The sequence below is a fragment of the Marmota marmota genome, unplaced genomic scaffold (assembly GCF_001458135.2).
Source record: "Marmota marmota marmota unplaced genomic scaffold, marMar, whole genome shotgun sequence".
NCBI lineage: Eukaryota > Metazoa > Chordata > Mammalia > Rodentia > Sciuridae > Marmota > Marmota marmota.
The window spans coordinates 2,083,944-2,228,122 of record NW_026000168.1 but is presented as its reverse complement, the minus strand read 5'-3'; the positions used below and the strand labels follow the sequence as shown (position 1 = coordinate 2,228,122).

General features: G+C 41.7%; 1 protein-coding gene across 1 annotated transcript; it reads left to right on the top strand.

Moving 5' to 3' along the window:
- Nucleotides 1–45,058: 45,058 nt before the first annotated feature.
- Nucleotides 45,059–141,218, top strand: Mdfic2 (MyoD family inhibitor domain containing 2). The gene is made up of 4 exons (XM_015495119.2): nucleotides 45,059–45,166; nucleotides 45,730–45,817; nucleotides 131,574–131,795; nucleotides 140,174–141,218. Exons 2-4 carry the CDS (start codon nucleotides 45,730–45,732, stop codon nucleotides 140,431–140,433), a joined length of 570 nt encoding a protein of 189 aa, XP_015350605.1. The 5' UTR covers nucleotides 45,059–45,166; the 3' UTR covers nucleotides 140,434–141,218.
- Nucleotides 141,219–144,179: the final 2,961 nt, after the last annotated feature.

The following is a 144,179-nucleotide window of genomic DNA, read 5'->3' as shown; positions in this document are numbered from 1 at the left end:
TTATTTTATGTGGTGCTGAGGATCAAACCCAGTGCCTCATCCAGGCCAGGCAAGTGCTCCACCTCTGAGCCACAACCCCGGCCAGAGGGGATGAACACTCTTAGGGGCAGAAAGAAGTATCAGTTAATTGCTGCTCATTCATGAGAAAAGAAAACACCAGACCAAGGAAGGTATTCATAATATAAGAATAAAAGGAAACCATGTGTGCCTGAGCAAGAAGCTGATATCTCTCAACACATCTTGCCAACCTCATTGAACAGTAGTAGTTGGGACTTATGGTCAGGATTCAGGGTGATCAAGGAAATTTGAAACATTTTCAATTATTTGTTTAGGAAGGTTAGTGTGTAGCACCCTTTGTAAGTCTTTTTTTTTTAAGAGAGAGAGAGAGAGATAATTTTTTAATATTTATTTTCTAGTTTTTTCGGCGGACACAACATCTTTGTTTGTATGTGGTGCTGAGGATCGAACCCCGGGCTGCACGCATGCCAGGCGAGCACGCTACCACTTGAGCCATATCCCCAGCCCTGTAAGTCTTTTTTAAAAATGCTTAAATTTGCTCAAGTTGGTTAAATGTATGTAATTTGATGATTTTATTTTATAGGCATAGAAAAAAATGGAAAGTTTATATTAAAATGTTAATGATTGCTATTGTTAGATTCAGGTTGTGATTTTTATGTGCTTTTGTGTGATCATTTCCAAATTTTCTTGAATGTGTACTATCTTGCAATGCATAAAAGATTGTTTTATGAGAAACAATTTTGTAACTAAAGGGAACTACTTTACTTCTTCAAAAACTTTGATTTAAAATAATATCTGCTTCAGAGCCAGGAATGTGGCTCAGTGATCAAGTGCATGCCTAAGCCTTGGGTTCAATCTCCAGCACCTAATAAAAATATAATAATAGTAATATCTGCTTCTCTGAGGGTCCTTGATTGGACCATGACTGTGGCTCTTCCATTGAGTGTCATCAGATTCATAAACACAGAAGGAACAAACCAGTTATTCCAATTGATAAACATGGCTTTAAAGCTCTTTTTAATAATGAGGACAAATTTAACTATGGTCATTCCTATTCTGCTAAGCATTTTTCCCTTCATTTTTTCTTAGAACATGTGAAAAAAAATATAAATCAAATGTAATAAGAAATCCTGGGTAAAATTATCCAAAAGATCACTGAATGAACAACGCCATTGTTTTGAATATGATCCAGTAACACTGTGATCAGTAGTATTATGTATTTGGTTTAGCTATAAAACTTTCCAATTTTAATTTTTATGTTTATCTCCTAAAATGGAGATAATGTTAGATAAAATCCATTAGACAAGTAAGGCCTCAATAGTATTTCCCACTAGCTTTAGTAATGCCTCCCAAAGCTCAAAAACTATAATTAAACTAATAAGGGATAAGTACATAATATAACAAGGAATAATAACATAAGTTCTTCTCATACATTGGGCATTGAGTGTCAATGATATTGATTCTACTATTCATATTCCTGCTCTGTGGTTCTCCCCTTTACTCTGTCCCTCTATCCATTCTTCCGTCCATGAAGCTCCCATGCCTCTGTTCCTCCATCTTCTCTATTCCTTCCTGTCATGGACCTATCAGGGAAGCTTCAGAAAGCTCCATCTTCCTAGAACAATGCACATTTTCACAAAAACTTACACGAGATGTCTCACACATCATCTCTGCAACTCAGCATTCAAGAATCCCTGCTCTACATCCTCTAGTTTTTATTTTTTAAATTATCTCATGTTGCAATACTTTAAGCAACAATAAATTCTAATTAATTAATTTGAAAAACTTTAAGGTAACCTGCTTTTGATTTGCTGGGATTCCACAACAATGTTCTTGGGTATGACATCACCAACCCACTCCTCTTTTTCTTTTTTCTCTTTTTTTAAGGATAGTTTGGGATCAACCTCAAGATATTTCCCCCAAAGATGGTGGAATGAGATGGACACCATTACCCTAGGTACATGTATGACCACACATATGGTGCGACACTACATCATGTACAACCAGAGAAATAAGAAGCTGAGCTACAACTGTGTACAATGAACCGAAATACATTCTGCTGTCATATATACCAAATTAAAATTAATTAATTAAAAATAAAGCTATTAAGGGAAATGACAAAAAAAAATTTCCCCCTTTTTCCCATTTCCTTGCTTTTATTGTTCTACCTTCAGAAAGAAACCCACAACTCTATCTTCCAAATTTAAAATTGATTTCTTTGCTAATATTTTTATTTTAATTACCAAGAACTCTCTTTGGATTTCTGTTTCTATTTTTTTCCACATTTTTAATTGTTGCATTATGGTAGTAGATAATTCTGTTTATTATTTTTAAAATAGTGTTATAGTTGTGCTTTATGAAAGTAATGTCACAAATGTCTCTCAGTGTTCTAATTAATTTTCTTTTTAATTTTTCTTGTTTGTAACTTATCTAACTTACCCTCATGACTTTGTCTACTCCCAATTGCCTCTCAAGGGTCCAATTTCCAAACACCATCAACATGTGAATTTGGGGGCAAAGTTTCAATACATGAACTTTTAAAAAATTTATTTATTCGAATTAGTTATACATATAACTAATACAAGAGCTTTTGAGAGCACATCTGACTAAGGCAGTGTCATTCCTAAAGGTTTTCCAATGTCAGAATGAGGAGGTCTGTCCTTTGTAGCTGTTCAGTTGAGCCACAAGAGAAATCTATTGCCTCTACCTGAGAGAGGGTGTCTGACTGCTGGTGTTCTTCACATTGTCAATGGTAATGACTTATTTTCAACTCCAGAATTTGAGTACAGCCCTTGTTCCTAGCCCATTTTTAGTATGCTCTTGCTAAGCACTTCAGTGTATCAGTGTAATTCAGCTACTGACTAAGTTAAACCAAAGCACGGGTAGATCTTTGCACTAGTTCAGCTCACCCAAGAAGCAGAAACCCGCATGTGATTTAAAGCACAAGGGTTTTATTAAGGAAAATGCCTATGTGAGAGGAAATGGAAGGGACCTAGGCAATGCTGGGCAGGCAGTCAAACCATCAGGTAGGGCTGACTCTCAGTAAAGGACAAAGGGATGTATGCAGTCCAAAGAAGTTAGACCAAGCTGCTGGGGGTGCCCCTCAGGTCAACTGTGGAAGCCCTGGGCCGGCTGCCACGCTCAGGCACTGGGTTTCCCAGTGCAGCAGCTGGGGTTGTTGGCCAGTTATACTTCTTGCAGAGGCACAGCTCATGGTCACCATCTTCCTCAAGGTTCTGCATATTTCTGCTTTTACTAAAGGAAGAGTTGATTCGGCTGTTTGTCACCTCTGCTGATGATTCTAATCTAGGATCACATTTTTGGTGGTGTGTCTTTATTTCCAATTCTTTCTGACTTTCTTCTTCCAGTTCTCAATTTTATCTTCTTTTTGTTGCATCTTTAATATTTTTCTTCAAAATGTCTAATTTGTCTCCAAATCATGAGCATAGAACCAATACCTTTTAAATGGTATTTCTGTTAATATTTTAATCAACCTTTTATTTTTAAGTAATTGTGGATTTACTTGCAGTCATAAGATCTAATGCAGAGTTTTCTTAACCCAGTTTCCTCCGAGGGTAACATTTTGTACATCATCACAACAAAGCTGTTTATTTACACTGATACAGTAAAGACACAAAACATTGCTGGGTTAGCTTTTCATCACTGTGACCAAATACCGACAGGAACAATTTAGAGGAGGAAAAGTTCATGGTTTCAGAGGTTCATCTCATGGTTGGCTGGCGTCACTGCTCTGGGCCTGCGGTAAAGCAGGGCATTAGGGCAGGAGGGCATGGAGGAGAAGCACTGCTCCCTTCATGGCCTCCAGGAAGCAGAGAGAGAGAGAGAGAGAGAAAGCAAGAAACCAGGGACAAGATACAATTCCCAAGGACATGCCCTAGTGATCAGTTTCCTCTAGCCACATCCCACTTGCCGATGGTTACCACCCAGTATAGTAGTGTTAGGTGGGCAGGCTTCCCTTACCCCTCCCCTTTCTGCTTTACAAGTGGTCCTTTAAAATTATTAATGCATCAATGGATTAATCCACTGATGAGGTTACAGCTCTCATAATTGAATCATATCACCTCTGAACATTCCCACATTGCCTAACACATGAGCTTTGGGGAAACACCTCACAGTCAAACTGAAGCCAGAATTAGACAGGCAGTCAGTATAGAGAGGTAAATTAAGTCAGGTCAGATCAAGGAGGCCAATTTTGAGTGGGTCCAGGAAGTTGGAGACTGTCCCCTGAGGGATTGAAATATGAATTCCTTCACCCTTATCAAGAACCTGCCCCTGCTCCAACCTGTTGCTAACATCACCTGTCCCAGGACTTGCCCCTCCCTACAGGAAGCTATAAGGTTGTTAATTAATGTGTCCTGGGCTGCTCCATCCTGCCCTTCCCCCTTCAGTCCCCTGGTTCCCACCCTCTTGGCCATCCCATGGAGCATCCCTGGGCCTAGTCACATCTGCAGGAAGAAGAAAAATGAGGGCAGGAGAACAAAGGAAGCCTAGGACCTATAAAAAGGCAGAATACCTGGCTTCTGGGGATACCAGGATACCAGCTGTGGCCCCCTTCTCCCTCCAGGGAGAAGTCTATGTTACCCCTTTTTAATAAACCCTGCTTTATCTGCTTGCCTCGGGGTGCTTCTCTAATGTTCAAACTTAAACATGTGGGGAAGCAGGACTCGTCACTAGTAACCTAACCGGGGGTATCAAACCACAACATTTAACATCATCATAAGAACCTTTGACTCCACCTTTCATAGTCATGCCTGCCTACGTGTTGTTCCCATTCGCTTCCTCATTTCTGTCAACCATAACCTCTTCTCCAAATCTATAAATTTTGTCATTTCCAAAATGTTATTATAAATGGAGTGATGCGATATATAACCTTTTCAAATTGACTTTTATCACTTAGCATACAACCGTAAATCCATTGAGGTCGTTACTTTTTATTGTTGGGTTGTATTTCATGGAATAGATGCAAGGCAGTTTGTTTAACCATTCAATCCCTCCAGGACATCTGGGTTGTGTTCAGTTTTTGCTTATTATAAACAAAGCTTATGTAAACATTTATACACAGGCTTTTTGTGAACATAAGTTTTTATTTCTCTGGGGTAAATGCCCAAGAATATAATTCCTGCATTAGTTTTCAAGGAAACTAGCAAACATTTTTTTTTCAAAGTGGCACTACCAATTTATGTTCTCTTCAGCAACATATGTCTGATCTGGTTATGCAGAACTTCTATATTATCTACTGAACTTCTATATTATTTGTCACTATTTTTTATTTCAGTCCTTCTTAAGGAACATAGTAAAGTGATATTTCATTGTAGTTTTAACTGTTATTTCACTAGTTAATGACTAATAAGGTTATTTTCATGTGCGTATTTGCTACTTACAAATCCTTTTCATGACTTTTGTCCATTTTTTACTGGATTATTTGTTGATTTAATACTGAGTTTTGTCAGTTCTTTATATGTTCTAGATGCTAGTCCCCTTTCATTTATGTAATTTCAAACATTTTCTCCAAATATACAACTTCAATTTTCATTTTTTAGCTGGGTCTTTCCTTAAAAAAAATCGTTGTGTTTTTTTTTGTCGTTGTTGTTGTTGTTGTTGTTTTGTTTTTTGGACTGGGGATTGAACTCAGGAGTGCTCTACCCCAGCCCCATTTTGTATTTTACGTAGAGACAGAGTCTCACTGAGTTGTTTAGGGCTTCCCTAAGTTGCTGAGACTGGCTTTGAACTCATGATCTTCTTGCCTCAACATCCTGAACCGCTGGGATTACAGACATGTGACACCACAGCTGGTTTAGGCTTTGTTTTGATGAGGTCCTGATTTATCAATTTTTCTTTTGATTAATTATGCTTTTTGGTGTTAAATCTAAGAATTTTTAAATTCAATCATAAACGTATGTTCTTCATTGAAGTCCACTGATCCATTTTGAGACACTTTTATTGTTTTTGTTTTGTTTTGTTTTGGTACTGGGGATTGAACCCAGGGGTTCTCTCAACTACCTGGTTACATCCCCAGCCCTATTTATTCATTTATTTATTTTGGAACAAGGTCTAAGTTGCTTAAGGCCTTGCTAAGTTGCTGACTTACACACTTTGAATATAAAGTGTGAAATTCTGTAATAGTTCTTTTTTGTTGTTGTTATTGCTTGCTTTTTAACTTAAGAATGTGGTATCATTTGCTAAAAAGACTATTTTTCTTCCATTCACTTGGTTTTTTTTCATCATTTTCAAATATCAGGTATGTTTGTGTAAGTTTATTCCTGGGCTGTACATTCTATTCAATTGATCCATGGATCTGTTCTTCCATCAGTATCTCACATTTCTGATTTCTACATATAATAATCCTTGAAATGACGCAGACTTACTCTTTTTCAAAATTATTTCAGATATTCTTTTTGAAAAAATTTAAAATAATTTCAAAATATTCTTGTCAATATCTATAAAATTGTTCATGAGTTTCTTAAACATTTCTTCTGAATTCATTTAGAATCATATCAGACCATCCTAAGAATTTTGCTCAACTGTTGAGCATAATTTGAAAAATTTAAGAGGAGCTGGAAAATCTATTGTGCTTACCCATATCTTGCTTAGCATATTCTTTCTTCCTGATGTTCCAAGTTTGCTTCTTCATTGTTTTCTTTCTGTTGGAGAACTTTTGTAAGTCACTGTAGGGTTAGTCTGCTTGTGACAAACTCTTAGTTTTTCTTCTTATGAGAATATCTTGATTTTTCCCTTCCTTCCTTCCTTTAATATATCTTGTTGGATTTAGGATTCTAGGTTGACAGTTCTTTTCTTTCAGCATTTGAAAATGCCCTCCCTGCTGGCCTCCATAGTTTCTGTCGAGGAACTGCTTTCTTTTGAATTATCTTTTCTCATAGGTAAAATGTCTCTCTCTCTCACTGCTTTCAAGATGTTTTCTGTCTCTTTTCAGCAGGTTTTGTGTACTTATTCTTGTTGTATATTTATTTGGGTTTAACTGTTTTGGAGTTTGCTCAACTTCTTGAATCTGTGGGTTTGTGGCTTTGTCAATGGGGAACATGGGTCATTATTTCTTTGATGGCTTTTTCAGCTCTAGGATCTTTTTCCTTTCTTCTAACAATTCCAAAGATCTAAACATTCAGTCTTCTTTTATAAACCCAAGGGCCCTTCAAGCTCTCTTTATTTTTTAAAGTCTACTTTTTATCTGTTTTTCAGACAGGATAATTTCTATTATCCTCTAATCCACTTGGGGTGCCTCAATACAGCCTAGTCAGAGAGAATATCTGGTGTCTCAGTGATCCTTGCTGGCATTTTGCTGGCGGAGTGGGGTCATGGTATTTTTGTGGTGTTTGACTTGGGCAGACTGGTCATGGTCTAAAGGCTTTTGTCTTGCTAGGCCACCTCTTTCTTGGTCCATTAGTTGAAGAGAACAGGGTCTTCTTCATCTGTGCCCATTAGCATTTCTGGGTAACCAGCTCTATCAGCTCCTAGACTAGGATGTATGAGGTAGAAAGAAAGCCATATCCCTCAAAGTCATGTTTTTCAGTTCCCATGACCTTGAGTCAGTCCTTCCTCTCCTGTATGGCCACCTTTTTTCTGTGGCTTTTAAAATATAGAATGTTCAGGTGGATGAACTGTTCTTACAGGAGGGATAAGGAACATTCACATCAACTCAAGCCTTTTTGGAAATGGACAATTTCTGGCAATATATATTTGTGAAATGTTTTTACTGCCTGACTCAAATACCATGAGCTTCATCTTTTCTGCTACAGAATCTTGGGAAAACTCATTTCCCCCGATTACTCATTAAAGAGGGTAGGTTCAGGTTCTATACAAGTATTTTTTCATAAAATTTTTGTCTTTCTCATCTCTCAAGTATCAACCTGGTTATTCTTAGAATTCCCTTTTTCTCTTTGTCTCTCCGAATTAGGGAATGGTTGATATGAACTACATCTAACCAATTTCACCATGCTTTTCACTTTTACATAGGGAATATTTCTTTTTATGTGAAATGTAAATCTGTCCACATGATATAACTTCATAAGGTGGCCTAGTTAAATGGGAAATGACAAATTCTTCACAATACCTGAAATAGGATGTATTTCACACAGTATGAGTACTATGGATCTGCTACTCGAGCCTTTTCTCTGACTCATCAACCCCATTAAGCTCAGTCCAGATTTAGGAGTAGACTGTTCCTTATGCAAAAAAATGCTCTGAATCACCACTCACATTGCAACCCAAAGTCACCTCCTTAGAAACGCTGTTCCTGACCTCCTAGTCAAAATCATCCTCTCAAGGGCAAAGTATGCTCGATTCCTTTCTCCTACAGTGTTTTCTTCAGACCAGGTCTCAGGACCTGAAATTCCTATTAATTTACTTGCATACTTTACATTTGATTTCTATATTTTTCTCCCAGTTTGATGAGAAAGGAAATGATTTTGAATAAATGAATGGCTAACTGGTAAGCATGACATTATATTATAAAACAGTCTTTTATTCATGATTAACTTTGAGATTTTAAGTTTTGGTGTGGAAATGATTTTAAAAATTACACATGGTATTATCTTTCCTAGACAGATCATTGTATTATAGTGGGTTTATGATATTTCCAATATGATATTCTATTTAAATACACACTGAGAAACAAATTTATATCACAGACACCTATAGTATAGCTTTAAAAAAAAAAAAAAGAAAAGAAAAGCAGGGAAAGTCCTGAATAATTTTAGTAGTAAATCCTGAGGTAGAGCTTTATATAAATATCATGTTCAAAAAAGAAGAGCCAAAAAGATCATTGTTCTTTAGAATTTCAATGCACCTACCAATTTCAATGAAGAAATGTTCTTTTTCTTTTTTGGCTAAAAAAAAAAGATGTAGCTCTTGTACAGGATATTTAGGTGGTCAAAAAGAGCAATAAACAGAACTACTAGTTTAGGTAATAATGAAGAACAAGTTTAGCACTCTGGACATTTTAATTGCCTGGAGATTCCCTTTCTGGCTTACAAGAGCTCATTTTTTCTAAGTGCCTCTGTTGTCTTCTTTGGGATTTAGGCCACAGTGTTTCACCAGCACTCCTGCTCAAGTCCAGGCATCCATAAGGAAGATGTTGAGCTGGAAACATGCTACTTCTTCAGACTTTGTCACGGAAGCATACTGTGCAGTCATGTCAACGGAAATAATGTATTTCTTGCTGGCATTTGTTCTTAGTACCTTCTCCTCTTAGCGCTCCTTGAGGTTGAGGTACATGAGCAGAAGGATGTGTGTGTGAGGCAGTTACCATTATTACCGAGCAGCCCAGTGGCCCGAGTCAGCTCATGCATAATTTGTTTGTGCATAATACACATTATACAGCATCAGCTGCCCCTGCCTGGGGGAGAGGTGCTTGTGGCTTCTGCTCACCCTCTCTCTTCTTCATTAAATGACCTTTACTCCCATCCCACCTCCACCTTCATCTCCACATGGCCAAAGCCAACTATTTCAACCCCAAGGGCCACCCATGTCGAAAGTGATTTCTCTTCTTCTCAAAAACCCTCAGAGTTTATTGATCGCCCACATTGGATAGATAAAAAAAACATATTTATGAATCATTCTGTTCTGAAGGTTGGGTTACTGGCCTCCTCACACTCTTTCTGCCAACTGCTGCCCACTTTCTGAAAAACGTTCCCTATTTCCTCCCCTCCCTGCTACACATGACTCATGAGGAAGCAAATGTACTCTGGCACCAGGGTCACCCACCAAACCCACAGCATCTCATGAGATAGATTGCTGTGGTGTGGGCCTGGGATGTGTCCCCTGGGTCACATGAAAAGAAAGGGGGAAGTGGAGGTTTCAGCCTTTTCTCGCCATGGAGCTCAGACAGGAAGACCTCATACTGGAAGTGAATCATATTCCTTGCCTGCTCACAACACTCAGGGCTCCCATTTTCCCCAGGACAGACCACATCTTGGAACAGTGAGAGGTTCCTCAGTGACCAGTGCTTTTGTAACTTCTCCTTTCTCCCCTTCCTCTTGCACTTTCTGCTCCAGGCCTGTGGGCCTCTGTGCTGTTGCACAATGCACCTGGGATGCTCCACTTTGAAACCTACTGCAGACTGCACTGTCTCACAAAAGTCATGTTGAAACCTGATCCCTGATCCCTCCCCCATGGTGCCTGCAGCTCAAGCCTTTGGGAGGTGAAAGGTTTAGGTAGGTTTACCTGGCTTAGGCTTAGGCTGGAGCTTGATGGGATAATGGGATCCTATAAGGGATGTGAAGCTGACTCTCTCTCTACCACCTGAAGATGCAAATTGGGAAGAGGGCTCACCAAGACCCCAGCAATCCTGGCACCTGGGTCTTGGACTTCCAGCATCCCCAACTGTGAAATATAAACACCTCTCCTTGTACAGTAGCTTGCTACAGCCACCTAAGTGGAGCAAGATCTGGCTGTATCCTCGTGCTCCCTCTGCTTATGATCTGTTTTTTCAGGCACCTGTGTGATGAGTCTCTGGCTTCTCCTGGTCAATGGCACAATTACCCTGTCAATGAGGCTTCTCTGATCCTTGGCACTGTAACAGCCTCCCTCCCCATTCCTAGCATACTTGTCTCCTTCCTGGGCTCCAGCTGTTTTTTACCTTTAGCACCTGCCCCTTTCTAATGCTTTTCTTCCATCTCTTCTGTGATGGCCATGATGTCTGCTGTGTTTGCACAGCAGGGTGTGCACAGCAGGGTGTGAGCACTGAATGCACATTTAATAAATGAGTATTTGTCCAGCCATTTTCTAGGATGTGCACAAAGGGGCAGCACAGGAAGATCTGAGCCCACAGGCAGCACAAGACATCCATAGTCAACCTGTGTGTTTTGTGAATTCTGTATCTGTGGTAATCCAATTGTGGATGAAAAATACTCAAAAATTGCACCTGTGCTAAACAAGTAAAGCCTTTTCTTCCTGTTATCACCCACTGACCACACAGTAGGCAGCTATTTACATAGCATGGATACTGCACTAAGCATCCTAAGCAATGACGATGATGGAAAGCAGCTGGGCATTTGCTGGCTGCATGACAGATGCTACACCATTTTATGTAGGCACTTGGGTGTGTGGGGGATTTGGCAATGAAGAACAGTCCTGGGTCCAATCACCCTGGAAGCCAAGGAATGCCTGTGCATGCACAAAGAAAGTCAGAAAGGAGATACAGGCAAAGCAGCGTGGCCTGGACCCTGGCTCCACAGCCCTCCAGAGGCCCTTCTCTACCCAGCCTTACTCCACATGACATCACTGTGTTCATAACATAAGCTTCCTACTCCATGCAAGCCAGCTCCAGAAACCTCAGTTTGAATGAAGCCTCTGCATAACAACACATAAGAAGGCCAAAGCCAAGTCGTCAAGGTCTGTCTTTCCACCATCTCCCTTGATTTGACACAATGCTTTGCATGCAGTGTACACATTTATGTTAAATGAATGAATGCAGCTTTGCTTACCTGGAGTCTCACTCCCCAGGTTTTGCCCCATAGTGAGGAATTCCTTCCCTGCCACTGCTCACAGTCACACTCACACCTTGACACACTGGCTTCCCTATGCTGTCTAACCCTGGTTTGCTGTTAAACTAAGCCCTGTGTATTGCAGATCATTGTTGGTGCATCTTATGTTAGCATTTTTCAATCCTCCTCTGGACCCCGTTTGCATGTTGAGTGGTGATCACTTTCTCTGTTGAGGTCCAGCCAACCTGCCACCAGCACCATCAGCTCATGTCTTTTTGCAATAGTGATGCCTTCTGTACCATGCAGAATTGGCTTGGCACTCCTGAGTCAGCAACATGAAGTTAAAAACAACATTCCAAGATGGGGCTCCACACCTGAGGAACGGAAGTTCTACCACTGGATTACAAATATTCAAAACACTGACAGTACATTTACAAGGTTGTTGACAAAGACTGTAATAAGTTCTGAGAATGTTAGAATTAAAAACTTTTTTTTTTCAATTATAATGAAAATTTATAAAAATAGCTGTCACTTAGTCCATCAAAGGTGGGGATTAGAGGAGGCTGAGCCAATTCTGGGAATGCTTTGGTATCTTTCCTAAACGTCCCTCTCTTCCCTAGAAGATGCTATTTGAGAAGAGTTTTTCTCCTTAAATAAGTGTTTTCCTCTTCCTTCAATGTACTTATTATGGAGGAAATCTTAAAAGTAGTTGTGCTGGAAAAGGTGAGTGTCCACTTGCAAGTAAACAAAACTAGACACAGACCTGAATCAGTCAACTCTGCACCTAGACCTTACCCAGAAAAACTCAAAAATATATCATGTACCTGATATAAAATGCAAAATGGCAAAGCTCCTGTAAAAGAAGATAAGTTTGGTTATGAGGCTTTATACACAACATCAACAATGAAAAAACAGAAACTATCTCAGCAGACACTCACTATGAAAGATGGACAAATGCAAAATAAGATATGGAACACCTTCAACTTCCCTGTCAATAGGGGATGCAAATGGAAACAGCACAAGAAACGAGACTAAAATTAAAATTAAATATGGTAATGTCAGTTGTAGGTAAGGGCAAGGGGCTGCAGGAGCTCTGCTTTGCTGCTTCTGGGACTGCAAAGGGGAACAGCCACCCTCGCAGACAGCGTGGCAGTTCAGCACAAGCCTAGTCTTACCATGTGACCTGCAACTGTGCTCCCGAGGCTTATCAAACTGATCTGAAAACTGATGTCCACATACAAACTAGTCCACATCTACATCAATAGGCGAATGGATGGACTCTGGTCTTTCCATACAAAAGAACACTCTTCAGTGAAAAAAAAGGAATGAGCTATTGGGCTTCCCAAAGTTGTGGATCAATGCTGAGTGCTGCTGCTAAGTGAAGGAGGCCAGGATGAGAAGGCCACACTCGGAGTGGCTCCAAGTACACACCTTCTGGGGCAAACACAACAGGGGAGATGGCCAACTTGTTGGTGGCCACCAGGGGTTGTGCGGGGTCAGGAGGGAGTTCAGTAGATCAAGCACAGCTGACTTTTTTAGTGCAGTCAGAAATTCTGTCTGACACTGTAATTAATGGTAGAAAGGAGACATTTGTCAAAGTCATGGAAACTTGCAGCACAAACAGTGAATTTTAAAGAGTGTGCTGTAGTGTGGATCTGGAATGTCCCCCAAGCACACATGTTAAAGGCTTGGTCCCCAGGCTAGTATTCTTGAGAAGAGGGGAAGCTTTGGAAGTGAGGCCTAGTGGGAGGTTTTAAGGTCATTGAGGGCATGTCCTCGAAGGGGACTATGGGATCCTGACCCCTCCTTTCTCTCTCCCCATTGTAAGAGGAGCAGCCCTTTCTTCCACCAAGTGCTATCTCAGCCCAGGCCCAGAACAACAGGGCCAACCAACCATGGACTGCAACCTCAACAACTGTAAGTCAAAAGAAACTTTTTCTCTTTATAAGTTGATCGTCTCAGGTATTTGCCATAGTGACAGAAAATTTATACAGTGTCTAAATTAAAAATAATAAAGGAGATTGGAGAATGAAAGGATAAAATCTAAAATGTGACAAAATCATCTTATTACACTGAAGAGGTTAAGATTGAAAGGACAGACCTAAGTAATGTTGGAAATAACTGGAATCTGTCAGGCTGAAGGCAAGAGGTATTGCACATAAGGACTGGACTGAACTGGATGGAGACACTTCCCAGGGAACATGGGCGATCACCTCTGAAGGCACCCTACAGGCACCCTGGAAAAGAACAGCTGATCAAACAAGTGAGAATTGCTGGGAACAGATTCTAAAGTCGGAGTGGAGAAAGACAGTGTGGTTCACAAAGTAACAGATCAGAGATGGAGACCTCAGTATGAACTTGTGTTCAAAGTAGCACAGATGTGGACTGTCACGTGTGGAAATGCTTCTTGACATACGCATATAGCTTACACATGTACATTCTTTGCTTTATCAGCAGAGAAGCTCCAGAGCCAGTGACATCCTGGGAATAGGGTGCAGATCTAGTAATAAATGAGACTGTGCTTTCTGATGCCACCCTTGAATGAAAGGAGCCAGAAGTCCTTGGAGAGATGCCTATTTTAGGTCTGGGACGGCAAACACAGCAGAAGAGCCTAGGATGTCCTGCAGTGCCAGAGTGAGGAGGCACCCAAGAACACCCCAGAATGATGGAAGTCTGTCAAAGGACATCAGAGCCACTAAAAAGTCTCCAGTGGCCAAAGATGGAAAAAATCTGAGCCATAAAATGCATGAGGGTTATAACCTAAAGAACAAAACAAATACTTATGGGTCCATGTAAATAGGTAAGTGAACATACAGATAGATAGATGAGAACAAACACATTCTGTGTGCAGAAAAATTCAAATGTCTTATTTAGATCTTTACTCCTAGAGCTGGAGTAGGATTCCCATTCCTCCAGTGTGGGCTGAGAGTGACCTCCTTCCACAGGGTGCAGTGAGCAAAGAGGACAATGCCAGTACCCTGCAGCAGAACCTGGCAATACTGTCTCCCCAGGTGATAGAGACTAGTGTCCCAGTGACTGGCCACTAGGAGTACAGAAGCACCTGTCTCTGCCTCTTCTTCCCCAAACCCATAACCCCTGTTTGCTCCCAAGAAAGACATTAGCCACATCCCAACTGATAGAGCTCTTACAAAGTGCCAAACCAGAGCACAAGAAAACTACCAATGTCATTGACAGCGAGCAGCATCTGAGGAAGGCTCACTGTGCAGAGTAGCGTGAGTCACGACCACCAAAGGTCAGGTGGTGTCCTGGATCCTGGAACAGAGAAAGGTCCTCATAGACATTAAACATCCTCTAGTTGCAGTACTGTGACAATGATGAGTCTATTTACCCACTGTGACAAAACAGCACTCATGGTTAATAAGAATGAGCCAGGCTTCGTGAATTGTAACAAACATGCCATGCTGATGTAAGATGGCAGCAGTGGGAAAAGTGTAGGAGAGAGATCTAGGAACTCTAGCTCCCATTTTTTTTTCTGTAAATCTAACACAATCTAAAATAAAAAGCTTATTTTTAAAAAGTAATGAGGAATTGGCTTCAAGTACAAAACTGCCTTACTTCGAAGAGAAGCCTCTCTGGTTCTCTTGCTTGGCACTGGGTACTCTTCAGAGCGTGGCACATGCACAGCTAGCTTGCAAGACCTGCTAGGCACGCTCGCCAAATGCTGAGCTGAACCGTAGATGGGAAGCAGCCACCCCTACTCCTACCTGTCACAATTACAAACGCCGGCCAAAGAAAAGGGAACAGAAGAGAGACGTGAAGATGAAAAAGAGGCATATCTGCTAATGAAAAGAAGCATAAGCACATTTACACTAAAAGCCAGAGTCACTGACAGTGACTGTGAGCATCTCTGAGTGGCCCTCAGCTACTGAGCAGACACCTCTGCCTAATGGAGATGCCTCTTCCGGAAATGGAAGATGTACAGCTCATAAACTCTGTTACAGGCTTCAGCACCTCTGAAAGAGAAAGACACTTGGGATTCCTTAGGAAGATTCAGCTTTCAATTGGCCATTAATCAATGAATTTGGTGAATGAAAAGTGACCCTGGTTCCTCGGGAGTTAATCGGACACTAAGAACACACTTCAGAGAAGAAGAGTGTAGAGCCAGCTTCGCTGGTGTTCTCCATCAATATAGCTCAATTCAAAGTTGTCATCAATTATTTACCAGTTCTAAGCCAGCTAAGCAGCTATACTAAGGTACAGATACTTTCAGATTTTCCACTTATTAACAAGCACTGTCAAATATGACAGCAGGTGTTTACTGCAGCTACTGAAGATACACGTTTGAAGTGAGTCACCTAGCGTTTCTTATTATAGACACCATGGGATCTATCCTCAGTTTTTGCAAAGAAAAAAAAGTGCATTCTGTCATTACTAATTTTTGACTCAAAAAAATTGACCCCAACAGTCAACAGTAATGGTATTGTATACCGACCGACAATGGTTTGCACAGAATAAAGCAGCTCTTACTAAGGCTGCTCTTCAGACTACACTTTGTTACTCTTGCTGCAGAAGTGCTCATTTTCTTTATAGTAATCCAAGAAGTTCGTCAGAGGACTGAATACAGGGACAGTTTCACACCAGGGCTCCTTACCCACACATGCAAATACCCGTTGGCCTGCACATCAGTGGTTCCCACATCTGCGGATTCAATTGCCAATCAAAAATATCAGGGAGAAATCTGCATCTGTACTGAACATGCACAGATTTCTTTCTTGCCATTATACTCTAAGCAGTATACTAAAACTACCGTCTGTGTACCACTCACAGTTGCATTAAATATTACAATTAGTATTACAAACATGGCTTAAAGTATGCAAGGGCATGTACATGAGTTCTACACAGAAATGAAGCATTTTGCAGAAGAGACTACAACAGTATCTGTGGGGTCCTAGAACCTATTGCCCACAGATACTAAGGACATCCGTATTTACTTTGGATTTGATACTTTCTTTGATTTCCAGGGGTATGAACAGGCTATTGATAGACTCCACATATCACTTATATGTTTTAGAAATTCTTGGATGTATCCAGTACCAATAAGGCAATATTTTAAGTTTTTGTTTATGGGAGTGACTATCATGTGCTAGACTGTATCTCATAAGAAAATTTTGTAGTGCTTCATGCTGCTGCTAAGGGCAAAACTCTTTCTGCACTTCTACTCTGACATCCTTCCTTTGTTGGCCTGTGTCCTCATGAATACAAAACAGCTACTATACCTCCAGTCATCACATTCACCTTCTTAACAAGGAAGAGAACACAGTCAAATAGAAAAAAGCTTTTGCCTCATGAAGTTTCATATATAAGAAGGAAAAACTCCCTGTCAGTCTTAATCTCCTATCTTATGATTCAGAACATTGTCTCCTGCCCATTGTTAAACCAGTCAGTGGTTGAGGGGAATAAGATCATTTTATCATGATTTGTTTTGGCCAGCCAGAATCCATCACAATTGAACAGTCTTACTGTCCCATGGGGAAAAAAATCAGGGTTCTGTATGGTAGAAATTAGTTTATCATGGGATGCCTTTTAAGTAGGAAAAAAACAAAACAAACAAAGACAAAAATGAGACGTACCCCACAGTCCTAGATACCAGGGCAAGGACTGTCCCTGTGCAAGCCTCCCAGCTCTACCATGTCCTGCAGGCTCACCATGCAGCCACAGCAGAACCCAGTTGAACCAAAGTGACATGAAGCCCCTCCCTGCCACTCATCCACATCAAGAATATACATCCCCAAGTACTGGAAAGACGGATATGGTGGTGATGGTGTGCCTGACAGCACCAACAGCAACAATGGCAGAGCTCACATGCGAAGGGCGCTTTGCCTGACACACATAAGCATATCTGAGCATCACCGCCACCCTGGGAGACAGATGGCATCAGCACCATTATATTGCACAGAGGAGAGACTGTCAACTCTGTCAGGGTCCCCCAACACTCCTGCGTGGGTGGCTCCCTGGGAGCACCCTCAGCTCTCAGCTTGCAGCTGTCCTCATGCTAGGATTTATTACAGTGAAAGGACACAGAGCCAAAGCATTAAGGAGTGTGAGGGAGGCCAGACAGGAGCTTCCAGCAGCCACTCTCAGTATAGCTGCAGGGGACACAATGGGTCACAACATGCATGAAAATTGCCTTCCAGAGACACTCATGAGAGATTCCCTGTCCAGAAGTTTCACAGGGGGCTGGGCACACAAGCAACACCTGCCTGACAAACATCAAAATCCCAGATTCCACAAAGGAGAGCAGGGTTCAACATGAGTCTCATTGCTCATCCAAACAGTCTACACACAAGGGGCCACTTCTATCTGCCAAGGTGTTGGAACCTCCCCAAGTCCAAGTTCCCACACCCTAGACCAAGGCCTGCTCTGAGGACAGCCCCATCACCTGTCTAGAGCACCCTAATGCTGGCACTTGAACCTGGATATTCCATCACCCCCTATTGCTCATGACTACAAAGCGGCAACATTAGCAGGAAGGGGAGTAGATACAGGGACATCTGTAACTAGTGGTGGTCATGAGAAAATGTCTTGCCCCAAATCACAAGCAAACTTTGCAAAAGATTTCAGAATGATGACCCAAAACAAGCCTATCCAAATGCTAAAGTTGAGCTTCCCCAGTTAAACCTTGCTGTTTTATAAAATTGATCTGCAATAAATACATTTAAAATGCACTGCAAATTTATCTCAATAAGTAATAAAACACATGACTACAATCCTTCCATATTCAGAAGGGTTTAAAACTCTATCACAGTTTTTGGTATCTGCAAATTAATAAATTACAAAGGAACTTGAGAAATAAAATTTGACTTTAAATTAGAATAGCATTAAAGATGAATTTAAAGCTATAGCATGTAACGTGATCTGTAGAAAAACAAGATATAAAATATATTATTAAATGAAAGGCACTATAAGCATTACTACTTTTATTTTTATATAAATTTTATTTGAGTACATGACTAATGAATTCCATTTGGAGAATAATATCTTTAAGATCAACTAGCGAAATGCACCAGCATAATGCAAGTTAGCATACAAGTCCATATCCCAGAAGTAGAATAACCTTCAAATATCAGTTATGGCATACAATTACACCAAGCAATGCCCACTCTCATTAATGAAGCTTGCAAAATGTATCATCATCACTGCAAGAAATTATAACAAAATTTGGGCATGCACAATGCAGAATATTTTATTTATTCATATTCTTTCCTTGCTGCCTTTTCCTTGGGGAAAGCTAATGGCTGGATTGAAGCCATCATGCAGAAGTTACAAGAGGGAAAACAAGCTCATGACAGGATCACAGCTGGCCAACCCGCTCCTGGAGCAGGCAGGTTGGACTAGAAGAGGAGCTGGTACTCTTATTAAGGTTCTAAATCCTGGAACGCCAGAGCAATTATTTCTAAATTAAATATCTAAGAGCAGGAGATGTAAAACTCTCTGTGAAGTTTAGATATTATTATTAAATCATTCTAATTTTCCACAACATGAGGGAGAGTACTTGATTCATTGGTGGTGGTATGGGAATAGTTAGCCATAGATGAACTCCTGGTACAAACTATTCTTCAAAGACCTAGCTCCCTCCCTCCCTCCCCCCTTTCTCTCTCTCTCTCTCTCTCTCTCTCTCATACACACACACACACACACACACACACACTTCTCTCTATTATATTTAATTCTTGCTGTAAAACATTCCAAAAAGAAGATGATAACTATCTTTAAAAGAAGCATTCACTAGGAACCAACATTGCTGAGCATATAATGTTGCTAACAAACTCAACTACTGAATTCTAGCAGGCCTCATCTAAGGAGTCAGGCCCTGTGGTTTACTTATATTTTGCAAGACTGACAAAGAACAAAAGTTGTTCATAAGTAGGAGATGTCCTTACCAATCAAAACAATCAGAAAATGTTAGTTTCCTGACGCTTGACGTTTTCTGACTCCCACGAGTTTCTCCCACAAACCTCCCAGATTGACAGATACCTGAGTGGGAAAGGGGAACTCAGTATAAGAATGAAAACTCAGGAAAGGAAGTAAACTCCTGTGTAACTTTAGAGATAACCACCACCACACTGATGGCTCCTGTCTCTCAACTGCCAGTATGAAGAAAACTTGCCAAGCACTCAGTTTCCCCAGAGACTAACAAAATTGTACAATGCCTGCAAAGTGGTCCTTGCCTTCAAAGTCTTGGAAACGACTTGCATTTTTGCTTTCATATAGCTGAACACACAGTTCTTAGATATTCAAAGAAATTGCTCATAATTTTCAAGCTAAAGTCACAATATATATTACTGAATCAAGCTGCAAGACTGGGAGATGGCCATGCTCAAAAGTTTTTCTGGGTGCTGACTAAAATTTTACAGAGTCTTTGAAATATAAATTTGACCTCAAAAGGAATGGAAGTGTACTCATTTAAGATATGAGGTTCCCTTTTAGGAAGAGTATCCATGCTTGCTGGAAATGCCAGTTACCAACTTCAACCAGAAGCTCTGACCAGACTTGCAGGGGTCCTGACTGTGACACCCTCTGGCCACAGGCTTTCTTCTGTTTTCTGTGGCAGAGTGCCCCCGACCCTGCCCCAGTTTGATACAACAAGCACAGCTCAGTGGCAAAGATCAACTTGAAACTAAATGCATGTTTCAAATCTATCATCTGAAGAATTTGAAGACTAAGATTCCTATTTTTAAGAAGTCAGTATAAGTCTCTCAACCCTTTGCCAATGCCATAATAAAACTGTTTTCTTGTTGGCAAAGTGAATTTAACTTCTGTTTTCCATGAACAGAGCATGGAATAGACCCAGGATATTTTCTAAAAATAACCCAGACAGCAGGGGGCACTAGTCCTAGATAATCTAAGGACATTAGTGCCACTCACAATTATATCACAGGACATTCCCACAGTGATAAGTAAAACTGCTGTCCTTTTTTTTTTTAATGTCTTCTATACTCATTGTACATATAAAGGAACTATGGGGTTTTACCCAAAGGGACTAATTTATGAGAGAACCACCAAGATTAGATTTCAGGTACATCTAGAACCAAGTCAAATTTCCCTTATTACATCACACACTGCCTTTGATGAAAAACAACAGGTGAAAAGAAAATTGCAAGTAGCATACAGTCAAATGCCAGATAAATAATAGACATCATGTGTGCCAACATTTCAGGAGAAGGGAGGATTGCAGTGGTATCAGAGGCACTGTGGTTTCTTTATCACAAATAAGTGGGGGGAGACAGCCAACTGACTAGCAGTTTTTCCAAAAAATGGTAAATTTAAAAATTTTAATCTGGGCGCAGTGGCCACACCTATAATTCCAGATGGAGACTAAGCCAGGAGGATGGTAAATTCAAGGCCCTGAGAAACTCTGCAAGAACATGTCTCAAAACAAAACGACAACAAAGTAAAAAGGCTCCTAATGTAGCCCAGTGATAGAGTGCCCCTAGGTTCAACCCCAATAATCAAGGAAGAAAGAGATGTCTAAGACATCTGGCGTTCACTCTACTACATATTTTGTGCTTATTTTTATTTCCTTTTGCAAATTTATTTGTTGCCACTTCAAAGAATGTAGGAGTTGTGATAAGCTAAAGAGGTATTTTAGAGTAGTATTTAAGGTTTAAACATAACCTGGATCCCAAATTTGTAACTTAGTAGCAGAGCAGCTCTGGGCAAGTGTTTCAACTCCCAGTTTCTTCATTCATAAAAAGGGAACAGACAGTTAGTTTAGGAGGTATTGTGGGTATGGGACAAAATAAATCTCATCACACACAGGGCTTAGCAGAAGACCAGACATACAATTAAGAACTCAATACATGGAAGCACTTAGGCATGATAATTGTTATAAAATTGAAGAAAGGGCAGAGTTTGCCTACATTGTAAAAGGGTCTTGGTCCTGCGGGCCATGAGTTTTGTTGTTGTTGTTGTTGTTGTTGTTGTTTGTAATGAAGACTAAAGCTAGGAACACTCAACCACTGACATATATCCTCAGCTTTTTTTTCTTTAATTTTGAGGTAGCATCTTACTAAATTGCTGAGATAACAGTAGTGTCCCTAGCTGATATTTTTATTCCTACCAATGAAATACCATCTTTAGCCCACACCTCCTGACACACAAGGTACACATATTTATTTATATATTACATGCATCTCTCTAGGTATCCTATTCTCAAAGGTAATAGAGAATATAAATCCAGATTTAAACTATCTCCTTGATAATTCTGATTTTTGGTGATTATTGTCAATTACGACTAGATCGTTATTTTTTTAAGTCTTAGAGTGGTACTGAGGAGAGAGCAGTGCCTGAATAGCAGGAAGCTTGCTTGCATGGCTCTGTGATCTTCAGGTAGGACTCCTGAGCATGGATCTCCCTAAGCCACTTCTAAATTTAGTTTAGAAAAAAACTAAGTTGCATAACCTGTAAATCTTATTTAAAAAGCACAGGTGGCCTTCATTGTGTCCAAATGATCTGAGAGCAACTAAATGGGAGAGGATTCCTTGCTGGCTGCTTCCAGGGAAGGATATACACTCTGTGATTTGAGACCTCCAGATAGGAGAACCAAGTGAGATGGTTACCGTCCAGCACTACAGGTGACACAAGCAAAGCTGACTTTTCCTACCTACCTGTAGTTTCTAGGAGATCCTACACAGGTGGCATGGAATTGCCCTGTCTACCCACATCATCTGGACTATTACCACACGAAAAGGAAAAGTGTCCAAGGAGTTTCTCAGTGTGGAGAAGTCAAAACAGAATGTTTGAGGGCTTCTTCTCGCAGCAACACACAGGGTAATTTGTATAAAATGAAAGGGGAAAAAATAGACTAATTAAAAACAAACCTATTGCATAGACTCTAGGTTCTACATAAAGTTTTGCAAAGAATAAAATAAACACCAAACCCTAACGGTTTTGCTTTTTGCCTCCAGTGATCCTGCAGAAAGGTGCTGACTCCTTGCACAGCATCAGGGTAGCTGTGGTGGCTCCAGGCATAGCTTGGAGACATGACAAGATCCTGCAAAGGAGACACTTGAAGTTGCCACTTACAAAACTTTGTAAAAATCATACTCAGCCGTGCATTCGTTAATGACACAGATGTGCTCTGAGGAATGCATTTTGGGTGCTTTCTCTGCTATGCAAACATCAAAGAGGGTACTGACAGTACTAAGGCAACATCACCAGGCAACCTGAGCTTGCAGGACCATTGGCTTAGGATAGAAATGTTCACACAGCCTGTGACTGAATCTATTTTAATGATTGAGGTATTTACTTTATTATTTCTGCTTATTTATTATTTAGTATTTAATTTAATTTTTAAAGGGAAGAATAACCCCCAAGGAAGTCCCACTCCTATCTCATGGGCAGGACTGTGTCACATGCCTCTGCTTTCCATGCACATGAGGATGGAAAGGGGGTGAGTGGCATCTCAGCTTCCCAAGTGGGAAGCTGGCTGTGCCCATGAGGAAGGAGTTGGGGGAATAGCTACTACCTAGCAGCATGTGAAATGAGATCTTAAAGGGTGGTATCCACAGAATCAAGAGACACGTCCTAACAAGAAGAAAAGAACAGGGAGTTTGTTGTAGACAGGGAATACAGGCTGAGTGAGATGTCAGAGAAGAAGAACAACTTCAAGTCTTTGAGACTGGGTGGTCAGGGAAAGGTAATAGTATTGGCAGAACAGAGAGCCAGGAGGCCCTACTCTGTCCAAGAATATTATGCAAAATAATATCAAGTAACAGTTATTAAGAATTCACCCCACACCAGATGCTGCAGAGTGCCTCCTCACTTAATTCATACACTAAGCCATCTTAGGATCCATCTCAGGTAACTTCTTCCACGAGAAGGCAATGAGCTCCAGGTGGGAACGCTGGATCTGAGGCTACACAGGGAGCCCATGAGGAAGCTGAAGCTGAAGCTGGACAGGAACTGCCACTTGCAGCCAAGGTAGGACTTCAGGGGGCACCACAGCCACTCAGAAAGGGCACAGCCTGGGAGTGACCTGCGGCTGGGAGCACCCAAGGACAGGGACTCATTTCAATCCAGTGAGTGAATCTGCAAGAATCCACCCACGTGTATGAGAGTCTTAGCAAATGAGACAAGAAAACATAAACCTGAGGTGAGCTCCTGGCAATAGCACTCATTTTCCTAAAACTCTATTTTTAATCTTTCCACTGCAGTGTCTTTTGAGTTAAAGAAAGCCATCCTGAAGCATTTGCTGACTTGACTTACATTAATGTGTCCTGCGCTGTTTGTACAATGACAGAGAAAGCAACACTCTAAAAATATGTACATTTACCTAAACAATGGAGGCCTCCACGTCTAGATCATTCATAAGGTCTATTACTACTGAATTCATAAAGCCCCACTTCTTTTGTCTGTGCGTACACTTGCGACACAGTAATTTAATTGTGAAGCTACTGTACCAAATCTCATGAGATTCCCCCAAATCCCACACTAATGCCATTTTGTTCCATTAACTTTTATAATCTCCTGGCACTTGATAAATTCTGAATTGTGCCATTATTTGAATATGTCAGTCTTTGGTGAATAGAAGCAAATGGAACTTTATTCCTCTAATACTTCAATAACGATATAGATAAAGAGAAGTGCAAATGAGCTGACAACTGTGAGAAACAAAAACAACCGCACTTTATCCTATCATTTATATAAGCAAACTGTTTAGAAAAATTTCAGTGGGTGAATTATATATTTTAACATGGCTAAATGCACTTCTCTGGCAAGATCTTGCATGCAGAAGACGTTGTTTCATTTTCATGCACAGAGCCTTGGATTTTCTACCTTATCTATCATAAAGTACAGTGAGGTGCAGAGAGTTCTGTGGAATGCTTAAGTCTAAAATAGACTGAATAAATTAGATTTGTGTGGGTGGCAAAATCTAGGGTCTGCTATCAAGTGGCCCTGAGTCTCGTAATGATAAGAAGAAAACAGAAAACACACCCTTCCCCTGGAGTCCTGCAGTGTGATAAGCTATTTGGAGCGCCAGCAGTCCACAGCATCAGGCCCTTCTCCGCTGCCAATCACATGGGAAGGAAGTTTGGGGTGGGTCAGCCAAGAGGGTTGACAGCAGCAAAAATCATGCATTGGAGAGAAAAATATGGAAAGGCATGGAAATAGAGCTGCTTGAGATCCAGGGCCATTCACGCCACATGTAAGTAATGCTTTGTGAAAGGTGTGCTTTGTCTAAGAGGTGGGGTAATTTTTGGTTTCCTATTTACATGGGATCGTCACACATATTGCTATCAACAGAAATAGAGTCAAATTAATACAAACACATAAAATTTTAACTCATCCTAATTGAGAAGTGACTATGCTCTTTCACTTCTGTTTAAAGCTGTATGTACAATGAACTGCCTCTACTCCATCCTCCCTCACTCCAATTGATCACGCACAGCAACCAATGTCCCAGCACAGTTTTTCTATATAAGCTTAAATGATTTGTTTAGATTCTCATTGGAATGTTTCATTGAGATATGAGGAAATTACAGCACTAAATTAACACTCAACGTAATTTATGACTATTTTTATATTTAATTAAAAATAGCAAAATCTTCCTTCTTATGATTGACCTAGTTACTTTTAAACCAACATCACTGACTCACATATTATAGTACATAATTATCAAGTGCTGTATATAATAATTTTAGGTTGTTATAAAAACACTGTAAATGAAGGAATGATTGAATTAATAAATAAACAAATGCTGTAATACAGAAAAACAACAATGCAGGGTTCTTCCCCCTTCTTTAATTATTTTCTGGCATTCTTTTGTACCCACTAAAGACCTCAGGAAACCTGAAAGCTACATTACAGATATTATATGAATACAAATATAGGTAAATTAAAGATAGATTTTCTGAATGTGCCACTTAACCATCATTAGTTAATTTCACTTTTTCATGTACATTAGATTACTGATGTGTTCTCAACGTTTTATAACAGACCTAGGAAAACAGATTCGGGATCTTGATGGGTGGAAGAAGATGAGAGAGATTGTTGGAATAGTAGATGTGCTTTATTTGGAAATGGCAGCAGCCCCCAGGGAGCCCCCATCTTTCAGCTCCAGCCCCACGAGCCCTTCCATAGGCCTTTTTTATGCAGGCCAGACAGAGAAGACACACTGCCAACAGGCTACGTCAATGGATGTCTATGACCTCAAGTACAAAGGGTGAATCAGGGTGTTCATGATCTTGGCTATACACTAAGAATAGTCCACTGGAAGCCTGGAAGAGGGAATCTAAGTATAGCCATCTTGAGCCTGCCCAACAACTAGATATCTCTATCACTTCTGAAGTCTGCTTTAAAATCTATATATTCTTTCCAAATGAAGCTTGTAATTAGTTCATGTTAAAGAGAATTTATACATTTATTTAGAGATTATTTCTTTTCTTTGAGAGTTAATTGGCCCTTTTTTCATTGGGATTAAGTTTTATATCCTTTTTTATTTTTTACATAGACTTAGAGCATATTTCATCCTTAATTTTTAACCTATGGACTCCCAGAAATTTTCCTTTGCATATAAAATTATTTCAGGTTCTCCCAATACATGACAGCTGTTTTGAGTGATACAGATGTTTTTCTGATAATAAAAAAAATACAAAGATGAAAGCCTTCACTCCAATCATTCTGATTATCTAATGAGAAACATTTAATTTTGCTGGAGTTATAAGAAACCTCAACCAAGCAAACCAGAGAGAAACTGACCTTATTCAGTGCCCCCACCCCAATATTTTTAAAAAGTAAAATCTTTTAAGATCTTATCACATAATTTTGCTTCAGTCCCAGAAAATATATCTGGGATTTTATTAAATATGCTAAAATTTATACTATTATTTTCCTCAAATAGGGTATGTTTTCTAGTTTTTCCAGCACACTGAAATCACCTGAAAGGCACCATTAAAATGAAAATTTTTATGTGGACGTTACAATTTCAATCATGTAAACTCCTGACTTCTTGCTGCAATACACTACTTTCACATGATTTTGACCAACTTCCTACTTGAACTTGGTGTATGGGATTAAATTCTTCCTAATTGATTAATGAAACCAGACATAAACTGAGTTACAAACCTCTCTTATAGAACTGGCTGATTGAAAATGATTTAGAAAAATCAAGTGAAATAACAAAAAAAATGTTCTAACCATTAACTGACATACTAATAGTGTTATTAAAGTTTTCTGAATTAAAAAATAAGACAAAAGTTAATAGAGCTTTTAAATCTAGTAACAAAGAAGATTAAACTAAAAGAATTCTATGTTTTTTCCTAACTTTAATTCTAAATACATCCAGAGGTTTACTTTTGCTCTTATTATATGATGAATGCAGAGCTGCAGCTCAGTGGCAGGCACATGTGCAGCTCAGCACCAGAAAAAAATAAATAAATAGCAAAAATGCCCATGAATGAGCATATGAAGTGATTATCTACAGCTCTGTACTTGATTGATGGGCACAGAATTTGAGATTGATTCTTTCTTTCCATGTTTAGAAAAGCTGTGCCACCATTACATTATTTCCGATGAGATATTTCTCTTTTAACCTATCTGTAACACGTCATAACGATACCTTCAGAAAGAATGACACATCTTTTTGCCCCAACTTTTAGATAATTTGATATGCTTTGATACAGTTTTATTTCTGTTTCCTGCATCTGAGGCTCATTGAGCTTCTTTAATATGTGGGCTCACAATGTTCACCACACTTGGAGAAGTTATGACTGTTATTAACATGTTTTATGTCTCTCTCTCTCTCTCTCTCTCTCTCCTTTTTCTTTACTACTGAGCTACATTCCCAGTCCTTTTGTTATTTTGAGGAAGGGTCTTGCTAAGTTGCTGAGTTGGCCTAAAACTTTTGATCCTCCTGCCTCAGCTCCCAAGTCTCTGGGATGACAGGCATGTACCACCATACCTGGCTTTTCATATCTCTTCACTGCATCTCTTTCTGGGTCTCACAATTAGATTGTTTAATGTTGTTCTAAAGCTCGGGATGCTTCCTCCTCCTTCTCTCTTCTTCATGTGTTTATATTTTTAATTTGTGTAATATTTTGGAGAAATTCTATTGCTAGATCTTCCAGATCACTAATCTTTTCTTATGCAGTATTTAATCTGCTTTTAATCCAATTCAGAATAATTTTTCACCTCAGAAATTATATTTTTCATTGCCACAAGTTCGAACTGGTTCCTATTCAGCTCTTTCATGTCTCTCCTTCTACTGTCACCTTCTTCTACCTTTTGAAAGATGTAGAGTTCTAACAGCTGGCCTTAGCTCTTGTCTACTCATTTTAACACATTGGCCATTTCTGGGTATATTTCTAGTAGTTGTTTTTCTTCCTACTTACAGAACGTTTTTCTTGCTTACTTCTTTGCATGCCTAGTAATTTTGATTGGATGTCAAGAAACTGTGATTGTATGTTGTTGAGTTCTGGAGAATTCTTTATTTTTTAAATATTTCCACCTTTGTTGTAGGATAGAAATAAAACACTTGGGGAAAAAATGATCATTTTTTTGGCTTGCTTCTACATTTTTAAATTGATTCAAAGTCAAATTTTTTAATACTACTAGATTAATATTCTTTTAAACACTGACTTTACAGTCAATGTGTTAGGGCTTTCCAGCCTTCCTTGCCCTGCGTGAGCTCTGGGTTTGATTCTTCCTTTTCCCTCCTGTTAAGTCTTTCCTGGATTCGGCAGTTCCCTCACATTTATGCTGAGCCATATTCACTCTAAGACTTGATCATTTGCTCCGTGCACATCTCTTTCCTCTCCAGTACTCTGACAGGGGAATTCTGACTGTCTTCGCTTTCCTGAGTTCTGAACTCTGTCTTGTCAACTCTGGGAGATTGACAGACTCTGTTTGGGGCCCCCAACCCTGCGTGATACCTCTTCAGGCAGCAAACTGGGATAATGACTGTCCCCAACTCCTTTCCTTCTGATCATGTCCCATGATTGTAGACTATATTTGTGGGGTTTATTATTATTTTTTCAGATGGCAGAGGAAATCTGGTTCTTACCTCATTTATGTAGAAATATAAATCCCTTATTACCCATTTGATAGATGTGAGTGGTGATATTAACCATCATCACCAGCATCAAATATGCCTTGCCCTCCCCTCAACTCCTGCAGGGGATTGATTCCAGACAGTTCAAGTGTCCTTAAAAAAATCCCAAATCAGCAGATGCTCAAGCTTCTTATATAAAATAGCCTATACATGCCCTCTTATATATTTTAAGCCATCTCTGTTATTTGTAATACCCAATATGATTAAAATGCTATATAAATAGTAGTTACACTGTGTTGTTTAAGGAATAATGACAAGAAAAAAGTCTGTGCATATCAGTACAGAAGAAATTTTTAAAACCCTTTCTCTCCATGGTTAATTGAGTCCATGGATATGGAGAGTCAACTGCACACTGATGTCCAAAAAGGGCAAAACTTTTTATTCATGCTGTCCTGACATAATAATAGAGCCTAAATGTTCCTGGGAGAAAGATGGTTGTGTTTGTCAGCTCTCTTCACTGTGACAAAGACCCAACAAGAACAACTTCAAGGAGGAAAACTTTATTTTGGCTCATGGTTTCAGAGGCTCAGTCTGTGGTTGGCTGACCGCAAAGGTCTAGACACCAGGTGAGGCAGAGCATCATGGTGAAAGGGTATGGAGGAACAAAGCTGCTCAGGACATAATAACCAAGAAGCAGAGAGGACTCCACTCACCAGGGATACAATATGACCCTAAAAGCACACTGCCAGAGACCAGCTTCTTCCAGCCACACCCTACCTGCCCACAGTTAACACCCAATTAATCCATATCAATGGGCTAATCCACTAATTAGGTTATGGCTCTCATAATCTAACCATTTCACCTCTGAACATTCCTGCATTGTCTCACCTCTCATCCAGACCACAGCAGAGAGTCCCAGGTTTACAATATTTGGTGTGATTTTTTGACTTTACAATGGTATAAGGGCAATATACATTCAGTAGAAACCATTCTTCAGTTCTCACTTTCGCTGTCTTCCCCAGCTACCAACATGCCTGGCAGCTTGGGTGAGCTGCAGCTCCCCATGTCACCTACTCAAAGGGGAAGCCACCGGTGCTCTACGGAGCACTGTGGCCAGCACTGTTTGGATTCTGTGCGCTGGGGTCTTGCATCTTACCATGTCTAAAACAATGCCTCTCTCTCCTGCCTCTGGTGAGGAGCAAAGCCATTACTGAGTTGAAGCTCAGGGAACTGCCAGCACAAAGGCAGCAACAATAATGACCACAGCACCTGAGTCAGGCCTTGTGTAGCTGGTGAGCTCCACCCCCTCAAGGATAGAAAGGGCTCATCAGTGCTGCCAGGGATTGTCAGCACTGGTTAAATCCACTGTTATCACAAAGAAAAGGGTGGGGCCCCATGATGGTCTGGAAAAATTGCTCATTACACAGTGGAAGCCCAGATACAGAGTATATGCTCTCACTGATCTGGGCTGGGGCCAGAAGTGTTTTCAACATGCTAACAGATGATCCTATGCATATGCAAATGCGGAAAGCGAGTCAGAGGTGGTTCCAAGACTTCTAAAGCTATAGTTGTCCTAATGTGAAGGTCATGGTGGGACAGCATGTGCCCATAGGGAAGGTGCTGAGGCTTTGAGGATCGGCTGCCTAGGATAACGAGGGATGAGAACAATTTGTCAGAACAAATAGTTAATATCAATGGATGGCGTATCCTGAAAGTGTCTGCCAGATTGTACACACATTCATCAGTAATCCAAGATAGTGCAAGAATTTAAGGCAGGAAAAGTAATGCTGCTTCAGGGCAGAAATGTATCAGAGTCAAAATGAAAGCCTTCCTGAATCTACCATTGGAGAACTCTAGCACAGTTGAGAATATGAGCAAGCACATGCCTCCCGTTTATTATGGCTGTGCTGAGAGAGCCTGATTGACAGCACTGTTGTTCAAAGACTGGTTTTTGAACTTATTATTCCAGAGGCAGCAGAGTTTGCAGGTACAACAGCACTGTGTTCAAGACTCTCCACATTTTAGATGATGCTCTAGGGCATCCATAGCACATCTGGAAACAATCACATCTGTGCTACCAGCAGAACAAAGGGCAGCAGCTGGGTGCGAAGCAAGCTATTTATGTCACACATTGGCACAGGCTGTTGAAGGGATTAAATCTGGCCGACCGCTCTCAAGAGTTTAGGAAAGGTTTAAACATTCTAAATCCTATCCAGAGTATCATGGCAGCACGGGTTGAAGTCACATAGCAAAACATGAAGAGCATTTGGAAGAGAGCTTTGAAGACATATGTGAACACATTCAAAGGTTTTAACAAAGCTCCTGCTCTTGATGAAACAGTAGTGCTTGGGATATAGCTGGCATGGGATGCTGATGAGGAGGTTCCTGAGCCTGCCAGCATCAAGGCAGAAGGCTTTACAAGGAGGAGCTGGTTGAATTGGAGGAATAAAGAAGAAACTAAGTTGAGGCACTGAGGAAGTTCAGAGCAAAGACACTGGTGGAGATATGTGCTTCTATCAGCAATGCCTTAAGAGTGTCGGAAGAAATGGACGTCAATGAGGAGGTTTGCAAGAGCTGTTGTACAGATATAGGATGCTCTGATTTGCTATGAGAAATAGACAATAAAAACAAGGAAGAAACTATAGTCAAAACTTGATGTCTTCCTCAAAAACCCAGTGCTTGCTAACCCATCCATGAATGTCAATGCCTGGTACTCTCTGCCAGCTATTCTTGAGCCTCAACAGGAGAGAGAATTTGATCACTGTCATTGCTGCATGCTCAGCATCTAGGAACCAATTTTACTTCAATGCTTCAAACACCCTTCAGGTCCAGCCTACCTTCAGCTGTGCATGTTCAGGGGGACACGTATGCTATCATTCTATTTTTCACTTTCAGTATGGTTTTAAATCAATTATATAAGATATTCAACATCGTATTGTAAAATAGGAAGTTAGATGGTTTTGCCCACCTTACGAGTCTTCTGGAACATCGAAGGCCGCTGGGCTAAGCACTGCTGTTCAGTAGGAGAGGTGCTTGGAATGTACTTTCAACCAATGCTGCCTTAAGCTTATGGTGGGCTTACCAGGGTGCAATTGTCAGAGTACAACTAGGAGGTCACTGAAGAAGACAGCAAGAATGAAGGAACCATAACAAAATATGAAAGGAAACAATGTCCCAAATTTGGAGGTAAATTAAGAAGATGGCACAGAAGGGCAGAACTCCAGTGAAAGTTCTTAGTCCTCCACACATCTGCTCAGAACTCAGAAAGAGCTGCTGCCTGATTCCACACCACACTGCCATGGACCTCCACACCATCAAGCCGGAGTCAAAACAGAGAGGACTTTGTGATACCCACAGCCACCACACTGTGCTGGGAATACACCTACTGCCTGTTCCAAGCAGCAGCATTTGGTGATCATTTCAGCTACAGTGACACTAAGGGATGGTCATTGTTATTAGTTCTCATTCAACAGAAGAGGAAACGGGTGCAGAGAGTGGATAAGCCTCCTGCCCCAAGTCAATAACCAAGTGGTAGTGCTGGGACATTGAGCCCCTTGGTCAGGGGCTAGAGAAGGATCTGCACAGATCCACAATGTGACCCTCTGGACAGGAATAAGAAAGACAGAAAGAGTGACAAAAGGAAGGGAGGGAAAGAGGGAAGACCTTAAAAATGAGATTGGAAATCCCAGAACTCCTAAATGCTGTGCAGGTGTATAGTCCCAAATTAATCAATCTGTGGATGAAATCAAATTGGCCTACCTAAGAACTGGAGAAAGGGACAAGGAAAGAAAGAGTGAAAGAGGATGTACAAAAAGGGGGGGGGAAAGGTTTTAACAAAAACTTGGGTTGTAAATATGTGAAAGAAAAACAAAACCAAAAACAGTTCAACACCAGGAGCAGTATTTATGCAAAGCTAAAAGGAAAGACAAAGAAATTTGTCAGATATTGCAGACCCATCGAGGACAGGCCAAGGCAGCAGGCGGCCAGAAGTTCAGATACAGCCTGCTTTACTCAAACAGAGATCTGATTACAATTCCATGTACCTACCAACTTTCCTCCAGTGCTGGCCCTCTGTTTTTAAACATCTATTTACAAAATCAATATATGTTAGGCATATTTTATTCTTTTGCAAGAGGGCACTGTGAGGAGAGGACAGACAGGGAGATGGTGGGATTTGAAAGGAGAAAACTGAAAAAGAATAATAGATAGGTGTCAAAATTTCTCTCCATATAAGGGGAGTACATTAGTATTCTGATAAAATATTTTAATATAGTTCACTCTTGCTGCATCAGTTAGAGACTCTTTTGAGCTGATTATTTTCTCTTTTGAAATGTAAATGAACACTTGAAAGTTGAGCTTTATTCAGTCTTTCAGCCATAACTTATATCAGCGAATCAGGTCCACACCTAGTTGCGATATACACAGCCCCCATGGGCGAGGCAACGGGATGGAAAAGGAAACATATGGAACCTGAAGGAACCCTTTCACCGTGTCACAACCGAGAGGCAGCTCATTTAGGGCAGCTCTGTTCTTCACTGTGCAGGATGTTTCTTGTGTAACAGGGTTTTTATGCTCCAGGCTCCTGTCCTCATATACCAGAGCAGCAGCTGTCCCCACCCACTGGGGACGTATTCCGATACTCCCAGGGATGCCTGGAATTTTGGATACTATCAAACCCTACATGGACTATCTTTTCTCCTATACATACCTATGATAAGTTTAATTTATAAATTAGACATACTAAGTGATTAACAACAATAACTAATAAGCTAGAATTGTAACAATATGCAGTAAAAAGTTATGTGAATGTGGTTATTCTTTCTGTCTCTCAAAATATTCTATTGTACTGTAGTCATTCACCCTCTGGTGATGGCATGAGTTGATACAATGTCTGCAGGTTAAGATGAAGTCTGGAGCCGGCAAAGGCATTGGGATGAAGCATCAGACTCTGTAAGGGTTATTGAAACACAAACAATGTGACACTGTGACAGCTGATGTGATCACACAGATGTCCACTGAGTGGCTACTGGGTCAGAAATAGGAACAGTGTGGCTTACTGGAAAAGGGGTGATTCATGTCCTGGTTGGGATGAAAGAAGATGGTGCCAGATTTTATCACACCCCTCAGAATGCTGAACAATCTAAAACTTAAGAATTATTGCTGGAATTTTCTATTTAATATGATCAGACTGTGGGTAACTGAACCCATGGGTAAATAAATGTGGAAAATGAAATTGCAGATGGAGGGTCCACAGTACCATTTCCAGCCACCATGGCAACCTACGGCACTCTCTAATGACCACTGCCTGCTTTGACAAGAGACTCCAAATGTGTCAACAAGGAGCCCTGTCTAGGTGACAATTTTGCCTGACTTAGTCCTGCAGCAACTGGCATGCCTCTGCCCGAGCTGTTTGTCAAGGTGCACACGCAGGGGTTTCATGGATTAAAGACTTGTTCCCCCAAAGCAGCAGTGTTCAAAGTTGGGGCTTTGGGGAAGTATTGCATTATGAGAACTCTGACCTCTTCAATGGATTAACCCATTGATAGATTTATACTTGAGTGGATTACTGGGACATGGTGGAAGCTATAGGAGGTGGAACCTAGTTGAGGGGAGTGTGGATGTGTCCTTGGGAACCATATCTGGTCCTGGTGTCTCCTTCTTCTTCCTCTCCTTACTCTTTCTTCTCCTCTTCTTCTTACCCTTCTCTCCCGCTTCCATTTCTTCTTCCTCCTCTTTCCCTCTTCTTCTTCCTCTTCCTCCTCCTTCTCTCTTTCTCTTCCTCCCTCCCTCCCTCCCTCCTTCTTGGCTGCCAGAAGCTGAGCAGCTTCCCTCCACCATGCCCTTCCACTATGATATTCTCCCTCACCTCAGGCCCAATGCAACCAAGAAAGTCAATCAAAGCCAAACCTCTGAAACAGCCCAAATAAATATGTCCTTCCCTGAGATGATTTTCTCAAGTATTTCTGTCACAGTGAAGGAAAGCTAACTAAGGTTTAGAAGTATGCTATGGGGATTTGACCTTACACAATTAGGAAAGCTGGGTAAATAGAAGCTAAACAGCTCTTGTCTTTCTGACAGATTCTAGCCAGCAGAGAAGGTGGTCAGGGAGGGAAGACTTTGTGTAAAGAGAACAGTGCAAGAGCAAGCCACATCGCAGGGCCAGGGGCTGGGACCCGGCAGTTTGCCCTGGACCTTCACTTCTTTCTGCCTCCACTCTTGAAGAGGCAGGTGTCCTGCAGGAGAAGTGGGTACCCTTCATCTCAGGTCTAAACATTCAACATCCAGGGAGATGGAGAGGCTAAAGGAAGAGATGCTGGATGCAGACTGGCAGACTAGAGTTGCCACACCAGTGAGGAGCCAGCAGATAAGGAACAACACGGAGGAGGTTCAAAAGGGGAACCTCAGCCTCCAAGAGTGAAGAGGCAATGTAGCTAATACTGCACTGATGTCTTCTGAATCTCCCACAAAAATGTCATTCATGATGCTCCCTAACTGGAAACATGCAAGGAAAGGACTTTCAGGAAATGTGGTACAGCCTAGCCAAGCTGCCACCTTATAAGGCCACCTCATACACCTGGAGTTCTGTAGTGTATAGCCTGCACAATGGAATGTGTCAGCCTGAAGATACAGTCAAGCAAACACTAAAACATTCTAACTCGCAGATCAGGGCTAGAGGGAAGAGACAATAGTGATGCAAAAGGCTGGCAGAAGGACACCATGCTTATTCCGAGAATCTGGCAACTGGGAGAAATGAACTGGCAATGCAGCAATTTTCCCTCTTAATGGTATTATCTTAGAATCCTAAGGCCCACCCCAGAATCCCAATCAAACCATCTAGAAGGAAATGGACACTTTCATGTCACCTTTCACAAAGGCAAAAGATCTTAGATTAATCCTATACCTTCTTAACTTCGAACCAGATTTATGAGAAAAAGAATAGCTTTTGGTTTTCTTCTTGTGTCCTATGCATCTTAGAGGAAATTCATTATTGAAGAAAAGGAACCTTGGGCCTTTTATTTATCAGTGAAGGAAAGAAATGCCCCTTTTAGTCTAATGTGTGGAAAGGACAGTTCCCCTTTCATCATCTCTACTTTGTCCCATTCTAACATTTAACCTTTTGTGTGTGTATGTGTGTTTCTCTTTGCCCACTAACATTTTCTCATCTCCAGAAGTCTGATTTTTTTTCCCTTAGAATTTGTATAACATCCACAATTGTGTATTCTTAGTATGCTGTGGCATTACCTATATATGCCCTATGTGGTTTTAACTTTGTTACATTCATCATTTAGGGACATACTGATATTCTTTTCCAATTAGTTTCTATGGCTCTTCAAAGAATTATTTTATCTCAGATAACATCAAATAAAACTGCTTACAATTTTTTATTTGCTTTATAGTTCTTTAAAGGACACAAAGACATCATTTGTGAATAGCTGATCAAATGTTAGAATTTCCTTTTGGATCCAAACGTCCTGTTAAGCAGATTGCATTTGAAGTTCAACTTATTTAAATATCTTTCTTTATGCCCGACCCATGAGGGGTGGTCTAGCGAAAAGACTGGTACAGATAAGGGTTTTCTTTCTTTCCCTCTTGTCACTGCTGCAGGGAGAAGCCCCAACACTGCCTGAGAGAACGACAGTCGTCTATTCTAGTGGCAAAGGAGTTCTTGGGATGTCAGGGGCAAAGATAATCGTGAAGAGGACAAAGAACTTGGCAGAGAACTAATGGCATTAGAACACCTCCATGTAGATGGGAGATCTCCCTCCCCCAAAAGAGGCAGACACTTCCAGATGTTAACATTTAGGGGAAATTCTTCTGACATGCTATATTGATTAAGTAAGACTTCATTTTCAGCATCATCATGCCTCTGTCAATAATATCTATTCATTTACATAATTATCTTAAATAATTATTGAGAATGTAGCAAGCAGTACTGTACTGTAAATATCTTATAAATCAATAGCTCCTCATTAATAAATAATGTCAAAATAATTTATAATACAAACTCAGGCACATCTTAAAGGGGAAATGGCATTTTGTATTGCTAGAATCACTGTTATCCAAATATTATGAAACATCCAGATTTTTATGAATAAAATAATGCTGCAATTTCTGTAATTTGTAAAATAAAATAGATTGAGTTTATAAATGTACTAAAAGGTCACTGTCTTTTAAAAAGCAACACTATACCTACAGGCAGCAGCATTCATTCTCATCTCTGCAATAGTTTTGAGAGATTGAGGAGGAGAATCTATATTACTGTCCTCAATTTTATTCACTTTTCCCCCTTTGGAGGGTTTTCCAGTAAATTTCAGTTTAAGCAAAGACCTCATAGTAGTCAATAATACTAAGTAAATTCATCTGGATCTCAACTAGTGTTTTAAAGGTAAAGCTGTATTCTCTAGGATAAAATTAATGGCTAATGAAGGCTGTTTTTAAAAATATGTTTTCTAATAATAGTTTTATTTATTTTATTGACTTTCTCAGTTTTAGCCCCTTAAAATTTTAATTGGAAAAAAATCAGAAACCATAAAAATTAAAATCACAGATTTAAACATAAATATTCATAAGGCATTATTTGTAATAGCTAAAATGGAAATCCACTCAACTATTTATCAGCAGGTGAACATGTAAATAAATTGTGGTATATCCATACAATGAAATACAATAAAAGTAAATGAAGTATTGACACACACAAATATAGATGAATTTGAAGATAACTGTGCTTACCCATGTTTACTGCAGTGTGAATCACAGTAGCCACAATATGGAACCAGCCCAGGTCCCTGTCAACAGATAATAAAGAAAATGTGTTATATACACACAATGGAGTTTTGCTGTGCCATAAAGAATAAAATCATGGCATTTGCTGGTAAATGGATGAAACTGGAAAGCATCATGCTAAGTGAAATAAGGCAGACTCAGAAAGAAAAGGGTCATATGTTTTCTCTCATATGTGAAAGCTAAAGAGAATAAATAAATAAAAAAGAGATTTCACAAAAATAAAAAGGAGATCAATAGAGTAGAGGAAGGGAATAGGGGAGAGAGGGGGAAGGGAAGAGAGGTCCTGAGGAATGAGATTGAGTAAATTATGTGCATGTAGAAATATATCACAATGAAACCCACTGTTGTGCATAATTATAATGCACCAATTTAAAAAAAAAAGAAACATCATTATGCTTAATGAAAGATTTAGGCAAAAAAGAACTCATGCTGTATGACTCCATTCATATTTAATCTAGAAAACACAAGCTGATTTAAAGAGAATGACAAAGGAAGAGCAGGCTTGCCTGGGAGTGGGGTGGAGGAGCATTGAGAATACCAAGGGGTGAGGGGAAGTGCGGGGACAAGGATGCTGCCCATGATTGCAGTGATAGTCTAGTGAGCGCACTGATATCACAAAACTGACCGGTGCACGTTTAAATGTGCATGCCAATCATACCTCAGTGAAGCAGCGGAAAAGAGTGGCTCACATGAACTTGTCTTCACTGCATGTTTACTGTATGTCAGGCTCTTCTTCAAGGTCTTTCCTTTGGTTAACCTGCTCGGCATCACAATCCCCCTCCCCCAACAACTTCCAAATAGCACCCATGGTTTTCTCTGCAGCTGAGGAGACTGACACATAGAGCTCACCCACTTAGCCCACAGTGTCCACTCTCCCGCAACCCTCACAGGCCACTCCTGCTCACAGCCCTAGCTGACCAACTCTGCTGGCTGCAGACTGGATCCCAACTCCAATCTGGCAAATGGATTGGACGGGGCACCTTGAATCAACCACTTGGGATGTAATTTGTCATGGCCTCATCAGAGAATAGGGGACTAGAAATGGAAGTGCAGAGCAAGGCTATGTGTTCAGATCAAAAAATAAATATTTATTTCTCTGTAAGTGACACTAACTTAGCATCTGAGCCCACATTTCTGCACCTGGTATGAAACAAGTTTTCAAATTCAAGTTAAGTCAATCTCTTAGCTCTCATGGTCAATGTAACTTCCCCTTGCTTTGCCACTTTTAGTACATAGTAGCTCTGTTATTGCTGGTCTTTGCTTAGGTGGAGCGCATCCTGCTGGTCTTTGGGGATGATCTCTTTCCCCACTGTTTCTTCTTTCCATGTCTAACACCCTATATTGTCTTTACTTGTGTCCTCTATTTGCACCCACTAGTGACATGTCTTATTGTGACCCAAAGCCCTGTTCCTATTTGCTGGTGATCTTGAACACTCATCTCAAACTTGGAGAAGTTTGGAATTCTCCCCAGGTGTCCTGATAATGAATTGACCTCCTGCACTCCACCTAATACCTGTCATCAAAACAATACGTTGATACAAGATAGGGTGCAGAGACTTCCTGTAAGTCTTAACAGGCTTGGGATGTAGCTCAGGGGTAAGGTGCATTTTTAGCATGCATGAGCCCTGAGTTCAATTCTCATCACCAGAAAGGGAGAGAGAGAGGGAGGGAGGGAGGTTGGGGGAGAGGGAGAGAGAGAGAAGAGAGAGAGAATGACTTAGTCTTAAAATTCACTGGAGTCCTTCTAGAAAACTGACAAAGATTATTTAGGGATCCTATTGCTTCGATCTCCAGGATTATATAAAACAATAATGTCCCAAGTCCCTTTTAAATGAGCATCCAGTGTCTAAACAAACCTAGTCACACATCCTCTTCAAACTTTGCTCCTATTCCTTTGTTAGAATTTAATTTTCTGGGATGGTTAGCTTAAATGCTACTTTCAAGCAATTTTGTATTCTTATCTAATATATAATTTATGGTTTAAGTGGGATCATGACTCTTTGGTACTTATCCTAAGAAGGACTTGCTTTTAAAATGACTGAGTCTTCTGTGAACCTAAAGTGAAATTTGAATCTCAAAGCTAAGGAGCCCTTTGTTCAAGATTGCATTTAATTTAAAAACTGCTCCTGCTCTTGGTCATGATGGAATAAATGGCACTGGACTTGCACTTATTCATACAGAGTTACAAGAGCAGACAAAGTACACAAAGACTGATTTCAAGCACTGGATAAGAGGCAAAAAATAAATATATGTGTGTTTATACACACACTCTCACACACACAAGTATGTGTGTGTGTGTGTGTATATATATGTGTGTGTGTATATATATATATATATATATATATATATATATATATATATATTCTATGATTTTGCTATTCTCAGCAAAAGAGCAGGAGCTACACAAAAGAACAACATGGAAGCTCTAGAACTGGAAGCACCTCTGGTTGTGACAGTGGGGCTGCACAGAATACGCAAGGCATACTTATTGCATCTCTGGACTTGTAGCCCCTCCCTGGCTTTGGTGCAGGAGGGGGCACAAGTGCAGGGCAGACTTGCTGGGCTGAGAACACAGATCAGAGTTGCTGAGTGCCTTCTGCAGAGTGTGGTTATAGAAAAGAGGCTGTCAAGTAGGAGAAGCAGGTTTCCCCACAGCTGCATGGGGTGAAGGGCTGCCTTGTGCATGTTAAGGGTCAGGGTTAAGGAAATCTGGTGCCATGTGATGTGCGAGAGTGAGCACTGAATGCAGGCCCCGCAGGGCTAGATGGCCTCTGGGCCAACCAAGTGCAGACATCTTGCTGAGCATCCTGGACTTTCAGCTCACACTAAGAAAGGACATGTCCTGGGCATGATCATTAGGGCCTAGAGCATGAACTATTTCCTATTACTAGGGAAGGGATTGAAAGGACCCAGCCTAAGGAAAAGAAAACCGAGCCTGCCATGATCAACCATGTGGAGCAGCAGGAAGAGGAATAGGAGAGAGAAAAGGAAAGGGGAAAAGAAAGAGAAAAGAAGAAGAAAAAGAAAGCGCTGTCAACCAGGATAAATATCTTCCACAGAGGAGAGTGAACTAATGACATTTTTAGATAACCAAAAGTGGAGAATCTCTCACCTGTAGACAGGCAAGAAATGCTGAAGACAGTCCTTCAGGCTGAAGGGGAAGGTGACAGATGAAGATAAAGGTTCCATAGGAATGACAGGAGAATGAATGGGACTGCACTCTCCTGTGTTCATATATGAATACACCACAGTGAAACTCCACATCATGTAACAAGGATGGGATTATAGTTAGAATAAGTCATATTCCATGTATGAATAATATAGCAAAATACACTCTACTGTCATGTATGTCTAAAAATAAAAATAATAAAAAATTAAATAAAAAGGTAAGTAGGTAGATAGATAGATAGATTGATTGATTGATTGATAGAGGTCTCCAAAAGGGACAGAGAGGAGTAGAAATGGAAACTGAGTCAACATAAGAAATTTCCTTCTCTAAGTTTCTTTATAAGATGACCAGCTATAAATACCATTGATTTGCATAAAATGTGTGTGCATGCATAAAATTATGCATATATACATATGAATGAAATGATAAGTCATTACCCGTGACAGTAAGGGGAACAACAGTCACACTAACATTTACTGTGCATATTGCAAATGTCACAGGAATTAGGAACCTTCAAAATAAACTCACCAACAAACACCATTCACATTTATTTCTTAATATTTCTCTCTGTCAACCAAGATCTAAAGGTGATTAAAAAAACAACAACTCTGTAATGTATAAAAATAATTTGGTCAAGGTAAGCAGCTTTTTTAAAGACCTGTCATAATACAAGAATAAAACTTACTCTTTTTTATTCCACTTACTATCTCATACCTAAACTTCTGGTGAACTTTAATAACATCTGATAAATCCTTGTGTTAGTATGCTATAGTGTGTTGTGGAGTTTTCTTCTTGTTTTATTCACCTTTGTCCTTGACATTTTGAACCAATATTCATTAAATATTGGTCCAATTTGGACCAATATTCACTCCATGTGAATTCTTATACCAAGGGCACAAAATCCCAAAGAGAAATTTTAGATGTGAAATATTTGATCGCATATATTGGTCATTGGAATGACGATGGAGAAAATTCAAATCAATCATACTAAATCATAGAGATTCCATTCTGCATCAGAAAACATGCTTTCAAAGGAGTGACATCACTTCCTATGACACCTAATCTGTGCTTGTATCCAATGCACAAAGGCTTCAGAGAGCTCTACTCTGCAAATGCATTCTCAAATCCATTAATCTGAATTGGTGACATTATCTACACAATGATTAACAGTATAGCCTTACAGTATGCATGTAATTTCATTGTTTTACAAATAATGGGAAGCCATAATATGGTGTTTTTTATAGTTCATATAAGAGACTGACTAACATGATAGCATGCACTTATTATTTGTTAAAAGTCTTGGCTTCATGCTCTGGATCCCATTTTAACAATAACAAGAATGTGTCAGGAGATAACCCTGAAAATTTTTCCTTTGACCAATGGTACCTCCTGCTGGACAGTTTGCCCTTACAGGTTCTATTTCTGGATCAGATTTGGCCATAAAGTAGAGATATTGAGGTGTGAATGAAAATAGAAAAAAGTGATCATGAAAAGTTCATTCAGAGTATCTCTATTCTAAAAAGAAAAACAGACTTTAACAAGAAAAGTTGATCTCTGAGATCACCCTCCTGGAAAGGAACCATGCACAATGAACATTATTTGGACAAACCTTTTTTGTTTTTTTCTTTTTTAATGTGCTAGCCCGCCTTGGATCTGTCCCCCGAGGCTGGCCTGCATGTTTGTACTCCAGGATTGTCTGCTTATTGCCTCCTGGTTTTCCCTGCCTGAGCTTCACCAGACACCATGCTCTCTTCACTCCCACTCATCAAATGAAAGCTTGCCTCTCAAGGGATTCAAATCCCAATGCAAACCAGACTCCTCTACTGGGAGGAGACTCCTGTGGCCCAGAGACATCACTAGGCCGAGGAGTGAATGGTCTAAAGAGTTGCGAGGACACACTTAACACCACGTCCAACACCACTCATGCCATGCAGGTAATAGGTAGAATGTCAGGTGCCAGTCCCATTGTGTCTAAAGATGAGGCGCATGAGAAAATCAATACTACCCTTGTTTAAATCTACAGCTCCCATGAAAAACAGCTGCAAGTGCTCAGAGATAGCAATGCAATGCAAAGTGTATCATCTACCCTTAAAAAATAGTGCTTTTCTAAATAAAAGAAAATCCCATATGGAAAACTCAAAAAAGGTCTGGGGATGTGGCTCAGTGGTAGAATACTTGTCTAGCATGCAGGAGGCCCTGGATTTGATCCCAAGTACAGGGGGAAAATATCTGCTGGGAAACTAGAAAATCTACCACAAGTGGCCTCTCAGAAAATTCGAATAAGGCCATATACTCCTAAGAACAAAAGCTAATTTAAAGAGTGAAACCAAAGTTAAAAGGCAGTGAGAGGCAATGCAGAGAAAACTAAGGCCAAACAACAGAAAAAATTTCAGGTATTAGGACTTAACACATGTTTAAAATACATCAGCCAAAATTAGTTGTAATTTTTAAAAAATTTGTTGTAATTAGTTACACATGACAGCAAAATTTTGATTCATTGTGCACAAATGGAACACAACTTCTCATTTCTCTGGTTGTACACAATGTAGAGTCATACCATATGTGCAGTCATATCTGTACCTAGGGTTAGACATTATTTTAAATTATAGAATTCATAAAATTTTCTGTCCTCATAAAAATTCTCTCTTCATAATGAAGTCTTACACAAGGATTTCAAAATTTGAAAATTATTCATCCACTAGGTCTCAAAATATGATACCCACTTCATAAGTGTAACATGTAGAACACAGGTACAGGCAAGGATAATCAAAGATAAACTTTCCAGTAGTTCAAAGCCTCCAAAGTGAGAAATGTGGACATCAAATTGAGTAATAGGCTTCTTTTGATGCAGAAATATTGGAAAACAGCTGACCTAAGTATAAAACATGGAAATCACCACAGGGACTGAGACCTGCTTCGTGAAGGACCTGGAGGCATGGCACCCTCAGGGGTGGGAACGGGTGCCCCCAGCTCCCAAAGTGCCTGTGGAACTGTGCTTACCTGACTGGTGGAGACATCCTTGTCTGTCTTGAAGAGGAGACAGACATTGCTTTCACTGAGGAATAATACTAACAACAATGTTAAAATGGGAGAGAAGATGAGCAGGAGGGAACGTGTCTGTGGTGTCCTCTCCACTCATTCCACGCGGGTACTCATCATCCCTTTCAGTCTGGACATTTCCACCTTAGATATCCTTTAGCTCCTATGCTGCCTCTGCTCACTGCTTTAAGATCATTGCGACTACTGCCTTCCAAATGTCTTTCTGACCCCACTAATATGTAAAATTTAGGTAATTTGCTTTTCCTAAGGACAGTGATTAAAGGGAAGTAGATCAGGGTTACAACTACTTGAGTTGGCATCTAATGCCACAGCCACAGAAAAGACAAATAAAGGAAGTTGGTAATCCTGTGTATTCTGACTTTGATATGAAGGAAAATGCTATCATCAGCTTTTAATCTACTGTTCTTATTTATCTAGCAATTTTTCATTGATGTCGATCAGATCAAACATGGAGCAAGATACACAGGACAGAGACAGAGACTGAGCTCTTTGGGACCTGGAGCATGGTCAGGAAAATAGGACAGGTTTACAGAGACTACAATGGAGATACTCAACACAAGAGCTCCAAGTCGGATCTGAGGCCGGAAAGGTCACTTTCAGATGCATGAGAAGGGAAAGGCTACAGGGAGGAAGCGGGGAATGCAGAGGGATGCTAGCCCCAGAATCATGTCTAGGAACCTACACAAAATTGTGGCTGTGGGACTGTGTGTGGGAAGTCATTTAGAGAAATCTGACCATCCAAGGTCTTAATTTGCTGAAGTTCACCTTATTGATATGGGCGGAATTGGAAGTTATTTTGTATAAAAATTGACTGACCTAGGTAGATTTTAAAAGATGAGAATTCTTGGAACTAAGTACAAGGAGAAATGAAGTTAGAAAAGCAGAGTAAATGGACACAAGAAAATCAGATAAAATTGTTGTCCAGGTAGAACACTGCAGAAGAAAAACCACTTTAGGGAAAGAAAAAAAAAAAAAACATGAAGGAAATGACAACCTTTAGGAATGGTGAACTATTCATCACCCAAGGTGGTGCTTTTAGTTTTTGATCTTCCACTGAAAATAGTATTACCCCTACCTAACTATCTAATAATAAATGCTCCTTAGAATATTATTACAAAATTTTAAAAATATCTGCACATGATCAAATAACTTGAAATGTATTCTGTAGCTTTTATACACTAGAAAAAAAGTTCTTTTCAAAATACCAACTGCTAGATGAACTTCCAGAGATTGTAGCTTCCTTTTAACCCAAATCATCTGTGTATATATTTCAATATATTTTTTTCTACATCTTTTAATATTAATTCTAAGAAATGAATGGAAGGTGTGGAAAGAAAGGATGGAGGAATCTTTGTCCATTTGGGAAGAGTTCATATTTTTACCCTGTTTTGCAGGATGTAATTTTAAATAAGTGCTAGCCGAGAGGTTTCATTGTTTAGAACCACAGGCTTTATATTACCTTAAAAAAAAAAAAAAAAAAACCTCTCAGCCACAAGTCGGATGATTCTGGCAGCAATGCAAATCTAGCACCACCCAGGAGGGAGCGGGCTAGCTCCTCCGCTCATTTCTGCCACGGTAGAGGAATGCTGGACATCAGGAGAGCAAGGAGGCTGCAGCACACTGCTCCCCAGCCCCACACCTTGGGCCTCCTGTTGGGACACACAGGTAAGCTCCTAGGCACAGATCCAAGCAGAGCACTACTTGGGAGCAAGCCACAAAGGTCAAGTTCACGGCACTGGAGGAGCCTCACACGTCTTCTCAACACCTCCCTTTGGCTGTAGTTGGGCTGGTTAGGTCCCAGGCTTATTACTTCACCCATAAATTCCTAAAAAGGTTCTTTTGCATGTTATTATTTATATCTTTGCATATTACTCTGCATCAGGCTGTCCAGAAGACTATAAAGATACACCAAAATAGCAACTGAACGTGTTTGCTCATAACAAACCCACAGCTAGTTATTAATCTGTTATTCTTTGTTATTCAGAAACTGGATGATCTTTTAGCAATCTTTGTCGCTTAACAATGAACTACTACTGTATAGGAAGTTCAGTTCTCAATGTCAATGTTTTAAAATAACAAATGGATAAAGTATAGGACAACAATGAAGTAAAACACTATAAAGATGAAATCTTCCCATAATATGGCAGTAGTCTCAAAATATAAAGCTTAGTGTTATAAATTTGGGTTCTTAATGATTTTTTTATATCATAATTTGTGTTTACATTTAGATGTCAGAAACTGAGCTGGAAAAGATAAAAATAGGAACAGCCCAGCATTTTGAAAATGACAAAAAGAATGTTTCTTGGTTGAAGGAAGGTAAGTCCTTATGCTCTTGATTTTTTATATTGGTGTAAAAACTGTGATTTTGTTTATAAGCAAAAGATGCTAAGGTAGAAGAAGATAATAGGCCTCAAGAGTTCAAGTGATTTTTGTACTTCTGATTTTCTTTTTGTCACACAAGTGGCCTAAGTAGTATCGTGAGCATCTTCAGTACTGAAATCCCTCTTAAAGTCTCTGTATGGCAGGAAACAGGTTACTCTGCTGGTAAGGTGTAATGCTCATTTTTACCTCGGGAATATATTCTCTTTGAGGGCTTTGTTCTACTGTAGGTTTTTCTCCTTTATGGTCAAGAAGTCTAAGTAACTGGAGGACAAGTATTTTTAAATAATAATCACAGAAAGGAAAGCCTGCTGTAGAAAACAATGCCTACAAATAGAATCACCATTCACCGCAATTAGGGAGGCCACCTTCCCCAGGGAGCGCGCTGCAGCCACCAGCACAGCATTCGTAAACGGCTGCTTCTTGAAACACACACAATCGATATCCCTCCTGTGAGAAGTATACATCCGTGCACTTTGGAAACTAGATCTAAAGTGATTATTTGCCAGAAGGCTTCATTTTCTCGTCTTTTGGTGTTATAAATGTCTTTAACATCTCTTAAAGAAAGCTGATTTGGTACTGCATCTAAAGGGATGCTCCATCTTGTTCACCTTTTAATTAGTCTACTAAATTGCAAGAAAACAGCTCTTAAGTAGTTAAAATTCTTAATACTTGTCTTATGAGGTAGAAGGCAACTGATAAAAATATCAAGAAATTTATGTAAACCCAAACAGCACACTTGCAGTGTGTCGTGGCGACTGCTGAACAGGACAACCCCTTGCTGCACACCCCTCATCTACCAGTGAGACCACAGAGCCTGACAGAGCTACAGGGACTTGCCCAAAATTACAAGGTTACAAATCCCAAGTGGTGCGAACCTGGGCCATGATTCTAACCACCACCAGCATGATCACCAGGAAAGATGGCTGAGTCAGCTGTCAGGATGGGATCCCGGATCACAAGGCCTTTTCTACAGTGTTCAACACCTCCAACAGCTTCACCAGATCTCACTGCACTCCCATCCTGCCTCTACCCTTATACTAAAAATATTCCCTTTAAAAAAATATCCTTTCTTTTATCCAAATGCCTGCAACTAAATTTAATAATAAGAACTTGTTTCTTTAAGGGAATTTATTTCTAATAAAATAGTAGACACAAATATAAAGTTCTCTCATAATTAGTCTCTTCAAAAGCCACAGGGCTAGAAAATTCTCTAACTTCTTTTTATCAAAAGATCTGTTAAATAGACTGCTTTAAAAACAACAGGGAAGGAAAAAATAACTTGGCTCAAAACACCCCTTGCTTCTCTCGTGAACCCCAAATCCATGGAGATAGAGCTGTTCCTCCCTGCTACACACAGTGAAGCTCATATTACTTATTTTTACTTTAATTGCTCTAAGCTGTGGGTGTCTCATAGAGATATAGTAATGAAATTGATAGACCAATCAATTGTTTCCTGAAGAATTTTCTTTAAAAATATTATGTCCATTAAGTACAACATAGGCATTGAATTCTTGTAATCTATAAAGTCTAATTTCCCAGCTGACCTGTATTATCCCATTTGGACACTTCATTTAAGCTACACTCAAATTATGTTTACAATATTTCATAAAAGGAAATTGAGCCAGATTCGACATGACAACATCTTAATTAGGAATTATCAGGATGGGTTAGTTTTCAAACATAACTGTCTTTCTCTTTTGCGATTAAGAAAAAGTATATGAATTGGCTTATATTAAAAACAAAATAAAATAAAATAAAAGACAAACCATGCAGTGGAAAGAGCACATCTGAAGTCAGGCAGACCTGGCATTAGATCTGCACTTCGCTGCTCACTGGCTATGTGACTGCGATGTGGTACCTCACCTTTCTGGGCCTCAGTTTAATTGCCTGGAGATTAGACTACCTGCTTTGTGAGATTATGGGAATGAGATTCCATTATTTCTGTTTCTTTCCCTTTTTAAAACATGACTCAAAATAGTACAGTTTTGTTTTTTGAAAGCGTGGCTCACATCATAAACACTTGTACTGGAAACAGCACTATGTATTTCAGTGTTCTGTGTACATCCCTTTGATGCCTACAATCTGGTGTGCAGTAGAATTGTCTCTGTTTTACTGATTACGGGTTTGCAGTTAGGAGAAACTTTGCATCTTGCTCAAACTTGCAGAACAGGTAAGTGGCCGACTGAATCTCAAACCCAGACCCCCAGGTTCCAACTTCTATTCTTTTAATTAAACCACTTGCTCAAGGGACTTCCCCAACAGCAATCAATAAAAGTTTTAAATTCAACAACCTTCTTCCCACCACCCCACTTTATAAAAGTGAAATACATGCTTTAAGGTTTTCAAAACAGTTTTCTTCTCAGATGACAAAAGTGGTGACATCTCTACATCTCGCAGGGCAGAGCCTCTGTTGCCTCCAGAGGAACCCTTTCCTTGCTGAGTTCAGGTTGAAGCGCCACCTGCTGGGCGGTGTGCTCAGGACACCCAGCACAGCACAGGACCTTCTGCAAGCATGGCAGGGTGCCAGAGAGTCAGCGCCCTTTTCCTCATCCTGAGGGCAGCTAGTTTTCTAACTCCTCACCTCCAAACATCTTTCAAATGCAATCCAGGGTTTATTAACTGTGGCAATATATAGACAAAGTCTTAGAGCGCATGTGTTCAGGATCTTATTGTTTAATTCTTTTGCTTTTGTGGGAAAGAAGAAAGGCTCTTATCTGCCCTCACATGGATCAAGGGCTTGAGAGCTCAGGGGTGGTATCAAAGAGCTGAGGAAAGCCACACCCAAGGCTATCTCAATAACTCAGGTGAAACTGTTTGAGAAACACCACAGGCAGAACTGAACTGAATCCTATTTCACCCTCTCTCAAGCCATCCAGTCACCTACCAATACCGCTTGTGTTACCCCGAACTTCTAATTTCTAAAATTGCACATGTGTCTGATTCTTGGGATCTAACTGAAGGAATTAGAAAATAATGCTAAAGAGCAAGACAACTGATTCTGAAATACGATGTTCAGGGACATTTTTGGAGAAAACTTGCTTTAAGATAATCAGAGAAACAAGATTTGATCTTGAAATAAACACCAAGAAAGGGAACCATATCATGTAATTGGACCCAAGTGATCTGAAGGCCACTCACCATCTCTCTGCACTGGTGAAGAGGAGTTAAAGCTAGGGGCAAAGCCACCAGGGAGGCTGGAGAGGCTGTGTTGGAGTGAGGGAAGTGGGTGTGTTGGCTAGCTGTCTTTGTGTGCATTAACACATTAGAAAAAGGGAAAACAACTCAATTCCAACTTCACGTCAAGTGGTTGGACATTGGTTCCATGTTGTTACTGCGGATCTGAGAGCAGGGACTAATGTTCATATCAGTCTGTAAATCTAACGGGTGTGCAGAGTGGTGTAGGGCAGGCAGAGGAAAGGACGAAAAGGAAGAGAATGGTGGCTAAGACAGGAATATAGGTCCTGAGTGAAAAACTATATGAAGAAAAAATTAATGTAACATAGAAATTGGGGAGGGGGAATTACAGGTGGAACAAGATGGTGCAATACCCCCATTAAGTCAGGGAGCCTTCTGGGTAAGCATTTCAGTGAGCATTTCAGCTTGCAGCTCACACCATTTGACATGGAAGAGAAAAATTGCATGAGGGGTTGGAGGCCCTTAAATTGTTGCCATTTGCAGTTTAAAATGACAGCATCACCAGTGTTTGTGGCAATTCTTTAGTGTCTCCTGAGTTTTCAATAGAAACTGGAAGTCTGGGTTTCTATGTGAAATCTCTTCACTGCTAAAGATTAAGTAATAAAATGATTACAAAGACAACAATAAGATATCAGACAGAACAAGTGAAGCCAGGTTCTGTGGGTATCTGTCAGTCCACAGTTGTCAGTTGGTAACTGCTGCCATAGGAGTTTGCATCTAGACAAAATCTAATACAATTTCCTGAAACTGGTTTTCCATAAACATGGCTATAACAGCACAGATATCTACCAATCAATCATCTCCCTACCTACTTGTCTCTATACTCATACTTACATATATATAGTATGTATTTACATATACATATAAGCAAAGTTAAGATAATAATCATTTAACCTAGATAATGTGAAATTGAGAATATTGAAATAAAAAAACTCTTCTTCCAAAGACTAGCTACCTGTGATTGTTTTAGAGGATTTTTCTCTTCATAGTCATGATTGGGAAAGAACAAAATCATGCCAAGGTGCAAATGTACACTCAATGCACCCAAATAATGACCTGGCATCTTGAATACACTGGTTATCATTTAATCAGAATTAATAAACATTAGAAACTAACAATCCAAAATACTGGAAAATAACCTAGAGGTCCAAAAATCCATGTTCCCCAAGTTCCCTACTGAATGTAAGGCAAAGCCTGAAATTCCGCCTTGTTCCTGACCTCATGCTTGTTTGCAAATGAGATGGAGAAAGTGAGCATCTTACATTTATTGGCATTCATAAAACCATGGACTTCTCTTTAATTCCAAGTGAAGGTGATTTATTCACTTGCTCAAATATTAATTTGAGGTCATGAACATTAAAATGATTCCAAAACTTTCATTTTATTCAATTTAGGAACCATCTGATGTGGCTCTACTTGAACCTACAGACAACTAAAGACACAGATTCCAAAAGATGAAAATGTCAATGATTCCAGTGCTTAAGGAACTAAGAGTTCTGCTATAATGCCTAAATATTAACCCATGCTAATTCTGTCACTCAGATAATTCTTCCTTCTAAAAGGTGTGTGTGTGTGTGTGTGTGTGTGTGTGTGTGTGTGTGTGTGTGGCTTAAAAATGCAGCCCTGGTAATGCCTATTTTAAATTGTTAATTCACAAGTAGCCTATCTGGACATCTCTTTACTATGTAAACACAGGAAATGGAATTATTAGCTCTTACTTCTGTACTTTCCATTAATTTGTGAAAATGTGTTACATAGCAGCCAAAGGAGGGTAGAGGAGAAGGCAACAGAGAAATAGAATGTTGTTTTGTTTTATGCATGGAAATCAGATATGAAGATGTGCCCTAGGGAGTCACATCACTGAGTAAAACAAGGACTTTGCCTCAGTCTCTGTTGAATCCCACAGATACCAACAGAACACCACAGACTGGGTGATTTGGGAAAAATGAATTTTTGCAGTTTGGGGGCAAAGAGGTCCAAGGTCAAGGGCCCTCACATGGTGATGCCTCTGACTAGGTCACCCATTCTCACACATGCCTTCCAGGGGACATGTTCAACCCTCAGCAGACATTCCAGGTAAATCTGACCAGGGTCACTGCTTGAGACCAGGGTCATGCTAGAGACTGGTATGGAATCAGTTGCGTGGGTGTCAGCCCTGGGGAGGGGCACCTAGCTGAGAATTCAATGATAAAAAGGAGCCAGCTCAGCTCTGTAAAACTTCTAAGGAGCAACCCAACAGGGAGCAGAGGCTGTGTTCAGAGACTGGACAGGAAGGATGAAAACAAAAAGACAAAGGAGGGAGGGAGGGAGGAAGGGAAGGGAGGTGCTTGTGTTGGAAGGTGGGAGCTTGCTGGCCAGGTGGGGCATTGGATAGGTTTTCCTACTGGGAATGAGCAGACACTGGAGATTCTAAGCTGGGGGATGTGAGCCATCATGTATATTGCATGAGATGAAGACATCAACAGAAAGAAAGCGCAGAAGATTGTGACTGGTCAAGCCAAAGATGATGACAGGGATAGGATGTCCCTGGGAAGGTGGAAGAAGTGGATGAGGAATCTATTTGGAATTGGAGCCTAAAGAACTGGCTGTTGCTTTGGTGTGGGGTGACGGAAAGAAAGGAAGCCAAGGTGACTCCTGGCTTGAGACGCTGCATGATGGCAATGCTGAGTGGAGAAGAACAAGAGGCTGACCAGCCAAGGGGGGATCAGGACAGGTCACGTATGGAAGGAACCAGGAACATCTCTGTGAGCATTGCCACTGGGCCAACAGTATGTGCAGAATATGTAGCATCAGTTGATCTATGTGGAGTAACACAGACAAGGACATTCTCCTTGAGATTTTGCTTAGACCCTGAAGGAATAAAAATGAAATAAAATTTCTGGTTGAAGGAATGGCAAGTTCAAAGGTGCTAGAAAAAAAAAAAGTGTCATGCTCAAAAGGGGACAGAAAGCAAGAGTTACTGGAACATTTTGGCCCAAAAGAAGATTGGCACCACATGAGCACAGACAGGGACTTCAGCCAGGAAGGAGTTCTGGAGCCTTTCCTCCACCCAGATGGGCAATTTGAATTCCACTAACCTCTTTCCCCTGGGAATGCCTACCAAAGACACAGCTCGCATTGTAGTAATTATCCCTAAAGAACTAGGCGTGCTACTTCCAAAATTTAGCAAAACTGAAAGATAACTTTATCAGCTCTTAAGAGGAAAATTATGGACACTGAGTCTGGATAAGTTAGAAGGGGTTTATGGGAGGGTAGGAGAGCAGCTCACAGGACGGTAGGCAAGCTGAAGCATGTGAGGCAGGGACCAATCCAGCTCCTGTGAGTGTGAGAGGAAGACGATATGTTCAGGTCAGCCCTCCTGGAATAAAGGAGCTCCACAGAATGCTTCTGTCCTCAGCCCTCCTCTGGACTGTGAGAGAAGTCAGCAACTTCAACCATGAGTCCACCTCCAGGCCAGGCAGCAGGGGACCCTGGGCAACAGCACTGCAAGGCTACACGGAGGAGAGGCCGTGTTTCTTCAGAAGCACACAGTCCCACATCAGCACAAAGGTGATCACCTGCTGCACTGCCCCAGTCTACTCCAAGAGCCAGGAAGCAGTGATCCCTTCTAGAGCTTTGCTCCACGAGGGGCAATATTTTCTAAGTACCCGACATGCTGCTGATGAAGCACTGCACATTTCAGGAAGGAGCAGCACTTAAATGTCTTGGCTTCGACTAAAGGTCTAATGCCAGAATCATTTTGATTCTCTGATAACCTTATTTTATGTTTAGAAAGTTCAGGGAAAGATGAGATCTTCCGTGTTCTCATAGGTCAACAAATTAAATTCCAGTGGCACATCCTACAGTTGGCGGTTGAAATTTCCTCCCAACTCAGCCTATAAAGTAGTCAGTCCATTTCGTATGAAATGATGCTCTGATCCCAATGGAGCGGAGGCCTAGAAGTTGCTATGTCAGCCTGAGATGACGACCCGATGAATTAATCAGTACAAAGTCCCTATCAGTTATTAAACAGCAGATTTAAAGACTCTCTTCCAATGATGATAGGGTAGTACATCAAATCCAGAATGATCTTAGCTCACCATTATTAATTGCGATTTTATGAACTAGGAGTGAAACAATCCATAGAGACTGGGAGCCAATCTCTCCTATCTCAACAAGAAGAGAAAAATGTAGATAACTAAAAACTTTGAGAGATTTACACCTTTCAACAGAGATTTCCAGCCGAATCATTCATTTTTGCCTGTGTCACAACAGCCATTGATGTGATACACTTAATCAACATTAGCAGAAAGAGCAATCTCATGGCGAGAGGGAAAAGACTCTTAGGTTCCACGCCTCAGGGATAAGGACATTGCCTTTTTTGTAAATTTCACAAGGAGATACTTTGCGTTTATATGATTATGGCCCATTTCTTTCAGCTTAGGAGATGCATTTAGAGGGAATATAGTCTCCAATAAAAGGCACCTATACAAGGTGCTCACCAGACCATTAGTAAAGAAAAGGAACGTGAACAGAGAGAATGGAGACATCACTCCACATGCATAAATCATTTCAAGCATTTCAACTATTATTTAAGTCTGTGGAGAAGTGAATGCAAAGACAAAAGCAAGGGCAAGCACAGGAGTTCTGCCCATGTGTGCCTTGAAGCAGCAGCAGCAAGGACAATGTGTAGAGGCCAGGGTTAAAAAAGACATGGCAGCTCTTCCTCCTGAAAAGTGTTGGCCAGCTCCATGTCACTGTGACCAAAGCAAGACCTAAGCAACCTAGGGGAGGGAAGGCTTATTTGGGGCTTGTGGTTTCAGAGGTTCAGACCATGGACTACACTGTTTGGGGCCCAGATAAGGCAGAATGTCATGGAGGAAGGGCATGACATCCAGGAAGCAGAGAGAGGGTCAAAGGAGCCAAGGACAAAATACGCAATCCCCAAGGCACACCCCAGTGACCTACCTCCTCAAGTCACAGCCCATCTGCCTGTCAACACCCATAATGCATTCAAACCGTTAACCCCTGGATTAATCCCCTGGTTATCATAATCTAACCATTTCACCTCCTCCATTAACATTGGGGTTTTGGGGGGACAACCTCATATCCAAACCATAGCACATATGAATAGGGCTCTGAAACAAAGCAGTTATATTGCAGAATGTAAGAGAAGACTTCATGACTTCCTGTTTTTATTTTTTTCGTGGTTCTAGGGACTAAAACCAGGGGTGCTCTATCACTGAAACACATCCCAGCCCTTTTTATTTTATTGTTTTAAATTCTGAGACAGGATCTTCCTTGTGATTCTCCTGCCTCAGTCTCCTGAGTCACTGGGATTATAGGTGTGCACCACTGTCCCCAGCTTAAGGGAAAAAAAAAGGAAGGGAAGGAGGGAGGGGACTGGAGAAGAAAGCCTACATTTGCACCCCTCTTTCACTGTGGAAATTTTTCCTTCTTATATTTAGAAAATTCAGCATTATAGATAGGAAAGAAAAGCTCTTCTAGAGACACAAAAGATCAAAATAAAACTTCTTAATTATAAATTTCATGAAAATATAAAAAAACCTATAACAGTAAAAACTCTTCTGGAGAATGAAGAATAAAGCAAATTCTATATCTAGATCACAAATTAATTTAAAAAATTAACACTGCTCTTTACATGCATCTTAAAACTAATCTCCAACATGTGCAAATCCAGATTGCCAAGACGAACTTTTCACACTATACAAGCAGCATTTGTTTTATAAAATAATATAAACTTAAGTAAACTAGATCAACAAATGTTCTCCTTTCCTGCAAGACACAGACTTACACATGGAAGAGTCGGTAATTCTCACACTCAAGAAACTTAAAATTCAGTTTAGGAAACAAAACACCAACAGTACCTCCTGTCTGCTGTGGAAGTAGACAAGCAGAGGTCTCTGGTGGGACTTCAAATGCAGCAGGTTGTGCAAAACCAGCATGGACACGTGTTTTTAGTATTAACTCTCACACACACCAAACCACAGGAACAACCCAAGTCCTAAGAGGCAGCTTTCTCTTACAATTAAAAGAGAAAGTATTTGTTTTGCTTTTGATGAACTTAGCAGGTTTGTTCCAAAACAACTACATAAAGGAGTCACTTCAAAACAGCAGTATTGATTTTAAAATATTAGATTTCTAACATTTCTCTTTAAAAGACCTTCTGTGTAAATATTCTTTTTATTTTGTTTTATTGTTTTTTTATATACATAACATTAATAATTTCTGACAAAATTATAAAAGCATGGAATATAATTTGCTCTAATTCCCAGACTTTCCCTTCACCTCTACTCCTCCCTCATCCTGTTCTTTTCCCTCTACTCTACTAATCTTTCTGCAATTTACTTATAGTTTTTTTTTTAATTAGTGCCTTGTGGATGTGTATGATAGTCAGATTCGCTGTGATGTATTCATATATGTACACAGGAAAGTTAGGTCAAATTCATTTCACTATTATTCCCTATCCTATCCCTCCTCCCTTCCCTTCATTCCACTTTGATTCCACTGAACTTTCTTCTATACTTTTTACCCCTCTCCCCATTTTGGATTAACTTTTGCATATCAGAGAAAACATTCAACATTTTATTTTGGGGGACCGGCTTATTTTGCTTAGCATGATAATTTCCAGTTCCATTCATTTAATAGCAAAAGCCATGTCATTCTTCTTTATGGCTGAATAATACTTCATTGTGTATAAATACCTCATTTTCTTTATCCATTCATCTATTGGAGGGCACCTATGTTGGTTCCACAGCTTGGCTATTGTAAATTTTGCTGCTATAAACATTGATATAGCTGTGTCACTGTAGTATGCTGATTTTAGTTCTTTTGAATAAATACAGAGGAGTGGGCTAGCTGAGTCATATGGTGGTCCCATTCCTACTTCTATGAGGAATCTCTATACTTATTTCCAAAGAGGTTGCACTAATTTGCAGTCCCACCAGTAATGTATGAATATATCTTTTTCCCCACATCCTCACCAACATTTAATGTTATTTGTATTCTTGATAATTGCTATGCAATATTTTTTTATCACCCCTCCTATTTTATTTTTCTCTTTAAAAAATAAAATAATGAATATCCTCTTTCTAAAATGAAGAAAAAAACACAACACACAGCAATAGAGATACTATAAAAGTACAAATTCTGTAGGCCCACACTCGCAGATTAAATAACTGTGCTCTGCCTCTGAATTCTGGGCAAGGAAACAACCTAGTAGGAATCTCTACATAACTTAATATGATAGGATATATGTTTTACCTCAGATATATTTAACTCATTAAGTCCCAAGTTTTCAGTTCTGTGAAAATAGTAATTATTTTGAAGTGACCGTGGGTTATTATATTGGTCAATCTAAGCTTTCACAGGTGTTCCACATTTGGCAGCAGTACAAAATGGGTTAAGGAATTAGTCTCATATTCAACTTACACAGATATAGTGAGAAATAACTAAGTCTAACAATTTGTGATAATCATGAGACCAAGTAATACAGCTACTTAGGAATCAAATTTGATTTTCAAAAAACATTCAACAGGGAAAAGCCACAGGGTTACAGACTAATATTTTGTTGGGGAAAAAAATATTTTATTCCTTCCTTTTTCTGGCCTTCCCAAAACACATCTACCAGGTACCTTTTGTATATAAGAAAATATGGTGGTTCCTATATGAGAACCAAACACAAGTAAGGATCCAGGCACCTATAGACAGATGGGACATTACCAGGAACTGGAAGGTCCTGCCTTCCTACCTATCTACCTCTACTCCACAGTCTCCCACAACTCAACAGACTCAGCCAAAGGAGAAATTCTGTGAATAACATAGCCAATTCCATAGGCAGCAACACTGCAGACTGATGGATTTAGTCTTCAGGCATGAAAGCAGCCATATCTGAGGTGTGTTCTGTCCAGACAATGGCACACAGAATTGACTGGGCAAAGGGTATGGGGATAGGAAAGGACTACCTAGATTTTGGCTGTTTGATGAAGGACTTCCCCCAGGCTGTGAGTGTAAACTGAATATCACAGGAGGAACCTTGGGCTTGGGGCCAGGAAGGCAGGGAAGACCTAAAAAAGACTCAGTTCTGCACTGCAGATGAGATCTGTGATTGAAAGAGCTTCATGGAGATGGACTGGAAAAGAAAAATCTGGGGACAAAGAATGTGAAAGCCACAGCTTATAAGGGGTGACTTCTGAACTCAGTTGCTGATTTCCAAAGTGACAGATCAAAGGGGCTGTCCCCAAAAGAGTGCTGGCCCAGCTATGGACTGGAAGTGGTGAGAGGAAAGAGTGTTGAGAGATTACATAAAACTTATTCAGCGGGAATTTCTAATACATATCTCTGTTTGTATGACTTCATGTAAATTATATGCTTATTTTAGAAAATGAAAATGACAAAAAATTATTCCAGATCCCAACACCCGTAGGTAGCCACTGTATATATTATGTGGTTTATATTTGTGTCTGTATATGTCTGTGTGTATGTTTCCAGTGACAGTTTACAATCCATTGCACTGACATGAATTTGTAGTCTTAATATTAGCATGCGTTATACTTAATACCATGTTTTTCTGGTTGCTAGAGATGTTCAACTTTTTTTCATATATTTATTGGTCATTTATATTTCATCTTTTAAAAAGTTTCTGTTTTGTTCTTTTGCCTATTTGATGATTGGGGCTCTTTTTTTTTTCTGGGTGTTAAGTTTTTTGAGTTCTGTATATACTTCTGGATGTTAATCCTCTATCAAAGTAGTAGCTGGCCAAGATTTTCTCCCATGCTGTAGGCTGTGTCTTCATGCTCTTGATCATTTTGTTTGCTGTACAGAAGATTTTCAGTTTGACAGCATCCCACTTATTGATTCTTGGTTTTATTTCTTGTGCTTTGCAGGGCTTGTTAAGGAAGACAGTGCTAGCAGCATTGTGATGGAGTGTTGACCCTGTTTTAAGTTTCTGGCCTAATTTTAAGTCTTTGATTCATTTCAATTTGAATTGTGCAGGGTGAAAGACAGGGATCTAGTTTCATTTTTTTTCTACATATAGCGATCCAACACCATTTTTCTCAACATGATTTTATTTTTCTCAACACCATTTGTTAAAAAGGCTCCCTTTTCACCAAAATATATTTTTGGTACCATTGTCAAGTATCACATAGACATAAGTATGTGGGTTTGTCTCTGTATTTAATATTCTGTTCCATTGGTCTTCAATGCCTATTTTAATGCTCTTTTTGTTACTGTAGCTCTGTAGTATAATTTCACATCAGGTATTTTGATGCCTCCTGCACTGCCATTTTAATAATATTAATTCTGCTTATTCAAGAACAGGGGTAATCTTTCCATCTTATAAGGTTTTCTTCATCTTATTTATTCAGTGTTCTATAATTTTCATTGTAGAGCACTTTTACCTCCTTGGTTAGATTAATTCACTTTTATAGATTATTATAAACAGGATGGTTATCCTGATTTTTTAAGTGAATCACTGTTGGAATATGAGAAGATATTGATCTGTGGGTGTTGATCTTGAATCCTGCTATTCTGCTGAACTCATAAGCTCTAGAAATCTTCCGGTGGTTTTTATTTTGGTTTTTTTTTTGGGGGGGGGTATCTTGTAGACATAGGCGCATTTCATCGGCAAAGATAGTTTGACTTATTTTCCTGTTTGTATCCCTTTGATTTTCTTTTCTTCCTGATCACTCTGGCTAATGTTTCAAGGTTTATATTCAACAGGATTGGTGAAAGTGGATAGCCTTGTCTTGTAGATGACTTTAGAGGAAATGCTTTTAGTTTTTCTCCATTCTCCATATGCTGGCTTGGGTTTGTCACAAATAGCCTTTATGATATTAACATAAGTTCCTTTCATCCCTAGCTTCTCCAGTACTTTTACATGAATGAGTGCTAGATTATATCACAGATCTCTCTGTATATTCTAAGATGATCACGTGATTTTCTTGTTCTTAATTCTGTTGAAGTGATGAATTATGTTTATTGATTTGTGAATATTGAGACAAATTTACATCCCTGGAATGAAACCCACTTAATCATGATGTATTATCTTCTTGATGTATTTTTGAAAGCATTTTTCCTAATGTTTTATTAAGGGTCTTTGCATCTATGTTCGTGGAGGGATATTGATCTGTAGTTTTCTTTCTTTGATGTGTCTTTTGTCTGTTTTGGAATCAGGGTTATGCTGGCTTCATAGCATGTATTTGGGAGAGTTCCTTCCCTTTCAAGTTCATGGGATAATTTGACAAAGACTGACATTAGTTCTTCATTAAATATCCAGTACAACTGAGTTGAAATCCATTGATCCTGGGCTTTTCTTTTCTTTTTCTTTTTTTTTTGGAAAGCTTTTAATTACTGTTTCAATTTCACTACTGAATATTTGTCTTTTTAGGTTTTCTATATTTTCCTGATTCAATTTAAGGAAGTCATGTATATCTAGAATTGGCCAATGTCTTCTAAATTTTTCAGTTTTTTGGAGTATATTTCAAAATAATTTCTAATGATGCTTTGAATTTCAGAACAGTTTGTGGTGATATTCCCTTTTTTCATCTCTGGTTGTATTTATTTGAGACTTATCTTTCTTTTGACTAAGAGTTTATCAATCTTATCATTTTGAAGAACCAACTCTTTGTTACCTTGATCCTGTGTACTTTTTATTCTCAATTTCACTAATTTTGGCTTGCCTCTTAATTATTGCCTGTCTTCTACTAATTTTGGTATTAGTTTTTTCTTCTTTTTCCATGGTTTTGAGGTGGAGCACAAATGATGATTTGGGATCTATTTTTTTTCTTTAATGTAGGCACTCAGTGCTATAAATTTTCCTCTTAGAATTGCTTTCATACTGTCCCAGAGATGTTGCATCTGCTCTCATTTCTACAAATTTCTTGATTTCTACTCCCATTATTTCTTTGATCCATTCTTCAAGATTGTTCAATTTCCACGTGTTTTTGTGGTCTCTTATTTTTCTTGCTGTTGATTTCTATTTTCATTCCATTATGATCTGATGGGTTGTATAGATTTATATTAACTTTTTTGTATTTACTTAGACTTACTTTGTGAAGTAGAATATGGTCTATTGTGAAAACAGTTCCATGAATTACTGAGAAGGTAAATTCAGCTGTTTGGGGGTGGAATATTCTGTAGATGTCTGCTGAGTCAATTTGATTTGCAATATTATTATAATAATTATCTCTATTGATTTTATATTGTGACAACCTATCTATTAGTCATAAGGGTGTGTTGAAATCACACAGTATTATTTTGTTTGGGCCTATCTGAGATTTAATGCCATGGAGTACTTTTTAATGTAATTAAGTTGCTGTCATTTGAGGCATAAATATTTACTTTTGTTCTATTTTCTTATTGCATTGTTCCTTTACCAGGATGGAATGGCATTCCTTGTCTCTCCTGATCAATTTTTGCTTTAAATCTACTTTCTCTAATATGAGAATAGCTACACCTGCTTATATTTGGGGTCCATTTGCATGGAATATTTTTTTCATCCTTTCACCTTTAGCTTATAAATGTCTTTTCCTTTAAGAGGAGTCTGTTCTAAATAACATAGTTGCATCTTGGTTTTTTTTTTTTTTTTTTTTGATCTATTTATCTAAGTCTTTTAATTGGGGAGTTGAGACTATTAACATTGTTAGTATGAATATGTTTGTGGATTCTTGCCATTCTGATTTTTTGCTATATTCAATGCTTTCTTGATTCTTATTTACTATAATATTATTCTACTTATCTTTCTGTATTTGGGAGGTTGGGGGTTGGTTTTTGAATTCCTCTTCCTCAGTATGCAGTTTTGACTATTCTTTATATTGCTGGCTTGGTGGTCACAGATTTCTTCAGTTTATTCTGGTCACTAAAAGGTTTTTTTCCCCTTGAGTTTGAAAGTGTGATTTGCACCATCCAGTAGTTTTGCCTGGCAGTTGTTTTCTTTGAAAGCTTGAAATATCCCATTCCAGGTCCTCCTTGATTTTAGGGTCTGAATAGAAAAATCATACATGAGTCTTAATGATTTGCCTCTAAATATGACCTGATGTTTCTCTCTTGCAACTTTTTTCAGCATTTTGGTTATAATGTGTCTTGGAGAACTTTTCATTTCATCAGGTCTATTTGGGGTCCTGTACACTTTCTGTATGTGGATGTTTCTCTCAGTTCTGATATGGGAAAATGTTTGAAAATGTTCCTACTACCTTTATCTTCTCTCTCTATATTCTCTTCTGTGCCTATGGTTCTCAGGGATGGTCTTTTAATGTTGTCCCAGAGGTCTTGTATATTTTGGTCATGTTGTATTAACTTTTTTCCCTTTGTTATATTCTGCATACTCACATACCCTGTCTTTAAGACCTAAAATTTCACTTTTTATGTTACCTAATGTTAGTGATGCCTTAAAGTGAATGAATTTTGTCTTTCATTTCTAGTTCTGCTTGGTCTCTTTTTGCTATTTATTTATTGGTCTTTCATCTCCTGTATTTGTCCTCTTAATTCATTAGTAAGATCATCTTTTAGTTCACTGAATTTCGTAATAGTCCAGTTTTTCATAATATTTCTCTGGGATTTCATCCATACCAATGTGGATCCTTCATTGGGTAATTTTTTGGTGGGCGATTTTCCTGTTTCCTCATGTCTTCAGAGGTCTTGGACTTGCACATTAATTGAGGTAGATTCCCTTTCCTCTTTTTTATATGTGTCCTTTTGTGTGTAATTATCTGATCTGTTCTGGGACTTCTGTTTTTTATATGAGTAGATGTTAAGGAATGGGACCTGCAGTCCCTCTCTTTCTTTTTGGGTCTTTGTTAGTTTGCGGCTTTTGTCTCCTCAATTCTTTGAGTTGGAGAAATGTCAGGGCTCAGGCAGATTGTGTAAGGAGTAAGATTCACTGTAGTTTGGTTGAGATGTATTTTTCAGTATCAGGATTTCTACCCTGTGATCTTCAAATGTGATAGTCTCTTTGCAGCCCCTCACTGAGGGAGACTGGAGTCACAGGGCACTAATGTCAACAACAGAGGTAAAGCCTTAAAACAAATGTCTGGTGCCTTCTTTGACACTATAAAACTAACTGCTATATATATAGGTGAGGTTCAGCATTTGATAAGAGTACCAACATCAAAAAAATATGAATTAGATCAAGCATTCAACAGCAGGTTTCCGCTATGTTGTCCACTATATTAATAGTTCCAAAACCAAGAATGAGGTAGGAATTAAATAAACCATAAAATTTCTGTTATTTAGTGGGATCAAGTTTCTTAAGAGAAAATAGGGAAGAAAATAAGAGAAAGTTTGAAGTGTTTGAAAGAGTGATCAGAGGAAAGGCAGGGGACAGCAGGTATTAGCAGTGAAGAAGGAATAAGTTAACTGAACATAGTGAAAAAGAAAAAAGAGAAAGGAATAGGATATTGTTGCTATTACTGGGGGAAGAGAGTGACAAAGGAAAGACAGGAGGTCCCAGAACCCAGGTAAAAATGAACCAGCAAATATAAGATCAAAATCACTTAAATATAATTGCATTCCACCTAAGTGTAATCTAGGCTAAATAATGAATAGAGGCATACACAACCACATATGCACCCTCACACACACAAAATCATGCCACAATGGAAAAAAGAGAATAATACAATAAAATGATGCTTAAAAAATTCTGAAAAAACTAAATCATTAAAATCAAAAACCACTACAGATTATAAAACAATAAAATTGAAAAAAGACATTAAAATTTTTAAAAAGTTAAATATGGGAATATGAAGGAAAAAAAAAGAAGAAAAGCAAAAGGAAGAAAAAAATCTTAATAGGTTGTAGAGGGCTTGTATCTATTGTGGTGGTCAAATCTGCTGGCAGGATTGGATTTTCAGTTTATTTATGTATTTATTTGGTTCTGTAGGTACAGTCAGTGTCCTTGTGTTCCTCATCTTGCTGCCAGCTTCCAATCTCCCAGTATTGGTTGGGACAGACTGGGGTGCGATGAATTCTGTGATCCTGCAGTGGGGGTGATGCAGAGTTTTTATAGAGTTTCCAGCTGGTGGGGTTTGGACTTATGTGGGTTTGGGGATTTTGTTGGCAGGTATTTGATGTGTGGTCGACTCCTCCTATTGGTACCCAGCTCTGGATCTCTGGGGCTTTGGGGGAAAATCCACTTTAGTAGGATAGAGCCCAAACCTCCAGAGGTTTCACCCTCACCGCTATAGATGTGACTTACCCAAGGTCTACCCTGCGTGCAGGTGTGCTTGCACAGCTGGTGTGGCAATAGCTTTTATGGGGTGCCAGCTCTTTCGCAGTTTTCACACTTGGAAGCCGAGGCTGAGCAATGCAGGTACATTGTTCTTTGCACTCATTTCAGCCTCTGAGGTTCAGGCGCCCCCGGAACGTGTTCGAGGCTGTGGGTAAGTTCCTCGGAATTCCCACTCTTTGAGTCTGTTCGCAGCTGCAGGAGATACCCTGCGCCTGCGCACCTGCTACTCTGGCCTGCGAGCTCTGCAGGGGAGGGCGCTCTGAACCACACAGGCCTCCCAGCTGTCCCCACGCCCTATTTCGGGTCTGTCTTCCCTGGGCCGCTTCCCCAACTCCTGTCCACTTAAGTCAGCCTTCCTCTGGGAAGGTCTCCCCGTAGCTCTCCCTGCATGTTTCATCTTCATTCCCGCCGCCATTGCTGGACCCACTCCACAATGGCACTCTGAGGTGTTACTTCTGCGCTCCGGCCACCCACTCCTGGGTCTCTCTAGGCTTTTTTCACCATTCAGTACTATGTCTAGGCGAGGTTCCTCAGGCACAGCCTCCCGCTTTGCCGGCCTGGCGCCGGGTAGCGGCCGCCTACACATCTCCTCTCCGCCATCTTGCTCCATCTGGCCACGCTGCGCTATGAAGGTGGAAGCGGAAGCGGGCCGTCTGCAAAGGTCACGCGGCGGAAGTAGAAGGGCGTCGGAGGTCACGCGGCAGAAATGGAAGGTCTTCGGAGGTCACGTGGCGGAAGTAGCAGGTTCTCAGAGGTCACGTGGAGGAAGTAGAAGGTGCGCAGAGGTCACTTGCCGAGGTCTGAAGCTGCGCAGGTGATAGATAGTAGGGCCAGGTCAGGCCCCGGTTCTGGTCCCTGTGCTGTGCTTTTCTATCACTGAATCTGCTGAACTCGACTTGAGGTTCTGTAACCCGGAGCCCCTTGTTGGCACCTGTTTTGGCAACTAAAGTTAGAGGACGCTGCGAAGTTTGGTCAAGTCCCTGAAGTTCATGCATCTTTACTCCTTCGTTCATTTTCTCTAAACGCCTGTTTTCAGGAAATTCCATGACTTGAATGGGAAAGAGAACTTATTTATAAATAGTGTATAAACAGTGTACAATGAAGGGTGATGGTGTAAAAATAGTGCAGGATGAATTGCGAGTGTGTAATATTGCTGCATTCATATTTGAGAAAGAAGTTGGAGCTTGGTTCCCATAATATCTAGTCATTCAGGACACAGTAAATTACATGAGTTAATAATTTTACTATCTTCCCCTAGATGTTGGCTAAAACAAAACCATGGACGAGGGAGGAGGGAAATGGAATTCTTATTTTGTTTGCTTATCGTTGTGAAACAATCACTTGAAAATAAAACATCACATCAAAGTATGGGGGGGGGGAATAATTCCAGTGGCAGAATCAACTATGATCAGATTAAGAAAGAGCATTTTTTTTTTTTTTTTGGCATGGCTAATAAGCAAATCAAACCCCTGCAAACGTAAGGATATTTGGATGATGAATCTAACGTTAGTTTTCAAAAAGCCATATCTGGCAAAACCTTCTCTCCAGCAATAAAATTATATCACACACAGATCAGTTTCTCATATTCAGTAAGTTGTGCCCATTGCAAACTTAGACGTGACCCTGATTTTCCTTTGTATATTTGAGAGTCTTAAAACGCATCCCCCTGGGGCTGGGGATGTGGCTCAAGCGGTATCATGCTCACCTGGCATGTGCAGGGTGCTGGGATCAATCCTCAGCACCACATAAAAATAAAATAAAGATGTTGTGTCCACCGCAAACTAAAAAATAAATATTAAAAACATTCTCTCTCTCTCTCTTAAAAAAATGCATCCCCCTAAATCTTCAAATAGCAGGAATTAGCAAAGAATAAAGGAGAATATTGTGTAGAAGCATTAGCCCTAAACAAACTTAGCCTTTTTCAGATAACCATTATGAATTGTATCCGTTGTTGTTTCCAATTCTGAATTACCTTCAATAACACCTTGGTGGTCAGAAGGCTGTGAATTGTAATAATCATTCTTTGTAGCTAAAACTTTTTTTCAGATAGTCTAATACTACTTTTAAAAATGCATAATTTCTTAGTGCTGCACTACAAAAGTAAAAAAATCACAAAATGCTTAAAGAAGGAAGGATTTTAACTCCTCATTTTACATAAGGGAGGAAACTAAGCAAAATAATTTTGCATCCTTGAAGAGATACGGAGTAACTTGTCTGGTGTCACACTGCAATAATAAAGACAGAGAGCCACCAGTATAACGCTAGAGCTAGAAAGACACAAAGTGAATCATAGACTAATAGCTTTGTACCTTAAAAATGTTTACTTTCTTTCAGATTTAAAATTTTCCTCTTACATGAGCTAGACAAAACCTGACAAATGATTGTGTCTTAGAAATAAAGTAGGGCCATTCGAAACCATTAAGCGAGATTTAAGTCAGAGCTACATAGATACCAAATGCATATCATTTTGAACTCTTTTTTCTTCCACTACTGTGAATTTAAGCAGGGCTCCAGGCATGATGGGTATGTGCTTTACCCCTGAGCCACATCACCAGCTGCCTTTTATTTAGAGGCAGGGTCTCCCTAGGTTGCTGAGGTTGCCTTGAACTTTTGATCCTCCTGCCTCAGCCTCAGAGTCACTGGGATGACAGGCATGTGCCAGCACACCATGCTTTAAGCTGCTTCTTATCAACTGTCAGTGACTCCCAGGAGTGCTGTGATGAAGCAGATTCCATGCAGGACAAGCATGTCTGTCCTGAGTGCCAGAGGGAACAGCAACTGCAGATTTTCAAAGGGGTCACCCTTCCTGACTTCTGTTTATAGTTCTATGCTAAGGACATTGTTCCTGCTCAGGAGAATCTTGGAGGGTAAGGAGAGCTAGGGTCAAAGAGTCAGAAAAAGTACAACACACTGTGAAAAGTACAAGAACAGAACTCTGTCCAAGATTCTGGGTCTTTCCAGAGATTGGACTTGGACAATCTATTAGTCATTATAAACATAACAGGTGTGCATATTGAGAGTTTACAATGTGCTCATCACACTCCTAAGCATTTACATGCATTAACTCAGTGAGTTGTCTCAAAGATCATAGGAGATTCTGCTGTTATTATCCCCAATTTACAGATGAGAAAACAGAGTCCTAGATCAGTACCAGAGATGGGGGGAGCTGGTTCTAACCCCAGAGCTCTGGCTCCAGAGTCTTTTATGTTAACCATTAGAATATCTGAAAAACTAATTTTATTGATAAAATTGCTTCAAGAATATATTCCTTCCCTAGTAAGGAATTAGAATTCTGAAAGTATATTGATTTCAGTTTAACCCGTGTAGCATTGGCAGTGAAACTTCAGAAAGATAGGGATTAGTTGTATGAGTCTCATGGATGTTTGGTGTTTGTCATTCTATAAAGACAGGAGTTGTTCTTTCTTTGTTTTTGATGTGTTTTCAGAAAGGTCAACAGGGTTTTGCTGGAAACATATGGAAAGGCAAATGCACCCTTTGCTGGAGGACAATTTGGAATGGGCTAACTTGGTTCTATGAAAGCATAGGGCAAGATTCCAGAAACCAGCCACAGGGATCAACAGGAACATGTATCCTGGCCTTCTCTAAGGGCAGTCAACACATTTGCTGCCAGCGCTCATTAAGTCTCTCTTACGAGGCAAAGCCCATCAAGGATCCACCAGAGGACCCTCACTTTCACAGAACTTTATAACAAGGTAACAGCTTCTCAGCCTAAATTGACTTTAAAACCAAGCTCTTTACAGGATTTCAAAAAGCCACTGGGTGTAGCCCAGTGTAGAGCACTGACCCAGCATGTGTAAGGTCTGGGTCCAGTCTCTAGCTCCCCAGAAAAACAAAACAAACAAATAAAAATGAAAAACTAGACAATAAGTCAGAATCTTCACCACCCAAATTCGCCAGAACCCTTGGCGTAATGGTGTAGTGAAAGGGCATAATAGAATCAGAAATTAGGGGGAGTTAATAATTCTATAGGGTTATTAAAGGAAAATATATTGAATATTTGATTTTTGACATTTTACACATTCTTTTAAAAATATATTATGTACTTGCCATCCAGATTTAACTGATATTAACATTTGGCCATATTTGCTTTCTTTCTAAAAAAAAAAAAAAAAGATATAAGAATCACACAGTCTTTTTTCTATCTTACCCTGTGAAAAGTCAAGATTCCAACTTGAAACCTTGAAATACAGAAAGATATTCAAATCCCTACCCTTAAGGAACCTGACCCAGTATGAACCCCTTCCATCTGCCCAGGCTCCAGGGTGAGGGGGACATAGTGAACCCCCCTGAACAGAAGCTGGCAGAGGCTTGAGGGGGTGGTTTGAATCATATCTGTCAAATTCTGAGACTGTTCCACAGCAAGTGTTGCCAAATGCAAGGTCCATCCTGTCTCCAAGGTCCTGTCTGTTTGCTTCAGTCCATAACATTCAGGAGAGTTGACAACACCTCACAGTCTGAACAGGAACCACCTAGTCTCAGCTTCTGCTGAGTCCAGGCCCTTTGTATTCAGCCATCACCAAGTGTTTTCCATCGCCAAGTACAGCGCATCCAGAACCCCAAACGATCAACTAGAGGACTGACTGGGCAGTTTCACAAGGTTTCCATGATCACCTACCTCCCCGTCTTCCTACCCAGTGAAGAAGGGGTGCACAGTCACTCTCCTCAGGATGGCTCACATTCCCAACCACCCCATGCTGCCTGGATAAATCCTGTCATTTGTTGTTCATCATGACCAAGGTGTGATGAACGACTGCTTCTGTGGGCAGGGTTCAAGATCCTGCCTTCCAAACAAGGCTCTGGTGCAGAGGGTTTCATGGAGGTCTCAGAGCTCGATGACAGAGATGCACTCCATGCTATCTTGTCACCACACTTAGTGTGGACAATAGGTATAGGGGACCCGGTTGTCATGACTCATGTTTATTCCCCTTTGCCATTTCCTTCTGGGGAAGGAATATCAGCAGACTCAAGTGTTCTATGAATTTTTACTTTTTAACTGCTTTCTGCATTCAGTTCTCACCATGCTGTAGAAAGAATAAGCCCAGTGGCCAGGAACTTGGACTCTGATGGGGAACAGCAGGCATCAAGTAAGCCAGTGGTGTGTCAGGTGAGGACACTGATGAGCAGTGGGTAAAGGAAGAGAACAAGCTGGGAACCAGGAAGGCCTCGGCTCAGGAAGGGGCTGGAGCCCAGCGAGAGTGTCTGGAGGGAAACTGTTTCCGCCACAGAAAGGGCAGGTGAAGAGTGGCCAAGTAAGGAGCATGCCTGGTGTGTTCAAGGCCAGTGAACAAGGGTGGGCCAGGCTGGGTGCCAAGGCCAGGGACGCCCAGGGCCTGCTCAGAGATGGTCTCGCAAGCCATGATATAAATTTAAATCTGAACTCAAGGGGAATGAGTGGTCATTAGTATGTGTAAGTAACATGATCCCATGATCCAATTTACAAAATCAAGGTTGGTGAGCTAAAAGGTGAGCGTTTGGGATCTCCTAGAATCATGAGACTCCATATGGGTGGACACATCCTCAGTGGCGTGTCTGTCCAAGACTGGTCCTGCACAGTGCCTTGGGGCATTAGGTGCATCGAGAAAGCACCACGTCAGACTCACCAGAGATGCCTGTCAACCTGAAGATTGCAAGCCCGGACCACGGTGTGATGAACGACTGCTTCTGTGGGCAGGGTTCAAGATCCTGCCTTCCAAACAAGGCTCTGGAGAGTGACAAGCATAAGAACTTCAGAACATAACAGGGGCCAGGGGAAGCTTTGCTGAGAAGGGGACTCTTCACTGATTCTGAAGAGAAGAAAGAGTTCACTCGTGGTAGAGGAGCAGAGAGAAATGACGAAGGGCCTTCAGGACAGGCACCCATGGGGGCAAACATTGGAGACACAGCGGCCAGGCATGGAGACCTCTATTTGATTTGACACATGGAGCAACTGTTTGTTTTGAGATCCTGCCTGTGCCAGGCATGCATGTGATCTCATCCTATCAGCTCAGTCACTGTGAAAGAGACTTTGAGGAAGTGTGGGTCACTGGACCATCCAAGAGCACTAGGCTAGCAAACGGGAAAGGCAGAACTCTGAAACTTATGGTTGATCCATCAGACTGAGGGGAGTGAAATAACGACATTCTGGAAAGAGTGAGTCAGTGCAAGCAGCCTTTACGTGCCCTCCTGAAAGTCAAGGCATTTGGAAGTTGACAGGAGTCCATGAAGGGTGCCTTGGAGACATGCATGCAGAAGATCAGATGTGCATTTCTGCACAGCCCCCCCGGCATGGGGAACACAGACAAGTGTCATGAGGGTGGGAGCTAGGCTAATGGCAAAGATAGCAGCCCAGCCCAGCTCCTCTGGAAGGCAGGCCTGGAGGCCAGGGCTGGGCAGGAGGGACAGTCCTGAGGACTTCCTGACTTCTCTGAAACACAGAATTAACCCCATAAGTATTGAAGTCATGCAGATCTGGATTCAGACCTTAGTTGTGCCACCCACTCTGGATGTGGCCAGGACCATTTGTTTGATCCCTCTGAGTCTTGGTTTCTTCCCATCTATAAGATAGTAATAATACTACGTGCTTTGCAGGTTTCTTAGGAAATGCTACCTGGCATGTACCACTAGCTACATTAAAACATGGGTGGTACTTCCTGTTGCCATTGGTCCACAGAATGATGGAGTAGAGGAAAGGGTCTGGGATGACACTTAGGAGTCTGGAACTTTAGGGAGGGGAGGAAAGCTGATGAGGGACAAATTTGGTAGTGTGGTGCTGGCAGGCAGCTAAGCAGATGGGGGTTTGCTCAGAGCAGCTTCATTGATTTTCTTGGACACTCAGACCATTATAAAGAGGGGAAAGAAACCCATTTGGTGGGGCCCAGCTCTGTTAAACGCTAAACAACTAAAGTCCCTATTTTACATGTGTGTTATTTCACTTGTCTTCACAACAACCCTTTGATATGAAGTGTTTGCTATGAAGAAGAATCAGAGCAAAGTGAACATAAGTGACTTTACCAAGCCACCCAATAATCAATTGATAGAGCTACAGATGCCACTTAGACTTAATTCTAAAACCCTGGTCCCCGCCACATCCCCATGGTCCAACATATTCATCATAGAAGTTTGATCATACATACAAAACATACTTTCCAAAGTCAAGCTTGTTTTCTTAAATTTCATGTATATGCAATGTATAAAGGCATTCAAGTCTATGAGAATAATATTGCAAATGTCAACACCAACAGCTGATAACAAAGAACAACCAGAATTCCCAGATGCTGCTGGTGGGTAGATAAACTGGAGCCATTTTGGAAAATTCCTACACAGTACCCATTGAAAGCTAAGTCTGCCCAGTTACAACCTATCAATCCTACTTCCTGGGTTTATACCAATAAAAATGGGTATTTTAAGTCCACCAACGTATATGTAAGAATGTTGAAGTCTTTCTTCTTCATAAGAGCCAATTGCTGAGCATTACTTAAATGTCCTTCCAACAATAAAATGGGCAAATATTGTGGTGTAGTCCTACAAAGGAATGTTATAAAGAAATACAAAAAAAATGAAACACTGGCACATGCAAAACATGGGTAGATCTTGCAGGCACAATGCTGAACAAATAAAGTTAGATATAAAAGGATATGCACTGCAGGATTCTGTTCATAGGAAGAACAGAGGAAGGGACTCCATAGTGATAGAAATCCTGAGTTCCCCTTGGGGCGAAGCTGCTGAGTGGGAGGGGGCACGAAGGAGCTGTCTAGTGTGCTGGATATGATATGTATCTGATGGGTGGTAAATACTTAGGTGTGCACATATGTAAAAACAAATTGAGCTGTCTACAAAAAGTTTATCCGCTTTATTCTAGGTAAGTTTTATCTCCATAACGACTGAAACTAAAACAAAGAGGACTCCTGCAACCTTGCCAGTAGGCTCTCAATCACAGACCTCCAAATAGGACTGATTTCCGTTTTAGTGGATCTGCCTCACCCATTTGTGTCCTGCACCTGGCCCTCAGTGGGACCCAGCAGGCACTGTATAAGAAACAAGTGCATGCCTGTACACTGAAGAAGCTCCTCCTATCTTCCACTGGGAAGATGTTGCTTGGGCGAACCATAAACCCCAGTGGTCCCATGTCCTGCAGCTCATGAGCTGGTGGATCCCTCCCATTACCTGGCCACACATTCATTAGAAGAAACAAACCAGAAAACCAGGCAGCAGTTGTGTGGCATGACACAGCAGTATTGCTTGCATTAGGCCAATTTTCCACTTATGGCAGCGGTAATAGCACTAAAAGCCAATAAAAGCGGTCTGTTCGTTCAGAGATCAGCTTTTATGGCTTATTCTAAATATTATCAAGTGAATCAAGAGCCGTCATTATAGTGTCTAAAATGCTTTCATACCTCGTAAGCAAACAGTGTGACTTTGACAAATAATCATTAGCACGTCCGTGTGAGGCCAGTGCTGAGGGAAAAAAGTCAAATAATAGATATTTCTGTTTACATAAGTCATTGAGGCAATGCTGGTGAGTTTCAGAATAAACAAAATGGATTTCATGTATAAAATGATACACTATCCCTTCAACAATCCCAGCATGCCTTGGTATTTGATTTCCAGGCTGCAGAAGATGCAGGCTACTTGATCTGCCCCAGCTTCCTCAGTCCCTTATGGCATGTGAGGAAAACTGGAGAAAGCCAAGCAGGCCTCAGCCAATTGCCAGCCTCTCCGAAGTTCTTTAGGCCCCATGGGAAATAAATCTCAAGAGTTCTACTCCTCTCATAGCAAATTTGGTGATGACTCCCACAGGCCAGGCCAAGATGGCTTGCTCACCAGGAGTTTCTTGGGAAAATGTAAATCCAGCACAAACCCAGGAGAAGCAAAGCTCAGGCCAGTTCTGCTTGTTCGTGGAGGATTTTGCACTGATGACAGTCAAGAACACAACTCTTAGGAGTATAATTTGGCAAGGTGGTCAGCTGCAGGACAAGGGGTTGGCAGATGTTTCTCTGAAATGGGCTAGGTAATAAATATTTGGGGACTTGCAGGCCATATAGACCTGGTCACCGGCTCTTTCAACTGCCATTAATGGCATGAGAACATACAAAGGGCATGTAATGAGCATGGCTATTTCAACAAGACTTGATCTCCAAAAAGCAGGGCAGGAGGCTGTGCCTAGCCTCTGAGCCCTGGTGTACCAGCCTCTGCACCAGATTATGATCAGATCTGTCAGGACAGTCTTATGCTTACTGTATATACCACGGTACCCTCAGGCAGGTGTCCAGCTCAGAACACAGGTTGGATACTGGGTATTTATCAAATATGTATTGAATGGATTATAATTCTTAAAAGCACATATAATCCACTGGCTAGCCACTTCAAGAGATTATCCCAAGGAAACAATCAGTTGTATAGAATTTGCTATGGGTACTTGACAACAATATTTGTTTACAATAGTAAGACAGTAGAAATAACATAAATATTCAGGATTGGGGAGCAGATGAACAAAATATGCCCATTCATAAGATGAAATGTTTGTCATGATGAGTTATGATAAAATGGTAACATGTATTGAAAATATTTAATGCTCTAAAATAATTTAAAATATTTTAAGCAAAAGTTTTATTTAATGTTATCTTGATTCCCACAGAGAGTTATCACCTTATGGTAGATTTCATTCTCCATGCTTCAACTTACTTTATAAAACCAGTACAAATCTTTAATGGAAGCAGTGCAGAGTTTACAGGAGGCGGGGTAGAGAGTTCAAGTTTTAAAGTTATGTTGGTAGCAATATCTAGTATTTTTAAGAACACTTGTTAATGCATATTCAATTTGGAGGCTCCTTACTAAGTTCTCCAGTCAATGTAATGTTAATTATTTGGAGAAAAATACTTTCCACATGTATCTCATAATGCTGAGTTGATGAACAATGTCATTAAAAAATTATATATCAGTGCTCATTTCTGCCAGTCGTTTCATATTTCAGAGAAGTGAAGTTTATTTTGCTGAATATGATGACTCTAAACCTGGCTGCGTTTTCAAAGTGATAATTTATCTGCAGTCAAAAGCACCAAAATATTATATTCGAAGTTGCCTAGTTAAACTCACTGAGATTGTTAAAAATATATATATATCAGCTCTCTCTATATACATAGACACACACACACACACAAGAATTCTACATTATTTCCTACAGAATTTCTTTATTACATCCTTAAACACAGAGCTGCTATTTTTTTACTTTCATTTATGTTATAACACCACTTGGAGTTTTTTGTTTTTGTTTTGTTTTGTTTTCCAGAGGGGGAATACTGGGAATTGAATCGAGGAGCACTTAACCTTTGAACCATATCTGTGGCTCTTTTTATTTTGAGACAGGGTCTTGCTAAGTTGTCTAAGGACTTCCTAAATTGCTGAGGCTGGCTGCAAATCTGCCATCCTCCTGCCTCAGACTCCCAAACTGCTAGGATTGTAGGCATATGCTACCATGTCCAGCACCACCTATTTTTGAAAGGCAAGAGAGTTTGGTATCAAGAAGCAAATTGTGAACTTCATTGTACATTTAACTACGACACAGATCTGAAATCACTACCCTTGAGAAACTGATGGGTTAGCAACGCTGCAGGCGGCTCAGCCCAGAGCCCTGAAGCAAGTGCACCCAGCTCATGGGCCTCTCACCCTCCTCTCCTCTGAAGCTCTTGAAAGGCTCCCGAAAGCAACAGATAAGGCCTGCATTTCCTTTTCTTAAATGTCATAACCAGACTTTTCACCAGAATCAACCTTTCCCGATTAGGTGGCCTCACTGCATTATCTGATGTTTGCTGTTTTGGAGAGTTTTTCCTGGACTGAATTCCAGGTTATGCAAATGATCCCAAAACACTCCTGGGGAGAAACAATCCTGTGATCTCATCCTGCACCTCTTAAGACTTTCCTTTGGATTCAAGGTCTTAGCATCTCATTTTTAAGAAGAAAAAAAAAAGGTGCTAAGTACTGTATAAACACATGCTTTCTTAGAGAAATTGTGAGATAATTGGTTGAATCAAGCTTTAGTGAACTAGCTGGGCTTAACACACTGCTTCACCTCTGGGAACAACACTGCATGTACGTGGACTCTCAGGCATCCCTCTCAGCCTTGCTGACTCCTAGGGAACATCTGAGATTTGAATGCCTCTCAGGACCATATTCATCCTCCTGGGCAGACAGCCTCTCTCAGATGGAACCCGGGTTTCTAGCTGCACTCCTTCAAGACAGGTAGGCAGGGGCATGTGGAGAAAATGTGGAGGGGAAACAAGGAGGGAGGGTCCTGTGTGACCACGACTGAGGCCGCGATGGTACTGAGCACAAGCACATGACCTCCAGGGACTCCGGAGAGTTCTTACAGAATATTCATTGGTAGCTGGCACCCTTATTTTTTTTTTTTCAATGATCATCCTGGCCTCTTTTCATTTTTTCTTCTTGCTAGAAGGAAATATTCATTTATGCCTTTCAGAGGGAAGCTGGAGGAGAGTATGGAGCATGCAGAGGAAGGATGGGAGTTGGTACTCTCCAGCAGTGCTGTGCCTTCCACTGACACTCGAGATTCAAAACTTGCCAGGCAGTTTCTCCTAAACATACATTTACACTTGACCCAGCAAATCTACTCCTGGAATTTACCCAGGAGAAATGAGAAAACAGGTCCACAGAAAGACCTGTCTGGGAATGTTCATCGCAGCCTTACTCATGTTAGCTAGAAATAGGAGGCATCCTTCTGGGAGAATGGCTAAGCAAATCAGAATTCAATCACGTAATGGACAGAGACTCAGCCTCATTTATAGATGGACAACCTAAAGAAGTCAAATTGAGTCTGTGGAGCCTAGGAGGTGTTGCCTAAGGCCAGTTGGTGGCAGAGGTGGTGACTGCAAGAGAGCTTTTGTGGGATGGGAATGTCTGCACCTTGGCCATCCTGGTTATCACAACTGTCCAGCCCCACTCCCACCGTATGCTACCTGTACTCAAAGCTATCCGGGCATGGAGGTGGGCATGATAACTCTGCCGGTTGATTCTCAGCTTGCCCCGGGGTTTGCTGTTATTCGTTTGAAAGTTACTTTTGCATTGTCACAGTTTTGACCACTATGACCCTGGCTACCTTGTCACTCCTTGGTGCCTTCTTAAAGGGTTTTCAGTCTAGCATGGCCTCAGTAACCTGAGGCTCAGCTCTACCCTATCTTTTTCTGCAACCTCCTCAGATGGATCAGTTTCTCACCCTGGTCCCAGTTACTCAAATTTTAGAAGGTCATGGACCAGCCCAGAATCCATGAATCAGAGGCCCATGGGTCACATTTGGGTGACGTTTGCAACACTTCACTTGAGAACAGAATATTTTCTGTTTCTATTGGACTCCTATTTATGTTTGGACATTTAACATTTTCATGGAGTTTATTTTCTAACTACTACCCAATTTTGTTTTGATTTTTGCTATTAGCAATTTAGAAAAATTATATGTAAACTTCTAGCTGACTAAGCTGTTAAAATTATAAAGCACCATAATAAAATATAGCCTGACAGTTCTTAAATATTTGAACTAATTAATATTTAAAAGTCAGAATTTTTTTTCATATAATTTCCAGATTTCTGGCTTCCTTTGAGAAACAACTATCTGGTAGTCCTGAATCTGCATCCTAAGTGATGCCACTGAGCCAAGAGGCTTAGCTAGACTCTGACCATCCATGCGTTGGACCCTCCCATGGCCCGGGCTTCTAATGGCAGATTTCATCATTTGCATACCTGCCTAGCACCTGGTCATTTTGAGTTTGCAAACCCTGAGCAAAATCAGTGCTGAATTATGGGGATCCTCAAGATGTAAACTTTTATAAGTGGCCTGTGATATAATATTAGAAATAAAAATGTTATTATTAAAAACCAGTCCCTTGAAGTCACCCAGTCACATGTGCACACAGAGAAAGTGCTGGCAGGCCATGAATTCCAGCTTGTATTTTGCATATACTGGACTGGATCTATGCAGCCAGCCTTGGAAGAACTAGAGAAAGTTTCAACAAGTTAGGCATCCCAGGACTCAGTTACGACAGCCAGCCCCCAATCAGCAAGCACGGGAAACAAAAGGAAGCCTTGAAATAGATTCTGTATTTCTGTGAATTGATCTGTATTTTGTATTTTTAGTTTAATATCAATTTAGGGAATGGGGCTATATATATATTTTTATAAAACTATTTTGCAACCTGTTCTCACTTTCCACACTATGAAATAGTTTGTATTACCATACTATAAATATTTTGCAATAGATTGTAATACTAATATTCAGCTGTGTCTTTTTGCAAGAGCTCATTTGTAACATCAACTGATCAATGAGATGTCAACTACTTTTTCAAAGTTGCTTAAATTGTCTGAATAATCCACATTTTAAAATAATGTAAACTCTCTAAATTTATTTGCCTAATGTTGTGGCTTGCATTATGGGATCTCTCAGAATTTTTTGTCTTCTTGGTGTCCTTCCTTCCCTGAAGGAAAAGAAGACTCACGGAATTTTTTATCTTTGTACTTCTATTCAGTTCTTAATTTCTATTTCAACCTGTATGCCTTTCCTTTTTTCTTCCAGTTTTATGTGTAGACTACTGACTTCAGTTATTGTCATTTAAGAATGCTGATTTATCTGTTTATATGGGACTCATGTCTTATGTTTGGAAATTTAGAAATACTACGTAATTTTGTTTTGATTTTTACTAATAGGAATTTGGGAAAACAATATTTAAAGTTCCAGCTGACTAAACTTAAAAAAATTTAATTTTTAATTTAAGGCACAACAGTGAAACATGGCCTGTACATTCTCAGTGTTTGGGGAATTTATTGGTATTTTCTTTTGATCTAGCATTTGATATGTGACTACGATTTTTGTGTGTGTGTGAAAAATGAATGTGGATATTTCAAATAAATATTCCACATATTTTAAAAAGAATATCATTTTTCTGACACAATTTAGTCCTAAAAATTCTGTTATTCTAATCTTTACTGTTATATAATTTATGTTACTTTTGACTGATTGATAAAGGATATTAAGATTTCCCATTTTAACGGTGCTTTTCTCATTTTAACCTTTGTGATGTGCACGAAGCTGAGGACTACTTCTGGATCAGAGAGAACATGGTGTTTGAGCTGCCTCCCTGATTCATCATTAGTAGTGGGCCTGCATGTATGCTCCAGAAAATCACGCTCATTAATCGATCCTGTATAAACCTCTTAATACTAGAAAGTTACTAATAATAGTTTAATTTTCTTATAAATGAAAAAAAAGGTGTTTCTGAAGCAAATACCCAGATATGATGTGGAATCTGCATTGCAGCACTTCTCTGAAGGAATTGCCAAAATCAATACATTTTTAAGAAAAGCATTGTTCTCATCAGCTGCCAAAAAAAACAAACCATGGGAGACTGAACAGGTGACGGTTTGAAAAGGAGTACTCTAGGCCATCAATGCCATCATCTGTCTGTCCAGAGCCACAGTATGTGCAACAGGGAGGATGAGGCCCAACTCAACCGTGTCCTGGGGGTCAGGATGCTTCCAGGGGCTCCTCAAGGCTGCACTGTTGCCTGGATGCTGATAGCTGGCAAGGGAAGTCCATCTGTGGGGGCAGAGGGCAGGAGGGAAATCCCGGGACCTTTCTCTCAATTTTGCTACAAACCAAAAACTGCTAAAAAACAAAAACAAAAAAAAGGAGAGGAGTGGGTAGAGAGGGGCTAGAAAGTTCCATCCTTGGCTCCAGTTCTCACATAGGTGATGTACTCCTCCGAACAGATTAGTGCTCACATCAAATTCCTGTTTCACTTAACACAACTTATTTCCTAAAAACACTTAGACCTACTCCAGCATCCTTTATCTTAAACTCTGCTGTGCAGCTGCTATGAAAATACTGTTTGAAAAACAATCTGTATTACAAAGTCCATGATCTTATAAAGTTAGGCCCATACACCTAATCTACATTATTTTAGAAATTCCTTCACACTGCACACCTGTAATCCCAGTGGCTTAGGAGGCTGAGACAGGAGGATCACAAGTTCAAAGCCAGCCTCAGCAACTTGGTGAGGCCCTAAGCAATTCAGTCAGACCCTGTCTCTAAATTAAAAAAAACATAAAAAGGATTGTGGCTCACTGCTTACACACTCCTGGGTTCAATCCCTGCTACCCAAATACAAAAAAAAAAAAAAAAACAAAAAAACCTTCACACTCCTAAGATTTATCCATTGGTTCTTGGCTTTGTTTTTGCTCTTTGTAAAAAATGAAGCCTCCAACTAAGACAATTAAGGAATTAAGCAAAATCATTGCATGATATTTATTTTAAAAAGGAAACCTGACATTCCTGTCCTCATCCCCAACCCATGGCCATCAATTCTGGAAGTGACCCAGCAGCATTGTCAGAGGGAAATTATAACTGGAACTGATGAGACAGAGGATAAAGAAAGCCAGGAGAGCAAATGTTGGCAGGGTCCCTCCAAACATGGCCCAGATAGGCTCCTCAGTCCTCTCACAGGGCCAGACCCTGCCAGGTGTGGCGACAGAAGCATCAGGTTGTAGTTCCCAGACTGTTACCCAAATGGTTTCTGCCATATGTGTGCACTATCTCTTTTGATATTTAATGATTTGTTACATAATGGATTTGTTTCAAAATTAAATAAATATATTTTAAGAGAAAATGATATATCGCCATGATAAGTAGAAAAGCAAAGCGGTTCCAGTTGCCATAAACTGTTGACATTAAACAATTGCAGCTTAATCCAAATGGCACTCAACTTTATACACAGAAAATTTGGAATCTGATATAAACAAATCAATTTGCAAAAATGTATAGCTAAAAATGTTCCTCTTTCAGTGAAAAGAACAGAGGTTTATAGACATGTTATAATAAAGCGAGATTCTGCTTCAGCCTAATAAATTGGCAGACAAAGGTAAATTAACCAAAATAATTTCAATTGACTTCTGGCTGAAATACAGCCAAAGAGATCTCATATTCTGTTTTTTGTCTGGAAATACCAACTCATTTGGAAAGACCCAAAGGATATTGAGCAAGATGGGCCTTACCCACTGACTGCTGCCACTCAGTGTGGGCAAGGAGAAAAGGGGCTCCTGATGAGGGCTTCCTGGGTCTGTGGAATTCTCAGGTGTCTTCGTGGAGCCCATCTTGAATAAGGTCTTGAATAAGGCTGACCGAGAAGGGAAAAGGCTGTTGATATTTGAGGATTGGTTAGTGGATGAAGGAGCTTAACAGAATTTCTTTCGGGTCCCTTGGGACAAACCCATCACATACACAGAGTGTGTTTGAAGCCCCCTTTCCATCTCAGGTGCTTCACCTCATCTAAAGCTCACCTTCACTGCAGAAGGTGGTCCCAGCTCTGTCCCCACTCCACACACCTATGCAGACTGAGTTGCTGGAAGCCAGGCAGCATGGGAACGTTTCCTCCCTTCTGGAGCTGTATGCTGACTCTTGCCCTAGTGCAGTCACCTTTCTAAGTCACAATCCCCCTGAGCATTTCCACAGTTTAGTCCCTGCCACGGTCTGGTTTGTCACCACCCTTTGAGGCTTAACTATGTAACATGCAGTGATGGGAATGGCATCTAGTGGGATGGATGGGGAGGTCCCGTGGATAGATCATTGCTGGCCGAGGGAGTGTGTTCTTGCTCATGAGGGACTGCATTAGCCACCTCAGGACAAAGTCACCCCCCAACCCAAGGCATGGACTCTTCTACTCGCTCCAGGTTGTCCTTCCACTTTCCACCCAAATCCTGGATTTCCAGAATCATGAGCCTAAATAAATCCCTTTTCTTCACAAATTAAGCAGTCTTAGCTCTCCTGTTAGAGCAAGAGAGAGTGGGTTATGACAGCTCCCTCCCACGGAACTGGGGATGAAGTTAACCCCACCCGACCCTGGATTGGTAGCCAGTCCTGCAATGGCTATTTCCAAGGGTCTCTGCTCCTGATGGCCCAGGCCCTCCTTAACTGCCCTAGGGTAGCCGGGATGGTTCCCTCATGAGCTCTGTGTTCCTGTGTCTATGAAAGGTATATGGAGGTGGCATGGGCTGGTAGGGCTGGTGCTCACCAAGTCCCAAAGTCCAAGGACATTTCCTACCCACCCTTCCATTCCTTTCTCCCTGCACGTGTGGTCTTTCCGACTAGTAGTGAAGAGTATCGCTTTGAAGAATATTTCACTAGGTTCATCTTTCTGCCCTCCTCATCCGGATGATTATAATTAATCTTCTGCACCCCAGTTTACATGTGACCTTCCTAGAGTGCCTTACGTGAACCCCAGCCTATTCCACACTCTCCCCACCACATCCGCCTACACCCCAGAGCTCCCACTGCTCCCTGCATTTCCCCGTCCTCTGTGTTTTCCTGATTTGGCATTGAACAGCCTTGCCGTGGGACCGCATCTACCTTGCTTGCTATGTTTAGTAGAGTAAATGGCGTCTTTGAGGTGTTGGCAAGTCTCTGTTGGCTAGGTGACTGCCCTGGGGCACTGCCTGATCCCTGCAACTATCAGATTCCCCCAGACTCACTTTGTTTATGTTCCATGCTCAGAAAGAGTGTTCTGATTGTGTCTCCCACAGGAAGAGGATGTGCCAGCCTCGGGAGCCCAGGCGCCCTGGTCCTTGTGCTTGTTCTCTAAATCAGCAGCTGAAACTCAGTTTTAGACATTCGCCTCATGAGCCTGATGGCTCTGAGATGGCCCCGAATGACAAATCCACTCTTAGAAGATTAAACAAAGGTGTGTTTCTCCGCCCATAAAGACAATCAAGTCTGGTACTGTGGCAATTATTGAGGGAGGCTCAACTAAGGAGAACATTGACACCACCAAGGTCACTTAACGGTGAAAACACAGAGAAGACACGCACAAGCCATGGCCACGGTTTCCTTAGGCAATCTGCACATTTTACAAAAAATGAAAAAGTGCAAAAATTATGTAACATTTTAAATATCTATACTTTAGTCATTTAAAGGTAATGCTTTATGAGAAAATAAAAATGCAAAGTGATTATGCTAGTCACAAGATGATTATAGAGACTTAAAAATAATAATAATGACTCACAGTGAACTTAATGCTTCCATCTATAAGAGGGTAGGAGGTCTGAATCATCCCCACTGTCACCAACTCAAAAGCTGGAAAAACACACGAAACACCTGTCACAGACATCAGGAACAGGAATGGCAGGATTATGGCTCTGGAGACAAAGGAAACAAGGACAGTCCTGCCACTGCCCAGGCCATCTGCCCAGGGGTAACTTCTGTACTGTGGCCCGGCAATGAGAACTCAGAGCTGGGAGATGTCTGAGTTCCCAGCTTGAAGAAGTGGGTATGGAATTTGGGGGAGGTGAAAGAAAATAGAAATTGCAGGGCAGAGAAGCCAAGAGCAAGGCCCTATGTAGGAAAATATTCTATAGATTTGCATTTGTGTCCTTTGCTGAATAGCATCCACAGGTGTAGGATAAACCCCCCATGAGACAAGGGACAGCACTTTCTGGCAAGTCATTGCAAACTGAAGCAATGTGTTGACCCCATCCCTAGGGTTAGATCTTCAATTCTGGGAAAGAACAATTACCAGAGTTCTGTAAGTCACACATTTCCCAGAGACCATTCAGGACTCAGAAGTACCTGAATTCCCACCAACCCGCGGGGAAAAGCCTTTGTGAGCACAACAAATCCAGAAAAGACCCCAGGTAGCACCTCAGAGGAAGGGCAACATAGCCCTAGAGTAAAGATTGCTAAAAACTCACCTTTAAAGCCTTAAAATAAAATGTAAAAGAATCATGCTGGTGACAATTAAGTATCATTAGAACAAAGTTAATACTCAGAGGAATGAAAAAAAGCCCAGCACTCAGTAACAGTAACGTAACACACTGCCCAGCACACAGTAAAAAATTACTAAACAGGGAAGAAGTAGGAATATGTGATCCATAGTCAGATGGAAAAAAAAATCAGTTGATTGAAAACAGAACCACAAATGACACATATGATGGAATTTTCCATCAAAGGTGTCAAAACAGCTATCACAATTCAGCTCCACATGCTCAGAGATGTAAAGAAAAAGACAAAAAGAATAAGGAGAGTGATGAATTACATAGAAATAAGTAAAATGGAATTTTTAGAAAAATGAAATATCTAAAATTAAAATTTCCCTAGATGGTATTCACAGTAGATTAGACACTGCAGATAAAAATCCCAGTGAACTCGAGAATATAGTAACAGAAACCAGTCAAAGCAAAGCACAGAGAAAAAAATATATATATCAATGGGGACAAGACAGGCTGTGGATCTACAGGACAATACCAACCATCTGCCACAAGTGCAATTGGAGGAGCAGAGGAGAAGAGCAAGACAGAAAGCAGAAAAATACTTGAAGAAATGACAATTTTGGAAGGTCAATTTTGATGAAGATGATAAACCTATAGATCCAAGAATTTCAACCCCACATGGAAAAAAAATGGTGCATGCAGTAATTCAGATACACGACACAGTGTAAAACCCCAGACTAGAGGCTTAGCTGTCTAGAGCGCAGCAGTGCGCGTCTGCGCGCGTGTTACATGTAATCTCGTTCGGAATTAACTTTAAATTTCTTTTATTTTGACAGTAAAGTTAATTCCGAATGAAATGACCTTTCAAGTCCCCCCAAGACATTGCCTGTGACAAACACTTAACAATTCTGTGTGTACTATAACTGGTCTTAATTCATTTGTACAGAGAAAAAATTATCAAAACTGTTCTGCTCTTTTACAGAAATTTTATTGAAGTCCCTCTGCATTGAATCTGCCTCTTCAAAGCATGGTGTAGCAGATGGGACTCGCGAGGTACCATCCTTTCTGCTTTGGCTCCTAGGAATCTCAGAGTCAGATTCTGTTCTAAGCCCCAGGGTCTGTTTTCAGTCTAACATTACGGGCACGACTAATTATCCATTCCCATCTATTCCTTAGATGACCTTGGTTCTTTCATCTTTAATTGATGTTCTACTGAAAGTAGAAATTGTTGGAAGTGAAGAAAGCCCTTCCGGGATGCCAAGGAAGCCAAGGAGAGGAAGCACAACAGGGCAGAGCTGGCCACAGCAGGGAAGAGAGTCATGCCCGCCCCGTGCAGGCACGTGCTCTGCCACTGAGCCACACCACCAGCCAGCTCTCTGTTTTAGTTTGAGACAGGGTCTCCAGAGGTTGCCCAAGCTGGCCTCAAACCTGTGACCCTCCTGTGTCAGCCTCCTCCAGTAGTTGGGATGACAGGTGTGTGCCACCATAACTGGCTGAGATCACTCTCTGTAACAGTTTGTATCCACTGAATTCTATGTGCCAGAAACCATGCTAAGGACTGTACATGCAGAATCTCATTTTTATTTCTCTGTTTGTTTGCAGTGCTGGGGATTGAACCCAGGGCCTCCTGCATATTGAAAAGTGCTCTCCACTGAGCCGTATGCCAGCCCTTGGGCACTATGTCATTAATCCTCAGTTACACTCTGTTACAAGTTCTCCATCATACAGAGGAGAGAATAAGCCTTTGAGTGGTTAGATACTTCCTAATGGTACCGGGCTCAAGTATCCAGTGCCTACTCTCTATAGTCCCTGGACCTTCCTGTGTATCTGAGTCTAAATCAGAAAATATAAGGGGTGATGGTGGGATTATCAGCAGGTGGGTGGGGGTTGAAATCTTGATTATCAATCAGGATTAGAGAACAAAGCGAGAAAAACACAATCACAACTGTCAGGGGAAGCCACTCCAGAAATGCCGAAAGGAGAGGGCTGCTGGGGAGTGAAGTGGCAGCGCTGGCGTGGCACACGCGGGTCACTGGGGGAAGCACAGCTGTGAGTGTGTGATGAAGGGCACGCCAAGGGAGCATGCAGGGAGAAAGCCGCCCAGCACTAGACCCTGGTGTGGTGTGAACAGGGCCTGGGTTGATTTGAAGAGTCAGGATGGAGTCTCGTGAGCTGTGACCAACAAACGTCTTTGGTTCAATTTTAAGGAATGCAGACGAGGACTAAGTCCAAACGCCTTCTGTTAACGTACATTTGACTTTTGTGACTTTATCCAAAATTCATGGAACTCAATGCTAAATAAAACTTTGAAGTGCGCATATGCTTACTGTATGAGTAATTTCCGCAAGGTCTGTTTGGTGCCACAGGGAATCTTTCCAAGAGTTTGGGGTTCACAATTTCTGCAAATATTATGACCTTGAGAAAACCTCTTCTCCAGACTCAGTTTATCTAACAGCTGAAGATTTATCAGTCTGGGGCCTCACCAGAAACGATGGCACATTCTCTAATGGGAATAGAAGTTCATAAAGGAACTGTATTTTAAAGTATGGGTACACATTAGATCTTTGGTTTGGGGGGACTGGCTTACTTCACTTAGCATAATAGTCTCTAGATCCACCCATCTGCTGCCAAATGCCATATAGTCATTCTTCTTTATGGCTGAGTAATATTCCATTGTGTTTATACGGCACCTATGTCAATTCCATAGTTTAGCTCTTCTAATTTCAGCTGCTATAAACATTGATTGATTGATGCTAAGTGAAGTAACCCTCTCCCCCAAAAGAAAATGTCAACTGTTTTCTCTGATATGTGGAAGCTAATGCACAATAAGGAGGGTGGTGAGGGGAACAAGAGAAGCACAGTAGATTAGACAGTGGGGAATGAGGGAAGGAAGGGAGAATCGGTGAAGGAAAGACAGTGGAATGACTGATGCATAGTTTTCCCACGTACATACATGAAAACAACACAGTGTATCCCACCACCATGTGCACCCATAAGAATGGGACTCTAACTAGAATAAGATAGATTCCAAGCTTGTAGAAGTATATCAAAGTGGATTCCATTGTCACTACAGAGAACCAATAAATTTAAAAATAAATAAATAAATAAATAATTTTAAAAATATAAAGTGTGGTTACACAGATGTCAGGAAAACCAAGAAGAGAGAACATAGTACCTTGGAGCTGGGTGGTAGTGTCAGGAAATGTGTTTATCACCCCTATAAGGCAGATTGATGGGAGCCGAGAGGAAAGATGAAGGAATACAGCATGCAGAACCCCCTCACCCCCACCCTGATTTCACGATGGGTAGGTACCTCCTGTCCACGACCTAACCCAATGGGAAGATGAGGGATAGCTGAGCTGTTGTGGGCTGCACTGTGTCACCTCCAAAAGACACGTTAGGGTCCTAACACCTGGTGTCTCTGGACAGGACTTTATTAGGAAGTAGAGTTGTTGCAGGTGTAAAGAGCTGAGTTCAGAGGAGGTCAGATACAGAAACATAGTGGACCCCCAAGTCCAGCAGGACTGGGATCCTTGAAGAAAATGGCAAAGAAAAGACCCAGGTAAACAGGGAAGACCCCTGTAATGACAAAGGCAGAGTCACCCAGCTGCCATCCAAGGAACGCCCCTGATGGCCAGTGAGCCACCAGAAGGCAGGGGAGGTGGGAATGCCCACGATGGTCCAGCCAGCAGAAGGCAGGGGGAGGCAGCAAGGTTCCCTTATGGGTTTCAGAGGGGACACGGTTGAAAGGAAGCAGAAAGTAAATATGCAGAAGCCAATAAACACTCCACGGGGGGCAGTGCAGAAAGCCCTGGCTCTGATTTCCGACACGGTCACGACGACTGTTGCACACAAGGGCAAGTGTTCACATACAATTCCAACACACCCAGACCCTAAATCTATCCCTAAGTAATTTAATTCTACCCGGTTGGGTAGAAAACAGTGGTTCTGTTTCCTTGAAAGGTAGTGTGAGATTCCACCCTCACTGCTTTCTCTTGGGTGTTCAGCATAGACTACAAATCCTGGGGGCTGCCTGGAGCCAAGGCTGCAGACCTGAGCAAAGGGCCCCACAGGATCAGGGCACTTGCCCGTCACCCTGGGACATGCACAGTGGGCACCGAGAGTGAACAGGGGCCACAGGACATTTTTAAGTAGCGAACCAACCCGATATAATGCATGTGATCTTGATCTAATGAGTGTGCTCTAACTTCAGTACCTTTCTCTATTATCTCGTGCAACTTTCCTTTTCTTGTAGCTATTTCTCAAAACTATATTTAATTATTAAAGTGAGAGGTGCTCTGTTGGGGTATGAGCCCAACTTAAAGGAAATAATAATAATCAGCCACCGGGCCATCGCCTGCCCTCTGCACTTTGGTATGCTTCCTTACTGCTTCCGTTTTATTGGCTAAATACCATTTCATTGCAAGGTTCTATTTTCCTGTTGTTGACCATTTATATGAAGCTTTCACTGTGTTCACTATGTAAAACATGATTCGATTCACATTCTTATACATGAAACTGTGATTGCATAGTCTCCTCTTATTTTTGTAAATTCCCAGTTGTGTAGGAGCCGAGGAATATTTTTTAAAGACTGTGCCCATCAATAACTCTCCATTTGCAATTGATAAAAATTCATATCATACTAACTTAAGAAAGAAGCGCCACTGGCTTGTATTAGTGGATAGTGTCAGCACTGAGCCCCATTCAGTTACAACTGGACAAATACAACTATGTTTTATTCTAGAAGATGACAATTTGTATCTTTACATTGATACCTGTAATCCATTTCAAGTTAAAGTTTTGTGTGTGATGGAAAATGAAAGTTGGAATGTATTTTATTTTTTTCTTAAAAATATCCAAGTATTTAAAAAAAAATACAAGGTATTTTCTTAAAAATATCCAGCATTTTTTTCCACTAATGACTTTGGTAGTTTGTCAAAACATCAATTGACTATATGTGTCGATGTCGATTTCTGGACTCTTTCTTGCATTTCATTGAACTACATGTCCATCCTCATATCAATGCCATGCTTTCCTGATTACTGCGGCTTTTTCTGTAAATCATGAAATCAGGTAGTAAATGCTTTCTAATGTGTTCCTCCTTTTCAAAATTGTTTGGGCTCATTCCTACCAATATCTACTGCTAGGATTTTGGATGGGATTGCACTGAATCTATAGGGCACTTTGCAGAGGATTATCATCTTACAAGACTGAATCTACCAATCCACAAACAGGCATATATCTCCATTTTCTCAGGTACTCTCTCAGCAGCATTTCTTGGTTTTTAGTGTGTGGGTCTTACACGAACTTCCTAAATCTATCCCTATGTAATTCATGCTGTTTGATTCCATTGCATGTGATTTGTTTTCTTCTAATTCAATTCCAGTTCTCTCCCCTCATCCTCTCTGTCCCTCCTTCTTCCCCTCTCACATCTTTTATTTTTGGTACTGAGGATTGAACCCAGGGATGCTTAACCATTAAGCCAGATCCCCAGCCCTTTTTTGTATTTTATTTAGAGAACAGGTCTCACACAATGTCTTAGGGCCTTGCTAAGTTGCTGAGGTTGGCTTTGAACTTGTGATCCTCCTGCCTCACCTCCAGAGCTGCTTAGTTTATAGGCACGTATCACATGCCCACCTCCACTCATCTATGAAATGTGTTTTTGCTCTTGGACACATCTTTCCTGCCATTTTCAGGTTTTCTCCATGAGGAATGATGGCCAGGGACATTCCTAAATCTAATTCCTTAAAGGTAAAGATTTAAAAGTGAAAAATTCTTTCCTGTTAGCTCCCTGGAGAGTTTCCCACAGAAGTCCATTCTCCCCTTGCCTGAGTGGCCAGATGGACCCGGCTGTAGAACTGGGGAGTTTGCTGATGGCAGCCAGTGAAGGCCAGTGCACCCTTAGCCCAGGCCCCACAGCAGCATGACATGTATTATCAAATTGCTTTCTAGGAAAACTGGGCTGTGTAAACTCCCACCAATAGCTGTAATGTCCCCTTTTCTGTCCGTATACATGTGGGGTCAAGCTCTGACTCACAGCGATGACCCCTTGTCCTCTCCACGATGGCCCTTCTCTCCTCTCAGCAGCGTTCTGGGGAGACAATTTATTTCCCAAGGAAAACAAAGCAGATGCTGGAATTCTATGTATTGACCTAAGAAGTTTATCCAAGCTCCTAGTCGCAGACACCTACAGTATCAGTGTGTTAAACATGTCTAGAAGGCTCTTAACCTGGAAGTCAATGCTTAACACAGGAATTTATGGAATAAATGAGGAGACCAATACCATTATTTGGACCTTTCCAATGCTTCTCTGTATTATCAGTAAAGAGGGGCACAGCTTTAGACTTTCCTGAGTAATGCATTATTTATTTTACAGATGGAGCAGAAAGGGGCATGGGTTTTCCATATTACAATCATTTCTTCAAAGTCTTTATGGTTCCTTAGTGAACGCTTAGCAGACTTAGAAGAACTAATTAAACAGTGGGTTCTGAGTTCCTCCTAGAGTTAATATACCTCCCTGAACTAGAATTGGGAGCACAAGGTGTTATTAATTCCAGTTTACAGGCAGTACTCCATTTTAAAGAAATCTGAGAGATTAGTTTGCACAGCGGGTCCTCAGTTGATAAAACCAACCAAATCATGTCTCTCCAATATCAAGTGCATTTCTCTCTGTAGGTTCAGTAAGCCTGTATCATGATTCCCCAAAAGCAGTCTTAATTTTACTGGCAACATTTTACAACATAATTTTATAATGTAATTAAAGTTTTAGCATTTCAATCTCAATTAAAAGGACCCATCTTAAAGAGATATTGCTAACCATGAGGAAATGCACAGATAAAATTATTTGACCTTCTTGGTTCTTGCTTTTTAAACAAGATCCCTAAATTTGCAGTGTGTTATTACTAATCCTACTAAAAAATAATTTCAGACAGTAGTATTATACCTATAAAGTGGTTCAAATCTGGGAGGAGACAGAAGGGGTAGAATCTGATTCTAAATTTCATGTTGTAAAAATTTTACTAATTATCCATGTAACTAATTCTTTTTTTTCATAAATGCTCAGGATCTTCAATTTGTCTGTAGCCAAAGCATTAAAGAACCCTCTGCTGTGATCAGGCTCCCACCAATTGTTGTGCATTGGCTGTTCCCATTCACAAGGTTCAGAGGGTACATATACCATGTTGAGGGCTGGACGTCTGTATACATCCCAGAATCAGAGAGCCAGCCTGCTCACCTCTATCTGCTTATTATGGACCAAATGCAAGCACAGCCCAAACTCATCTTTGGGCCTTCTATTCATCTATAAAATTTCAAAATATGACTCATAGAAGTTCTGTTTTTTAAAAAAATTGTCATTAGAGGTTGTGGCTCAATGGTAGAGCGCTCACCTAGCATGTGTGAGTCCCTGGGTTCAATCATCAGCACCACATAAAAATAAATAAATAAAGGTATTGTGCCCAACTACGACCAAAAAATAAATATTTAAAAAAATTGTCATTATTCCAATCCACTTTTCTCCTATAGCCGATTGACATCTTAAATTCCTTTTACTTAAAAAGAAAAGTCAAAATAACTTCCTTGATATCAAAGGATGGCTGTGGTTCTAGAGCTTCATGGCCGATGGCATCGACAGAGGGAGGCCCTTCCCGCTGACCTACAGCTTCTGCCTGAGAATTCTCTTCTCCATGCCAGTTTCCCACGCAATTCAAAAAAAATTATTTAAAATTATAGGAAACAACCTCAATGTCCATCAACTGACAAGTTCGAGCCACATGCATTGCCAAAGAGCAAGAATATCAAGCCACAATAAGGGAGTAGTTGAGGTGAAAACAAGAAACACAAGAACTACTGCATGTGTTTTCCCATTTTTTAAATAAAGATGAGAGATGCTATGTATCCATCATGCATGAAAGAATATACAGAAAACTGCCAACAGTTGAACTACCAACTGGGGACAGGTGATTGGAAGTCCCCAACGGAGCCATGGGACTGTGTCCCTGTAGGCCCCGTTTTCATTTTATAATCTTGAGAAAAGATCTTAAGTAATGAGCTAACTTCTCAGTAATCCTTGATTTTATAGACAGTTGTTTTTGACTTTGTGTTTTTAAGTATGATTACCTCTGCCACCTCATTATTGGGAAAAAGACTTGCACTTAATACTCCAAAAGCTTTCTTCGTGAAAACTAATTTTTTCCAAAGTTTAATGGAAGGAAAGCCCAAAAGCATGTCTTTTTTTGCTTTCATATCCTTTGTATCTAAGATGGATTATGTTATTTCAGTTCATGCCCACATCTGTTTATAATAATGTAAAACTCGTACAAAACAAAATAATAATTGAGAATAATTGCCCAGACGGAATACAAACAAGCAATTCTGGAATGTTTTGGGTTGAGCTTTCTTTAAAATAGTCTTTTAAGTAGTCTCAAAATATGACTTTAATTTATCCATTAAATTCAACTGAATTCAAATACAGACTTCATAGCTGTTAAAATCACGCAATTGACACTAATGTTTTATCATTACTAGTTAGCATACAATTTTTTCGTAATTGCCACTGGGTTTTGTTATGTACAATTGCCCCCAAATTTTAACATTCTGAAAATAATATTAAAAATATAAATATACCGATGAAATAACTGCTACTTGAATCCAACTGTACAGATTCATAATTAATCTTATCTTTGCAATTGTTCACCCTGTTTTGATTTTTCAGAACCACCTGTCCTACTATGCCAATGGACCACATTAGGAAAGCTTCTGGGTTTTGATTTATTTTTAGAAGTGATGAATACTTTTGATATATTTAAATATTTTTATCTCCTGGATCAGATTTTTTTGTAAACAGGCTTACTTGATACAGGAATTTCAAACTACATGGGCCATGGCATGGTCCGGTTGGGGTTTACTTATGCTCGGAGTTCAGGGTCTGGGTGAAAGGTTTTCAGTGTGGACACAGACGTGCCATCTCAGGCAGCTGCTCTGGGTCTTCTGAAACTCCTCAGGCCAGCTCCTCTCAGACCATTCAGTGCCCTAGGACAGGCCAACTCTCCCACGCACGCGGCTCTGTGTCTTGCCTAATGGAGCAGTCTCCCGTGCACACAGCTTGATCCAGGCTCCCTTGGGTCTTCACCAGGAAGGCACCTTCTCAGAAGAGACTGAGCCCGGCCCCTTTCTAAAATGTCCCATCTCACTTAGGAGCTGCCTTTTATTTACTTAATAGCACTTATCACAATCAAAAGTGATTTTCATTTTATTTATTTAGCTTCTGTGAAGTTTCTTTATGAGTTAGCTTTTGTCCAGGTTATATCCTGGCACCTGTTATGGGTTCTATTTTATTTTATATTTTTTTTTTGTAAATAAAAGATAATATAGTCCCTTATGACAAACTCAACTGGAGCCAAAAAAAGCTGCCTCTCCTCCTGGGCACACATTCCTAAGCTCACTGGGAATATCCTGATCTCAATACCCGCCCCACTTACTGGTTTATGATGATTTCCTGGACTTGCTTAGCTTTTGAGATTTACCTTTGAGTCAGATTTTAAACCAACTATTCTCTTAAACTTGTCTTAGTTGAAGCACTTAGCGCAATAGCCCACCAATAGCTCCGACTACAGTGACTTATACTTTCAGTTGAGATCACCAAGCTCTAAGCCACCAACCATCAATAAGAGTCATATGTTAATGCAAATGAGGTAGCACCTACAAAAGGAAAGTCTCATGGGATACCCTCATGCCACACCACACCTGTGGGAAATCAGAGCATATAGTAAATGCAATGTAAACCTAAGTAACAGACTGTGTGAGAATACACTGGGGTATGGGTTTGCACCTTCCATCTTGTTCGAGGTCACCAAGTAAAGGGTCCGGGTGTTGTTCAGTTACGACTCATTGCTTTTACTGAAGCTTTTCAGACATATGTGAGCTGAGGTCCCACTGCAGCTGTACTATCATGAGGCCAAGCAAGGGTGTGCACACAAGATGCAACTCAGGAAACAGAGAGTTGTAGAACAAGAAGCTGATCTAATACACACTGTTGTGCAAGGAGAAAGAGACCTGGAGTGTCTATAACCTTAGACCTCGAGAGGCATCATCAGATAAATCTGACTGAGACGATGTCTTCATTAGGACACAGTGAACACAGCGATATGAGGGTAGAACACTGTAGCAATCATGTCACCCTCTGGACATGAAGTTCTAACAACTCAGATGCTGGACCTAAAACTCTACAAAGCACTGGCATCTCAAAATCCTGAGACCATGATGACCTCAGGAAGAGAGGAGTCACCATTTCCAAAGATGAGGGAGAAGACACCTGTCTGCAGTTTCTTTAATGGAATTATGATGCATGGGTGAGGCGGGGAGTTGCACTCTACTGGTCGCAGAGCTTGGCTCAGTGAGCACCATTCCCCAGTGCAAGGCACAACCCAAGCCTCCCTGGAAAGGCCTCAGAATGACAACCTCACAAAATCTCACTTTTAATCAGATCACGTCAGCATGTTGTTATTGAACAGTTTCTCTTTCTCTACATAGATTAAGTTTCATCAATGTTCACTCTGCTAACTGAAGGCACTTCTGCTTGGTGACGCCTTCATACTCTTTTGACAACCTGCCCATTAAACTTGGCTTCCCCCAAAAAGAGCCAATCCTGCAGAGGAGTCCATATGTTTATGTCTATAAATCCAGAGGGAACACAATATTCTCTTGGTTCACAGTTGCAAGGTGCTTCCAGGACAAACAAAGGAACTGCCAGTGGAAACTCTGGATATTAGTATTTTAAGTGTTCTGGGCAAGCTGGAAATTTTTGTGAAATAAAAACATACAGTAATTTGAAATTACACACATTCACTGAAGAAACCACAGGCAGACTGGCTGCTCATAGGCTCCGTTCCTGCCCAAAGAGTTTAATGTTTTTTCTTTTAAGTGTTACTTGAAAATATTTACCTACAAGCTCAAAGAAATGTCCTAGAGTTTATTAAAATCTGCTTGGAAAACACTCTATTTTTTTAATGATTCATTATCAAGAAAAATAAAATTAAAAAAAATATATTGTCAAAAAGCAAGAACATAGGGTGTGGCTTCTTTTCACCTAGCAAAGAAGTTGTCATTAGCGACAATAAAATTACAACTAATTTACAAATTATGCACTACGAGGAGAAAACTAATAAGTAGTAATAAATATACCTCGACAGATTCCATGCTTTTGCTGCCCAGAATGAGAAAAATTAAGAGGCCTGATTTGAGAAGTTGGGAAAAAGTGTTAAAAACTCCAGACCCCTCAAAATGTTTATTGAACAGAGAATAACTAGCAACAGATTGAAAAGAAATACCTTGGCTTAAGCCACGCAACCGAAGAAGGGACATAAAATGTGCACAAGCTGACCACTCTCTTTGTTGAAAAGCAATCAAAACCCCCAAGTCAGAAATTCCCTCTAGACTTGACAGCAATACAGCTCGAGCTGGGGAGCAGGGGAATCATATGAGGTGCCACAGCACACGCCACTTGGCAGCCTTAAGTCAGAAAACTCACTCGCCCCTCAAGAATTTTTTTTTATTAGAGTTAGCAAATAAAGGAATCTTAGTACTTTATTTTATGACCACTGGCATTGGTGCTTAGGATTTGAAATAACTACCGTGTCTTAGCAACTCTAATCTTAACAAAATAAATACAGCAAGGAGCAAACCACCTCCCTGCCCTGCTGAGGGCTCCTCCTCACCCACAACAGGAAGCCGGCCGTGGAGGGCGGCTATCACATGGGGGCGCCGTGGAGCAGGTCAGCTGCCCCGTGACCACCACATAGCACTGATTTCACAGCAGGGTCCCTGTGGTGACATGTTTTAAGAAAACTGCTCACTGGGAGGGGCAGCCTTGAAGGAAGGAGGGAAAGATGACTGACCAAAGGAAGGAGGGAGGGAGGGGACCCTGATTTGGAGTGATTTTCTGCCTCCTGCTCTCCCATTACGCGGTAGTCGCAGCCATGGTGCCATCCACTAGTTGTCCCCTACACTGTATTCAAGCTGATGCTCAAACCTGCACAGGAAAAGTTCATCCCTGAGGCACCGAAGTCTGTGGAGGCTCCAAATCATAACAAAAGGAGAACCGAGGCACCCAACAACCCTTGAATGGAGGAATGAATCCAGCTCTGTGTCCTCAAACTGGTTAGAAATAGGAAAGACACCAGCCCTGGAAAATGCCCTGTGCCCGCATCCATCACTAGCAGAGGCCCTACATAGAATTAAGACCAGACACACACATGCCACTCATATCAGGCAAGCTCAGACTGTGCAATGTGAAGGAAAGATCAGGGGCTTTGTGGTTAGGCACACTCAAGTGGGGACTGGATGGGGACTGCCATCTTCCCCTGACTTTGCAACCTATAATATGATATTGGGTATCTGAGCTCTTGTGTTCTTCAGCCAGAGGGATAAGACTCTCTGGGAAAAGAGGTGGGGGTGAAGCCATCAGTGGGACTAACCCAGTTCTTTCCTGGTGAGCCAGTTCAGGTTCACTTCCATCCCCTCGATTCCGTTGACCTGAGTGACAGAGGCGCCCTATGCACTTGTGCCACAGGCAGCCTCTGCAGGACCGCCTGGCTGTGCTCTAACCAGGTTGAGCGGTTGAGTTGAGCGGTTGAGTTCTTTGCTTCGTTAACTCTTCAATCTGTCACCTCCTCTCCATTCCCATTTGCAAATTAACATCTTGTTTAAGCCTTCATTACCTCTTGCCTGAACTATTGATTGCAAGAGCCCAAACACTGCTGTTCTAATCTTGTCCCTCCCAATCTGCTGCCAGCACTCTTTCTAAATTTGACTATGAATTCTCCTGCTTTAAATTCTCCTCTCAATGACATATAGGGCCTCCAACTTCTAAGCCGTGCCTACTTCTCAAGTCCCATTTCCCATTTTTTCCTCTCCTGAGCCTCACACTCCTGTCGAACGCAGCTCCATGACTCAACATGTTGGCAATTGTCATGCTGCTTAACATTTTCATCCAGGGGATAGATTCCTGCAGAACTTGATACAAGCACTGTCCTTACAGGAAGACACCCCTGCTGACAGCATTCTGTAAGGATCATAGCTGCACGTTGTACTGTCTTTGGGCGACAGTGTTAGGTACGACAAGGCTTTGCAATTGTTGTCTTGCCTCTGTGGCACTCTCACTAGACTGTCAGTCACAGATTTCAAGTCAGAAACTACAGTTTAGTAAGCTCTGCCTAGGGCCCCCCGAGTTTAGTAGGTGCTTAATAAATCTTAGCCCATTTTCTCTACCAACCATCCTCCTACCCTTTGAATAATGAAAACGTGGATTGGGTTGACTTGCTTAGACTTTTGTTTCCATCATCCCAATTACAAGTGTTATTTTGATAATGTAATATTTAATCCAAAAGAAAACTAAGCTTCTTTACACATAAAACAGGAACTTAGAAGGAAAAAATGATCCGTGATGCTATTTTTGTGCTTGGTGAATATTTTTTAGTTGTAATGTTTTCTCAGGGACCATGATTCCATTTTGTGGGTTTTAACCTTGAACCTTCCATTAGGCTCTGCCTCACTCTCCTTGCAGTTTCATCTGATCTCTCTCTTGCTTTATATTCTACTTCCTGGGCAACTGACCATTGCATGGATATGTGTTAGGGTCTGTAAACAAGTCAAGATGGCGCCTGGCATTTTGCCAGAGGGAGTGGTTTGTGAAGTAACGCCAGCGAGCCATTAAGTGTGGAGATTCCTTATTGGTTGACTGCTGTATCAAGTGTATGTTAATTAAGATAAGCTGTGTGGAACGTATATATACCCCTCCTGTCCTACAATAAACGGCTCCCACTCCTGCTGTATCAATGTACTCAAGTTGCTTGTCACCCTCCGGTTATTTTGCTGCAGCCGGACAGCGGCAGATGTGGTCAGAACAAAATGAATAATGATGATGACTTAGATGAAAAGACTTTTCGTTTACTAGTAAAGAGTCATAAATTCTGAATTTTGAAACAGATAAACAAATGTTATATATTAAAATTCTAATACAATGAAGTTGCAGGTTGGGTTTGCAGTTCAAAAGCTGGGACCACACCTAAGATTAAATTTCTTAAAGTCTTCTGAAAAATTCGTAACTCATTTACATAATAGATAACATATATTCTATGATAAAGAACACATACAAAATACTCAAGAGTACAATTGCATTTCTATAATGTAATTTTCTTGGTGGACTTAATACTTCATTAATTCTCCCAAGGAGAATTATTCAGGGAGATTTATTTCCTGCCATCCAGAGTTCCTCTGTTCCCAGTGTTGTGAGAAATGCTGCCTATACCTGTGGGTAAGATGTGTCAAATTTCATCCCGTGTATGCTAAAGAATATGTTGCAATGGAAATGAAACCACAGAGGGAGCATTATTATATGCTTGGAAAAGGAAGGAAATGAGGGAAGTTAGAAGGAAGGAGAGAACTTGAATTCAGTGGCCCAAGAATAAATTCACTCAAGCAAAAAAGGATTGGTCTTCCACCATGTGCCTGATACCATTCTTAGGACTTAGGAAAAGAAACTCAAAAATAAAATTCTCCATCCTTCCTGGGATGTCAGGGAAGACTGACTGAATATTGTGCTATAACTTGAGCCTAGCATTGTCCAAGAGTATTCCATCCAATTTCTACAATCATGAATTATAGAAAGAGTCATGTCTAAATATAATATAGTTGTTTGTTATTATTTGAAAAGGAAAACAGATTTACAGATTTTTAGATGGGAGGTTTAAGAATAACAAAAAAAAACTTCTAATGTCTTTTCTCTAAAAACTTTCTTTACCCCACTTATAATCTATTTCCTAAAGAGTACACAAAGCCTTGTTTTCCTAGTTAGGACTGCCAGATTAAATATAGACTGGCCCAGTTAAATTTAAATTTCAGAAAAATGATGCATACTTTTTTAGTATTTTGTCCCATATATTGTTATATAGATGTAAATTGTTGTCAATTTCAGTATTGCATCTTACATATTGTATGTGACATCCTTATTCTAAAATCCTGTGTCATTTAGCTGAAATTCAAATGTAACTGCATATCCTGGATTCTTATTTGCCACATCTGATAACTTTATTTATAATGCCCCCATCAATTATCACCCTCCCAGTTGGAGTCCACCGCCGTGTTGTCTCAATGGGTGTGACAGCCTGGGCCATGACTGAGGGCAATCGGCAACTCTCCTCATGTCCACAGCAGCCACACACTCCAAGCACGTTGCCCCAGACACTTCCTACCCAGCTCTCTTTCCTAAACTGCTTCTGGTTCAGTGCACAAGTAACAACATCTGACCTTTATCCTTTCTACCTTATGAAGAAAACAGAAATTTTCTATGGAGGTAAAAATATCAAAAATTAAAAATGACGATGAACTTTTCCAAGACTCTTAAGGCTGTCAATACTTTATGCTTTTAAATAGTTGCCATCGTTCACCCCAGAAGCATCTGCTCACACGCACGGTTTTGTTCATGGTTTGTAGTGAACTTTGATATCTCTGGGGAATAAAAGAACTCTCTATCTGTCTATCTACACATATATATTTAACAATGCAAGTTATTGTTATATAAATGTAGGCTGTTGTCAATTTCAGTTCCCTGCCACATCAGAAGAACAAAGCAGGCAGGAGGAGCAAGAGGATGATCTAATATGCCTACGCTAATAACAAAGCCAGTGTCCTGAATTGGCAGTGGCAGCTCTGCTGCAGAGATTGTTTTTAACACCACCAGGAGACATTCAAAAACACTGGATGGTGACAGGAAGAGCACATTTTAAATTGTCAACCTTTATGATGTCCTTTTGAAGAATAGCAATTACATAACTCAGGGAGCTTTATTTTGCATTCGAAAATATATATACATATATAAAGCAGTTTGCAGAGTGTTATGCAAGACTCCACAGTCTGAATTCTTTGTAGAAATTAAAGTTACTTATTTTTAACTGTCATCTTCCCCCTTTTATTACCTGCTTACTAGTTAATGTTGGCATCAATATTAAGTAGTTCAGAATTTAAATGAATTTTTACTTAAACTATTAACAAATTAATTTAAGGAGGCCGTCAAACATATGACTTTTCATATGTTATTTCTTAAGTATACTCAAGGTCTGGTTTATAGTTTTCCAAGGTTCATGTACTTTTTTAATCTACATGGCATTAAAAATAATAGGAGATTTTGCTAATATTTAAATATTCTGCGTAAGATTTAAGCCATTTTTTTAAGACAATGAGAGGAAAATATTATCCAGAAGTAATTTTGTATCGCCAAAATTTCATTTGTGTTTTTTTTCTTTTTCTAAGTCTCATCTTCTTTTGCAATAATTTTAGAAAAGAAAAAAAAAACTCTTCAAAAATATAGACTTAATGCCAAGAGAAAAGCGTCGCAAGTCCCCTAAATAGTTCATGTATTTTCTAAATGAATGATTTAAAACAGCTATTAAAGGAGAGGAAATGAGCTCAGGTTTCTAGTAATGACTTCTTCTCTTCGAAATGAAATCTGTAAATCCCTGATTGCAATTCCAAATACCCAAAGGAGCAGCAGCTCTGGGACCAGGGCTCACTGGCTTTATGTCTAATAGCACCAGAGAAGTAGCATGACTTTTATATAAGCAATTTGGGAGAATATTCAGAATTTATAGTCCTGGAGACAAGTTATGAATGAATTTCCTTTTTAAAGTACATTATTCTGAAAATCAACTTTTCTACCCAAATTGTAAGCAGAGCACATAGGAATGTGAGAGGCACGGGTATGTACGCAGGGACGTGTATGTGTTTATATATGCATGCACACACATGCACAAAGTAGAAGTACCATTTTACGCATAAAAGCATAATGATTCAGCCTGCGACTGTTAATAAAAATGCATTTCTAACCATCACATTTGAGTCTATTATTCTAAGTTAATTGCATTTGCCCTAAAGAGACTTACAGCTGGCTGTCAGCCTGTGTGTGTCAGTTTCCTTTCATTCATCAGTCAATCTTGTCTCCTCTTCTTTCTACATCCCCTCTATTGATCAGATAGATTTGTTAGCATATCTGCACAGCTTTCACAGCCTTAAAAAAAAAAAAAAACAATAATCTCGAAAATGTATTAGATGCCTCGATGGCGTTGTTCGTTTGCACGTTCTTTTAATTGCTGTTTCAGGAGCCAATAGAATGCCCTTGGACAGGCTTATGGGACTGCCATTAAATATGATAACTGTACCCCATTCAAAGGGGCATTGAGAAGATGCTGCATGTGAAAGTCTACACTGCAGTGGCCTTTAGCATCTGGGCTTCACAGCTGGAGCAGGAACTCCTCTGCAGGGTGAACATGAGTTCTCGCAGAAGTGCTTTAGAGAGCAAGACAACATCTTGATAAAACCTGTCCTCTGCAGAGAATGCACTATTAGGAGGCAAGATGGATTAAAGAAGCAAATGGGCACCTGGTTCCTATTTGAGCAAAAGAAAGCCAGTGGGGGGAGCAGAGGAGCAGGGAGGTGATGGCGGGAAGTGATTAAGGTGGAAAGTCTGAGAAGATTTAGCCTCCTCCTTCAGCAAGTCAGGTGGCAGAGAGCAGGATAAACGGCATCTTAGTGTGAGGAGATAATTAGTGGATCATAAGTGAGATAGTTGGAAGGTGACCCTTGCTTCCTCTGTGACTCAGTCTAAGGGACTCTAGACAATTAGGACATGTTTCCCGACTGTGTGATGCAGGGTCTCCTCCAAGGCACGAAGCCCTCAGCACCTGCATGTGCTGCCAAGTTCAGTGTTTATGGAAATTCCTTCCATCTTGTGTTTCAACCTGGCTTTAGACCTGGGATTCCCAACGGGTTGCTTTCACCCTCAAGGGACACTAGGAATGCCTGGGGACATCACAGGAAGTGTGGCCAGGTGTCTGGTGGGTAGAGGCCAGGAACACTGCCCCCAGTCCACCACACACAGCATAGCCCCACCTACTAAGAATTCTCCAGCCCCAAATGCCAGTCGTGCCCATATTAAGAGAACCTGCCTCAGATGGGGGCAGGAACATGCTTAGAACTGAAAACCCAACTTTACATCCCAGTCCAGCCACCGTGCAGCAAGTGGGATTCAAGCAGCTCTGAGTGACAGCAGCACAACACCTTCACTTGCCTATTAAATAACATAACCCATTACCTAGACCCCAGGAACGCTGGAGCCCAATGCAGCCATTCCAAAGACCTCCAAGATGCATGAGTCAAAAAAAAACAAAAAAAAAAACAGATAAAGCGCTCAGCAGTAGAATCGTGCCGCAGCCCCTCATCCTCAACAGACCTTCCCAGATGTTCATGAGCCACGACTCAGGTCTGCAGAAGATGAGATGGAGGAGACAATAGAGGATAGAGAAGGGTTACTACTGAGAGTCAGGAGAAAGATGAAATAGACTCTTTCACCTTACAAAGAACTCCAAAAAGAATGACCAGCAATCTGCTAAAAGCTGTGTCACAATAATGGGTATGTTGCTGCTCATGGGAAGTTAATAGTTAGGTTAGGCCTGGGGCAATATTTTTTAAAACTGTTTTTGTTGTTGTTGTTTTGCTGGAGGCTTTTTACCCACCTGACTAGACACCCTACCACCAAACCCCTCCCTGGCACAGATGGCCAGGACATTTGCTTTGTGAAATACTCCATATTTCCATAGCCACCCACCAGACAAAAATTAGATTACCAATGCTTGTGTAAACTTTCCAAGCTCTGACACAATAAGATTCCAGGAAATGTACATGCGCAGCTAAAAGCAGTGTTATACATAATGCACTGTAATTCCAACAGACAAGTTGCTATCTTCGATAGATACACACACTTTTCCATGCCAAACACATGAACGTCAATACATTTTTCTCAAGTTAAAATGGAAACCATTTAACAGATATAATGGGCACAATGAATTTCATTTTGCATTACTAACGCAGCAGAGGAGGAGGGAAGGTTTGGCAAGGCTCACAATGAGGCCAAGAAGACAGAAAACAGCTTAGAAGCCACCCCACTCATCTCATCCCAGCCACTGCCCCCAAGTGCAGCCCTGGAACCCAACTGTCACTGACATGTCTCATTCTGCAAAATCTAATGCTCCCCAAACAAATTCACTACAAATGAAAAGTTCAGGGATGGACATAGTCAAGAACCAGTTTTGCTAAAGGATTAAGAGTGTCACTATGTATCTTCCCTGCTCATTCTGATGACCTGTTATCATGGTCAAGTTGATTTTAGAGGTGATTAACTGGAGGCAAATGCACAGAATGTCGTGTCAGGTAAAACAACGTAGGAAGAGACTCCAGAGCCCGATTCCCAGCCCTTTCTTTTCCAAGAGGTCATTCATCTCCAAGTTTCCTTTTTGTCACTGTCATATCTATGTCAAAAATAGCAGTAGGCATCATCGGCCCTTACCCATGCCAGGAAATTGTCTCAAGGCTTGCCATCATCAAAGATGGCTCATTCAGCCATGGTCAGTCATCACGCACCTAGGAAGTATGCTGACACTAAGTACTAGGTTTGCATATTAAAAGTCGAAGGCCCTAAATAAGGATTGTCACATACTTCACAATGGGACCTGTGCACAGGTTCCTGGCACAGGCAGACTCTGATTCTAAGCCCATCTCCATTACTTAGGAACTAGGGAAGCTTGAGAAAATTACCAGTGTCCATTTCTTCATTTATAAAATGGGTACAATTTTCCCAAATTAATGGATGTTAGGAAGGATTCAGCGTGAAGCTTTGGGCACATCAGTGGGGTGGTAACGCCTGGGGTAGCAGAACCAGGATAAAACGTCCAACCACCCCCTGAAGAAATGTGTGTTTCTGCCACTTCTTGACTCTTTGGCCCTGGGTAAGTTATTTAACACCATTAAGTCTGTTTTCTCATGCCCAAAACGGGGGTATGGTAATGCTAGTAGCAATCCCTCTAAGGTTGTTGGAAGGTCAAAGTGAGAAAATAAAAATAAGTGGCCTAACAATTTCCTACCACATGACACATTCCATTTTAGTCCTGATCATCCTTTTTTTCTTGATTAATTAATTTGTTTATCCTAATGAGGTCTATATGATAGAATGCATTTTGATTCATCATACATAATTGCAGCACAACGTTTCATTTCTCTGGTTGTACACGAGGTAGCCTCACACCCTATGTGCAGTCACCCATGTACCTAGGGTGATGATGTCCGTCTTATTACACCATCTTTCCTGTCCCCTCCCCATCATCCACTTATCAGAGAGAACATTTGGCCTTTGGTTTTTTGGGATTCTTTACATCACATTTATTTCTCTAGTACCAGACACCAGAACAACTGGTGGAAACCTCTGAAAACGTAAATGCACACACAGAGAGACACTCGGAAAACAACCGTACCTGTGATCAGCCTCCACCACGCCTTGTGACGGAGCCAGGGCTGCCACCAGACTGTTTAGACTTTCAGTCTCCCAAACTGAGAGCGAAATAAAATGCTTTTTCTTTATAAGTTAAAAAAGAAAAAGAAGACAATTGGCAAAGCCCAACAGATTCTGCATTGTTTACCATGAGTTCCTCCAATAACTTTCTTTTCTTTGAATTTACTTTTGCCCCTAGCAAATAAAAACAAACCTATATGTAATGAAGTTTGAAAAGCAGAAATGGGACAATGTTCACGAGGATCCCTCCCACGTCAACAGCCTCTCCCAGGAACACAAGTCTCCAGGGGATAATGCGTCATGGGGTAGCTCATCCAGGTACAGAAGTTCTCTGCAAGCGTGACAGGCTGCGAAGGCCCTGAGAGCTGGAGGGTTGAGGGTTACCAAGTGTTCACACAGAACCACAGCGGCTACCTACAGACACAGCTCTGAGGAGCATCTTTGCCCATGAAAGGTCAGGATGAGATAGTAAGCGACTGACTTGGCTCCTTGGCAAGTGATGGATCAAACTAGGTGAGAAGTATTTGGAGTTTGCCACCTGCTTATCAAGGATCCTGATCCTGTCATCTTTCAGGCCTGTGTCACTGAAGTCTTCAGGATCCCAGTGATGGGCCCTGGTGTATGCAAATAATTCACACTTGTAACTTGTTTCTGTTTTTCTGTGTGGGATGGACTTTTGAAAATGAAGGGCTTCTAACGTGTTTCCTGTTCAGCCAGATGAAAAATAAACCAGATTGGTCCTATAATCAGCAATAGAAAGAGAAACAAATTAAGTACTTGTAATTGAAGCTTGAGGAATGGGAGAATTCACACTTCCCCACAGCTATTATTCCAGGCAGTCTGTGTCAGAATTAAAAGCCAACCAGTGCATCTGTTTATATTGCCAAGGATTTTCACAGTAAGAAGGGCTAGGAAACACATATTTTTTAATTAGGGTCCAAATTCCAAAGAACACTAAAAAATAGTATTTCAAAAAATATATGTTCTTATGATTTTGATTGTCCAATGTCTAAACAAAGACAAAAACCACGCTTGCTTATTCTCCTTCACAAACACAAGTGAAGGGGGAAAAGTAATCCTGTTGCTTTGGCCATGGACTCCCTTCTTTCTTTTTTAATTTTTTTTTTTTGTTATCCTGCTTGCTTCTGGCTTAGCTACTACTTTTCTTTCCCAGGATAAACTAATATAGGAAAAGCCAAACATGGCAGGTTTCCTTGATCCCCACGGAAGGTCCACCAGGTTACCAAGTGTTCATAGCAGAACCACAGCGGCTACCTGCAATTACCAGTTTAAACTTTAAAATAATTTCCCTTATATTGTACTGCACTAACTGTTTGGCACCTTGAGCTTCTCATAAAAAGAAAAGTCCTATTTAAATTCGTGTTGGTGTATAGAATGCTCTAGTATTCAAGTCTATCGTGGCCCTATTTCTGCATCTCACCCACAAAATATTTCACAATATTTTCTACCATTTCAAAGACCATTCCTTTGGTCAGTAAAAGGAAAAAAATATGAACTAAATAAGCAATATTCTGCACACAGACTAAACTTCATTGCCTCATTTGTTTATCCAACAAATACTGGTTGATGCATACTATCTGGGAAACTGATGAGGACGAAGATATGTCAGCCTGTGACATAACATACCACAGGGTGCTGCTCTAAGCTCCAGCAAGGGAGGCACAGAACCCTAGAAGCATAAAGGAAGAAGGTTGTTCCTTCTCGAAGCTTGACCCTCAAGTCTCGTCCAGCCTTCAGAGATTACTGACCCTTAGGCCCTTTCATTTTACTATGTAGGATATTAAGGTATCAGGAAGTTGAGCTTCCTAATGATAAAGCCGCTTAGTAGAAAACAACAGGACTAGAATTCACGTCGTGGTGTGCAAATCGCACACGCTTTAGACAGCAACATACTTCCCCTTTAAAAATAATCAGACCTGTTTTTCCTCAATAACAAGGATAACAATAAAATTCAAGTTCATGAAGTTCAAGTTCAACTTCAAGTTGACTGAAGTTGGGAGTGTAATTTGAGAATGAAGAACAGAATTAATATCCAAACTAATTGCACAGCACCAAGAAGGTAGAGAGGCAGGTCTGTGAAGCCAGATCTGGGTTCTAATCTCGCATCTACCACAGCCTGGAGGAACTTGGGTGACAATGGGACGCCAAGCATCATGTGATTTTTAAAAGAATCCTTCCAACCAGGATAACAATGTCCACAAGACACAAGTCAACCTCATGACATGGTTGAATGGAGTCGGCACTCGCACGAGTTCCTGTCCCTTCTTTTCGCTATGGTAAACTGAATAAAATATAAGGTGAAAGACCAGGCCAGGTCAGCAGAGACGGCCTCTCTGTTTCTTCATTCCTTTCCATTTGTTTTCGCCCAAGATTCAGCCTCTAATTTCAAGTCATTTTTCTAAATCATTTTTGGCATACCTTCCCACAATTAAACATTTCCACTGAGTATTTTGGGAGTTAGGAAGCAAAGACTAAACAATTAAATTTACAGAATTTAATCAACTCACATCCTTTAAAGAGAGATGGGAAGAAAATAGAGACATAAGAAAGAGTCAAAATGAATGAAACTCCTGTCCATTTCTGTGAGTCCTCTCCATCAACACCTGGATGGAGGGGCTTTGTAGACTTAGAGTATGCAGGAGTAGGCAGCCTTCCACGCTGGACAAGGAGCAGCTAACTCCAGGGACCTGCACGACAAAGTCAGTGCCTGCCATTGCCCTGTTCCCTGGCTATTTGTCCTATTTTGTGGCTTTGTTCTTAGGCTGACTTCTTACACAAGGTAGGAAAGAAGGCTCAGTCCATCCCAAGCCTGCAGACTGTACACCCACCCCGTTCTGGGTGTTAATTTCCAATCTCAGGTGATGCCCAGCATGGTTCTCAGGGATTCTCACAACCACCACAGGACAAAGCGGCCAGAAGGTGGAGACTCCGGTTGCCATGTGTCTGCATGAGCCTCACCTGCTCCAGCCACTCTGCACCATCCAGCTCTTGTTCCTGAGAAAGGGTAGAAAGGGATCCTGGATAAGCAAAGACCAGAGGTCCACTTAGTTCCTGTCCTTTTCCCTTCTGGTAGGATTCTCCAGCTTCCTTCTAAATCCTTCTGAAAACCCTGGTAAGCTCATCCTATCTACTTTCTCTGGGCGTAGGTTCATGGGTTGACTGAAGGACACTATTGGTGCAATATAGTAAGGGCAGAACTCTGCCCCTCCCCATGTCTACAAAATGGCTGTGACAGCATCAGAATGCCAATGATCACGCAGGCAAATTTTTCAAAGCATGCTTCTGTCTTCGAGGTACTCGTAATCTATCTGTACAAACACCAGGCAAGACAAGGCTAGCAACTGATTACTGCTTTGAGCAATACAGAGATTCAGAGTCTGCTCTTATGTAGGACAGCAGGTTTAGCTCTGTGAGAGTAAAAACTCAAAGGATAGGTATGGAAGAGGTCTAAGTCTTCACCTTCAGCTTGACACCACATGGAAGGTAATATTTGATCTTCATTCTAGAGAATGAGCAGAAATTTGACTATGAGTATAAGAGAAAGAAGGCCAGGCACAAGAGGCCAGGACAGAGAAGTATAAAATGTGTTTTCTACTTTGGTTAAAACCTTACACATAGCACAGGGCATGGTGGTGCATGCCTATAATCCCAGTGGCTTGGGAGCCTGAGGCAGGCAGATGGCGAGTTCAAAGCCAGCCTCAGTAATAGAGGGTTTTAAGCAACTCAGTGAGACCCTGTCTCTAAATAAAATACAAATTAGGGCTGGGGATGTGGCTCAGTAGTTGAGTGCCCCTGAGTTCTATCCCTGGTTCCAAAAAAAAACCAAAACAAACAAACAAAAAAACCTTATACATAGGAGAGGGACAGGGATGGACACAGCCAGGTAGTTTTTAAGCAATCACCTGGGCACACCTGTGCTCCATAATGTGCTGTGGGAGGAGCTCTGGAAGCCAAGGCAGGTGCCCAGGAGCCCACCTCCAGGACTTGTCCAGGGGAAACCCAGCTTCACAATGATAAACACAGCATAGCCCACCTTACAACAGGTCAAAGCTGTGTGTGTCCATAAACAGATGCTAAGGTATCACCCCTGCTGATGGTGAGAACCAAGTGCGTTTTCCAACCGAGACTTGGAACAGAGTAAGCAGCAGCGAGGCAGGGACTCTGCTGACACTTTTCCTGTTGCTTAAATCACAATTTCTTACAAGAAAATCTACCTGCATGCTGCTTGATGAATAAAGAAAGATTTTACTGCAATTTTCTGCTAAAATGAGGGTCAAATGAATGGCAAGATAAGGAGGGGAATTTTTTTTTTTAAATAAAATTATTTGGAATTGCCATGTGGCAGGTCGCTTATGCATGAAGCCACACATTAGGAAGAAAACAATTTGCAAACGGGATCATCTCAGAGCCAATGTGGAGGTGGGTGCAGGGAATTCTCCAGAGGCTGTTGGAATATATGTGTGTAATAAACAAGTATCAGCAAATGCTTAGGGTTGAGAGGGCAACCAGTTCTTTTCTAAGTAAGGAAGGTTAAGTCATCAAAGTGATGCCTTCGGGTGTTCTTTTGGGAAGTGTCTAGTAGACAACAGATCTGGGCTCAGAGGCCACAGGGCAGAGCTCCACTGAAGTTAGACTTGCCAGTCATCTCCATGGAAGAGACAGCTACCCAGGGAATGAAATCAGGAGGTCACCAGGGTAGAGACCAGCCCAGCCAGGAAGGTCAGAGAGCTGAGACAAACTGGGTAAAGGCCACCTAACAGAGAAGGAAAACAGTGTGCCTGCTCATCCGCTCCCTGTAAATATCTTCAAGCACATTGTGCCAAATATTCCATAGGTCTGAGGACAGAATTGTAAAGTTTCAAAAAAAAAATGGTATAGGACCACCTGTAGGGTGGTCCTCCAAGCTAGGACCCCATGCTGGGTCCTCCAAGCTCTCCCAGCATTAGGTGCCTGCAACGGCAGGTGAGCTTCAGTCCACCTTTGAAGCAACAATTTCTCTTTTTCCTGTGGATGTAGAAATGAGACTTGGGAAAGTGGGACCATTTGTCCTGGGTCATGCAGTTAGCAAGTGTCAAGGATGCCAAATCTGCTGCCACCATGGCCCTCACACACCGGGCAACACAGCCTCTGAGAAGTGCCAGCCAATGGATCTTGGAGAAGCATTCAGAAGAGCTAGGATTCCAGGTTACAGATTAGGGCAGAGTCTTGGGCTTGACTGACTGTGAATCAAGGAAGATGGAGACTGCCTAAAGGTCACTGAGTTGGTGACTAGAGGCACGTGCTCCTGTGTTAATTCACTGGACAATCACTTATTAAGCACCTACTGTATATCATTGCCTGGGCTTTGGAGGGCCCTTTCATCAGTGCAGGGATAGAGACCAGGGACAGAATATAAACCCCAAAGGAACACCCCGAGTGACCTCTTCCTCTAGTCACACTTTACCTGTCTATAGTTACTTTCCAGTTAACTCATATCAATAGGTTAATCCATCCATTAGGTTCCAGCTCTAATAATATAATCATTTCATCTCTGAACATTCTTGTGTTATCTCATACAAGAGCTTTTGGGGAACACCACATATCTAAAGCACAACAGAAACTGTACTAGTAAATCCTTTTGGGACAGTAGTCAGGCCTGGCTACAACTGCATCATCTTCCAATCTACAAAGGCAGTGCCCAGGGGCAACCCAGATCAAAAAAGTCAGAAAACCTAGAGGTTTCTTAGGCTAAAGCTATTTAACACAGGCTGTAAAAATGAGCTAGAAAGATGTTGGGGGGGTTATTCATTTTTGATACCCATGCTTTCCCAAAAATTATTTTCTAAAGCAAATTTCAGATATTAACCTCATCCCTTTGAGGGCCCCAACATTTATGGTCAATTATGATTTTAAGTGGCAGATTTTTTTTCTCTCTTTATACAAAATAGTGACTTAACCTAGGAAGACAGGCGGAACCCCTCCCCCAACCCAATAATAAGAAATTTGAGGGCAAGGTGGTGTAACGCCTGTCATCCCAGAGGAAGGATGCAAGTTTGCCTGTCATCCCAGCGGTTGGGAGGCTGAGGCAGGAGGATCACAAGTTCAAAGCCAGCCTCAGCAACTTAAAAAGGCCCTAAGAAACTTAGCAATACCCCATCTATAAAGAAAATATAAAAAGTGCTGGAGATGTGGCTCAGTGGTTAAGTCCTCCTGGGCTCAATTCCTGGTATCAAAAAAAAGTGAGATTCTGTTACTGGTAGTTCATAAAATAACAGATAACTGCGTGATCACTGTGAGTCTCAAAATCATTGGCTTTGGTTAGAGCCACATCATAGTGCCCAGTCATGTGAGTGGTGGGTGTGAATATAGTGGCGCTTAGCACATGCGCACTAATCATGGGGTTAAGGGTAAAGAGGAGCAACTCTGAGATTTTATACCTTATAATGGCAGCCATAGTAATAGCGACTTTGTACATCCAGAGCTGTTTGGAAGGACTAAGATTTCACATGGCACACATCCTCCCAGAGCAGATCAATATTTATTCTTCCCAGTGTGTAGAGTATACAGTTGGGGCACCTCGAGGTGAAAATGTCACCCTGCCAGTGCCGCAGTGTCAGCCTCAGAACTTGGAGATCACATCTCCCAGTTCATTATGTCAGAGTAACAGAATGACCCTCACCACGGAGCATGTTCATTAGTTCTTAGGCCGGGAGAGCAGAGGGGCAGAGACGATGCTCGGGGGCTACCGCTCGGAGCCGCCATCAGGAAACGGGATGTGACTTGAGGTAGCATCAGGCCTGCAAGAAAAAGACGCATACATCCAGCAGGACTGGTTCTTCCTTCTACATGGGAACTCACTTCTGTGGCTCCTGGTCCAGGCAGGTCCACTGCCACTAATTGGCAGGAGGGCTGGAGAGTGGGGGGTTCCCCCTCTCATTTAGCGTGCTTCACTGATTAAGCAAATCAACCTTAATTAGTAACTAGCAGGGCGAGGGCTCGGCAGGGTTCCCTGCAGCAGGCTCCAACCCAGCCCAGCCCAGCCAGCAACTCGAGGCCATTAAGAGGCCATCAGCCCGGGCAACTAACAAGTCACTCAGAGCAGGCTGGAACGGGCTCTTTGTCCTGTCCCTGTGAAGTACACCTGTGATGCCAGTTAGACGGGAGCTGGGTTAGAGTTTTCACTCCCGCAGGTGGTGGAAACTGTGAAAGAGGAAGGATGCCAGTTTGCCTGAACAGCCAGAAACCAGAGGGAGTGGCATGCGGTTTGTCTAGCAGGTGCCCTGGGATGCAGTGCGGCAGCACGGCAGCATCCTGGGGGCGAGTGTCCGCAGGTGGTGCTGCAGGAACGCTGACCCCTCACTCCTCCTACGGCTTGCTGTTGGCCAGGGCTGTGTCCCTCAAGGAGACTTCTTCTCACTTGGCAGCCCGAGCCCGCCAGACAATGATAGTTTTCATGCGCGATATATGTACTAAAATGCCCTGTGTGCTCTCAGTACACACTGCTGTTTTGTCAGGAAAGGCAGAAAAGTGTGTGTTGCAAATGCACAGCCTTGGCCAGAGGTGGCGCTCCAGGGCTAGCACTATACCTGTAGCCTGCCAGGCTCACTGGAGGGTCACCAGACCCCAAGGAGTGGCAGGGAAAGAGCAAACTGTGATCAGTTTCTATTCAAATTAAGCTTCCCCTTTTTAATAAAGAGCCGAGTCTGTCCTATTGCTCTTCTGTGATTTGGGAGGAAGAGGGAGGGGACCAGCAACTTCCTCCTATCTGACTACATTTCTGGCCCTGGGTCTCACTGGGAAGTGCTGCCATCAAAACTCAAACAGGATACAGGAATGGGGTGAAGCATTCCATAGCCGAATCACCATTTAGAAGAGGGACCCACCCCAAACGACTGGCTTCCCTGATTAATAAGCTACGGCTTGCTGTTGTTACCACAACCCAGACTATTGTTGCTAAATGAAAGTGGAAATAGTAAACCATAAATAAACAATTTTCATCAGCCAATCTCAAGAGAAATTCTGCTACTCCAACATCCCCCCTCTGGCCAGCTCTAAAAACATATATGCATATGTGATCCATCTATTATCTGCCCAGTGGTAACCATAAGTGTGTAGAGGTTTGGGGAACCAAGTAATCGCTATTGCGGTTAGAAATAGGGTCTGACACCAGTCTGCAAATAAAGACAGATTTTTAGAAACAACACAGGGATGGAAAGAATTGTTACTGCCACAAGAAGAATGAAACCACACTTTTAGGTTGTGGTAAACTACATTTGTCTTCTTCAAAAGAACAAGGGATTAGTGGTCCAACACAGCCCGCAGTGGGTACTGATAACAGTACAGAGTGAATGAATGGCTTCTGTGTCAGACACCTTGGATTCCAGTCCTGGCCTTGCCACTTTTAATGCCATAATATTAAGTAAATAACTCCAACTCTCAGCTCTCCCTTAACTGGCAAAAATGAATGGCACTAACTGTATCGACCATGGAGCGTTTCTCATGGGATAAAATTAGCTAATAAATATGCCATGCCTCACACAAGTCCTGGAACTCAATAAATAGGAAATATTTCTTTTGTGATAATTCCATAGCATACACCAAAACATGTTTCCTGATTAATTCATGTATTAGTTGTATTCCAGATAAATATGCTGAAGTGAACGATAGCAGCTGTGGTAAGCGACCACCCCTGAATTCCAGGACCTAATTTAATAAAAGGCAATTCTGAAACCTCAACACAGCAAGATTCTCCAGCTGCTCCACAGGATCTGGTGACTCAGAGATCCAGGCTTTTCCCTCGTAGCTCTGATGTACCTGGGGTGCTCCTTATAGTGTCCCTGCCTTCTGCTGGCCAATATGCACACTGGCCAGGTGCAGCATCGTGGTGCACACCGAAGGGCCCAAACCTGCAAGTGAGGTGTGCACCATCTCTGCCCACACCCTTTGGGCTAGAACTACCTGTATGCCCCAGCTAGATGCAAGGAGACCAGAAAATGTAGGGAGGGTCTCTGTCACATGCATCTAGCCTGTCTCTGTCACTGACATAAATCTTTAGGAGCTACAGATAGTCTAATTATTAATATCTTCTGCCATATTAGACGCACTGGATATACCAATATATGCAATGTGGATCTTTCTGCATATGCAATGGCACTGGTGACCACTAAATCTTTTACATGCTCACCTCCCTGTGATGATTCTGGGCTTTCCTCCTATTTCCTGAGTATTCTTCAACACTCTCCTTTCCTCTGTTTACATACATACCAGGATGCCGATTTAAAAAAAAAAGAAAGAAAGAAATCACAAAATGCTTCATGCTTTTTACAAGAGAAGGTGCACCCTTCCTACTGATCCTACAGTAAGCTCTTGATTCATCTTCTCTGGGAAGACAGATGATGAAGGATAAGCTGGGTGTCCCACATGGATTCCCCACTATGTCTGTCCAAGCATTTGTCACCTGGTATTCTGTGTCTCTTCAGTGGACTTGGACACGGGAATGGGATCCATTCAAAGGCTGACTTATCTGTGTTTCTCGTTGCATGACGATGTCTGCCACATAGTAGACACCCAACCCCACTGCCTGAAGGGGTTAAGGAATTTCAAGGTGTAACTCAGCTTGTATGTCCTAGGAGGTCAAGAAAACCAGGGATAAAGGAGATTCAAGTGTTGCCAATCAGAAAGCAAACAATCATGGTAACAACTTACGGGAGGAATGCCTGTTTTCTTCAGAATGCTTTACTATTCCAGAGGTCTTGCCTTTGTTTTGATTTTCAACATTATTACCATAGTTAGAGTAAAAATAAGCAGTCTTAAGCATTTCCTACAGATTCTAAAAGTCAGAAAAAGAGAAACTTGGAACAATCATACAGGAGTCCTCCTCCCCACTCTTTTGGGCTAAATCAAAGCAAAGTCTCTCTGTGAATCTCTATTCATATTTTTTAGTAGCCAAATATCAGTTATAAGATGAAAAACTCCTTCTGAGAGTTAGGAGAGAATATTTATGCTGAACATGGTTACTTTCCAAGTTAAATTTTGATTAGAGAATAGTTTCAATTTATATTTGCCAAGATTTTCTACTAACAGTGAAACAAAAAGTAATATAGGGTTCTTTGGTATTCTGGCATTATTGTCCTGTTTAAATTTTATGATAGCTATTCACCTTGGAAAACTTCCTTGATATTAAAACATCTTAATTAAGGTTAATAAAGACTACAGACCTACTATTAAAGTATTTATCACAGGTTACTCTAACAGTAGGGGTGACCTATTCAAATCTGACATTATTCAAGTATCTCCTTTGCATACCATTTAAATTGCTTGCTGTATTACTGTTATAACACTACTGCATTATCAACTTACATTCAACATGCATTTCCTTTCTGTGTCTCATTTGTAAACTGTGGTATAATGCTCAGCCCACCGACTTTGGTGAGGACATAGAAACTTAGCTTCAGAAAGCCTTATAACACTGCTCGACATATGGAAAGCCTCCTGAAGTGTTTAGCTATTGGTACCTATTACATTTTCACTTCCATATACCCCGCCTCCCCGTCGGCGTACTCCCACTGCCTACTGGTCTTGGACCCTACTGGGATTGATGGCCTCCGTGGGGCTAAAGTTAAGGGTCTGTTTTCCAAAGGGCCTCCTTTGCACCATTTGGTTCTTTAAATCTCACCTCTTCTCTTGAAGTACGCTCAGTTCTTTGGGGCAGAAGAAGAGGTTTGGAAAGCAACCACAATCAGATAAGCAGAGACCAGAGCCTGGGCAGGAGGAAAAGCTGGAATGCTCTTGCTGGTTAGTGTGCCCAGTCTTCTTGCCTCCCTGACTTCTCCACAATCATGGCGTCTCTAGGACGAAACTAGGATCTCGTGTCATTCCTTCTTCAAACCTCTGCTCAGGCTCTCAAAGAGCAGGTAAGGAACTTGCAGATAGCTGGAGCCCTTAAGTATTTCCAGAGTGAGTAGTGAGCTACCCTCTGGCTTCCCTTCACCTTCTGGGTGGGGACTCGATGGGGTTTTCTGAGGAATGCAATCAATTATCATCATTTTTAAAAAAGGAAATGAATGCGGATTAATTTATCCCAAAACATGCCTAGAATATTCCCTTAGGAATGTTGTCTCTAATCCTGTAAATGTTACATCAAATACAACCTAGTAGACGACGTTAGAGCAAAGATTTGATACCTTGCTTTTTAGAGCAAGGGTCCCTGCTCTCTATCCATGAGCAACATTTGCCTAAGTGTCACTCATTCAGAGTGACTTCAATCCCACCACAGATCTTAAACTAGAAAGCAGTATTTCTAAAGGGACATATCTCCGGTGTTGGTGTTCTTGTCACGAAAGTGCATATCCCTCTGTTGTTTCATCTTTGTGGGTTCAAGAAACACCAAGCCTCTTCATTCAGAGGAGAAAAAAAAATTATTATTTTACAAATTTTCTATTGAAAACTTGGAATTAGGCATGCTTCCTGCACCTTCAGTGTTCCAGAGAAAAGCATTCTGGGGTTGTGGGGGGGAGAGGGCTGTGTAAACAGTAGACACTGACTCTCGGCACACCACTGCTTTCTTCAACTAGAATAATAAAAATTTGCAAATGAACAAAAGAGTGGGAGGTAGCTATCTGATTTACAATGTTTTTGAGATAAAGAACACTGTAAAAAAAGATTAAGGTGAATAATGCAGCATTGTTAACAGAGTCTGACATTCCTAGGCTGTGACTCTCAGGCAGAGCTCAGCAAATGAGCACCTAGAGCCACCCCCAAAGGGGGAGGGAGGCATATAATTACCACCCTCACTGAGGAGACTTGAAGAGAATCTAGAGAAAAGTTTATTGAAAAACATATTGACATATCAGTATTATAAATTACTTTCTCTTATTAAACCAAAAAAGAACTTTCTTTTGTGGGCTAGCTCATCCTGGTACAAAAGGTGTATCATGAAAAGACATTCCTGCTTTCAAAAGCCTTTTCTTATATTGGAAAACACCTACCCTGTATTTATTCTGTAACTTTTCCAACAGCCATCATATATTAGAAGCATATCTTCCCAATACACTTTAACCTCCATTGCCTGGAGCTCACCTCTCAGTATTGACATGTCTCCTACCGAAAATCTCATGGAAACCTTGTATTGAGTCAAAATGAATGAATCTGTTTTCCCGCCCTTTGCTAAAGTAAAAGATGTATATTATGTCTTCATTTCACATACATTTCCAGCCATCTCCATTCTCTGGTGCACAGTTAAGGGGTGGGAAGAGGACTGCAAAATCTCCAGCGATGTTATCAATGGCAGTGTTTGGAGAGAATTGGGGTTGGCACGGTGCTGGGGGAACATGGAAATGAACAGGCAATGCACTTTCTCCTGATGCTCAGCTCCACTGGTCTCTGGTGCATCTCCTAGTGAGTGTGGAAGAAAGCTCTCTCTCCATCCCGTCACTGCCACCAGGTCTGAGAAGTCCAAGAGGCAAACGTAAAGTGAGATGCTCAGAGAGCATTGTGGAAATCATAGCGCCCTGCTAAATGCCCCTCTGCAGGGAGCTTCCCCAACTTCAGACAGCAGGCTCATTAAGTGCCATCACTGAATGAGAGGACCTTTTGAATCAGCCCACTCATGGACAGCAGAAAGTAGATTCTAACTACTCAAGTTCACTCTGTTTCTCCCACCTTCGATTATTTCCCCTCTGCTCCTTAGTGATAAAGATGCACATGCAGATTTAGTTCTTACACTAATCTGGTGCTTTCTGTAATGTCTGTTGTGATAACGAACAGACTAAGATAGGAGAGGGAAATTAAGACTATTGATACTGCATTCTGACTAAAGATAGCGTGGGGGACCCCAGGTCAGATTGATCAGGCAGGGGCAGAAATAGCACACAGCCAGGAGGAGCCAAGGCTGGGCCTGAGGGAGTGACCACAACAGTCAGCCTTGGGGAGGGTCCACAGCAGGGCCCACAGCAGCCTCAGGCTCACTGGCATGCAAATGAAATGGCCACATACCACCTTGGAGTTGCCCTGGATGAGGCGGTAGGCCAGGAAGAGAAACGTCCCAGACGTGAGTGGTGGCGATGAGCCTGGGACGGTGGCAAGGAGGCACCTGTGGGGCCACTGTAACAGTTCACAGCGCAGTGGTCTCAGAGGTTCCTCATTTCCAGGTGACACGGCACCAGTTTCCTGGAATTTAGAAGAGGAACTCGTGCTTCCGGAGGAAGCATGGCGGCTGGGATGTGGGCCCTGGGCGCAGAGTGGGGTTCTTTCCATACTCTGCGGTTGATTTTAAGGGATCTGCATACAGACTAGTGGTGGAAGGACAGATCTGTGACATCAGAATTGACCAGGTTCAAATCTTGGCCTTGTGGCCTTCAGCAAACTGCTCACCTCTGAGTTTCAGTTGCCTTTTGACAGACTGTGAACATGTGAACAGGAAATGACACCTCTTGCTGAAAGTCTCCCTCTCCCACCTTACCACCCTGCCACAAACACACACACTCTGAGGACAGGAGAGCACAGGGGAGGCGGGGAAGCAGAGGTGAGCAGTGAGATCGCCAGGCTTCCCTCACTCTCCCTTTAATCTTCAGAGATGTCAGGATTGTCTCCAACGAGGCTTATGGAATCGGAAGTCCTGGGGGAGCGAGGGCAGTCTGCGTTTCCACAAGCACAGTGGGATTCCCCCCAGGCTGGAGTTGGAGAAGCACTGTCCTCGGTGGCGTCACAGAACTAGATCAGTGGCTCCTGCCAATACCCCGTCTACACCCCACAGAACATCAGTAGGACTGCAGCCTGCCCACCTAAGGCCTTCCTCACCAAGCAACCTCAGAGGAGCAAGGGCAATACCTTGACAATGCGCAAAGCCGATCTGAGGACTTATGGAGCACCCTTAAGGAAAAACTCCTCTTGCCACAGTGACTGAATTGAAGTCACCTGACATGCTTGTACTGTCACCCAGGGACACTTCGTAGCAGGATGGCTCATTCCAGGTTTAACTATCCCAGGGCTAAGGGGTTAGGATGCTGGTGTGACCAGGAGGCCCCCGGCTCCCTCTAAACTCTTGTCCCTTTAGGGGCTGATCCTGACCTTCTGCAAATGTGTCTGGCGTCCAATTCAAGAGAGAAGAGTCCAGAGCAGATTGAGCGGTAGTACCAAACTGCTTTGCTTGAAAGCGACCCATCCCAAGAACTCAATCATAAGACACACACACACAAAAAAAAATCCATAAATAACAACTACTGAATTTGATATAAAATGCATAGCTTCATACAGCTCATTTCACAAAAATGAAAATGTCAAGGAGCTCTCCTCAATGTCCTAAGAAGACCAGTTTAATCTATAAGGTAAAAAAGAATTCCAGTGACCAAGAATTGCAGAGTCTTCATCTCTAGTTGCCAAGAACTCAGATTTTTACCCAAACCCACAGCTCTGACTTTGCTCTTCTACCTCGAGGTCTCAAGGAATCAAATGGCAGAACTTCTTGGCCTCTGTAAGCCTCTGAGCCTGCAGTGTGGGGTGGAGTGTGTGCAGGGGAGAAGGAACTGGACCAAGTCAACGCCCACAAGGCAGATGTGGTCAATTGCTGTTTACTCAGTAGGCCCCGAACTCATGCGCACTTGGGATTCAAGTCAGGTTCCACTGTTTTATTTTCCTATGACGACCTAATTGATTGAGGTTCTTAAAGGGAATCAGATGATTAATCGACCCTGCTGATGAGAACCCACACTCACCATCTCATTGAGCTGTAACTTTGGAAAACTGCTCTACAAAGTCAGCTGGACATAAAAGTACCTATGAAGTTCTGAGAAGTGGGACAATAGCCAAATTGCCTTCACCCCGTCCTGCAAGACCTCTCACATTGTCCTCTCTACCCCTTCATCTGAAATGAGGCCTCACTCGGGAATTGTGACCTGTCCATCAAGAAGTGGAATTAAACTGGTTCATGAAAATCAGCTTAGAGATGGCATGGAAGGGATGCCCAGGAGCAGTCTGTTGGCCCCCAAGGGCTCAACTGTGCCTTATCTGTCTTCTTATCTCCTGCTCACATCACAGTGGTACGTGAATTCAAAGGTTCACTCAGCTCTGACTGGCTTAGGGATCAGAAGGCATAGTCCCTTGCTCTGCAAGAGCATTTTCCTCACTAGAATAGAGCCTATGATAGCTTTCTCTTTGGGTTATTCTGAAGGTGAAATGAGAATTCACCTAAGGCACCTGCTCAAGACTTCCTAGTGTGGAGTACTAGCTATCACTCTTTTTACTATGAGAGCAGATACTAAGGGATGGATGGATGGATGGATAGATGGATGGATGGGCATGAAGGAGAAGAAAGCATCTTCCAGCTATGATGTATTCCATATATAAAATTCTACAGTTGAGTTTCCAAAGAACTTATCTGCAAACTGTTTTAGCCAGCTTTTTCATTGCTGGGACCAAAAGACCTGGCAGGAACAATTAGAAAAGGAAATGTTTATTGGGGGGCTCACAGTTTCAGAGGCCACAGATGGCCAACTCCATTCCTCTGGGCCCAAGGTGAGGCAGACCATCATGGCAGAAGATTGTGGCAGAAGAAAGCAGGTCAGGAATAACACCATGAAGCCGAGAGAGAGAGAGAGAGAGAGAGAGAGAGAGAGAGATGCACTCTCTCTGCTCACCAGGAACAAAATATACACCCCAAAATCATGCCTCCAGCAACCCACCTACTCCAGCCACACCCTACCTGTCTACAGTTATCATCTAGCTAGTTCATTCTAGTGGCTTATACACTGATTAGGTTAAACCTCTCATAACCCCATCACTTCACCTCTCAATGTTTTTGCTTATCTCACACACGAGCTTTTGGGGGCCATCTTATATCCAACCATAACACAAATATTTCGCCAGTCTGGCTATTTTTGTGGCTGTTTGGATGTAATACAGCATACAGTTTGCGAACAGGACTAGAAGCCTGAGAGGGAGGTTTGAAGTGCTTCCTCCTGCCAGTGCGTAGGCTGCTGTGCACCTGCGTTCCTTCAACCTTCATGCCAGGCATGGTCCATTCTCGGGAATGCCCAGGCAGGCCCTTCCCTCACGGTGGGCAAGGCACTCTTACCTACTTGTCAAGGAAGCACAGAAAAGAAAACTGCTTTATTTTACTCAAGTCAAGGAAGGCCTCCGAGAGGTGGAGATCTCCATGAGGGTGGGAAATAGGTTTGGTTCATCTCATGTTCCTGGTACTTGAAGAATTTCTAGAATATTTACACAATTGGGAGATACAACTGGGTGTGGGTGTGCTGTTAGGTGGAGCTGGGACTCCAAAGAGACCAGGGTCCTGGAAAGTCAACAAACACTCCTATTCCCAAAATATTACTATTTCTAGTAAATCATTTTGAAAAGAAATATTCCTTCAGTGAAGAAATAGTTTCCTTAATTTTTGGTTAAATTTGTTTTTGCATTGAAATTTTCATTAGGAAATTTTGAAAAATTCACAAAAATTGGAAAATTCAGAAATATGTGGAAAACACATTCAGCAGGAACATTTGGAAAACGCAGAAAATACTTTTGTGGATGAAGCTTTCATTTTTTTGTGTCATTTTTCAGGCTACTGCCGTAATGAAGAAAAAATTCGTTTTAACTTAATAAAACTTAAATAAAAATCAATGATAATGTATCCTCTCGTATCACACCCTACTGTCACCCTGAGAGGACGAACAGCCGTCCTGTACCCTGTGGGTCCTCAGGACATGGAGTTCCACCAGGGTTAACTCTGTGGGTTGAGATTTGCCTTGGCACTTCATAAGAAGCATTATACCAGTCAACAGCTTCTTTCTTGTCTTGGTCTCTTAAATCTTGGCACCCTAATTTTTGCTCTCTTCGTCAGCAAAAATGGACATTAAATAATGATTTCAAGAAGCTCCTCATGGGAGTTTATTCTCTTCTCATAATATATGACAAAACAGTTGTTCTCTCACAGAGAACACAAGTTGATTGAGGATTACATTTTGGGGATATGATCTTACTCTTTCAAAATTTTTAATATGTTACATCACTGTTTTCTAACAGTTTGGTACAAGAACAATTTATGAAAAAACTCAAGACATTTCTGTCTTTCTTAAACAATCTGATTTTTCTTTCCTGGTTGCTTGAAAAGTCTTATTTTTGTTATTAAAATATTTTCTAGGATTGCGGTCCTCTTTTTACTAAATTTTGGACAGCAGGGGATACATTTAAAACTGGTTTCTGCTCAGGACATGCTTCAGGATCATCTTGAATCAAAGCTTGTGTTTAGACTGCCTTAATTTCCCCTTTGGGAAAGTGTTTCTCACACAGAATCCATGTGCTCTGGCCTCTGTATCTAGCAACAACTTACCACAACAAATTCTTTGTCCCTCATTTTTCAGCTATAGTAGAATTTTCAACATTTGCTTTCTGGCCAGTCACAGTGGCACACACCTTTAATCCCAGCAGCTCGGGAGGCTGAAGCAGGAGGATCACAGTTCAAAGCCAGCCTCAGCAAAAGTGGGGCCCTAAGCTACTCAGTGAGCCCTGTATCTAAATAAAATACAAAACAGGGATTGGGGATGTGGCTCAGTGATCAAGTGTCCCTGAGTTCAATCCCCTTTTCTCCCCCTCAAACTGCTTTCTGTATTTCCAGTGGTATTTTCTGCAGTGTCGATTCTGTTCTTTACTGCCTCTAAGGCAGATTTTAATTCTGTAATTACATTTTTGATATCTTCATATCTTTCTTATTTCACACATAACCCTTTGGGTCTATCATGTTGACTCTTCATTTCATTCATTTGTTCTTTAAGATATTTCTTCTCTTCTGTACAAAGTTCTTCTTGCAACCTAAAGAAAACCTTGCATGGCTTTTGGAAACGTTCCTCTATTTGTTGTAACAGCCCACTTGTGGCCCACTCGTGGCTTGGTTAGAATGACAAAGAGCTATAAACCTCTCTTGGCAACATAGAAAGCAATGCCATTCTAGAGAGATGCAGCCCAGCTTTCCAGTTGTCACACACTGAGTTTCCTGTGGCAGGACAAGCAGAACATAAAGGTAAACTCATCTTATTTCAGTAGAGCCAACTCAAATGCTAGATGGATGAGGTTCTCTAGCTTCGTTACAATGAGCTAAAAGTTTGCATAAATATATCCAGGGGTATCACTGCCAAACTCCATGGATGTGTGCTCTCTTCTCTTTCTGTATTTTCAGAGGTTTTTCAGAAGGAAATGAGGAGGCTACACCAGGGCCTACAAGGTAGAGCATACCTTAAACTTGGAAGCCTCAATACAATGGCTATTTGGCCTTTGGAAATAATTTTTTCAAACCTCTCATTATTCATAAGTGGAACAAATGAATAGTCTTTTTTCTAAAAGAAGACTTTTTTTTTTCCTTGAAATGACCCAAACACTTCATAAAATTGTCCCATTATTTTTAAGACCTGAGATTTTAAACTAACTTTGCGGTAGCTTATTTTAACACTCTAACATACATTCAGCAAGCATAGTTCACCTCGACAGGCTCGAAGGCTGCATATTTTATGCTTGGACAAAGAGCAGACTGTAGGTCTTTCGCCAAGCACAGTCAATGCACTTGAGTATGGGTTCCCGAAAATGCTGAAGAATTTTTTTTTCTATTTATTGTTATAGCTTGAATCCTTGTGTCTCTTGTAAGCTTTAAGTGACATAAATATGCATTTCCATCTGCACATCCTTGTCAGGAATAGTTCTGCTGGGAGGTGTTATGCCACCCAAGTACTTCCAGAATAGAGTCTGTTAATCCTGTTACCACTATAGAAACTCCAAGGAGAAGTCTACTCAGGGCACTTCTGCAGCTGCTGTGGCTGCGATGGTTCCAGCAACCACACCCGTGGTACCGAGAGGAAGCAGGAGAGCTGGATTCCTCCAGTAGCACAACAATATGGAGCCCTGACCTCAGTCTCTCCTTTGTGATGGTGGTCTTCAAAGTTCTTACTGTAAACCTTGTAAGCCTCGAGTAGTGAAAACCGAGGAAGAGAACAAGCCCACCTGATTCACACACACATTCACACTCCCACACACACAATGGATACATGTGCTACCATATTCACTGTCATACACAATATTAAATGTGCAAAAGGAGTGATTGTATGTTAAGATTTAAAACTAGAAACAGATGGTCTAACCCCAATGGATAGAATTGGGCCACCTGGAGACCACTGGGCTAACTTCTACCAGGTGGGACAACAAGAAATCGATCATAGAGCTCCAATCAGGCCTTTCGATAGACTCCATAATGCAGTTGGGAACGCTGTGGGTGGAGCACCATGAGTAAGCCTGAGCGTGTCCTCTCCAATCCTCCCTCCCTTATCTGTTGACCTTCAGCCACGGTGGCCTGACTGCTGGCCTCTCTGGGGCCTCAGCACAGATCTGGTTTCCAGCCTACATTTACAGGGGTCCACAAGGAGCCTCCTAAGTCCACCACCTGATTTGTCACCTCTCAGCCCTCCTGATTCAAAGACTAGAACCAAACAAAAGAAACCAGATACAATCAGCGGCCATTCAATAAAGATTTTTAACAAGAATATATTGATCTCTAAGTACAGGATGGGTGTTTTGAAGTGCCCAGTTCCGTAGAACACAAGAGTTCTCAGAATTACCCAGAATCTAGCTGTAGAACAAACTTCCACAGAAAAAAGTAGATATGAAGAAATCCTATCCTTGTGGGACTGTAAGACCAGCTACTCAGCTATCCCAAGTGGACACTAAGATTCAAGTTTCTTTCAAACTGATAAAAATAACTCATTTTAATGGTGAAACCTAGAATTCACCAAAGAACAGCTCTTCCCGATCTCTGTTGGTATATATAAGAGAAAGCTGACAATCTCTGGAGCTTTAGAAATTCAGCCATTAATTCAATAGGAGTTTTGCTGTGGGTTCAACCTACAGAAACAGATTCTCCCTCCCCCCCCCCCCTCTCTCTCTCTCTCACACACACACACACACACACATACACACACACACACAAGAGTATTTATCATACCAAAAATCAGAAACAACCTACATTTTATTGAGTGGGGAACTGATTAATCATTTCTGCCATTACTAGGAGGAACATTAGTGCATTCTTTGATCTTTCTTACACAGAGCACCTACTTTATACAGGTGGCCCGCTAGGACAGGAATTAATAAGCACAGATAAAGCTTCCTAAGGGTGGCATCTTAGTGAAGTGTGGGAAGAAGCAGGTGAACCAATAAAATATTTTTATAGTGTTGAAAACACTTGAATTAAAGACTGGCATGATAGTAATGGCCAGTGGTGAGGACTGTGGCTGCTTCATATCAGGTGGACCGGGCAGGGTCCTCCAGGGGACCAGAGCCAGCAGGACATGTATATGCATGGTTATAAAAGGGAACTTGTGCCAGGTGCAGTGGCCAATGCCTGTAATGCCAGCGGCTTGGGAGGCTGAGACAGGAAGATGGCAAGTTCAAAGCCAGCCTCAGCAAATTAGTGAGGTGCTAAGCAACTCATTGAGACTCTATCTCTAAAAAAGATACAAAATAGGGCTGGAGATGTGGCTCAGTGTTCAAGTGCCCCTGAATTTAATCCCCAGTACCAAAAAAAAAAAAAAGGAGGGGTGGGGTAGGCAGGGAGGACTTGATAGACTGCCCTACAGGGTCAGAAGTCAGAAGGAGCTAGTTCCAGGACAGTCATCTGCAGACTGGACCAGACTCTTAATCCTAGGCATCTCTCAATCCCATCAAGTTGACAATCCAGAGGAACCACCATACAGGACTCCTCCTTCTTGGCACTACAAACATTTGGAACCACATTTTTGATGGGTTTGGTGGTGGGGGGAGCAGAGTAGAACATTTAGCAGCATCCTGGCATCTAGATAATGCCAGTTGCCCCATCTTGCTCAGGACAATGAAAACTGTCTCTAGACATTGTGGAATGTTCCTTTATGGGTAAAACCTGCCCCAGGTGAGAACCATTGTTTTCAGTGTAGTGAAAGGGAAGGCCTCTCTGAGGAGGTGATATGTGGGCTAACACCTGAGTGTATTTTCAAACCCTCTTTAAGATGTAGGGAAATGCTTACAATACAGTGGTAACATAAGATGTTAAACAAGATCCCAGTACTTGTTTCTAAAATCTTTAACTAGACAGACAGAATAGCATTTTGGTTAGGAGCATAGACCTAGAGCAGGGCTGTCTTGGTTAACATTTCAGCTCCACTTCATCCTTGCTGGGTGACCTTGGATAAGCTATTTAACATCTCTATGCTCCTGCACAATCATGGGAAATCAGGATGCCATCATCAGTACCTGCTGCAGAGGGCTGAAGGGAGTACTAAAGGGGCTAATAGATACAAAGTTTTTAGAATAATGAGTGACATCTGGGAATTACTAGACATTTTAATTCAGACTTATATATTAAGTAAAACCAGGATACATAATGTTTATTAGATATTCAAATATGTTTCAGTAGATTAATATTCTAATTAATAGATTCTAATGTAATATTTACTAATTAGAATGTCATATGCATTTGAATTTGCAGATAAATTAGAACTTACAGGATATATTTTTATTCTAAATACCATCATATAGATGTACCAGATATTTCCATTTTTGTGAAAGAAATTCAACAATGCATTTAAAATCATAAGAATTATACAGATTTATTTACTTTCTATCTTTTTATGTTCATTACAGTTTTACATACAAATGCAAATATTGCTTTCAAATCAAAGTAAAAATAAATATGTATGTTAGCATAAGAGAGAGAAATTAGTAGACTTTCCCCAGGACCAAAGGTCATACCAAGAGTGGGGGAGAAAGACAATGGGATGTGCTCAGAAGACCTCTCCTAGGGACGAGTTCCCATCATCCAACAGCTGAGACACCTGCCTGTCATCTGTCAGCCAGTCCAGCAGTCACCTGAAAGTTACTCAACACTTGATTTCTGCCAGACGCCGTCCTGGGTGCTGGAAAATCCAAGGTGACTGGAGCATGTGTTCCTCAAGGAGCTCAGAGAGGAAGGGGAAGAGAACCAGGTCTGCACCAGTCATGGAGCTAGAACAGGAGGAAGGGCCATGACGGGGGCCAGCGTGCACCCAGACCTCCCAGCTGCTCCTAGGGACATGCTTTTCACTGGGATCGAGACTGGGGTAGGGAGCCACTGGCACTGGGCTTCCAGGGTAAGACTGGAAAACTCAACTACTAGTGGCCAAAAGGAACAAAAGGCCCCAACTAGTTGACAAAAGGCCCCATACACCACTGGGGCCCCTTGATGAAGTAGCAGCAGCACCAGTTACCCTGCAGAGAAGGTGTCAAGAAGGCACAGTTGTTGAACTTCAGGAAAACACCCCAACCTCACGCCAGAGGGCCTGGTTTCCAAAGATGTTTGAGAATAGGAGACCCAGGAATTAGAAGACAGAAGTTCCAGAGCCAGCTCAGCCTCTTCCCAGCTGGACACTCTTGGGCACTAGAGCTTCCTCATTCATCTGACAGTGAAAATACTTTGCAAAACTGTTGTGAGCATCAAAGGTGACAATGCCATGGGAGACTTTAAGTGCCATTCACATTGTCGGGATGAATGAATTGTGATTGTTCTAATGTAATAGAGAATATTTCAACCAGAGTTTAATTTTTTAACATTTATATTTAAATACCGATAGTAAAAATACTTGTGTCTATAATACCAATGATGCCTGGGTTTGTAGCCTGATTCGCTTCATGTATTTTTTTGTTTGTTTGTTTTTTGAAGCCCTAAACCTATTACCAATCCCAGTGCATCCAGCTGTTAAAATGTAAACTGGACCAGACTCTTAATCCTAGGCATCTTTTTTTTTTTTCCACTCAGGTAATGACCACTTTTTTTCCTCAGGTAACATAATCTTTATTTTCTGAGATACTTTCTACACATGTTAAATGGAAGGTAACTGCATAAAAATGCAATGGAAACTCATGTCATAAGGTCAGACTGTTTTTGTGTTGAAAGAAGGTTCCAGCATCTCTTAGGAGCCACTTGCTCCGTGTTACCAGCTGATGACATGGCTATAAGAGTTGATCACCTCTCCAGTGCCACTCTACACTCGCAGGGTGAGGGGCGAGCAGAAAACCGAGGAAATCATCTGGAACACAAGGAAACAGCCACAGACCCTGTCAGCCCCAGAGTTAGGAGTTGCTCCACAGGATGGAGGAGCCTGGGGAGGCCTGCTTGGCCTCCCTTCCTCGGCTCTGCATACTCTTTCATCATCTTCACCTTGAACATTCACTGCCATTATTTCTGGAGAAATAATATGCTTTTGCTCTTTCCCACTTTTTAAAGAAGATTTGTAAAGGCTGATTGAAAGGGCTTCAAATGTTCTCCTGTCACGGCCCTTGATAAACATTTCATCCGACGCTTTTGAGGCCGAGCTGCTGTTGAAGGGCTATGTAAGACACATCAAAACCAGGATGTATAGAACTGCCACTTTTACTTGAAAGTCTTTAAAGGACATCTTCCAACTGGAGCTGGTGTTTGAAAGTTAAAGAAAAATACGCTGGTTGTATTTAGCTCACTTATTCGTCCCAAAAGTTAAAACTCATGAACCTGAGGTTTTGTTCTCTCTAATCTGACAGACAACTCCTTGATACTCCTTGATGACAGATACCTGTGCACTTCCAAAGGTGATAAGGATTCAGAAAGTCTTCATCCATCAGCTGGAGAAAATTATCTACTCACCTTCTTCCTTCACCCTTCGAAGAAGAAAGTAGTGTTCTGTTGAAAATACGGCTTCCTTGAGGACCAGCCGCGTTTTATTTTGTTTTTGCCAATGCTGAGGATTCTTATCTTCCCGATCCTGCTATTTTCAGCCATCCCCCTCCATTTTCCAGTTTTACTCAATATAAGAATAAAAGTGATCTACACATCTAATGATTTTCACTACATTTGATCACATCAGATGATTTCCTGTATTTTGTGTATTCTGTTACTGCCTAGAATGTGGTCAGACATTCTAACAACAGCAAAGCTTAATTTCTAACACTTGTGTGAACTCTATAAAGTTCTTATAGAAAAAAAAAAGAAATTTCTCTACAGTGTCATTTCAGTTAACTATGTTACCTGCCACGGCCATTCATTACTGCTTTGGTGGCTCATACCTTGAAATGTCACACGTCTGCCTTGATCTGATCTCAACCACAGATAATGACGGTACTAAATTCTAAGCCAGAGAACAGTGGATGGAAATACAAGGGAAAATAAAATTCACCTCTGTAGGGTAGAGAAGAATCCATACATTCGAAATCCACACTCACTTTTAAAGTTTTGGTCTAGAATTACACAGCCACTGTGCCTTAAAGGCTAATCCAAAAATTTTCATCAAGGCATCTGGAGTTTTCCATAAGAAAATCTTAGCCACAGCTGCCTGTTTCAACAGCAGCCTGGCCAGAGGGTGGTGGGTCAAGTGAGAACAGGAGGAAGGGGAGACGCATAGGAGCTGCCGACATTTTGAACATGTGAAGGGGTGTGTGCTGTGTTCCTTCTGCTTATGAGTCATGAGATCAGAAGAACCAATTGTGAAACCTCATTTGATTGCAGTGTATGAGATATTTTGGGTCCTCATCACATGGACACCAGTGACCATCCTAAGAACCCCACTGTAGGGCACAGACAGTGTCACTCAGATGGCTGGCAAGGAGAAGGAAGAGCCTCTGCGGACCTAAGAGACATTTGGAAGGAAGAACAAAATAGAACTCGTAAATAACTAGACAGAGGGAAGGGCTTTGAACCTGGGGAACAGGGAAAGAGACAATCCAAGAAGAGAAACCAACTCTGCACTCTCCCAGGAGGGCCAAGTTACCCCTCTAGGGGAGGAGGAGAAGGAAGGGCTTAGTGAAAGGCATGTAAAATTGAGAGGATTTGGCTGGAAACCCAAACAAAACAGCCAGTAACTCAGTTCCAAGGTGACCCAGGGCCTCTTAAGAACCAAGGCCTGGATCCCCCAGGGTTAGCACAGGCCGACCTGGAGGCTGCAGCTGACTGGCCGCATGGAGGTTTCAGGCCAACTCTGCAAACAATTCATTTGCAAGTGTGGACAGTTATGAGCTCCCAGGGTGGGGTACAGGGAAAGAGACTAAGGGGACCGAGGACTTCGGAATAAGGATGTTGAAGGAGTTGGAGGGAAGGCACGTGAGTGACAGGGCCTCAGGTCAGTCACCGAAATGAGAGGGCAGAGGGGAAGATGGGAGGGGCAGGAAGAGGGAGGCTGGGGAGGCTGGGGAGTCCAGGGAGGCCAGGGAGGCCAGGGAAAAGGATGGGAAAGAGGAAAGAGAAAGACCAGAACCAGGGCCCAGACAGCAAGAGGCTGCATATCCACATTTACGTCCATAAAGACTGTAAAACTGATAAAGTCACATTTAGTGAGCACAAAGGAAGAGCACAGAAATGTTTCCTTCATAACAAAAAGTAAATAAATTACTAGCTCCTGTCACACTGATTCATCTCTTGCATGTGGGTCCTCAATAAATGTTAATTGAATTAAATTAATAACATTTGCTCAATGGTAATAAAAAATTAATTAACTGTCCATCTTTCTGTTACTTAGTTTATGCCCAGTGGTTCTTGCAATTACTTCTAACCCAAATAGGAATTTTCTATTTCACTGAGGTTCATGATACGCTTTAATTTTTTTTTCTAAGAACTAGAGAAGCGCTCCTAATTTTTGTCCTAATTTTGGTTTGTTTTTTTTTCTTCTGTTGAAAAAAAATTATTTTCCCGAGTTAATGTCAAGAACTATGTATAACATCCCAAATATAGTTTCTCACGCCTTATTTAATTCCAAAATAGTTTTCTCTGCAGAAGATGTGCTGCCACTGTTCATGTGCTTCTCCTTTTAGCTTTTTCTACTTTATGATACTTTGGGTACAATGTCAAGTAACACCGTAGAGGAAGGAATCTGGGGACATTATTGCTAGCATTCCGTCTTCAAAAAATGGAAGATGTCAGTAACATTCACCCAAAAACTGTGACTCCCTTCAGATGTCAGAATTCTGGGCTGAACAGACTGAGTTCTGGAATGTGTGTGTCAGATGATTCTTTAATGAGCAACAGATAGCTCCCCCTGGGGAGTGAAAAAAAAATAAAAATATAAACAGAGAGATCGAATTAAAATAACTTTATGAATGGCAGTTCAACTTCTCCACAAAATCCTCTCTGCACAAGCCTCGTGTGCTCCAAATGGTTGCTTAATGTAGCACCACTTACATTCAAAATGCTATACTTAAAACTGTCGCAAAATTAAAAAGAGAATCACATACCACTTGGCTGTATGCTGCGTTCTCCCCGTGTTCTTACATTCCAGTAACCTCTATCCAACTTTTTTTTTTGTTACTGAATTACTTTGTGCAAAAGCAATTTAAATTACATGCAACCTGACTACGTGTGATAATTTGAACTGATTGTTAATTAATTCTATTAAGTAAATAGCTGCTTGCAATCTCCGCTCTCATCAAGGTTTCGTTATCTATCAGCTCTTTCTCAGCTGAGGTCTTCAAAACAGCTGTGACTGAACAGGCAGGTTTCCCCAAGTGGGCAAGAGACTAGTTTTACCTTGCAAACATCGCTAAATGAAATGAGGCTTCTTTCCAGGCTGGCTTTGGGGTAGGGGATACACTTCAGGACTCAGAGTGCAGGGGTTTTGCTGAAGAACAGCTTCAGCAGTTAGGGAGCCAAGGCGAAAGCTAACAATGAATCAGAGACATCTTGTGAAATGCAAAAGAGACAAGGATAACAGCAAAGCTTTGGGAACCCACTAGCCCTAGGTTCAAATTCCAGCTCTAACACCAACTGATGAGCAGGCCTTGGGCAGATCACCTGGACCAGTGTTCTGAGTCCTGATTCCTCTCATTCATCTGTTAACTGCAGGCACCAATTTCTGCTTCAACCATCTGCTCCAGGAAGGGAGCAAGGCATACTCCCAGCATCACAGAGAACATGAGTACACGGAACGTAGCATAAGATCCACCAAGCTGCACGTGTGCATTCCAAACAGGGGCAATCCTGTCCCATAGGGGACGTTTGACATTGTCTACAGACACCTTTGATGGGCACAATCTAGGGGGACAGGTACTATCCATTGGGTGCTACTGGTGTCTAATGGGTACAGGACAGGGATGCAACTAACCATCGTATCTGGCCCAACATGTGGATCTTGCTCCAGAGGGTCTCACACTGTGTTTGACAGTCCATCTGTTTGTGATATTGGTTGGTTACTGGGGGCTTTGATATCCAAAGAAGAAAAGCAACCTTATTTTCCTCCTCATCATTATCATTACTTCATTAATTTGGTGAATCCCTCTTGCATGGAAGAAGCCTAGAATTTCCCCATCTGTGGAGTCAATTTGATTTCAATATTCAACACTGTGCTAATTGCTGTCAACAATGGATGTTTCCCTGATCCCCATCTTTCAAGGGTGGATTAAACTGCAACCAAGAGATTTAAAACCAGCAACATACAGGGAAGGGAATAAAAATGAAGCATTTCTGAAAACCAAGGCTGTTTGGAAAATCATAAACAAAAATGGCCTAAGATGACTATATGTAGCAAGATGACTATTAGGCCTCCTGCCAGTTCTGAACCACCAGAGAGCAACCATAGCCTGGCTGGTCTCTGAGAATCACTGACTCACATCTGTAGGATGTTCTCTCTCCTCTATTCACAAAAGTGGAAGGTCCCGGGGGTCCCCAAACTGGACTGCCTATGGGGAATTTAAAAAATCCTCCAGGGATTATGAAATAATTTATCTGCTAGGGAGGGAGGTGTCTGACCTCTAAAAATCAGTTCAAATTTTTAGATTTCTCAAGTGATTCTACTACATAGAAAACTGCAGAGATTTCCATTTGCCCCAAATGAAGATGCACCTTGGGATGGGCGTGGCAAGGATGCTTTCCTTGCTGTGAGCTGCATTTGAGTGGTGAATCATGCCAGGTTGCCAATCATCATCTTTGTTTCAGTGGCTCAGTGGGCACTAGGCAGTCAGACAGGCCCTGGGCTGGCTGTGGGAATGCCATTCCCAGAACCCACCCTTACCACTCCCAGCAGTGTCACCAAACTCCAGAATCATAGATGTCCCTGGGAATCCCCAGGCTGCATGTTGGAGAGGACCTTCTTCTGTTCCCTCTCTTACCCATCTCAGGACTCTGCTTATTGTGGAGGTGAGTTGTGAGCTAACTGCACCTCTGTCCGGCCTGGGCCTCACTCTGCTCTCACATGCTTAAAGGATGTGTCTCTTTCAGGCACTTCTGATCACTGTAGTGTGCATAGTCACTGCTTTGCTAATCTGTATCATGCTTTTGTCACTACCAGTACTCAGGTCCAACCTTGTACCTGTCACATAACAGACTCCAATTATTATGTAGCTTGGGCAGATTAAACACCAGAGCCCCAAATGCAAGAAACGCTGGCCTTCCCAGCTTCCTCTCCACCTCTTCAAATAGGAATCTTCATTAGGACTTTTGCTAGAAGTTCCTTGAACATCTCTGGCACTTGCACCAGCTGATTCCATGGAATAAGGTATGTCCCCAGGAAGCACACCCCCACAGCCAGGAAGCACACCCCCAAAGCCACAGAGGTGATCACCTGGCAAGGGACCTAGCAAGTGCCAAGGCAGAGAAAGGGGTGGCAACAGAGCTTCTTAGGAAAAGAAGTAGGAAGGGGCCGTGGAATAACTCAACAAAACATGACACCACTGATAGAGGAAAACATAATAAAGGACCTGATTGAGGGCACACCTGTAACTCAGCAGGGCTGCCCAGCAGTTAAGACCTTGTCCCTGTGAATCAGATCCTTGGTGCACCACCACAAGGTGCTGATGACCTCCTAGGAGATTTGTTGATCTGAGGGAATGAATTCCTTATTTCTCCCTACTCATTAAAACAAACACACACACAAAAAACAAAAACAAAAAAACCCAAAACCTGTAGTAGAGATATGTGTTACAAATTAATGGGATAGGCAGAGCTTATAAAGTGTATAAAATTTAATGACTGTATTCTATTTTTAATTGTACTTTTTTTCCAGAATAACCCTGCTCAAATACTGCTCCATTCTTGTTCAGCTGACTTTATTCTTATGTCCTAGAATGTGAACTCTGTAAACTACAGGAGGTTGGTGTGTGTGCTTTCTTTTCTCGTCTAGATGCACAACTCACAAATGAAAACCATGCAGATGAGAAACCCATTAATGCTATGGTTATAAATTCAGTCTCTGAATTCAACATCACAGATGGACCAGCCAAGGAAACCCCCAATGAGAAAAAGCTGTCAGCATCCAGCACGTCACTGTCCTCCCTGGAAGAATGTCAGACAGAACGCTCCTACCTCCAAACCAACCCTTCAGAGCGTCAAAGAGACACGGAGGGTATGTCTCCCAGAATCCAACCCTTTCTAAATAAGGCGCCCCAGCCCCCAGCCCCTGCAAAAATCACTACATATGCTGTGAGGAAAAAAAAGTCTTTATGAATATTAAACAGCTTGACTTGGATTTGAAATCCCTGGTGAGTGACACATGTCAAGGTCACTTTGCAGTTGTGAGGTGCTTGGCAGATTGTTTGCTCTCAAAGTGGGGAATCAGAGGCGATGTATCTTACATAGAAGGGAGGGGCAGAATCTTTCTTATACAGGGCTGTGAAGTGGGCAGGGGAAAATGGCAGACGTTGCCTTCTCAGAGATGGGATTATTCAGCCCATGGCTCCAGGCAGAGAGGAGAAGGCAGAGTGGACGGAGATGAAAATGCTGGAAGCACAGAAATCGAGGCGGTATCAGATACCAAGATGCTTGCGTCAGCTGTCTCTGAAGAAGGTTTGCTTCCCCTAGGTAATATCACTTTCCAGGCATTCTGATCAGAGAAACCTAGACCAAAGCACCCCAGGCACAACATAAAGGCACATCATGTTTGCAGAGGCAGTTTCAAATTGATCTCTGCTCAACACTGGGCACCATCAAGTTCAAAGTCTCCGACTCCACCCCGGCACATACAGAGTTTAACTCAGGTCAAGGTTCCTGTGACCTTCAGAGGGACACATCCACTCCAGAGTTCTGCTTTCACGCTCTTGTGTTGCATTTAAAGGAAGGCTGGGGTTTCTCAGAGGAAAATGTAACAGGGTATTGATGTTCTCTGCCCTTAAACTCATATTTAATTTTATAGACAAGAAAAATTTTTAAATAAACTTAAAAGCCCATTTGACATCCCATTCATTTAACTCTTGCCTCTGACATTTATTCACTGTACAAAACTGGACACATTTTATTTCTTGTCTTCTATTTTTTAAAATCATCTTTGACTCTCAGTTTCAGTTACATAGCATTTCATAGTAGGACTAGTAACACACCATGGCACCTTTGAGGATCAATGAAATAACATGTATAAAGCGAGCACACAGTAGGAATTCAGTTCTAGCTTTTGTTATGGTTTCAGTGTCAGAAAGGAAGAAGAGAGAAGACCCCTAACACAGGTTATCAAGGTGGAACTGTGTACAGATGTTGAAGTAGCTTCTTTAGGCTAGAAACTCTAGACCTGATTGCCTGCAGCTGCGGGAAAGATGGGAATGACAATGTGGAGAAGTGAACAGGTGCACCCATGGGACCAGGACAAGCCCGAGAGCAAATGTCACCTAAAGGTCACTTCTTCTACATGATTCCAGCTGATGGCTGCCAGAGGACAGTTAAAGATCTTGAAGCATTCCAAGAATAGCCAGAGATTAGGATGGGAAGTTTCTGAATTTCCCAGTGTTGGGAGCTCGTTCTATCTATTTGATGGAGTGCAAGACACTCCCACAGACACATCTTGGGGCTGACTTTGGCGTGCAGACCACAGTGCCCATCCAGAATCATGCTCAAGTTTCTAGCTTCGGCAGAAGTGAACACCATTCGGGAGAACGGGCAAAGCAAAGGAGTTCTCTGCAAAATCTTTGCAATACTGCAGCATTTTGCTGGGTTGTACCGGAAAGCATGTGTAGTGCTCCATGAGGAGTGTTAGCCTCATGGCCCCAGAGGTAGGAACTGCCATTCCACATGTCCACAGAGTAAGACTTCCGTCCCTCCCATCAGGGATCATGGGAGGAGAAGGACTGGCCGGATACCATGATATCTGATCCCCCATGTTCTCAGGGCCAGGCCAAAATGACAGCTCCAATAAAATGGCAGTTAATACTCAAAAGCCTCCTACAGAAAAATAACAGCTCACTCTTGGCTAAAAAGAGCAAAGGAGATTCACAAGGATAAATGAATGCAGTGGTTCTCCAAAGAACTGGACTGAAGCCAGCACGAGCCCGCACATTCAGGCTTCAGCTGGTGGCACAGGTAACCACCACCCCCAACTTAGCCCCCGCCCTGTGAAACATCTCTTTCATGCAGTGTTGATACCTGCACAAAGAGAAAGCAAACAACTCAGGCTAAAGACCCACGGACAGCAACAAGGAACTCATTATCTTAAACAGGAAAATCAAGAGTTAAGTCAGACGCGCTTCATTTTAGGGAATCTTTGATAGTAATTAATTTAAGGATGCCGAAATTGAGAACCGGGGTCATTGTTCGTACTGAGATAAATACAGAAATATCTTTCAGGAACAGCAGGGAAAACAGAAGGGAAAAGAGAAGATTGCATCCACTTTCGTGTAGTTTGTGGTTAATTTATCTTCAGATGTATAAACGAGTGCATAGGAATGGATGCTTAATTGCTAATATCTATTATTTATATACATTGCCCCACTTAAAGCAGGATGGAAAAGCCTCACACATGCAGATTCTGTGAAATGTGCCGCGTCCATTAGCGTGGTTCATGGTGTGTGCTCTGATGGGAGTTAAGAGGATCTCTACTGCACTTCACAGGCCACGGGCTGCGGCACTGCTTTGTTATTAAATCGTGGTTCATCATGTGTGGTCCCTTCCCAGAATAAAATAGGAAAAGTACAGAGAGCTATCTGTACCTGCTTCTGTGTCTGGGTTCTTCTGATTGCAGAAGCATCCCCAGGGATAAGAAAACCAGGGGTACACATGGTATTAGAAGCCAGCTCCCTTCTAAAACAATCCTGAGCATATGCCTAATTGATATATAATTTTGAATTTGAGATGTCTCATTCAGGTGGAAGAGGCAAACCATAAATACAAGACACCTCAAAAGAACAGTCTTAATTACAGCATGGGCTACTGAATAAAATGATTACATTTTCTACACTGTAAATTTCATACAATTAAATATAGTGGTGTCACCTTTATAAAATGTTTCAATTTTATAATTATTTCAGTTCATTTGCTCAGAAAAAAACATAAGCACAGATTTACCAAGTATCACCCAAACCTAGTCATTCTGGTTCTAAAGAACTGACTCGGATGTTACTTGTGCTTGTCTGAACTTAAATAGATCTTGACATATTTAAATAGCTATTAAAATTGATAACATCAGGGATGATACCCCACCCAGAGAAAGGCATTCAGTCACTCTTTATTTATTCCTATTCTACCTTACAGACTTTTTTTTTTTTTTTAGAACTTAATATTGGGGGAGTGAGAGCCAATTTTTAGACTTTTCAATCAAAAACTTTTAGCCATCAGTGGGAGCCATGGGGTCCTGAGCCTCATTATGAGGGCAGTTGTGTGAAGCACAGGATGGTTCTAGAAGACTGGATCTGGACTGGCTTCACCTGGCCTCTGTTCTTGTGATGCTTTGCTTTAGGGGAGAAGGAGCGGGCACTGTTGGTTTTGTGGAGTCACTTCTGTAGGAACCATGTTCTTCTGCTCCGGAGGCTAAGACAGGAGGATGGCAAGCTCTAAGCCAGCCTCAGCAATAGCAAGGTGCCAACAACTCAGTGAGACCCTGTCTCTAAATAAAATACAAAATAGGGATGGGGATGGGGCTCAGTGGTCGAGTGCCCCTGAGTTCAATTCCTGCTACCAAAAAAAAAAAGGACCATGTTCTTGTTATTTGGATGAGATCCCTCAGTATCAGGGGTGTGCTTCTGAAGTTGTTTTGGGAACTACAGTTGGCAGCTTAGATGCCTCAGCCTGCCTCCACCTGATTGTGGCACCATGGTGGCAGGAGCAAGGTGCAGGCTGTGGTGGTGGCAGTGAGCCTGGGGTTGACCTCCGGTCCCTTTATGGAACTTCCTTGTATAATTATATTTTCTGCTTTACTTAAACATGATCCTTCCTAATTAAGAGGGACAGGTCCCCCTCTTAATCGACCAATAGCCAGTGTATGTTTAGCACCTCTGGAAGTTGTATCATCTCTCCGTATCCTTGGGGTCCGGGAGGTTCCCTGTGGATGTGAGAGGAGACGAAGCCACCCTGGGAGGGATCTGCCATGGCTTCTTGCTCCAGTCAACACCATTCTGGACTGTGCGCTGTAGGTGTCCAACCATCTTACGCAAGAAGCAGGACAGCCTGCTGGTCACACTGACAGCAGCAATTAGAGCAGACGCAGGGACCAGTGGCTTGACAGAGGGGCTTTCCTGTGCAAGGAATGTTTGCAAAGGTCCCAGAGGAGCTTTAAGGTTTGTAAGATGAACAGCGAGATAGCCCAGAAGCAGGGCTATGGGAAGGCCCTGCCCTCCTCCCGTGTCCCTGCAGACTAGGGGCAGAGGCACTGCACTAACTTGCAGGCCATGGCAACCAGCCTTACTGACAGGCCACCAGGGATGTGTTAGCCACAGCCTCAGGGACAAAAGAACTCCAAGGGGAAGGCAGCGCCCAGAGCCAAGAGAGGGTGTGAGGAACACCCTGGGCTCCCCTCCTCCCAGCTTCCCAGCTCCTCCTGCAGCCTCCATGAGCCCAGCCATGAACGTCAGAACAGGGAAAACAGAGGACAGCAGGCTGTTGGTAAGCGCAGCGTCCTGCGCTGTGCCCAAGACAGGCAGGAGAGAGCAAGTGTTCAGAGGGCTGAGCTTCCTGCTCCTAGGCTCTGGGTGGGACAGCCTCCAACACACTCTCCACCAGTCCCTCCTCTATAAACAGGGAAGGTAACACCACCACCCCCCAGTGCCTTTCTGAGGCCTGTGTGAGGTGCACAGAACAGGTGGAGGGATGCAGATGGGCCCTTGGTGAATCAGGGACCCCTGACCATGAGACAGAGGGCACAGGCTTTAGATCCAGAGGGATGAGACAGGCATCTCTGCTCTACCACCTTAGAATCGGGAGGACTCCGGGCCCTCAGTGCCAACACCTGGACCATAGTCCTTTCACTGAAAAACAGGGATCGAAAAGCTTCCCACTCAGAATCAGCCATGGAAAAGGCTTTCCTACCTCCTGTGATGTGAAACCAGCTGACAGACTCACTAGGTCAATGCCATCTCAGGGTCGGGCCGTGAAGGAGAAATAAAGCAGGGGCTGTGGAAGGTTCGGCAATGGTGTGGCTTCCAGCGTTTTAAGACAGACCTAAAGGTTTGCTCAGGAGTTGGGTACAGCTGGGGGAGGGTGTGTGACACATCAGAAAGCTCAGCACACACACGGGTCCTGAGCTAGGCTAGTGCCAAACAGGGACGTTCAGACAACGCAGCTGTGGTGTGGTGAGGATTGAGGAGAGCAGGTCCTGGGGTCAGGAAGGAGGCAGAGGCCCAATGATACGGGGCTTTTAGGCTCTAGCAAGCCTTGGGGACTGGGGGAGGTGGTGGTGGAGTTTTCTAATGTCAGATTACAAATATCACAGCTGCTGAATCTGAAGTGGGCCCCTGTGATTGCAGAATGTCCTCCAGAGGAGACCTCTGGAGATGGCTGATAGGGCCAGAGCTCAGACAGTGGCTCTGCAGGAGGCAGAGGCCAGAGGGAAACAGGGCAGGATGCAGGGGTGCCCTGGACATGGGGGAAGCAATAAGAGAAAGGGAAATGGCAAAGAGTGCCTCCAGGTTCCTGGAGAATTCACCTGGGCATTCAGGAGCCACTCCTAAGAGAAACCAGAGGAGGGACAGGTGTGTGGGAGGGGGGACGAGGAAGGCCTCAAGGCAGTGAGGCCTTGGCATGTGAGATGTCCTGCAAACACTGAAGAGGTGTGATGTAGGCCACAGTGTCCATGGCGTTCCTTCCTGGGGAACAGCAAGAAGGGTACGAATCACAGGATGTGACTCTGATGTCAATTTACGGAACGTGAGAGGGCAAAGGAAGATGACCTCCTTCAGGTGCAGGGAGACCCCGACACCCTTTCCAAACAGTTTGCACTCTTGTCCTTTGACCCATTTACATGAATTCTGTGTCAACCAAAATTGGCTCTATGCAAAACAGTTTTGTTTTTTTTATTTTTTCCTACTGGTGAAGATTTATTTAACACGTGATTTAGGAAAAGTACAGAACAAGCCTGAAAGTTCGGAAAAATCTGCTTTCAATTCATTAATGTTACCTTGGTTTTTTTGGTTTTGTTTTTGTTTTTTTGTTTGTTTGTTTGTTTGTTTTGGGCAAGAGGCTCTGTCTTTTATAAGCAAATAAAAAGGACTGACTTAGAAACAGAAAAAAAACAGCGCTACTCTCAAGTGCAAAATAGAAAGGGGCAGAAATCCAATGCCAAATTGGCCAAATGATTAGGCCAAAACTTTCTTTTTCTTTCTCACTCTCTTTTTCTCTCTCTCTTTAATGAATAAAATCTAAGATCTGCATCAGAAGCAGAGATGTTCAGAGTCTGTCAACTTGAGGAGACGTTGGCAAGTGTGATTGAAGAAGAATATGTGCCCTCAGGAAATGATGAGGCCCCCATCCTCACGCTACCTACGGCGAGAATCACCAGATCCTCCCTCACGTCAGTCCCCCTGCCTTCTGCCCTCCTTACTCCAAACCCACGTTGAGCCTTGTATGCATAAAGCCCAGGGTCCCTGGGGTCGTTTTTATACAGTCGTAGGCCTGAGTGGGTCTCGTGAGCCTCCAACCCAAGGGATCATGGAGGACCTCTTGCCCGGGGCTGCTATGGAAGCAACCTCAGTGCTGCCAAAATTCATGAGGTCACAGTTGCCACCCACTCTAGAAAAGCCAGTGCAAATAGAGTCCGTGTCCTGTTACTAACTCACTCTCGAGTTTCTGCGGGTGGTGGGTGCTGTTAGGACTGAGATGGCCACTTGCTAGGAGCCAGCCAAAGCTAACGAAAACACGCCCAGGCTGGCAAGAGATGAGCACCCACCAGCAGAGGCACTGTGGAAAATGCAGCCTAACTATAAATACCACGTAACGACCACCACACCTGCAGCAATATATGGCAATTAAAGTCATCGTAAAAATCATGGTGTGTTTTATTTTACCACCAGCTCACTGGGAAGGAAGGGGGCGGTGGGAGGGAGCAAGGAAGATCTCAGTTTATCTATACTCAGGATTCGCTTTGGAGTGTCAGATAGTGCTTTCACAATACGTTAAAACTACTTACTTTATAGCATTTGCTCCTTTTCTGAGAACGTTTACAAGTTCATAAAAGAGAGCAACCTTTTCTGGAAAAGTAGGTTGGAAGTAAATGGACAGGGCAGAAAGCGCTGCGATTTCTTTGTGGGGGGCAGGGGGTCTCTTCTGCATGCTCTACAGTCCCGTCCATCCAAGTCTGAATACCCGAAAATCAGTCACATGCCATTGAGAAACGAGATCCTCATGAGAATCAAAGCTTGATCAGTGGATAAGCCCGTCTGAGGGGAATGTTCTGGAAGCTGACTCCCAATCGTCAGCAACCTTCAGATGACAGATTTTGATTAACTGGATGACTTATCCCATGAACACTTACCTGCCTTCTCCAAAGAAGCTCACACATGTTTGAGGCATTATAAACTTGAAAATAGGTTATGATTTTAACAAGAGAACTGTTACATCTTCAACTAATTCCCTTTATGGAAGCCAAAAAAATAAAATAATCTATAACCCGTTGCAGCTGTTTGGCTAGAATTACCAATTACCTTCAGTGCTGCAGAGATACTTCCCAGATTTTTGCAAGTCTGCATAGTAAATTTTTAAACCAATTTTCTTAAAGAGGACTGATAAGATTTAAAACCTTTTAGACCTATGACGACGTACTTCACTTAAACACTTGAATATAAAATCAAGGCTCTGCAGAACTGGAGGGAAAAGGAGGCAGGAACTAAAAATGAAACACAACCCCAAAAGCTGTGATTCTTTTAAAAAGCATTTATATTAAGTTTTGAAATGTGCTTTTCGGTTGCATTTATGGGTGTGGTGGGTTTCCTGGAATCCACGGTGGAACACATAACAAAGCGTGGTGACAAGAAGTGAGAGCTGGGTAGCCTCTCCTGTGCAGCTCTTGAGGCTCCAGCAAAGGCTCTGCTATTTTTCAAAACAGCTTCATGGTCTCCAGGTAGGTAGCTAATTCTGTGGCTTCCTAGCACCTCTGTAGGCAAAGTAAGTAAAGGAACAGAGAAAAGGGATAGCATTTTAAATAACCTGATGATATGGAATCAATAGGAAATGCTCAGGAGTTAATAAGGCATTACTTCAGTAGTGACAGTGGTGGCATGGGGGTGGGGCTCAAGTGGGCCAGGGTGAGCTGTCCCCTGGCATGGACAATCAAGAGTCGGCTATGAAGCCCACTTATGCGCCCCTTGCTGATGCCCCCATAGGTGTTACTATCCATCTTCCTTCTTATTTTATTTTTGTTCATGTGCAATAATAATTTTTATCAGCCATTATTTTAACGGTACATATTTCCAGGTACAGAGTAGTAATTTAGTGCACATATGAGGATCAGAGCTGGGTGGTTAGCAATTCCTTCTCCTTAAACACTGAACAGTGATCCCATTCTCATGTAGTAATGGCATCTCCTTCTTTCAACAGAGGAGTGTGCCTCGCTGATCCTCGCCTGTCTGTTCTGCCAGTTTGGGGACTGTCTGCTGATGCTTCCTGACACCTGTGAAGCGGTGTGGACCGGCCTGTGCTGCCCCTCTCATGGATACCACCATGCCACGGACGAGGAGCACCCGCGTGGGGACTGCAGCTGCAGTTGTGACGTGGACTGCAGCCTCTTTGAGTCCTGCCACGAGACCAGCGAGTGTCTGGAGCTGGCCATGGAGATCTCCGAAATGTGCTACCGCTAGCGCCACCCACCCAGGAGCCCCCACAAGGCCATCAACGGGAGGGGAAATTCCATTGCAAAGAAACAGGGGTTTCCATGTGCCCAAATGCAGGGCTGTATTGCAGTTCTTGGATGCTTGGGGCCATTTCATTCTGCATCTGTCTGGGAAACTTAGCAGGGTCCACTCAGTGGTCTCATTCCAATTTCACAAACGCATGGCTTGCTGAAGAGTAAGCGTCTCAATCGATGAGATGAACAAATCGTGAATACCTCCTAAAGGCCATAGGTGTGCGATGCTCCTTGAGTACCCAGTAGCATGCTAAGCTGCTCTGTGCTGCTGCACTTGGCCTGCTTCATGGATTCAGCATCATTCACAAATTCAGGACAGATTAGTGCTTTCTTTCAGCATTGACATACATTAGCTCGCCTTTCTAATGGATTCATGCATAAACATTATGCATTGTTGGTTATTATTAATAATGTATTGTATAACATCATTTTGTAATTAAAAATTTATTTATACAGTCTCTTAAAATTCACTTATAGGTACAGTTTAGGTAGGAAAGGGAATTAAATGAATTAGAAACCATGTTCCTGTAATTACAACAGATGTCTCTGAAGCATCTCCAGTGAATTCTGAATCTCATATACACTTCAGGAGGGTGCTGATCATCCCAGACCGTGTTATGGTGTGTGTGTGTGTGACTATGTCATCCCAGGCAATGATATTCTCGATTTGTTCCAGAAAGGCTTCTCTTTATTCTAATAAACCTAAATGGGAACAACGTGCATGTTTCAAGAAAATTATCTCTGATACTTGATTATTCCTTTTTCTCATTTCTGTCAGGTATCATAAGCAACAGGATATTAAAACAGAATCAGCTTATTTTATAAACTCTCCTTTTTTCACTCATCTCCCCATTTTCTCTAGTATTTTATTTTTTATTTATTCTAATTTGTTATATATAACAGCAGAATGCATTTCCATTCATAGTTCACATACAGAGCATAATCTTTCATATGTTGTACACAACATAGAGTCACACCATTTTGGTCTTCATACATGTACTTAGGGCAATGATGTCCATCTCATTCTACCACCTTTCCTATTCCCATACCCCCTCGCTTCCCCTCCCTCCCCTTTAGTTCATCTATTCCTCCCATGTTCCTCCCGCCATCCCCATTATGAATCAACATACTATATCAGAGAAAACATTCAGCATTTGGGTTTGAGAGATTAGCTAACTTCATTTAGCATTATATCCTCCAACTCCATCCACCTGCAAATGCCATGATTTTATTCTCTTTTAATGCTGAGTAATATTCCATTGTGTATATATGCCACAGTTTTTTTATCCATTCATCTGCTGAAGGGCATCTAGGTTGCTTCCACAGTTTAGCTGTTGTGAATTGAGCTGCCATGAACATTGATTGATGTGACTGTGTTACTATAATATGCTGAATTAATAAACGGGATAAACTCAAACTGCCACAGTCTGGCTGCGCACACAATCACGAGCCACCACACAGCTTGTAGATTCAAACAGCAACTCTTTATTCCCGAACTCACACCAGCCGTCTACAATCACGTTCTGGGGAAATCCACGTTCTCTGCCCAAATCCACCTCCACTGGGCTTCTATCTCCAAAATATACTGTCTGAATCCCATGAGAACTCAAGGGGAACTCAGGCAGCAGGATACGCCCTATTCCCAGCAGGAATAATCTTAAACCTTAAACCTGGAACCTAAACCGGGAACGCCCTAATCCGCCTTGGTCCTTGAGCAAGGTCACCTACATTCAATGTCACTGCAACATGGGGTACGCTGGCAAGGAAATTGTCATACCTACTTGGCTAATGGCTCCCAGCATCAAACTAGAAAGCTGCTTCTCATCAAAAGAAACTATCAATGAGGTGAACAGAGAGCCTACATTTTGGGAGCAAATTTTTGCCACACACACATACCAGATAGAGCACTAATAACTAGGGATATATAAAGAACTCAAAAAACTTAACATCAAAAATACAAACAACCCAATCAATAATTGGGCTAAGGAGCCAAACAGACACTTCTCAGAAGAAGATTATACAATCAACAAATATATAAAAAAATGTTCAACATCTCTAGCAATTAGAGTAATGCAAATCAAAACTACTGTAAGATTTTATCTCATTCCAGTCAGAATGGCAGTTATCAAGAATACAGACAACAATAAATGTTGGTGAGGATACGGGGGGAAAGGCACACGCATACATTGCTGGTGGGACTGCAAATTGGTACAACCAATCTGGAAAGAAGTATGGAGATTCCTCAGAAAATTTGGAATGGAACCACCATTTGACCCAGCTATCCCACTCCTCAATCTATATTCAAAGGACTTAAAATCAGCATACTCTAGTAACAAACTCTCCTTTTAGTGGCACCCAAAAGAAACACACACAGGTTCCTATTTAGCCCCAAATTTCCTAAGAGAGCATGTGTTTCAATAGCCAGATTTCTTCTTTGTGCTAAATTGATAAATATTGAATACTTCCTTATACTTACAATGTTTTCTTTAAAATATTGACATGAAGTGGTTTTCAACTTAATGAAGACAAAAAGTTTGCAGGGAAAGCACATGGAGTTTGAAGTCACTTTGGAATCTGTAGGCCTAATTCTTTAGGTGCAAGGAGGACAATTTCTCATTAGTGCTTCTATATCCCCTGGAGACAGCATAATCATTGGATATCAAGAAGCACAAGGCATCAATAACCAAATGAAGAACAGGAAAGTGAAAGGGAGAGTTGAAAGAGATTTAGGTATTGTGCGGAAACGAGACAGACTTCAAAGCACATTTTTTACCCTGCCTTGGGTACTATCAGGAAAACCAATGCTTGTTTTACTTCTACAGTCATCTAGCGCATTTTTCCAGTCTGCAATAAATTCCCCCAACATTGAAAACTATTAACCTTAAAAGTATATTTTTTTCAGCTGCCTCCAGAAGGTATTTAACCTCCCTTGAGTTGGCAGGGCATGTGCGGTCAAGGCTGGCCTGGCTCCTGTCGACCGTGGCACTCGCTGTTCACGAATATAGAGCAGGAGAGTCCTCAGGCTCTCCTAGAGGCTCCATCCTCTTGCCTTTAGAAAGCTCAAAAACACCTCTATGGTACTCTATGCTCAGAACTTGTAGATGATGAGCAAAAGAAAAGAAAAACATTCATAGGACAGGAGGCAACCCAGGGTTACTCTTCTCCAACATTCTCACATTTTGTGCAAGAAAGAGGAGGCCCCAGAGCTGCCGGGCAGAGACCACACAGGGGGCCAGGCTGGGTGTCAGCACTCTAACTGGGAGTCTGATTTTCTGACCACACAGCCTGCTCCTTAGTTCCCTGTGGGAGTCCAGGGACACACAGCAGACAGCTGCAGCCACTGAAGGACAACCTACCAGACAGCATCCTGGACAGCAGTGACTTGAGCCCCCAGCCACCCTGGCCGTCTCCGGGCTCCCCCTCCACTCACCGGACAGCACTAGAGGAACAGGCCTGTGCCCACGGGGCCTCTGCAGCCCTGTGCCCACAACACGGTGCCTGCCATCACTGATCCGGCCATGGCACACTGGGGTTACACATTTCCATCACTGACTCCTCACTCTATCTGACCCTCATACCCTCAAGTTATGTAAAGCTTGTGCATTTTAAATATGAATTGAATGCCTGTCGACTAGAGACATAAAAGCCACCAGGTCTTATTTTACACCGTGGTCAGAACACTCCAAAATCTTTCTGCGG

Coding starts and splice junctions, on each gene's coding strand:
- Mdfic2 (XM_015495119.2), top strand. CDS start 45,730: ATGTCAGAAACTGAGCTGGAAAAGATAAAAATAGGAACAGCCCAGCAT. Junction 45,818..131,573: donor TGTTTCTTGGTTGAAGGAAG/GTAAGTCCTTAT, acceptor TTTCTCGTCTAG/ATGCACAACTCACAAATGAA. Junction 131,796..140,173: donor GCGTCAAAGAGACACGGAGG/GTATGTCTCCCA, acceptor TTCTTTCAACAG/AGGAGTGTGCCTCGCTGATC.